General features: G+C 43.2%; 1 protein-coding gene across 1 annotated transcript; it reads left to right on the forward strand.

Moving 5' to 3' along the window:
* The first annotated feature begins 24,930 nt into the window (after positions 1–24,930).
* LOC137374520 (prostaglandin F2 receptor negative regulator-like) lies at positions 24,931–101,819 on the forward strand. The gene is made up of 9 exons (XM_068040727.1): positions 24,931–25,357; positions 78,003–78,368; positions 82,025–82,441; positions 83,614–84,000; positions 85,271–85,693; positions 86,219–86,632; positions 91,024–91,131; positions 94,743–95,042; positions 98,818–101,819. The coding sequence occupies exons 1-9, from the start codon at positions 25,315–25,317 to the stop codon at positions 98,979–98,981; spliced, it is 2,622 nt and encodes an 873-aa protein (XP_067896828.1). The 5' UTR covers positions 24,931–25,314; the 3' UTR covers positions 98,982–101,819.
* Positions 101,820–144,179: the final 42,360 nt, after the last annotated feature.

Here is a 144,179-nt window from a genome sequence, read left to right on the forward strand (position 1 = left end):
TGGTGAGAAAAGATCTGACTCAAGCCCAGGACCCAGTGGAGAGCTGTTTACATTTGTGCAAGCCCTCCTGAAGTTAGAGGAAAGGGATGTAGAGGCATTTTTCATTTCTTTTGAAAAGATAGCTAAACAAATGAAGTGGCCAAAGGAAAGCTGGACACTGCTGATGCAAAGCAAGTTGATGGGCAGAGCTCATAAAGTTTATGACATGCTTTCTCAGGAGGCTTCTGAAGATTATGAGATGGCAAAAAAGGCTATTCTCACTGCTTATGAGTTAGTCCTGAAGCTTACTGGCAGAAATTTTGGAACTTCTGGAGACAGTCTAGGCAGACTTATACAGAATTTGAGAGGGTAAAGCAAATTAATTCTGATCATTGGATGCGGGCACTAAAGGTAGAGGCCATGTATGAGAACCTTGGGGAAATAATTCTCCTGGAAGAATTTAAAAATTCACTGCTTCCGTTAGTTAGGACCCATGTAGAGAACCAGAAGGTTTCAACAACCAGGCAGGCAGCTTAGATCACTGATGATTATGAGCTTGTTTACAAACCCAAACCCTTTGTCCATCATCCCCATGAACCCAAGAAGGATAGAAGGTGAGAGGGTGAAAGAAAGGCAAGTAGCCGGGGACAAGAAAGGACAGCTCGGAATGCCATGGGATCTCTTACTCAGGCCAGAAAGGAAGATACTGAGGGTGGAAGTGAGGTCTGCAAGCCTAAATGTTACCTCTGTCAAAAGGAGGGACACCTTCTTGCAGAATGCTGGAAGTTGCGGGGTAAACCCATGGGACTTAATGGGGTACACAAGGCCAATATAGAGAAAGGGGCCCTGAGCGAGAGTATGACAGTTCAGGCTGTAGCTCTGACTGCAGCTGTAAGGCCAAGTCAAAAATAGAATGTGAATGCGGGGGACGTGAATAAAATACCTGAGAGTTACAGGGAATTCTTGTCAAAAGGAAAAGTACTTCCTTATCCCTAAAGTGAGGCAGGTAAACCTATAGTTATACTTAGGGATACAGGAGCCACCCAAACTCTTTTGCTGGGAAAAGGCATAACTTTTCCACGAGAGAGTGCACTGAATGCCTAAGTTTTAGTGATTGGTATCGGCGGGGAGTATATACCCGTATCTTTGTATCAGGAGCATGTGGAGTGTGACTTAATGTCTGGAATGGTAACTGTAGGAGTTGACCATAGTTTGCCTGTAGATAGAGTTGGCCTACTCCTGGGGAATGATTTGGCTGGGGCAAAGGTAACAGCTTCTCCAGTAGTCATAGAAAGACCAAGTGAAGTCAAAGAGAGAGAATAGTTGCAAGAAAAGGTTCCAGGAATTTTTCCTTCATGTGTAATGACCCGAGCAATGGCTAAACAAGTTCCATGAGGGAGGTAAAATTGGCACCATAGACACATAGCCTAATATCTGAAACTTTCTTTGGGAACTTGGATAATCCAAAGGAAATGTTCAATAAATCTTCTCTGATCAAGGCTCAGCAAGCCGATCCAGAGTTAAATAAAGTGACACAATCAGCTCTAACTGAAGCTGAAGCTAAGGTAGTTCCGGAAGGCTATTATATTAAAAATGGGATTCTGATGAAGAAGTGGAGACCTCCTCACAGACCTGCGGATGAAGAATGGACGGTTGTTCACCAGATTGTGGTACCACCCAAGTATTTCCAGGAACTATTAAGGATAGACCATGGAATTCCTATAGTGGGACATGTGGGGATCCAGAAGACCCAATCACGTACAGGTCAACATTTTTACTGGCCAGGTCTTTCCAAGGACATGGTGCAGTTTTGTAAAACATGCCATACCTGCCAAAGTGTGGGAAAACCGCAACCTGCCATAAAACCGGCACCTCTAATTCCCATACCAGTTTTTGGGGAACCATTTAGGAGGGTTTTAGGCAGACTGTATAGGACCTTTACCGAAAACAAAAGTGGGACATCAATATATACTCACAATTATGGATATGGCTACTTGGTTCCCAGAGGCCATTCCCTTGAGAACAATTTCTGCTAAGGTAGTGGTAAATGGATTAGCAATTGAGGAAAAAGCCCAGGTGAAAGCAGAAATCCAATACATGTTGGAAAACCACCTAACTGAGTAGATTAGCCAGAGGATCCTTGTTAGCGAGCTATTCAAAGTCATCCTGGAGCATGTAGAACCTTGAATTTCATTGGAAGATTCCAGAAAAACCTCATTACAAGCAAAGGGGAAGTACTTTGCAACGGTATTCACCAAAGAGAAGGACTTGGTGGATAATGAGCCTAGGGAAGGGAGTGTAGATAGTCTCAGTCATCTCATTATCAAAAAGGAGGAGGTGTTGGGTGTCTTGCAAAGCATTAAGGTAGATAAGTCCCCAGGGCCTGATGGGATCTACCCCAGAATACTGAGGGAGGGAAGGGAAGAAATTGCTGGGGCCTTGACAGAAATCTTTGCATCCTCATTGGCTACAGGTGAGGTCCCAGAGGACTGGAGAATAGCCAATGTTGTTCCTTTGTTTAAGAAGGGTAGCAAGGATAATCCAGGAAAGTATAGGCCATTGAGCTTTACGTCAGTGGTAGAGAAATTATTAGAGAGGATTCTTCGGGACAGGATTTACTCCCATTTGGAAACAAACAAACTTATTAGCGAGAGGCAGCATGGTTTTGTGAAGGGGAGGTCGTGTCTCACTAATTTGATTGAGTTTTTTGAGGAAGTGACGAAGATGATTGATGAAGGAAGGGCAGTGGATGTTATCTATATGGACTTCAGTAAAGCCTTTGACAAGGTCCCTCATGGCAGACTGGTACAAAAGGTGAAGTCACATGGGATCAGAGGCAAGCTGGCAAGATGGATATAGAACTAGCTCAGTCATAGAAGACAGAGGGTAGCAGTGGATGGGTGCTTTTCTGAATGGAGGGCTGTGACTAGTGGTGTTCCCAGGGATCAGTGCTGGGACCTTTGCTGTTTGTAGTATATATAAATGATTTGGAGGAAAATGTAGTTGGTCTGATTAGTAAGTTTGCAGACAACACAAAGGTTGGTGAAGTTGCGGATAGTGATGAGGATTGTCAGAGGATACAGCAGGATATAGATCGGTTGGAGACTTGGGCAGAGAAATGGCAGATGGAGTTTAATGCGGACAAATGTGAGGTAATGCATTTTGGAAGGTCTAATGCAGGTGGGAAGTATACAGTAAATGGCAGAACCCTTAGGAGTATTGACAGGCAGAGAGATCTGGGCGTACAGGTCCACAGGTCACTGAAAGTGGCAGCGCAGGTGGATAAGGTAGTCAAGAAGGCATACGGCATGCTTGCCTTCATCAGTCGGGGCATTGAGTATAAAAATTGGCAAGTCATGCTGCAGCTGTACAGAACTTTAGTTAGGCCACACTTAGAATATTGCGTGCAATTCTGGTCGCCACACTACCAGAAGGATGTGGAGGCTTTGGAGAGGGTACAGAAGAGGTTTACCAGGATGTTGCCTGGTCTGGAGGGCATTAGCTATGAGGAGAGGTTGGGTCAACTCGGATTGTTTCCACTGGAACGACAGAGGTGGAGGGGCGACTGATAGAGGTTTTCAAAGTTATGAGCGGCATGGACAGAGTGGATAGTCAGAAGCTTTTTCCCAGGGTGTAAGAGTCAGTTACTAGGGGACATAGGTTTAAGGTGAGAGGGGCAAAGTTTAGAGGGGATGTGCGAGGCAAGTTCTTTACACAGAGGATGGTGAGTGCCTGGAACTTGCTGCCGGGGGAGGTGGTGGAAGCAGGTACGATAGCAACGTTTAAGAGGCATCTTGACAAATACATGAGTAGGATGGGAATAGAGGGATACGGTCCCCGGAAGTGCAGAAGGTTTTAGTTTAGGCAGGCATCAAGATCGGCGCAGGCTTGGAGGACCGAATGGCCTGTTCCTGTGCTGTACTGTTCTTTGTTCTTTGTTCTTTGATAGAACCATGTGACAGCTGGCTCATCTCTGAAGAAACTAAAATTTTGTGACACAGACAGCAGACAGGCAGTAGCTGAGGGTACAGCAGAAAAGATGGCAACTGCTCCCCTATGTCTGTCTCTCTCTCTGTCCCCAGAAAATATCAAGAATAGAACCAGCTATGACTGAGAGACTCCCTTCCAAGCCTACAGACCGCTACAGCCAGCAATCAGTGGAAGAGAATTAACAACCAATTCTACCTTCAGGAGCCCTGAGCAAAGCAAGCCAACGACAGTGCACGTGGACCAGAGAGGGCTTCAAGACTACAGCTTTAGATGAGGACTACTGGATTTACAGACTGTATTTAAGCTCTATTTATTCTGGACTTTAATCCAAGCATCAAATCTGTTTCCCTTTGTAATCTATTTGTGTGTGTGTGTGACTGTGACTCTTGTGTGAATGTGTGCGTGAATGTGTACCGTATTTTTAATATTTAAAATCAGATGAGAGTGTTAAATGTAATAAACTTGCCTCTTCCTTGTTTAAACTCAAGAAAACTTGTCCGATTGGTTCTTTTGCAATCACCTTAGAGGGAAAAGGGTAACACTCACTGAAGTGGTAAGCACAACCACTGTTTTTAAAAAGGAATAAACCCTATTGGGGTCAAGCAAGAGGAAGGGTGAAAGGGGAGCCTGAGACCCCCTCCTCACCTGGCCATAACAAAATGCATAGAAAGTGAAGACTGCATGCTACTGAAAGTTGAGTGAGTGTGAGGAGTGATGTGGTGTCTTTAGCAAGACAGAGTGAAAAGGGGGTGCAGTTGATTCAGCAAATGTATTCTCTTTTCCTGACCTGGTTAGGTTTACATCATTAAACTATTTCCTACATTACATCCAATAGCTGGGCACAAAGCTCCTGCTGCTCATCTCCTCAGTTCCCTCCAATCACACTTTCTTGATGACAGCTTTCTTCCTCCCACTCCTGTTCCTCCTGACTGCACCTAGCAGCAATTCCAGTGATGCTTCATTCAATCTGGGTGCTGCACTTGCTCTGTGCACCGCCCATCATAAACACCTCCAATTTCCATTTGTCTTTTTAAATAGAACTGAGATCACAGCATTTGGGTGTGCATCACAACCACTGCATAGCTTGGAGATGGAAAACCCAGAAGTCAAAACTAATTAAAAGCAAAATACTTCAGATGCTGGAAATCTGAAATAAAAGCAGAGTGTGTTGGAAATACTCAGTTGTGATTGTAGATTCCGACCTGCTGAGTTGACTTCTGTGTTTTGCCGACCGAGTCCCACTGCTCCTTCCTGGAGCTGCAGGCTGAAAAGTCCCCGGGTCCTGATGGACTTCATCCTAGGGTCCTAAAAGAAGTGGCTGGTGAGATAGTTCATGTGTTGGTTTAATTTTTCCAAATTCCCTAGATTGGGGGAAGGTTCCATTAGATTGGAAAATAGCGAAAGCAACTCCTTTATTCAAAAAGGGAGGGATACAGAAAGCAGGAAACTACAGGCCAGATCGCTTAACATCTGTTGAGGGAAAATGTTAGAAGCTGTTATTAAAGGCGTTTTCGCAGGGCACTCCAAAGGATTCAAGGTAATCAGGCAGAGTCAAAAAAGTTTTGTGAAAGGGAAATCATGTTTAACCAATTTATTGGAGTTCTTTGAAGAAGTAGCATGTGCTGTGGATAAAGGGGAACTGGTGGATGTACTGTACTTAGATTTCCAGAAGGCATTTAATAAAGTGCCACATCAAAGGTTATTGCGGAAAATAAAAGCACATGCTGTAGGAGGTATCATATTGGCATGGATAGAAGATTGGCTAGCGAACAGGAAACAGAGAGTAGGCATAAATGGGTCATTTTCTGGTTGGCAAGATGTAATAAGTGATGTGACGCAGGGATCAGTGCTGGGGCCTCAGCTTTTTACAATTTATATAAATGACTTGGATAAAGGGACCGAAGGTATGGTTGCTAAATTTGCTGATGACACAAAGATAGTAGGAAAGTAAGTTGTGAAGAGGACATAAGGAGTCTGCAAAGAGGTATGGATAGGTTAAGTGAGTGGGCAAAGATCTGACAAATAGAGTATTAAGTGGGAAAATGTAAATTTGGCCATTTTGGCAGGAAGAATATAAAAGAAGCATTTCATTTAAATAGTGAGAGATTGCAGAGCTCTGAGATGCAGAGGGATCTGGGTGCTCTAGTGCATGAAGCACAAAAGGTTAGTATGCAGGTACAGCAAAGTAATTAGGAAAGCTATTAGAATGTTATCGTTCATTGTGAGGGGAATTGAATACAAAAGTAGGGAGGTTATGCTTCAGCTGTACAGGGCATTGGTGAGACCACATCTGGAGTGTACAGTATTGGTCTCCTTATTTAATGAAAGATGTAAATGAGTTGGAAGCAGTTCAGAGAAGGTTTACTAGACTAATACCTGGAATGGGTGGGTTTTCTTATGAGGAAAGGTTGGACAGGCTAGGCTTGTAACTGCTGGGGTTTGGAAGAGTAAGAGCCAACTTAATTGAAATATATATGATCCTGAGGGATCTTGACAGGGTGAATGTGGAAAGGATGTTTCCTCTTGTGTGAGGATCTAGAACTAGGGGTCACTGATTAAAAATAAGGGTTGCCCATTTAAGACAGAGTTGAAGAAAATTTTTTCTCTCAGATAGTCATGAGTCTTTGGAACTCTCTTCTTCAAAAGGCAGTGGAAGCAGAGTCTTTAAATATTTTTATGTCAGAGGTAGATAGATTCTTGATAAGCAAGGGGTTGAAAGGTTATTGGGCGTAGACGGGAATGTGGAGTTGAGGTTACAATCAGATCAGCCATGATATTATTGACTAGTGGAGCAGGCTCGAGGGGTTGAGTGGCCTACTCCTGCTGCTAATTCGTATCTTCATATGTTACCCACCCCACCCCAGCTCGGAAGCCACCTTCAGATTAATATTGGGGTCAATGTCTCTCACTAACTTTACCAGTTCCACCACATACAAACAACTTCAACTAATCCAGAACTGTGGAGCCCCATAAACTTTTCCACATTAGGTCCTACATAATGTCATCACCATGTCATCACCAATGTTTATTGACTCCTTGACCCGAGCATGTTAGTTTAAAAGTCCTTGTTTTCCATCACATCTCTCCATGACCTTTCTGCACCTTGTTTTGTAATGCATATATCCGTTGCTCTTTCAACTTTAGTCTTCTGCACACCCCTACCTCCCTCTGCTTCACTATCAGGAGGAGAGCATTCAGCCAGCATGCTACCCATTCTGGAACTCTCCTCAGAACCCTCTTTGCCCTGCTACCTCTTTTGCTGTCATCACAATTCTCCTCAAAATTTAGATCTGTGACCATGCTTTCAGTCACCTTCTTGATTTTTGTTTACTTGATGCTAGATGTTCATTACTTGTAAACACTTTGGGGCATTTTACATGAAAGGCAATATATTAAAATAAGTTGTTCATGTCTTTGATTTTCCTCACTCCCTGCTGTAAGTGGTTATTTTAGTTTATTGCTGCTTATGCTGTACAAGATGACCGAAATTTAAGTCATGATGCCAATTTTCCCATTACCCCCTGACTCTTAAAATAAATTCTGCATGCTAGACTAATAATCTGACTAAGAATTGACAAAACAAATCCTTAATTGAGGCTGGCAGATTTGAATAGCTTTAGTCCACAAATTATTTTTTATAATTACACAGCTGCAGTCAAGCTATTTTGTCCAAATGCAATTGGATTACCAGTGTCCAAATGAGATAACTTGTTCAGCATGAATGGTTTTTGGTCTGACCACTTCCTCATCTCCCTTACTATCTACAGTCCCACTACCCTTACCATTCAGCCATGGAAAAACTCTACTTCTCTCAAGAATTCTGTCTCTAATTCCCAACTTCCATTTTCTGGCCCTCCGCCCATCATAACATTTCTACTACTGTAGATGATTTAAATCACTGTCTCACCTCTATCTTTGACACCCTTGTTCCCAGAAAATCAAACTCTGTCTCTGTTATTTCCTTCCCTTCCTCTTACCCTCGACACCTCCTCAGTCTTCTAATGACTTCAGCCCTGACCCCTCAACATTTTGCAGTTTCTCCTCACCTCCCTATTTGCTTTCCAAATTCATTACTTCTGAGACCCACTTCCCACAGCCTCGATCCTCTTCCGATGTCATTCCTTGTCACTGAACTGCCTTTCCTGGTCCTCCTTGTGCTTGATATGGTTACCTTTTTCCAACAGTTACTTTTTTCTGCCACTATCCTTGACTCCTTTAAAACGTTGTCATAAACTCTCTATTCAAAAACTCACCATCACTCATCCATCCACACTATCACCCCATCAGTAATTTCCCTGTGTTTTCTCTCATATTAGAAGCACCTTGAGACATGTTATTACATTGTTGTTTGTTCACCAAACATATATAAAGTCTCTCATCATCATTCCACGACTACACTGGCTGGAAGACAAGAGGATGTTGATATTGTGTACACCACTGACGAAGCTCTATTGATGAAAATGAGCAAGAAAAAAAGGATGATTGTGTCAGTGTCTGGTATGGTTTGGGATGAGATAAACTTCGGACAATATGCACAGTAAATGGATTCAACTGTCATCTTCAGTGAACAACAATGTGTACATGAGGGAAACAATTGCTCCATTCACCTCCTTCAATCCTTTAGGATTGAATGGGATTTGAACAGAACTCTGTACATCAAGGTGCTTATGACTAGAATAAAGCAACTGATAAAAGTGGATCTAACACCTGTCCAGTACATTTACATGTTTTGAATGAAATTTCAGTTGATAACTCTGTGTTAAGTGGCAAGTAATCATGGTTGAGGATCTAATTCTGAAATTTTCGACGAATTATATACAAGAAGCCCAGGATTAGAAGAAACTTATTCTGTGAGAAATAAGGTGACCTGATAGGAGCCTTGAATGGCAACTCAGAGGTTCCACGAATTAACAATGTATATGTTGGAATGCAGTGTTTTTTTCTTTATTAATCCCGTTACAGATTTAAATGTTATACCGTGATTACAGCAGCAAATTACTTAACGAATTAGCCTTCATCATAAGAACTTAGAACATAAGAACTAGGAGCAGGAGTAGGCAATTCAGCCCCTCGAGCCTGCTCCGTCATTCAATACGATCATGGCTGATCTCATCTTGGCCTCAACTCCACTTACCTGCCCATTCTCCATAACCCTTCAATCCATTACTAATTAAAAATCTGTCTATCTCCTCCTTCAATTTACTCAATGTCACGGCATCACCACACTCTGGGGTAACGAACTCCACAGACTCACGACCCTTTGAGAGAAGTAATTTCTCCTCAGCTCTGTTTTAAATCAGCTACCCCTTATTCTAACACTATGACCTCTCGTTCTAGATTGCCCCACAAGAGGAAACATCCTCTCTACGTCTACATTGTCAATCCCCTTAATCATCTTATGTACCTCAATTAGATCTCCCCTCATTCTTCTAAACTCTAGAGAGTAAAGGCCTAAACGGCACAATCTCTCTTCATAAGACAAACCCCTCATCTCTGGAATCAATCTAGTGAACCTCCTCTGAACTGCCTCCAGCGCAACTACATCCCGCCTCAAGTAATGGGACCAAAACTGTACACAATACTCCAGATGTGGTCTCACTAATGCCTTGTACAGTTGCAGCAACACCTCCCTACTTTTATACTCTATTCCTTTAGCAATAAATGCCAAAATTCCATTTGCCTTCCTTATTACCAGCTGTACCTGCATGCTAGTTTTCAGCGAATCATGCACGAGGACACCCAGATCCCTCTGCACCGAAGCACTCTGAAGTTTCTCTCCATTTAGATAATAATTTGCCTTTCTATTCTTCCAACCAAAATGGATAACCTCACACTTATCCACGTTAAAGTCCATCTGCCAAATTTTGGCCCATTCACCTAACCTATCCATATCCATTTGTAAGTTTCTTATTTCTTTATTGCAACTTACTATCCCACCTATTTTAGTGTCATCTGCAAATTTGGCTATTGTACCTTCTATCCCTGTATCCAAGTTATTAATATAGCTTGTAAATAGTTGAGGCTCCCCACTAGTTACATCTTGCCAGCCAAAAAAAGACCCATTTATCCCGACTCTCTGTTTTCTGTTGGTTAGCCAATCCTCTATCTAAGCTAATAAATTGCCCCTAACCCCATGTGATCTTACCTTGTGTATTAACCTTTTGTGTGGCACCTTATCAAATGCCTTCTGGAAGTCCAGATATACTACATCTACAGGATCCTCATTATCCACTTTGCTTGTTGCAGCTTCGAAGAACTCTAGCAAATTATTCAAACACGATTTACCCTTCATAAAACCATGCTGACTCTGATGGATTGCGTTTTGACTTTCTAAATGTCCTGTTGTTACTTCCTTAATAATGGATTCTAACAATTTCCCAATGACAGATGTTAAACTAAATGGTCTATAGTTTCCTACTTTCTGCCTCCCTCCCTTTTTGAATAAGGGCGTTACATTAGCTTTTTTGCAATCCACTGGAACCATTCCCACATCCAGGGAATTTTGGAATATTATAACCAATGGATCCACTATCTCCACTGCCACTTCCTTTAAGACCCTAGGATATAGGCCATCAGGCCCTGGGGACTTGTCTGCCTTCAATACCAATAGTTTGCTCAGTACCTTTTTCCTAGTGATGATGATTTTTCTCAGTTCCTTCTTTTCTATAACCTCTGCATTACCTGGTGCTATTGGGATGGTACTAGTGTCCTTCACCGTGAATACTGAAGCAAAATACTGATTTAGTGTCTCCGCCATTTCTGTGTTCCCTTCTATTAACTCTCCTGGCTCATCCTCCAAAGGAGCAACATTCACTTTATCTACTCTCTTCCCTTTTATATACTTATAGAATCTTTTGCTATCTGTTTTTATATTTTGCGCTAGTTTTCTTTCATAATTTACCTTTGCTCTTTTTATTACTTTTTTAGTAACCCTTTGTTGAGCTTTAAAAGTTTCCCAATCTTCCAGCCTGCCACTGGCCTTTGCAATATGGTATCCTTAACTTCCTTGCTTAGTGATGGATGTATTTTCCCCTCTTAAAATCTTCCTCTCTGGAATATATTTTAGTTGGGAGGAATTGAATATCTCCTTAAACATCTGCCACTGCTCATCAACTGTCCTACCTTTTAGTCTTCCTGCCCAGTCCACAAGGGCCAAATCTGTCCTCAGGCCTATGTAATTACCTTTGTTTAACTCCAGAATGCTCGTGTGGGACTCCAGTTTCTCACCCTCAAACTGAATTTGAAATTCTAGCATGCTATGATCACTCTTCTCTAGAGGATCCTTAACTATGAGATCATTAATTAATCTCACTTCATTACACAATACCAAATCTAGAATAGCCTGCTCCCTGGTTGGTTCCACAACATATTGCTCCAAAAAACAATCTCTAATACATTTAATGAACTCTCCCTCGAGGCTACCCTTGCCAATTTGATTAATCCAGTCTATATGCATATTAAAATCACCCATGATTATTACCGTACCTTTCTTACAAGACCCCAGTATTTCCTGGTTTATACTGTGCCCCCCTGTGGAACTACTGTTTGGGGACCTATAGATTACTCCCACCAGGGACTTCTTTCCCTTGCTGCTTCTTATTTCTACCCAGACTGATTCTATGTCTTGATCTCCAGTTCCAATAACATTTCTCACCACAGCACTGATCTCTTCCTTTACTAACAAAGCTACACCACCTTCTTTTCCTTCCTGCCTATCCTTCCGAAATACTGAGTACCCTTGGATATTCAGTTCCCAAACCAGGTTTCCCTGCTATCACGTCTCAGTAATCGCCACTAAATCATACCCATTCATCTCTATTTGCACTGTTAACTCATTTATTTTATTCTGAATGCTTCGTGCATTCAGATATAAAGCCTTTAAGTTTGTTCTATTATCAAATTTCCCTACTCTTGTATGATTTCTTGGTGTAATATGACGTTCACACATTCTGTCCCTTCCTTTTATTTTCTGGTAACAATCAGCCTCATCACTAACCTGCACACCTACCTTCTCCTTTAACTTCGACTTCCCAATTTTCCACGCAACTGAACCCTCCCCCCAACTATTTAGTTTAAAGCCCTATCTACAGCCCTAGTTATGCAATTCGCCAGGACTCTGGTCCCAGCATGATTTAGGTGGAGCCTGTACCATCGGAACAGCTCCCTCCTTCCCCAGTACTGGTGCCAATGTCCCACGATTTCTCCCACACCAATCTTTGAACCACACATTTACCTCTTTAATCTTATTGACCCTGTGCCAATTTGCTTGTGGCTCAAATAGTAATCCAGAGATTATTACCTTTTTGGTTCTGCTTTTTAATTTAGCCCCTGGCTGCTCATATTCCCTCAGCAGAACCTTTATCCTCGTTCTGCCTATATTGTTGGTACCTACGTGGACCACGACAACTGGATCTTTCCCCTCCCACTGCAGCCCAGATGAGATATCCTGAACCCTGACACCAGGTAGGCAACGCAGCCTTTGGGACTCTCGATCCTGGCCACAGAGAACAGTGTCTATGCCCCTAACTATACTTTCCCCGATTACGACTACATTTCTCTTTTCTCCCCCCACTTGAATGGCTCCCTGTACCACGGTGCTAATGGTCAGTTTGCTCATCCTCCCTACAGTCCCTGCTCTCGTTCACACAGGGAGCAAGAATCTCGAACCTGTTGAGCAAGGACAAGGGCTGAGGCTCCTGCAACACTACCTCCTGGAGCCCTCTACCTGCCTCACTCATAGTCACACCCTCCTGTCCCTGACCACTGGCCAAATTTAAGGTAGTTAATCTAAGGGGTGTGACTGTCTTCTGAAACACAGCGTTCAGGTAACTCTCTCCCTCCCTAATGTGTCCCAGTGTCCGAAGCTCATCAACTCTGAGCCTGAGTTCCTCGAGCAGCCACACTTGCTACAGATGTGGTCACTAGGAACCACAATGGGGTCCACCAGCTCCCACATCATGCAGGTACAACACATCGCCTGGCCCTGCATCTCTATTTTATTTAATTAGATTTTAATTTGTTTTTAAAATTTCTGACTGGTCTTTAGTTCTTTAATCTGCTTTAGTTTTTAGTTTATATACTAATAAATCGATCAAGTCTTACTCTATATTTGATTTCAATTTAAAGCTTACCTGAATACTGACCCCAGCTGCTTTCTGTTTCCCTGCTCTCACTGTTGAATGTGATGTCACTCTTCAATTTTTTTCCCCGGCTCCGCTCCTGCTGCACTCCTCTCTCCCTGTCTCCAACTCGGGTTTGCACGCTTTTTGAGCTTCCGCTCCGCGGGCTGTGTTCCTCTCTCTCTGACTCTGGTTTGACATGCTTTTTGAACCTCTGTTCCTCTCTCATCGAGAGATATAGCACTGAAACAGGCCCTTCAGCCCACTGAGTCTGTGCTGACCAACAACCACCCAGTTATACTAATCCTACATTAATCCCATATTCCCTACCACATCCCCACCATTCTCCTACCACCTACCTACACTAGGGGCAATTTACAATGGCCAATTTACCTAACAACCTGCAACTCTTTGGCTGTGGGAGGAAACTGGAGCACCCGGCAGAAACCCACGCAGTCACAAGGAGCACTTGCAAACTCTGCACAGGCAGTACCCAGAACTGAACCCAGGTTGCTGGAGCTGTGAGGCTAACCACTGCACCACTGTGTCTCTCTCTGCAAAAGTGCAGAATTGAATGCAGCAACTGTCTTTTTTAAAGACACACACTTCTGTACATTGAAGATGCCAGTTTTTGCTATTTACTGCACAGCTTTCCTATAGTTTGAGTCATAAACAGAATTATCAACATTGGACAAATTGTTAGCAGAAGAGTTTCAGGCCTTAATTTGCAGCAAAGCATAACCATAGTTAAAAATGACAAGCTATATGTCTCACATGAGCTGCAGGGTTGACCAAGTAATATTAATATAGGTTACTTCTCTCCTTTTGCATCTTTTTTTCCTTAGCTCTTTGTCTCTCATTCATTCATTCTCCTGATCATCATTTCCTCTCTTTCTCTCGTCACAGCCTGCCTGACTGCAGATTTGTTGGTGTTTTCTCATGAATAGCTAAAGTCCTTGATGAAATGCTTTATTAAAACTTCAGCCCATAGTTGCCTTTATTTCACAGGTGTCTTTAACAATTTCTAATTCCTTAACAATTCTCAATCACCCATGTATATTCTTTATCTCTACATTAAGACAGTGACAGCCTTGCTTTTATTTTCTTTTACAAGTTTCAAGCTTCTTATAGGCCTCCCTAGTTTTTGATCCAGTGCAATTTTGAGGAAGTGACATCCGAAGTGCACAGTGGTAATGCTATAACTTGATATACCTTGATTTCCCAGCACTATTTGACCAAGCTGTATATGAAAGAGTACTACTTAGGCTTAAAACAATGAGAAACTTGAGGTAAAACTTGAGAATTGTTAAGAAATTGGTCAAGAGTAGGAAAGAGCAGGTACTTTTTATAGGGAGTTATAGCTAGAATGTGCTGGAGGAAGAAGTGCTGAGTGGAGTGCCCCAGGAATAATCTGGGGACCCTCACTGTCTCTTGTGTACACCAATGACCTGGATCAGAAGCACAATCTGCTCACAGGAAGGGGCTTTCTCTGGACCTATAAAATTATTTGGACAAAATATGTAAGTGAATGGAACAATAGCAGATGAAATTTCATACAGACAAATGTAAAGCACAGTACATAGGAAGAAAACAAAATGAAGAACGTAAGTACTCCAGAGAAATTGGTAAAATAACTAAGGAGAAGGTAAGAGATCTAGAAATTTTAGTACACTTGATGCTACACATATTCAATCATTGTGTGATAGCAACCAACAAAACAAAAAGAATGCTGAATTACACAGCCAAAACAATAGAGTAAAAGTTGGAAGAAGTCATGCTTAACTGTATAGTACTCTGGTTAGGCCACATTTGGTGTATTGTGCCCAAGCCTAACCGCTAAAACATAAGGGAGACATTACAACACTGATGACTGTTCAAAAAAGTCATACAAAACTGATTCCTTGGGAGTAATTGTAATGTAACCCGCCAAATGGAAAACTGATGGCATTGGGTCGACTGCCTGTTTTACACTGCACGTGACCTTACCTTCCAATAAAGTGAATTGTGTAAAATAGGTGGTTGTTTTCTGCTGAGCAGTTAAGTTAAAATTACTCCCTAGTGTCAGAGGTCTGCGTTATGGAGAAAGACTGGAGAAGCTTGTACTTTACAGCTTTGAAAGGAAGTAGCTGAAAAGTGACCTTTTGGAGGTTTATAAGATAGTAAAAGATATAAGAAAGGTAAATAGAGAACATTACCTCAAACTAAACCGTAGCAGCAGAAGGAACTAGGTTCAAACAAATAAAAGTCAAATTCAGTATTTATGCCAGGTGCTGTTGTTCACAGAAAAATTGAACAATGGTTTGTACGTATTCTGGGTAGAGCGGTGGAGGCAGAAAACCTGCAATTATTTAAGAATTGTGATACTGTCATAGAGATGCTGTAGAGTTCTTCTAGATGGCTGAGCTAAGATAAATTTAATGGCCATTGTTACGATCAGTGAGGAGGGGTCAAAGGGCTTCCTTCTTTTCCCTCCGCTTGTTTGACCACCACAGGTTTATTTCTTCTTTAAGCTGGATATACTTGCCTATTCCGTGAGTGTTTAACTACTTATGTGCTATGAACATAAAAAGAACCAATTGGACAGGTTTTCTTGAGTTAAACAAAGAGGTTCGCTTTATTTTATTTAAACCTATCGAAGTAAAATAATAAAATACACTCCAACTTTCACACACTCACACACTCGAGGTTCACACATACACATACAAATAGATTACAGAGTGGAGAAGGATAGATTGGTCAGATTAGAGTGTGGAACAATAAATAGTAGGAAGTTCGATTTGGGAACCCTCCAGGCCTCCCTCTAACTCGTCCTCACTGTCGCTTTCACCCTCTTCTTTCCTGACTGCCTGATAGGCCTGTGCTTGTTTGTCCCTTTCTCGGCTGTGATACTGCTTTAACATATTGATGTGGTACAGCCTTTGCTTTTTCCTACAGTCTGGGATGTAATTTAAATAATTCACCTCACTAATCCTCTTTACTACTTTGTATAGGCCACTAAACCAAGCTTTCAGTGGGTCACTCTGTATTGGTAGTAGCACTAACACATTGGGCTGGATTTTACAGCCCTCCTGACGTCGGGGATCGTGCTGGGGGAGCCCAGAAAATGGCTCCAGGAGAGGCCCGCCACAGGCCTTGACGCCGGGAAGGCTTGGTTCCATATTGCCAGCGCCAGTGGCGAGGCCTTGCGGCGGCCCCCTGCTGCTCGGTGGCGGCATCACAATTTAAATATGTAAATGTATTTAAAGTAATGAATTAAATACTGACTCGTTCCTGCCGTCGGTCTCGGTGCCATATTGGTGGCGGCAGCCAGCACTCCCGTGCCTTCGGATCTCCATTCGGGAAGCAGGTAAGTTTTCAGGGCGGGAGGTGGGGGGAGCGGGGTTAAACATTTTCAATTGGTTTAGGGGTGTTGGGAAGGGATAAAGTTCATAGCTTATGAACTTTGGGGAAGGCCGGGAGCACAAGGTACATTTTTTGGGGGGCAGAGGGCAAGTAATAAGTTGATGATCATTGTGGGGGTTGGGAGAGGGTTGGGATAAGTGTATTTAATTTTTTACACTTAGGTTTCTTTAAAAATTTTAATTAAATTGAAGGGCTGGAAGCCCTTTAAAAATGGTGTGATGGTGCCTGATGCCATTGCCGGGGATGGACCACCCACTTCCTGCACATCATCGGGGGAGACGGTCCGCCCCGGCCATTTAAATGAGCCGCCATGCTAAATATCGCGGCGGTTCTGCGACGTCCAGTCCACGCAGGGCCGAGATCAGCGGTGAGCTTGTAAAATGTAGCCCATTGTCTCCAGGCTGAAATGTTCTGACCTTGGCATGTTTAGCTGCCTGCCTTTTCATAGATGTCTGGGAGGTTTTTAGGAGTTCCTGAGCCATCGCGCAGACTCTCGTGAGCCACTCCCGGAACATGGAGATGTAGTCTAACATGGAAGGTTCGTCCCTGTGTCTCAAAAACCTCTCCTTGATTAATTTAAGAGGACCTCTCACCTTGTGTCCATAAATTGATTCAAAGGGACTAAAGCCAGTGGACTCATTGAGTGAGTCCCTGGTAGCAAACAGAAGAAATTCCAGCCCTTTGTCCCAGTCATGGGGGTACTCATCGCAGTATGCCCTGATCATTGTCTTTAGGGTCTGGTGGTACTGTTCCAAAGCCCCTTGTGACTGTGGGTGGTAGGCTGAAGACTTTAGCTGGGTCATGCCCAGATTACCCTGACCTTTTGAAAAATGCGGACATAAAATTCATGCCCTGATCCGACTGGATCTCAGCAGGCAGCCCATATCGGGTAAAGAATTGTGTGATGGAAATCACACCTGCCAAATGGAAACATATTAATTTTGTCATATGGAACACTGTTTGAAACTTTTACTGGACATTGCAAATAACCTTTTAAAAAGCAGAATTGAACAGTTAAAAAAATGGCCTCGCACATTTGCATTTTGAGAAGACAAAGGCTGGCTGAGAGACAGAAGTAAAGGATCAGTGTAGCTGAAACAATGGGGGTGCTCCCTGATTCAATTAGCGAGATTGGTTTTGCCAATAAGAGTAATCAAAAGACATCGACACCCCTTTGACTTTGTAAGAGCCAAACTCCACCCCTCAGGACTCCCAGACTTTAACTTCAATTAAGGACATTACATTAAGGACAGTATTTGTATTCCATTTGTTACCAACTCTACTTCAACCTCAGACCTCTTTCTTCCCCTCTGTATCTATTTGTGTGTGTGTGCCTTTCGTATACATGTGAGCATGGATGCGCCACATATTTTGGTAATTTTAACTGGTTTAGAGTGATGAGGTTAATAAACTTACATCTTTTTTGTCTAAACCCAAGAAAACCTGTCAGATTGGTTCATTTGCAATTGTAATTAGAGTGCAGTGAGCAAGAGCTCACTGAGGTGGTAAGCTAAAATCACTGTGTTTAAAAAGATAAACTCTGGTACGGCCAAATCAGCAAAGGGGCGAGAGGGGAGCCTGAGAGCCCTTCCTCACCTGGTCATAACAATTGGGTTAGCCCCTCCACCACTACCTTTGTCGAGATAGTTCTTATGGGGATGGCCTCTGGAAATCGGGTAGCCACATCCATAATAGTGAGAAGGTACTGGTAGCCCCCTTTGATTTTTGGCAGGGGCCCCACACAATCCACCAGCACTCTGCTGAATAGTTCCCCAAAAGCCGCTATGGGAATTAGGGGTTCAGGTTTTATTACAGGTTGGGGCTTCCCCACAACCTTGCATGTGTGACAAGTTTTACAGAACTCCACCACATCCTTGTGGAGTTGTGGCCAGTAAAAACATTGTTTTATGTGGTCTTGGGTTTTACTGATACTGACGTGTCCAGCCATTGGAAGGTCATGGGCTGTTCTCAATATTTCCCGACAGTACCTCTGCAGCATCACTACCTGGTGAACCACTGTCCACTCTTCATCTGCAGGTCTGTGAGGAGGTCTCCACTTCCTCATCAGCACCTCATTCTTGAAATAGTAGCACTTTGGAACTCCCTCTGCTTCAGCTTCAGTCTGGGCAGTCTGTGCTAACTTTTTTAACACTGGGTTGGCTTGCTGAGCCTCAACCAAGGAAGATCTGTTAAACACATCCTTTGGTTCCCTTAAATTCCCAAAGAAGGTTTTAGATAACCAGACAGCAGGGTCATCTGTCTGCACTGCCAGTTCAGCCTCCGCTGATGGAGCTAGTTTGGCCATGGACCAGGTCACCATACAGTCAAGAAAAATGCCAGGGACTTTCTCCTGTAACTGCTTTGTCTCCCTGACCTCGTTCAGTCTTTCTAAGACCACTTGGGAAGCTACAACCTCACCCCCACCAGATCATTACTAAGCACCAGGTTGATCCCATCCACAGGTAAACTAGGGGCAATCTCCACATTTACAGGCCCTGAAACAAGGTCACACTCCAGGTGCATCTGATATAAAGGTATGAGCATATACCTTCGTCTGGTAGCATTTACTAGCACTGTAGCATTCAGTGCACTCTCTGGGCAAAAGGTAATGCCTGTTCCCAGCAGAAAGGTTTGCGTGCTCCCTGTATCCCTAAGTATGACTATGGGCTTACTTGCCTCACTCGGGGGTATGGGGTCACTTTGCCTTTAGACACAAAATTCTGATAACACTCAGGGATTTTGTTAAGTTCTCCACACTCACAGCTATATGTTTACTGGGTCTTACTGCCACAGTTAGAGCCACAGACTGGTCCTCTGTGCTTCCCATCAGAGCCCTTTTTCCTGCACTGGTCTGGTGTACCATGACTAAGCCTACTTTCAGCAGTCAGATCAAAGGTGAACTGCCTCGTTACAATGGAAACACACAGGCTTTCGGGCTTCACTCCTCTTCTCAGCACCTTTCTTTTTGGCCTGAGGAGGGCCCCTTGTGTTTCCAGTTTTCCCTTGTTGCCCATGGCTGTTCTTCCTCCTATCACTCTCCCACCTTTTATCCTTTTCATATTTTTGGAGGTGACTGGGAAAGCATTTCCCTCAGGGCAAGGGCTTGTGGACAAGCTCATAATCATCAGCCAGGCTCTTGGAACCTTTTGTTCCTCCACATGAGTTTTTATGGAGGGGGGGAAATGAGCTTTTGAACCCCTTGAAAAGGATTACCTCTCTGAGGTTTTGATAGGTGGGCTTTATATTAAACACCCACACCAATCAGTCGATAGCGAGTTGCTTAACCCTTTCAAATTCGATGTAAGTTTGTTCAGGCTGCTTTCGGAGAGTTTGGAATTTTTGGCGGTATGTTTCCAGTATCAGCTCATATGCTCTCAGGATAGCATTTTTAGTCATCTCATAGTTTGATGAATTCTGATTGGACGGTAGGGAATAAACCTCATGGGCTTTTCCAGTTAATTTGCTTTGCAGTAGCGGGGTACAGCCCTCTGCTGGCCACTTCAACTGTTTTGCAGGCTTTTCACAACCCCTCATCAAACTTTGGTATCAATTAGGAGAATTTTAAGAGCTCAGCATTCAATCCTTAACTAGGGGTAGCTTTCTCACTAGCGGTGCCTTCACTGGGCCTTCCCCTATTCAGTTCAAGCTGCCTTAACTCTCTTTTGTGCTTCTCCTTCTGGAAAGCTCTTTCTTTCTTCCTTTCCTGAAATTGTCTCTCCTCCTTCCATTCCTGTCTTTCCCTTTCTTTTTTCTTGGAATTCTAGCTCTAGTCTCCGCTGTTCCAGCTGTATCTTGGCTAATGTTACTTTGTTTGTTTGAGATTCTAAGCCTGTCTCCGGTTCTTTAATTTCAATCTCAAAATGGTTGGCCACAAGTTTTAGGATTTCGGGTTTCCGAGCTTTTGGATAGATATTTATCTCGAAATACCAAGGTATACTTCTTACCTTTTCGACAGGTCGAGCTTTTAAACTGTCCCGAGTTACTTCACACTATTCTAGAAAGGTACTAGCCTCAAATGTGGACATTTATGTACTCTAGCTCTGAAACTACAAGAAAACCTGTATTGAAATTTTTAGATTATTACTGCGGATCAATTTGGATTCCCGCTTCCTATTTCTCATTTGTCTTTGGGTTTGATCATGGATGTAGAGCCCCCAAATTTTTGTTACGATCAGGAGGAGTCAACGGGCTCCCCTCTTTTCCTCCCCTTGTTTGGCCACAACAGGTTTATGTCTTTTTATACTTGCCAATTCCATGAGTGTTTAACTACTTACGTGCCGCGATCATAAAAAGAACCAATTGGACGGGTTTTCTTGAGTTTAACAAAGAAAGAGGTTAACTTTATTGTACTTAAGCTGACCTAAGTAAAATAATAAACTATGCTCCAACTTCCTCACACACACATGCACACACACGCACTTGAGGTTCACACACACACACACACAATCAAGGTTCACACAAATAGGTTACAGAGTGGGGAAAGAGAGATTGGTTGGATTAGAGTCCGGAGCAATAAAAAGGGGCATACAGTTTGTGGATGTTGGTGACTTGGCTGGCTTCAGGCTGATTTTGGTGGGCCTGAGGCTTCCAGTTTGCTGATGTGCAGGGCTAATTCGATGGTTCTCTTGGAAACAGAGATGCGGATGATTTCCTTCATGGGGTCTCTGTCTGCACCAGTGATAGGCCTAGGTGGGTATGGCCAGCAAGCAGGGTTCAAAGCTAACAAAGCGGATTGGACAGAGAGAGAGAGAGAGAGGGAGGGAGGACCACACTTGGGTGTTCTCTTGTCGGTGTCTAGCTGCTTGTTATTTATTTTTTATTTTATTTATTTATTTATTTTTATTTTATTTTTTATTTTTTTTTAAATTTTATTTAGAGATACAGCACTGAAACAGGCCCTTCAGCCCACCGAGTCTGTGCCGACCATCAACCACCCATTTTATACTAATCCTGCACTAATTCCATATTCCTACCGCATCCCCACCTGTCCCTATATTTCCCTACCACCTACCTATACTAGGGGCAATTTATAAAGGCCAATTTACCTATCAACGTGCAAGTCTTTGGCATGTGGGAGGAAACCGGAGCACCCGGAGGAAACCAACGCAGACACAGGGAGAACTTGCAAACTCCACACAGGCAGTTCCCGGAATTGAACCCGGGTCGCTGGAGCTGTGAGGCTGCGGTGCTAACCACTGCGCCACTGTGCCGCCCTAACTTGTCAACCAGCTTGTCTGGCTGCTGAAGAGAAAACACTGGATTAAGCACACGGATGGTGGTACTTGAATCAATTACGGACAATATATCTCCTGTAGAAAATCCCCTTGATTTCCATTGACTTGAATTTGGCTAGGACTCAGTCAAATGCTGCCTTGATATCCAGGGCAATCATTCCTGCCTCACCTTGAGTTCAGCTTTTTTGTCCATATTTGGACCAAGGCTGTAATGAGGTCAGGAGCCAAGTGGCCCTGGCAGAACCCAAATTGAGTATCTGTGAACAGGTTATTGCTGTTTAAGTGACACTTGATAGCACTGTTGACAACACCTTCCATTACTTTGCTTACAATAAGAGAATAGACTGAGGGGGCAGTAATTGGCCGATTGGATTTGTCCTACTTTTTCTGGATAGGACATACCTGGGCAATTTTCCATATTGTCGGGCAGATGCCAGTGTTGTAGCTATACTGGAAGAGCTTGGTTCGGGGCACATCTAGTTCTGGAGTACAAGTCTTCAATACTGCAGCTGGGATGTTGTCAAGACCCATAGCCTTTGCAGTATCCAGTGCCTTCAGCTGCTTCTTGATATTACATGGAGTGAATCGGATTGGCTGAAGACTAGCCTCTGTGATCCAGAGATTCACCACCCTCTGAGAGAAGAAATTCCTTCACATCTCAATTTTAAATGTGTGCCCCCTTATTCTGTAATTATGTCCCTTAGGGCGGAGCAGTGGCTAGCATCACAGCTTCAGCGACCTGGGTTCGATTCTGGGTACTGCCTGTGTAGAGTTTGTAAGTTCTCCCTGTGACCGTGTGGGCTTCCACCGGGTGCTCTGGTTTCCTCCTACAGCCAAAGACTTGCAGGTTGATAGATAAATTGGCCATTGTAAATTGCCCCTAGTGTAGGTAGGTGGTAGGAGAATTGTGGGGATGTGGTAGGAAATATGGGATTAATGTAGGATTAGTATAAAATGGGTGGCTGATGGTCAGCACAGACTCAGTGGGCTGAAGGGCCTGTTTCAGTGCTGTATCTCTTAAAAAATAAATAAAAATTTTGAGATTCCCCCACTAGTGGAAACATTTTCTCAACATCTACCCTGTCAAACCTCCTTAAAATTTTATATGTTTCTATAAGATCACCTCTCATTCTTCTAAACTCCAATGAATAAAGGCCTAACCTGTTTAGCCATTCTTGATAAGACAGCCCTTTCATACCAAGAATCAGCCTCGTGAACCTTTATTGAGCTGCCTCCAATGCTAGTATATCCTTCCTTAAATACGGCGATCAAAACTGTACGCAGTACTCCAGGTGTGGCCTCACCAACACCCTGTACAGTTGTAACAGAACTTCCCTATTTTTAAACTCTAACCCCCTAGCAATAAAGGCCAAAATTCCATTTGCCTTCCTAATTACTTGCTGCACCTGCATGCTAACCTTTTGTGTTTCATGCACAAGAACACGCAGATCCCTCTGTACTGCAGTATTTTGTAGCCTTTCTCCATCTAAATAATAATCTGCCTTTTTATTCTTCCTACCAAAGTGGATTACCTCACACTTTCCCACATTGAACATCATCTGCCAAATTTTTGCTCACTCACTTAACCTATCTAAATCCCTTTGCAGATTCTTTGTGTCCTCATCACAACATGCCTTCCCACCTATTTTTTATGTCGTCAGCAAATTTGGATACATTACACTCTGTCCCTTCCTCTAAGTCATTAATATAGATAGTAAATAGCTGAGGCCCTTGGACCAATCCTTGTGGCACCCCACTAGTTACAGCTTTCCAACCTGAAAAAGACCCATTGATCCCGACTCTCTGCCTTCTGCGTGTTAGCCAATCCTCAATCCATGCCAACACATTACCCCCAATACCCTGAGCTCCTATTTTGTGCAATAACCTTTTATGTGGCACCTTATCAAACACCTTCTGAAAATCCAAATACACAACGTCTACTGGTTCACCTTTATCAACTCTGCTTGTTATATCCTCAAAGAACTTTAACAAATTTGTCAAACATGATTTCTCTTTCATAAAACCATGTTGACTCTGTTTGATTGCATTATGTTTTTCTAAATGTCCTGCTATTTCTTCCTTAATAATCGACTCAAACATTTTCCAAGTGACTGATGTTAAGCTAAGTGAACTATAGTTTCCTGCTTTCTGTCTCCCTCCTTTCTTGAATAGGGGTGTCACATTACCGGTTTTCCAATCCGCTGGTACCCTACCGGAATCCAGTGAGTTTTGGTATATTATGACCAGTATTGTAAGCTTTGTGAATTGTAACATGTCGAGATTCAAACCAATGATTAAATCCATCAGTCGTGCAGAATTCATGGCAACAAACTAAACCTCCTCATTAAGCTGAGCATTGCTTAGAATTGCTACAATGTCTGTTAAGACCTGTGTTTTTGGTGTCAGTGTGAGCTCTGCTGAGACGAAGTCTGAGTGGTATTTCAGGTGAGCTGCATGATACTGTAACTGCCCAAAACCAAGAATTCCAACATGTAATTCCTGGCTCTGGAGGATGTTTTGTTCCCCAATTTCAGCCATTACAGCCTTATTTGCAATGTTTTGCCTGCATGGAACTCACAGCTAGGGCAGTAATTGAAGATCTTTTTGATGTAGCTGACCAGTTTGTCGACTTTCCCAAACTTGCTTTTCCACAGCTCACTGGCAAGAGAAATTATATGTGCATTACATGTAAGATGGACAGTATTAGGCATTACACTTTGGAGCATAGATTTGGAAGATTTTATCATGTAAGTTTCATTATCACTAATGAAAGCGGGCACTTTGTTGAAATCTGCACCATATTTTGAAATGGTTTTGATTATCACTTGGGAAATAGTGGTGTAATTAACAGCTTCTAAGTGGCCAGTTTGAACCCCCTGTGTACTTACTCAGAGGCCAGAGTGTTCCTAATGCTGACACCCGAATAGTGTGAATTGATTATAATTGCAGCAGGATTTCTTTTTATTCCTACAAATTGATTTATGTTGCACAAATTCATGCACGGGCAACATCATGCCCAACCATTTTGATTTTGGTCTGTTAAAGGCTTTTTGCAGAAATGCAGTGATACCAGCAACTTAGTGCAAACACTGAAGCTTAATGTACACAGTGCCAGGATCGCAATGCTTTCCAAATATGGGCGTATCAATAAATAAGAAAGAGCCGATCTTCCAGAAACGAGAAGAAGAATTCTCATGAGACGGAATTGCAACCACTGGATTTTTCCTGCGGTCTCCGCCCTCCCCTTTAACCGGACCAATTACCTGAGGGGGAAAGTCTTCCTGGGTGCTTCCGCCTGCTGTCTGCAGCAAGGGAGCAGAAATTTCCAAAGTGCCTGGCAATTGAAGCTTGCTTTAGCATTTTTCGAGCGTAAAAGAAGCTTTCTGAAGGAAGTTGACAAAGTTTTGTTTGATTAAGAAGTTTGAAGCTTCAGTCTGGAGTTTTCTAATGTTGCAAAAAGTGCCACCTGGAGACAGCGTGTGACGATTAAAGGCTCCAGGAGTTGGGACTGAGCGGGGAGGTTTCTGTTTCTCCCTTTTGCTTGACTGAGAGTGCAGGAGTGTTTGTGAGGACGGCAGATCCTGGGAGAGATGGAGCGCTCGGGGCTGCTGCTATTGTTGCTGCTGAATTGGGGTAAGTTGTGGGGCGCTGGCTCCCTGAAGGAGCCTCACTCCCCCGATCCACCGCCTCTGTCTGTCGAGCCGCCGGAGTCGCTGACCCCTCACAGGGACACGGAGCCCGGGCTGGCCTGGGAGTTACCGCGGGGCTGGAGCTCTGAGCAGGGAGAACAGGAGTCTCTGATCCCGGCTTGTGCTGAGTCTGGGCTCAAGTGTGGGGAACATTTAACTGAAGATAAACTCCTCGGAGCCGCTCCTGGGCAGGGTGCCCTGTTTAAATGCTGCTCCTTTAATCTCAGTCCTGGCTCCCCCACCCTTTTAAAAGTGGAAGAATTGGGCTTTATTTCCCAGTGAATTTTCCATCAGTCAGGCTCGCTGTTTAAACTGCCGAATCAGGGATTGATTTATCTTTCAAGACGGGAATTATTCTCCAGTCAGTGTTTTACAGGCTGGTTGCGTCTTGGCCTCATTGGTTGGAGCTGAACTTGTGCTTTCAGTCTCCAAACCTGATCACGTTTTCTTGGCAATGATTTTATTGAGCTTTTGGGATTTTTTTTGGCATTTGAATGTTGCACTGGTAGGGTTAATATGCGATTAATTTAAACAGATGTACAGTGTCAGTCCACAAAACGCCAAGCTGCAGATCCCTCTCCTGCCCTCTGTTCCCTGTTTAAGAGCTTTTTAAACTTCTCATGCTAATCTCATAGTCAGAAAACACGCCTGGGCAGCGATTGTATACAGTAGTTATTTACTGTGCAGATTTACTGTCCCAATGCATTCATAATCTCTGCTTGAGTGTTACTCGATTGGTTCTAACCCTATGTACAATAGGATTGTTAAATGCATTCATTTCTGAACCTCATTAAGGAAGACAGCTGAGATCCCGGAACACAATGGCCTCTCTTCACTATCACCTCAAATCTGCCATTGTTTTTTCTCCTCTTTCCATTCCTCTGGCTTGCTGATAAATATTCTGGCGTGTTCTTTACCTCTGGTTATTGGAGCCCTATCATGTGTAAGTTGTATTTCAGGAAGGCATTATTGATAAATATATAAAGGTTCAACAATGGTAGGCCCAATGACCCATGTCAGCAGTCTGACACCTGGGTCTACCACACATCTGAATAATAACCCATATCCTGGAAAAAAAAAAGTAATTGTCACTTGGTTAAACGCACAATGGCTACTGTAGTTCCTTTAAAAAAAAAACATGAGTTTAAAAGATTTCCTTTTACAGGGTAATGTTATCTTAGACTTTGAGCCCTGTATTTAGAAGGAAACTAAATGCCATCTTGGTGATTTAGTCTTTTGATACAAACTCTGACATCATTCTGTTTCACTCTGGAGCTTTTAGTATTTGCAGTCAGCTAAACTGATTCATAATAAACATGAAGTCTGATAACTGAGGTTTTATTATCTACCCAATTGCAGTAAAAATAATTTTTTCCATTTTGATAAGTTTATGCCAAATATTTTAGACAACATTTCAGGGCATTGCTATGGCAACAAAGTTATAAAAGAAAGTTTGCAGCCACACCTTACTGTAAGCGGTTTGTGTGGAATCATGGTGTTGTGTTACCAATTGTACTTGTCTGGTTACTTTTTTGCTAGTTTTCTCCTCTCACTTATTGAGGTATAATTTCACTTGTGCCAATCATACCCTAGTACTTTGACCATGTAGTTGTTCACTTGTAAACCTATACAACAGCAGCAACTTGTTTATGGTGCCTTTAGTGTAACATAAAATCCAGGACACTTTACAGAAGTGCAATCAAAAATTGATGCTAAGTCAAAGGAAGAGATTTTAGAAGGCATAACTAGACAGTCAGATGGGTCTTAAAGAAGGAGAGTGAGGTGGAGGGAATTTCAGAGCTTGGGGCCTAAATGCTGAAGGTGCAGCTGTCAATGGTGGGGTGAAGAGTAGGGGATGAACAGGAGGCCACAGTTGGAGAGGTGGGGTACAGTTACAGATAGGGACGGGTGAGGTGCTAAAGGGATTTGAGCATGTGGATGAAATTTTAAATTTGAGGTGTTGGAATACTGGGAGCCAATGTGGGTCGTTGAGCACTGGAGTGTTGGCAAGTGACCTTGGCTCACGGTAGGCTATGTACAGCAGAGTTTTAGATGCACTGAAGTTTATCAAGAGTGGAAGATGGGAGGTAGGCCAGGAGAGCATTGAAATAGTCTAGTCTGGAGATGACAAAGGCAGGTATGACAGTTTTGGCAGCAGATATGTTGAAGCAGCATTGGAGATGGGTGATGCTTCAGAGGTGGAAGTAGGCGGTCTTTGTGATGGAGACGATAAAAGTTTGTAAGCTCTGCACTGAGTCAAATGGGATGCTGTGGTTAAATGCAGTCTGGTACAGCCTGATATGGTGGCTGGGGAGGGAGATGGAATTGATGCAGGAGAAATGCTGTGAACAACAGATGCCCCTCTACATTGCTTTCATTGATCTCACCAAAGCCTTTGACCTCGTCAGCAGATGTGGTCTCTTCAGACTACTAGAAAAGATTGGATGCCCACCAAAGCTACTAAGTATCATCACCTCATTCCATGACAATATGAAAGGCACAATTCAACATGGTGGCTCCTTATCAGAGCCCTTTCCTATCCTGAGTGGCGTGAAACAGGGCTGTGTTCTCGCACCCACACTTTTTGGGATTTTCTTCTCCCTGCTGCTTTCACATGCGTTCAAGTCTTCTGAAGAAGGAATTTTCCTCCACACAAGATCAGGGGACAGGTTGTTCAACCTTGCCCGTCTAAGAGCGAAGTCCAAAGTACGGAAAGTCCTCATCAGGGAACTCCTCTTTGCTGACGATGCTGCTTTAACATCTCACACTGAAGAGTGCCTGCAGAGGCTCATCGACAGGTTTGCGGCTGCCTGCAATGAATTTGGCCTAACCATCAGCCTCAAGAAAACGAACATCATGGGGCAGGACGTCAGAAAAGCTCCATCCATCAATATTGGTGACCACGCTCTGGAAGTGGTTCAAGAGTTCACCTACCTAGGCTCAACTACCACCAGTAACCTGTCTCTAGATGCAGAAATCAACAAGCGCATGGGAAAGGCTTCCAGTGCTATGTCCAGACTGGCCAAGAGAGTGTGGGAAAATGGCACACTGACACGGAACACAAAAGTCCGAGTGTATCAGGCCTGTGTCCTCAGTACCTTGCTCTATGGCAGCGAGGCCTGGACAACCTATGTCAGCCAAGAGCGACATCTCAATTCATTCCATCTTCGCTGCCTTCGGAGAATCCTTGGCATCAGGTGGCAGGACCGTATCTCCAACACAGAAGTCCTCGAGGCGGCCAACATCCCCAGCTTATACACACTACTGAGTCAGCGGCGCTTGAGATGGCTTGGCCATGTGAGCCGCATGGAAGATGGCAGGATCCCCAAAGACACATTGTACAGCGAGCCCGCCACTGGTATCAGACCCACCGGCTGTCCATGTCTCCGCTTTAAAGACATCTGCAAACGCGACATGAAATCCTGTGACATTGATCACAAGTCGTGGGAGTCAGTTGCCAGCATTCGCCAGAGCTGGCGGGCAGCCATAAAGGCGGGGCTAAAGTGTGGCGAGTCGAAGAGACTTAGTAGTTGGCAGGAAAAAAGACAGAGGCGCAAGGGGAGAGCCAACTGTGTAACAGCCCCGACAAACAAATTTCTCTGCAGCACCTGTGGAAGAGCCTGTCACTCTAGAATTGGCCTTTATAGCCACTCCAGGCACTGCTTCACAAACCACTGACCACCTCCAGGCGCTTATCCATTGTCTCTTGAGATAAGGATGCCAAAGAAGGGTACAGCCTGATATGGTGGCTGGGGAGGGAGATGGAATTGGTGGTGAAAATTTAGAGGTTGTTATTGGGGGATCAATGGCGATATCTTTATTTTTCCCCAGTGTTTAGGTGGAGGACATTGCTGCTCGTCCAGAACTGGATGTTGGATAAGCAGTCTAACAATGGGAAAGCTGTAAAGAGGTTGGGGAATGTGAAAATTTTGACCTAGAAATAGGTGCTATTTACCAAAATTAAATTAGGATGTCAAGTTGGTATGCTACTAGAAGGTATTGCTATGGCTATGCCAATAGTGAGCTTGTACTTGGAGCCTTTATGTTGTTAATGATGTTTATTAATTTGACGATGGGCAAGTAGTGCAGAGGGTGTCAGACATAAGGGTCTACTGCAACAAAAACAGAAAATGCTGCAAATACTCAACAGGTCAGGCTGCATCTGTGGAGAGAAAAACAGAATTAATGTTTCAGGTCTGTGACCCTGTGTTTGTGTTTCAGATTTCTGCTATCTGCAGTATTTTGCATTTGTGTAAGAGTTTACTAGTTTGACTATGTTGTAATATCACTTGCTACAGTTAATATTTTAATGTTTGCTATTGCAGCTACCTTCCCCCTCCATGGATGTATTTTAGCAGGCTTTTACTTTCTGTTTTTACTCGGTCATGCTGTTTCAGTTTCATTAAGCGTGGAACTTAGCTGCTGGTGTGTCAGTGTCAAATAATGAATGAAATCTGTTAGAACTTTTGAAGGGTAGGGAAGAAAAAGTTTTAAAAATAAATCATTGTTACTGGGGCTGGAAGAGTTGTGCAGTCCTTTTTTTAAGCTTAGCAGCTTTTATTTTGTTAAAATGTTGCCACAGGAAAAATGCTGGACAAAATACCTGCTCCTAGCTGCTTCTCCCTAACCCTTAAATGATCGAGTACCAGAACAAAAGAAAAGATGTGAATTGATGATCAGTAATTATATATGTGAACCAATTGCTAAGATGTGCATTTCACTGAGTTCTTTTTTTTTTCACCCTTACTGTCCTTGTTCATTGGGAAATGCCAGGCTTCTGAGTAACAGTTTCCCTCAGGGTTCAAAGGAATAGGATCAAACCTGTGTCCCATCACTCCTTGTTGTTTTGCTGTGTTTGTGTGATGTGCCAAAAATTTGACATCCAATTTGTTCATAATATCAATATGAGCACAGTTTTCCTTTTAAAACATTGATAGCATTCTGGATAGAAAGCTTCAAAGCTAAAATACTAGTGGGAACAACAATGAAACTTGTGCTTGAAGTTGCATTCTGAGGGATTAACCTGAAGTTGGTGAAATCAGAAATTTTTTATAATTTGAAAGATGGGGGGAGGTGGTGGGGAAATGACAGGAACATGGCTACAACTGGATATCTTTGTGTCCTGCTTCTCCTGATCACTAGAAAATGAATGAGGAAGGTCAAATGGCTCATCGTGGTTCAGTCGTGGGGAGGAACCCTAAAGACCCTCCAGTTGCAGAATCCAACTAGTCATTTTCTGCATGTACCTTTCTTCATACTGTTTTACATACTTCTATAATATCTCTAGTACATCTGCGATGACGGGATTGTCCTATGAAGAGAAATTGAGTAGACTGAGCCTATATTCCCTGGAATTTAGAACAATGAAAGCTGATCTCATTGAAGCGTATAAAATTCTTAAGGGACTTGATAGGGTAGATACTGGGCGGTGGGGGGGGGGGGGGGGAGTCTAGAACCAATTTAGGACGGAGATGAGAAATTTGTTTACTCAAAGGGTTATGAACCTTTTGGAATTCTCTACCCCAGAGGGCTGTGGATGCTCACAGCTGAACATATTCAAGACTGGGATTGATAGATTTTTGGATGCTAAGGGATATGGGGATATTGTGGGAAGGTGGAACTGAAGTAGAAAATCAGCCTTGATCGTGCTGAATGGCAGAGCAGGCTTGAAGGACTGGAAGGTCTACCTCTCCTATTACTTGTTATTATGTGCAATCCTCCGATCTCTGCACTTCTCCAATTCTGGCCTCTTGTGCATCCTGATTTTCATCGCTCCACTGTCGAATGTGCCTTCAGTTGCCTCGGCCCTAAGCTCTGGAATTCTCTCCTTTAAACATCTCTACCTCCCCTCCTTTTTAAGGCATTTCTTAAAACCAGTTCTTTTACCAAGATTTTGGTCATTTATCCTAATATCTCATTACAAGTCTCTGTGTCAAATCTTGTTTGATAACGCTGCTGTGAAGCCCCCCCTTGGAATGCTTTACTATGTTAAAGGCACGCTGTTAAAATACTTGTTGCCTTTTTCAGCTCTATTTAACATCAGTTTATAATTGAGTTGTGACGGAAACCACACCCACCAAAATGAGACATTACTTTCATCATATGGAACATTATTTTTGAACTGTTACTGGACTTGGAATAACTTCTTTAAAAAGACCACAACAGTGACTGAAAACATGGCTGCACATTTGCATTCTAAAAGATAGTCACATGAAGAAGACAATGGGAGTACTCCCTGATTCAATTAGCCAGATGGGTTTTGTTAATAGTGATGATCAAGAGACATTGACAGTCATTGAGCCAGCATTCCAGCCCCACTCCACCCCTGCTGAAAGTGCCTGGTAAGCTTGGAGGAATCCACAAGTCTTGCAGGCAAGGCTGCTCCAAACAAGGAGCTAGTCACATGGCTAACCTGCTGGCCAACCTGGGGTTTTTTGAATTGTGCCTGACTCCGAACAGTGTCATGAAGACCCCACCAGCCAAGAATGAGAATTTTGTCATATGGACATTAATTTTAAACTGTTGCTAGATAGAAGAAATGACTTGCTTAAAGAGATCAGCAGTGGCTGGAAAATGTTTGCATACGAAGAGACAGTGCCTGGAGACGATAGAACGGCTTCCAGATCCAATTGACTCATAGATTTTGATCACCAGACATTGTGTAAGAAAGCTAGCATTCCAGGGTGACTAAGATGGAGAATCCACAAATGCAGGAGTTTGTTAAAACAGCTAGCCACGTGACTAACCTGCTGGCCCAGGTTTTGTTTGAACTGCTCACAGCACAGTTTGGGAGATTGCAACAGAACTTGGAAGAAGAGAGCCTTTCTCTTGCTTGCTGTCTCTCGCGCATCTCCGGATCCAGTGAAGTCACTTAAACCTCGAGAGAAAAGACTGCTGCATTGAAACATGTTTTAAAGCATGCACTGGGCCCCACGAAACAGCAAGACTTACTGACAATCAAAGACTCTACATCGAACTCAAAGGACAGAAAATAAATCCCAGCTATTGCCTCAAACATTCCCCTTTTATTCTTTCTACTTTTCTGTCTCTATCTCCGTCTTTGTTTATAGCATATGCATGATCGCGTCATGTATTTTTCGTAGTTTTAACTGAATTACAGTTTTACGGTTAATAAACATACACCTTCCTTATTTAAATCTGAGAAAACCTGTCTGGTTGATTTTCTTTGCAATCATAATTAGTGAGCAAGGACTCGCTGAGAGGAAGCTAAAAACACGGTGTTTTAAAAATTAAACCCGGTTAGGGCCAAACTAAGAAAAGCCTGGGAGGGGAGCCCTGGACCCCTGCTTCACCTGCTCGTAACAGAGTGGAAGTTGGATAGTAACCATATCTTTTTATATGCTCTCCAAGTGTAAGTTGGCAGTTTGGTATGAAACAAAATAAGCAGAAAGGTTACAGATGGTATAAATTTGTAGAAGAGGAGCTGCTCCCATTCCTAATTTGGCTATTCTAATTTTGGCATTTAAAAAGGGATATTGATTAGTTCTTGAGGTGTACATGCACAATTATGGCACAGTATAAGCCAGGCACAGTCTAACAGTTCAGATGGTGCCAGATGTGGGACTGTACAGCTTATAAATGTATAGAAGTGGCATAAACATTGAAGTAAGGCAAGTAAGTCAAAACCATTAAAATGTGAAACACAGTACCAAGTTAGTTCCCTTTCTCCCTCCACCCCCCCCCCCCCCCCCCCCAAAAAAAAACTGGGCCCTGAGTTTGTGAAACTACTCTGAATTCCCTCACTAGAACTCTGCATTATTGAATGCTCGTGCTGTCTGATGCAACCTAATTATGTTCATTGTAATTGTCTATCAAAGTGCAAAATGCTCAACTCCTGCATTTGGTGAAGTAAAACATTCTTCACCTTTAAAATTGTGTGGTTGCAGAAGATATGTACAAAAGTCATTTATCTATTTGAAACACTATTATGTTGCTTACAGATTATTTAAAGGATAGATTGTAAAGGGACACAAATACCATTTATTATTTTCCTTTGGGTTATCTTGTTCAGAGGCACTTGTGTCCGAGTTGAGAGGTTATAGTTTCAAGCTCAACTCTGGGATTTAACCATATAAGGTAGGCCGATACTTTTAGGGCAATAGTTTGTGTTGTCTTACAAATTAGATGTTAAATCAAGGCACCGTCTGTTTGTTGGGGATGTAACATTTTCTGTGGCACTATTTGAAGAGTTGGGATTTCTCTCAGTATCCTTACCAATGTTCCTCCCCTAATTAGCCCCACCAAAAGAACAGATTAACTTGTCATTTGTCCCATTTTCTGCTTATTGGATCTTGGTTGCATACATAACCGTGATTATACTTCAAAAACCACTGACCACCTCCAGGCGCGTATCCATTGTCTCTCGAGATAAGGAGGCCCAAAAGAAAAAAAAAGAAAGAAACTTCAAAAGAATTTAATTGGATGTGAAATGCTACGTGATGTCCTGACCTTGCGATTAGGTGCTATAGCAAAACAAGTTCTTTACTGGATTACACTGTATGATATGACAGGAACATTGGCTCAAGCCATTACTTAAAATATTCCAGTCCATCTTAATAATTTTGTTTTCAACTACTCAACCTAATATGGAATAACAATAAACCCCCATTATTCTTGTTGCTACTATAAAATGGGTCCAGTTATATTTACTAAAACATATCCTATGTCAGTACCAAATAGAACTATGCATAAATGATAGAAAATTAAAATCTAGCATAACAATTATCCTCCACTTATTAACTCTGCTAGCCTTCCCTCCCACATGCAACTTGATTTTTGAGGCCACAGTGGGACTGGGATCCAATGCTAAAATTAGCCACATGGCCTGCGTGATGGTTCCCCACCTCCATCGCTGCCCCAGAGGCAGGATGGGGACGGCAGGGCTACTCACCTGTACATGGTGGGTAGGTGACACAACTCATTAAGGGTCATTTTAGGCCAATTAAAGGAGGTTGACTAGGATTTACCAGGTTGGTCTCCATGTCCTCGCAGGTGGTGGGGAGCCAGTTTAACTGCCTGGAAGTGGCCTCCTGGCAGTTGTCTGCCTGCCTGGGTGCTGCAGCAGTCGCAGGCCTCCCTGTAGAGGGGCTCTGTCCCTGCCCCCTCTCCACAACAATGGTGGCCTGGCTGCAAAACCCTCTTTTTGTTTTATTAGCTTAAATTTTAAAAAAAGTTGGACGAAGTGCACCTCCATTTTGAAGCACCCTCTCCCTTCCTTAATTTCCACGCCCTTCCTTATTTTCCATTTGTTGCACCTTTCCAGCTAGAAGGTCGTTGGGCCTCCAGCGTCGAGAGCCTGTGGGGCTGCCCCTAATTGCACTGTGAGCCTGTCCTCTGGTCCTTAATTGGCCGCCCTGGGGGAAATCACAATGAATGACTGTGTGTTTCCCCCACTGTGCGGCTTTCTGACCCACGTTTCAGCCTGCCAGTGGGGTTTGGGAGTCTGCAGGGAAAATCCTGTTTGAGGTGTGTCTCTGTTTTTCATGTGTACTTTCTTATTCCTGTACCTTTGGTAGTGCAATTCCTGGGCTTGCTTTTCACATTGGTCTGGCTTCTCCCCTGGACCTTATGCATGGATTTTTCTATTGTACATTCTCCCATGTGCACATGGTCACGTCAGCAGATTATTCCACTGTTTTTAGACCAGGGATAAAATCCACTGTCTAAGGCTCAAAGACAAAGCTGGGTTCAGAACTGTGGTTTCCATCCACTCTCCTCATTTCCAAATAAATAAATAAAAAAGCCCCTCCGTTGTCAGCCAATAAATTGCCTCTCAACGTCTGGGGGATGGGGGAAAAGAGAATTAAGGGGTTGGCCATTCAGACACTCAAACATATTCCGCCATTCAGTTCGGAATTTCCTCCCTAAACCTTGCCACCTCTCTCTCCTCCTTTTTAAGATGCTCATTAAAACCTAACTCTTTGACCAAGCTTTTGGTCACCTGCCCGAATAGCCCCTCATGTGGCTCAGTATCAAATTTTACTTTATAATGCACCTGTGAAATGCCTTGAGACATTACATTAAAGATGCAATAAATATAATTGTTGAATCTTACCTGAGATTTGTCATAAGCTTCTTTGCTTTATTTTAACTTTATTTTTGTCATCCACAGTACATTTAGTTTTGGATGATCTACCTTTTCCCTTCAAAAGAATATGCCTAGTTTGTACCTGAAATATCTCTTCCTTGAATGCCCTCCATTACTCCACCAGTATTTTACTCTGCAATTGCCTTTTCTAAAATCTGCTAGGTCCCTTCTTAAATCACTGAAATTAGCTGTAATATGTTCTGGTCTCTTTCCATAATTACTTTAAACCAGATTAGTCACAGTTAACTAGATGATCTCCGACTGTAATGCTCTCCACTTGCTCTACTTAAACTGTTTCCTTCCTTGCTGGACTGGAGATACACTGACTGAGGAAGTTCTCCAATGGGACATATCAGAGGTTTCCCAGTCTGTATTAGGGAATTAAAGTCTCCTAATATTACTACTTTTTGTTCTATGTCTTTGAAATTTGCTGACAAATTTGCTTATCTATCCCCTTTCTGTTTAGAGCTCCAGAAGAAGTTATTCATGGTTACCCTCTGTGTTGTCTATTTTGTTCATGTTTCTAGTACCTGAACAGGTGTACCGATTTGAGCAAATCCAGCTCCAAGGATGGTTCCTTTCTAGCCTCACGCTTCCTGCCATGTCTACCAATGGCCACCCAGTCTCCCTTGCCAGCTTGTCTACTCCTGGTGACCTGGTCTTGGGGTGGGGGGTGCTGGTGACCACACCCTGGGATGTCTCCTTCAGGAAATTTCCTCCCAAACATTGCGGAGTGTGTCCAGTTGGCTCAAGCATTGCAATATTCTGCTTGAGAGCACAACCTTTGTACATTTAATAGATATTTATGCATCTGCATGATATGTGGTGCCACACAGACATCTCCAGACTCTGCCATGCCTATTTATATGTTTGTGTGATGGTTTGCACAACTTACATCATGCCAAGACAGGATTGGCTTAATGGACAGCTGGCCTTACCTTTTATTCATGTGTTTGTAAATCCCTGACTGGCCGCAACATTTAGGAGTCTCAACAATCGCATTGTTTCCAGTTTGGAAAAAAGCAAACCAGTAACATTATGCATTTCCAAGGCAATCATACAGGATTGCACAATTATTCTGCTTTTATTGTTTCTTTTCAGATATTATCTAAGCATCTCTGAAGATAGCTATCATATCGACAATATGCATCCTGTAACTGATGTAGTTATGTTGATGGATTTCTAGAGATGAAGGTCAAGATTTGTTAATAACTTCATTTTCAGAACTTCTATAATAAAATAATGTTGGATCATTCCTGACGTGACTTATTAGGCTTAAATTTTCCCCAGCACATTGATGGTCTAGCCCTGGCAATGAAACACACAGCTGACCTAAGTAGACGCCTATAAGCACCAAGGACGGGGAGGAGAGAAAATCAACTTAAAGTATTTTACCTGCCAGATATTTGTCACTGTACAAAGCTATGGTGCCCAATGTTGTAGCTACTTGAGTACAGATAAGAAGGGGTTAATAGGTGCTCAGACTGCCAAGATTGTTTGCCCTGACAGGTGAGGTGTGCTGTGCATGCAAGAATATGAAGTGCAGGAAATTATTCTCCTCTGCTTAAAGCAAAATTTGCCAACTGTGACCTGTTCATAACACCAAAATGAGACACCATTGCAAACAGTGAGAAAGAGTCGAAGAAATTGCATAGGAACATGCAGGTTAGAGGAGTGGATACGTAGATGGCCATTGCAATTTAATGCAGAGAATGTGAAGTAGAACATTTTTAGGAAAAAGAACCATGAAAAGTACAATATTCTTGGTATTGCTGGACTAATATGGAATACTTAATGCATCTGCAGTGGTTAATGAAACAGGAGCTTTATTGGAACACATCTAACTGCTGTAGCTTGCATTTTCCATGAGACTGTATGAGCCACCTAAGCATGTGATTGCACATCACAGGACGTGTTGCAACTAGTATATGAATAGCATATTAAACAATTAGAATTAACCCATTAACAACCCAATATCCAGTAACACCTTATACTACATCTTTTTACCCCCTGCCCCAGGTGTCTGATTCCCATTTCTATGTGGTGGAGATCAAACAAACAACAACTTTAAACTCTGGTGTGCAGTCCTTTAATCTTGTTTTCTTAGGTCCCCTTTTCTTTCCTCCATTCTTCTAATATGGGCAACTGCTATGGTGATTTCACTAGTCTATCAGAACGGGTCCTCTTCCCCTTTGGAGGGGATTGGGGTTTTGAGTCCTCCAAGTCATCCCTTAGACTCTGTTGGGCAGGAGGGGAATTGGTAGGTAACTCGCATTCAACAGTTGGATTGTCATCTGGATTGGTGGATGAATGCAGCATCACTGGTAGGTTAGATTGGGCAGATGAGTGACTGATTCCATGGGTTAGGAGGCTGCTTCTGTAAGGCCTCCAGTGCACGTCTGTTCTGTCGCACTGTACCGTGCTCTGTTTGGATGCGGTAGGACCATGGATGTGGTGTCTGTTCAATCATTTGTCCCTAGCGAGCTTGGTCTCTGATCCAAACTGGCTTTTCCTAGTTGGAAGTGTGGCAGGCTGCGTGCCTTGGGACCTTTGTCATAGTTCAACATCTGGCAGGAACGATCTTTGTCCTCTTCCTCGCTCTCGCTCTTTGTCCAAGTCATCAACTTGTATTTGTGGCATGAGTGTGTGCGTGTGAGAGTAGGGAGTTGAGTTCTCAGTCGTCTTCCCATGAGGTGTTCACATGGTGCGAGACCATTTTGGAGTGGAGTTGAACGATTGCTCAGAGGTGCAAGTTAGATGTCATTGTTGAACAATGCTTTCACTGTAGGCACTCCTCTTTCAGCTTCACTATTGGCTTGAGGGTGTCTTGGTGAGCTGGTAGTATGGACAAATCCATATGATGCCGTGAACACTCTAAAGTAGTCATTGGCAAACTGTGGTCCATTGTCTTGGATTTTATGTGTTGCAAATATCTCCTCCTGCAATGTAATTACTGCTTCAAAAGTGTGACCCTGCGTTTGCTTGACTTCTATCCATCTGGAGTAGTAGTCTACTATGATCAAGACCATCTTCTTCTTTGCCTCCTTATCTCGAGAGACAATGGGTAAGCGCCTGGAGGTGGTCAGTGGTTTGTGGAGCAGCGCCTGGAGTGGCTATAAAGGCCAATTCTAGAGTGACAGGCTCTTCCACAGGTGTTGCAGAAAAATTTGTTTGTCGGGGCTGTTACACAGTTGGCTCTCCCCTTGCGCCTCTGTCTTTTTTCCTGCCAACTGCTAAGTCTCTTCGACTCGCCACACTTTAGCCCCACCTTTATGGCTGCCCGCCAGTTCTGGCGAACGCTGGCAACTGATTCCCACGACTTGTGATCAATGTCACAGGACTTCATGTCGCGTTTGCAGACGTCTTTAAAGCGGAGACGTGGACGGCCGGTGGGTCTGATACCAGTGGCGAGCTCGCTGTACAATGTGTCTTTGGGGATCCTGCCATCTTCCATGCGGCTCACATGGCCAAGCCATCTCAAGCGCCGCTGACTCAGTTGTGTGTATAAGCTGGGGATGTTGGCCGCCTCGAGGACTTCTGTGTTGGAGATACGGTCCTGCCACCTGATGCCAAGTATTCTCTGGAGGCAGCGAAGATGGAATGAATTGAGACGTGGCTCTTGGCTGACATATGTTGTCCAGGCCTCGCTGCCATAGAGCAAGGTACTGAGGACACAGGCCTGATACACTCGGACTTTTGTGTTCCGTGTCAGTGCGCCATTTTCCCACACTCTCTTGGCCAGTCTGGACATAGCAGTGGAAGCCTTTCCCATGCGCTTGTTGATTTCTGCATCTAGAGACAGGTTACTGGTGATAGTTGAGCCGAGGTAGGTGAACTCTTGAACCACTTCCAGAGCGTGGTCGCCAATATTGATGGATGGAGCATTTCTGACGTCCTGCCCCATGATGTTGGTTTTCTTGAGGCTGATGGTTAGGCCAAATTCATTGCAGGCAGCCGCAAACCTGTTGATGAGCCTCTGCAGGCACTCTTCAGTGTGAGATGTTAAAGCAGCATCGTCAGCAAAGAGGAGTTCCCTGATGAGGACTTTCCATACTTTGGACTTAGCTCTTCGGGCAAGGTTGAACAACCTGCCCCCTGATCTTGTGTGGAGGAAAATTCCTTCTTCAGAAGACTTGAACGCATGTGAAAGCAGCAGGGAGAAGAAAATCCCAAAAAGTGTGGGTGCGAGAACACAGCTCTGTTTCACGCCGCTCAGGATGTGAAAGGGGTCTGATGAGGAGCCACCATGTTGAATTGTGCCTTTCATGTTGTCATGGAATGAGGTGATGATACTTAGTAGCTTTGGTGGACATCCAATCTTTTCTAGTAGTCTGAAGAGACCACGTCTGCTGACAAGGTCAAAGGCTTTGGTGAGATCAATGAAAGCAATGTAGAGGGGCATCTGTTGTTCGGGAATAGCATGTCAACGGTCGATCTCTCTGCACGAAAGCCACACTGTGCCTCAGGGTAGATGCGCTCGGCCAGCTTCTGGAGCCTGTTTAGAGCGACTCGAGCAAAGACTTTCCCCATTATGCTGAGCAGGGAGATTCCACGGTAGTTGTTGCAGTCACCACGGTCACCTTTGTTTTTATAGAGGGTGATGATATTGGCATCGCGCATGTCCTGAGGTAGTGCTCCCTCGTCCCAGCACAGGCATAGCAGTTCATGTAGTGCTGAGAGTATAGCAGGCTTGGCACTCTTGATTATTTCAGGGGTAATGCTGTCTTTCCCAGGGGCTTTTCCGCTGGCTAGAGAATCAATGGCATCACTGAGTTCCGATTTTGTTGACTGTATGTCCAGCTCATCCATGACTGGTAGAGGCTGGGCTGCATTGAGGGCAGTCTCAGTGACAACATTCTCCCTGGAGTACAGTTCTAGGTAGTGCTCAGTCCAGCGGTCCATTTGTTTGCGTTGGTCAGTGATTATGTCCCCTGATTTAGATTTGAGGGGGGCGATCTTCTTGATTGTTGGCCCAAGAGCTCTCTTAATGCCATCATACATCCCTCTGATGTTTCCGGTGTCGGAGGCCAGCTGATTATGACTGCATTGGTGTTGCCAGTCGTCGTTTGCGCAGCGCCTGGCTGTTCTTTGTACAGTGCTTCTGGCTGCTTTAAGTGATAAGGATGTTAACTCGATGGGGGCTTTCTTGTCGTTCAACAGTGCAATGCGCTTAGCGGCTATGATGGGCTCCAGCTCTTCATTATGAGATTGAAACCAGTCTGCATTTCTCTTCGCACTTTTGCCGTAGGTGGTCAAAGCTGACTCATAGATGGCATCTCTGATGTGAGCCCACTTGGTCTCAGCATCCCCTGTGGGGGTGTTTTGAAGGGCTGTTGCAAGTGAATTTAGAAATTTTTCTAACAGCTGTGGATGAGAAATTCTGCTCGTGTTGATGCGCGGGTGGCCCTTCTGCTTGGAATGATGCAGCTTCTTTGGTTTGAGTCTAACCTTGCTGCACACCAGGGAGTGGTCGGTGTCGCAGTCCGCACTGTGGAAGCTGCGTGTGATTTGAACACTGTTTAAGGAGGCTCGCCTTGTGATGAGGTCTAGCTGGTGCCAACGACGCGATCTTGGGTGCCTCCATGAAACCTGGTGACAGAGTTTAGTGTGAAAGAACGAGTTGGTGATGCAGAGGTTATGATAGGTACACAACTCAAGCAGTCTCTGCCCGTTCTCATTCATCCTTCCAACGCCATAGCGCCCAAGGCAGGAGGGCCATGAGTCATGGTCAGCCCCAACCCTGGCATTGAAGTCCCCCAGCAGGAATAGGTGTTCGGTGTTGGGGATGCTGCTAATGATGTTATGGAGTTCCTCGTAGAACTGGTCTTTAGCTTCAGGTGGGGAGCAGAGTGTTGGAGCATTGATGCTGAGTAGGTGTACTGGACCAGAGGTGGTGAGCAGTCGGACGGACAGTGTGCGTTCTGAGCCATTTGAGGGAGGCTCTATCATGCTGAGCAAGGAGTTTCTGATGGCGAAGCCCATTCCATGCTGTCTTGGTTCTTCAGGATCCCTACCTTGCCAGAAGAAGGTGTAGTCTCGCTCTGCTAGAGATCCACTCGCGGGGAGGTGTGTCTCCTGAAGTGCTGCAATGTCTAAATTGATTCTACTGAGCTCGTTGTTAATGATGATTGTCTTCCGCGAATCATTGATTTGTGTAAGGTCTTCTGACAGGCCAGGACACACAGTTCTGACATTCCAGCTTGCAAAGCGAAGGGCTGGTACCTTCTTTCCTTTTTTCGTGTTGTTTGGTGCGGTGTTGCAGTCCACCTTTCGGGCAATGACCCTGTGCTCCAAGCACCCATTGAAGCAGGTAGACTGTGGTGGGACAGAACCTTATTGACCGGGGGCTGCCCGGTTTGAGGCGGGCGGTAGCTATCCAGTGAGGTGTGATGACCTCTCCCACCGACAAAGGCAACCCGTGGCGCCCGGTTTCTACGCCAATTTAGCTGGACTTATAACCTGTTACTGCTGCCTTCCATGTTGTTTCAGTCGCTGTGAGGCAACTATGGAGTGACCTCTCCATGGCGCATGCCTGGGCGAATTTATGGAGGTTGAGAGTTGCCCTCTCGGCCTTTCTGGTGGGGTCCAAAGGAGTGCAGAGCACGATGTTTGGCACCGGTATGGCTGCAGGAACTGCTGAAAACATGCCAAAGGTGACACATGACCGCCTACGGGGTTCCGCTCTGGACTTTCTGTTAGGGTTTACTCCCTTAGCCTTGGTCTCTCCCGAGACGCCCACAAGGCAGTGGGGTTGTTAGGGCCCCTACACAGGTGTAGGATGATGCCAATGGGAGGAGGGGGTGCGAGGGGGAGGGGTGGAGGGAAGGGGGTGCGAGGGGGAGCTGGGAAGGGGGCTGTCAGGGGGTGGGGGGGGTGCAGGGGAAGGGGGTGCAGGGGGAAGATGGTGCTGGGGGGAGCTGGGACGGGGTTGTGAGGGGGTGAGCTGAGAGAGTGGAGCAGGGAAGGGAGGGAGGGGAAGGGGGGGAAAGCGGGTGCAGGTAATCCATTTCCTCAGTTCCCACCATCAACGCCTGGAAAGCTCATCCGTGTCCTTCGGGAGGTGAGCGACATCCTCGTGCGCCGGTACCAGTATTGCCGACAGCGCGCTGTCTCCCGTGGGCGCTTTGAAGTTGCGGCCAAGGAGCCGTTCGTGGATTTTTGGATGTTCGGGGCACCTTTTCACAAGGCTTCCCTAGGGTCCCGCTGCTCCTTCTCTTCAATGGACTTACCGCACGCCGTGGCCACGGACACTCTGGGCACTCTGTTCAAAGAGGTCCATCCCATGATTGTGATGGGAAGGAAGATGTTATCAACGGTTCTGTTGTCTCCTGACAATGAATAACACAAGTAATACTTCCTTCTAGTGACCTTCTAGTGACCTTGGAGAGACCTGGCCACCAAACTGAATATCTTGCTCTGGCTCAATTTATTTTTGTGATGTCCAAATGTCCTTGGTGCAATCGTTGTAGTATGTTGAGTTTCATAACTCCTGGAACGACCGTGTTCTCATCATAGATGAGTAAATCATCACCTAGAGTGAGATGTCTTCTCTGTTCATAGTACTGTTTGAGAATGAGATTGTACGGCATGTATGCTGCATCCTTTGCAGTACTCTCTGATCTGAGCACATTCTGCATTAGGTTTCTGTGCATCTCTAATTTCGTTCAGTTGCTGCTGGTAGAGTTGTGGTTGTTGTCGATGCGGAGGTTTCTACCTCTTCAACAAGAGCCCTTGTTTGGACCTTGCCACAGGGATGCAGGACAAAGCATCCACTGTAATCTGCTTTCCCAGCACATACTCTGTGTCAAACCTCATCATCTTCAGTCTAAATCGTACTCGTGGAGGCATTTTTATCAACTCCTTTGAATTTGGGAGTCACTAAGGGCTTGTGGTCTGTCTTTATCTTGAAGTGGAGACCAAGAACATAATCTGCAAACTTCTCACAAGCCCATGTAGCAGCTAGTGCTTCTTTCTATATCACTGCATATCTCTGTTCGGTCTCTGTCAGTGAACTGGATGCATAGTAAACTGGTCTGCACTTTCCATACATCTGTATCTGAGAGTACAGCTCCCAATCCTGTAGAAGATGCATCTGCAGCAATGATAGTGGGTTAGCACTGGGTCGTAGTAAGCTAAAATATCAGGTAATCTCAAAATCTTTTTATTTTTTTCTTAAAAGACCTCTTGTGCTTCCTCCCAGTACTCTAATGACTTGTCACAACAGCTGAAGTAGTGGCTTATTGACGACAGCTAGATTGGGCAGGAACTTTCCGACTTGGTTTATCATACCCATGAATCTCTGGAACTCGGTTGTGTTCTGAGGAGCTGGAAACTCCTTGATTGCTCTTGTCTTCTGTGGCTCAACCCTGACCCCAAATCCATCCACAATATGCCCAAGGAGCTTGACCGTTGGCTGCAAGAATTCGCATTTGTTGTTAAATATACGTCTTGCTTCCTCTACATGTTGTAGCACAGCTTGCATTCTAGTGTCATGTCCTGTCTGAGTGGATCCATGTATCAGGACATCATCCATGTGACATACAAGTCCATCCAGTCCTTCTCGGATGCTTGACATTGTCCTCTGGAAGATTTCTGGCACTGATGTGATGCTGAAGGGTAGTCTCTTGAAGCAGAACCTCCCAAATGGAGTAATTAAGGTTGTGAGCAACTTCAACTTTTTGGGTAGTTGCCAGAAACACTTTGCATCTAGCTTTGTGAAGATTGAACTCTTTCCCAATTTAGCTAAGCTCTTGTCCACAGATGACAGAGGATGAACTTTGCGTTCAACTGCTTTGTTCAGCTGTGTAAGTTCGACACAAATTCTGATAAACCTGTTGGGTTTTGGCATCAGGACCATCCCCAAGTACCAGCTTGTTGGTTCTGTTATAGGAGAAATAACCCCCTGCTTCAACATAAAAGTCAATTTCCTTCTTTTGGCAAGAGTGGGCGAGGATCATTTTTGGGTGTAAGTAGGCATGCTGGCTTTGTTCCTGGACGTAGAGTTACGTTGTATGCTATCTTCAGCTTTCCTAGTCCTGCGAACAGCTGTGGGAATTCAGTTCTAAAGTGTTTGGGCTGATTTCTGCTTTCCAGTCCGTCTAATCTGCAAATCAGATGCAAGTTGGTGCAGGCCTCCCTGCTCAGAAGTGAGCAACACTGGTTCTGAATCACATACATTGTTTCTGTGATTTCTTTTTCCAAATTAGAGGGTTGCCTTCAGTTCTCCTATGAACTTGAGTTCTATCTCTCCTGGCCTATATAGTTTTTGTTACATGATGGCTGAAGATAGTTTCTCTCTAACCATGGTTCAGCACCAGAAAGAACCAGAACTGCTGCACTGGTGTCTAACTTATACAGCAATCCAGCAGCTTTTGCTTGTTTCCTGGATCTCTCCAAGAGAAGGAACCTCCGTATCCCTGATATCATCTACTTCATGGATCTTGCCACCTTTCAAAGTCTTCCCTTTGTGTATATTCTATACAAGCTTCTTAATTATGGCACACAGCCTGGAAGTGGCTCATCATTCTGCATAAGTGGCATTCAGCCTCTTTTGGCGGGACAGTTTTCCCGCCTGTGTTTTTTTCTCTCTGCCACACTGGTTTACAGCTACCTTGGACTGTTGATGGATGCTCTTCCTGTCTCCCCTGCTTTTTTTATGACCACTTTCCTTTTTTTCTAATATTTGATATTCACTGCAGATGCAGAGTTGGCTGCTTTTGAGATGGGGCTCTCCCGGTCACCTCGAACCACACATCGAATCTGTTTCTTGACCTCTGCTTGTCTAATCTTTTGGATTGCCTTTGCTGAGGTTAGATCATCTCTTCCCTTGTCTGACTGTTTGCCGTCATCATTCCATACTCCCATGTTGATTCTGTCTCTGATCAGTTAATCTTTCAGGCTGCCATACTCTCAGTCCTCTGCAAGTCTATGCAGGTCATTTATAAATGAATCAACAGTTTCCCCTTGACATTGGGTACACTTATTAAATTTAGCATGTTTAACAATGGTACTCTTTCTCAGATTTAAAGTATGTATCAAGTGCTTTGATTGCTTCTTCATCAAACGTGGCTTTCTCCTCATCGGTACTCTGCGTAACGAGGATATCATCCACACAGTCGCTCATCGCATTATGCTAGCAAAGTGATCTACTTGCCTTCGCAGTGAGGCCCGATGAGGTGCTATATCTGGCAAATCTCCAATACCATTTCGGTCGTGCTTCTGCTTGATTTTGAGGCCTGCGACCTTCTTGAAGCTTTCAGGGAATGGTTGCGACGTCTCCATCACTACTTTTCACCCACTGCCACCCTACAAGATTAATCTAATGATACCCATACAGAATACTTAATGAGTCTGCAGAGGTTTATGAAACATAAGCTTTATTGGAACATGTCTAACTGCTGTGACTTGCATCTTCAACGAGGCTGTATGAGACAACAAATCATGTGATGCATCACATCCTGTGATGTACACTCTATATAATTAGTATATTAAACAAGTAGAATTAACCCATTTACATCCCAATATCCAATATGACAATTATATTACAAAAGGGAGTATATCTGAAATGGCCAGACCATAAATATCTAGGGGTGCTGATGAATAGATCTTTTGAAGTGGAATCTAGGTAGAAAAGGCCATTTTTAAAAAACCCAGGGAAATGCTGTTTTGTACATAGGGACATGAAATAATTTTCAATTTGTGCAGTACATTGGCTAGATCACATATGGAATATTCTGTGTAATTCTGGGCACCCCTTTTATTAGGATTTTGGAATTGTGGAAAAACAAAGCCACAGAATATTCAATTGGAATTATGCCAGGAATGAGTGGTTATAGTTATGAAGAAAGGCTTAATTTTTTTTTAAGAGCAGCAGGATTTATCGGGGTTGGGGGGCGGGTGCGGTGGAATCCAGTAGTGGCTTTTAAAATTATGAAAGATTTTCAGAAAGTAAATAGTTTTTTCAAAAAAAAAAGTTTCTACTAGATGAACAGTTAATACAGGGCATACGTTTGGGATGATCACTCCAAGGTAGATGAGGAAAGTTGGGAGAGACACCACAAATTTACCACAAATCGTTATTGAGGCAGAGATTATAACCTCATTTTAAAAGGGAATTGGATAAGTATTTGAAAAGCCAGAATGTAATACATGGACAAAAGAAAGGGAAATTGAATTTGTGAAGAGCTGGCCAAATGGACTCCTCTCGAGGTTTAAATTAATACAGTAATTTATACCCAGCCACAATTGTTTGTCCTTTGAAATTTATATTGTGTTTGCTATGAAACAAAACCATTAGTGAGCTCACTGAGAATATTGGCAGAGTGTTATTTGTGAATATTAAATTTCTTTGCCTAATTCTTCTTATACCAGATATAAAATTGTGAGTAGGAAAGTCATGGTCACCTTTATTTGAAATTAATGCAGTGTCTGCACATCCCTATTTGAAATGGGAAGCGCATTCCTACGTAAGCACTTAGTTGTCTGTTTAATTGGAAATACTGAATTCCAAAAACTGCCTGGACTCTTAACTCATTATTCTAACACCATTGCGGGTGCTGGCAGAACAAACTACAGTGAAAGCTTTGAATGAGGTCAAGTCCTTACTCCACAGTAACATGAGCCCATGTTAACTAGTGGACTAAAGCCAGGATTGTGATAGCAGGTACAAAGCTCTAAGGATCTACTTCACTATCTTCTGCCACCACCATTGTGTGGCTGTTTCCACATTAAGTAATACATTTTACTATGTGCTATATGGGCTTGGGTTTTGAAGATCGTATTAAGTCAATCTCTCTCCATCAGTAGGATGATGGAAGCTCATGGATATAATGGTAAAGAATACCTCTCTGTACACATTCCTACCAGACCTTTACCTTCCATAGTTACCTCTGAGTTAGAAGTATTGAAGGAGTGCTGCATTGTTGGACAGTCTGTTTTTCAGTTGAGATGTTAAACTAAGGCCCTAAATGCCCCTTCAAATGGACATTAAAGATTCCATGGCATTATTTGAAGAAGAGATGGGCACTAATGGCCTTGCCAGTGACCCACACATCCCATAAATGATTTTTATTTTAAGCCGGGGAGTTCTCACTGGTGTTCTAGCTAATAGTTATCCTTCACTAACCATCACAACAGAATATCTGGTCATTCTTTTATTGTTATTTGTGGGAGCTTCCTGTGTGCAAATTGCCATTTTCAGATTTTTAGTCCTTGTGCGAGTTTTCCTCCCTTTTTTTATTATTGTGCACTCAGTACTCCTAAGGAATTGTATTCACAATAGAATTCTATTTCTTACTTTTGAGGAGCTGCAGAGCATAGATTATGACAGAACTGCAATCTCTACATTTAAGATGTTCAGACATCAAACCTTCCTCCAATCTCTACACACTAAAACTGTGGTGTCCAGGATTGAGAATAGCAGATAATAACATGTGTACAAACTGAATCGGAACCCTAACCAGTAAGCCTATTTCTGCATCAAGTGACTGGTTTTATTGATGATTCACTGTGGTAGGAATTGAGTGTTTATTTTTTTTAAATCTTCGAAAGATGCTGTGGTAGAAATTGAAACAAAGGATGTTTGTCAGTTCTCGCTAACGTGCAACAATTTTTGGTTTGCAAGATGGATATTCCTGATTATTCTCCTCCTGGACCTATAACTCTTAAAATCTGGAAACTTGATAAAACTAGTACATCAATCTTTCCATTGATGTTGATCAGATTAGCTGTCATATGTTTCAAGTGTTTTATTTTGGTAGTTTAAAGGATTGTATTTATTGCATTAGAATACAAAATTGATCACTCATCTTCCAATGGAGAGTTCACGGGGGCGGGGGTATTTCTAAATATCAGTCAAAATCTAGGGACTTTTCAGTTTGCACCAAATGTTTTAGCTTTTGCCACATTGTATATTGATGAGCTACAAATGGGATTGCTAGGAAGGATGGTTGCAGAGTATTGCCAGAAACAGCTGGTAATGTAATGGGAGCACAGGAGAATTCATATTCTCGAAGGATGCTATCAAATGAGCTGAAGGGTCTTTGTTCCAGTCTGTCCTGTGAATTAGAATTTTCAGCATTTAGGCTTCAGCCCTTACTCCAGCAGAGATCTGAGCCCCAACTAGCAAATATTAATAGTAACATTTAAACTAGTCTACTCTGTCTACACACTACTGAGTCAGCGGCGCTTGAGATGGCTTGGCCACGTGAGCCGCATGGAAGATGGCAGGATCCCCAAAGACACATTGTACAGCGAGCTCGCCACTGGTATCAGACCCACTGGCCGTCCATGTCTTCGCTTTAAAGACGTCTGCAAACGCGACATGAAGTCCTGTGACATTGATCACAAGTCGTGGGAGTCAGTTGTCAGCGTTCGCCAGAGCTGGCGGGCAGCCATAAAGGCGGGGCTAAATTGTGGCGAGTCGAAGAGACTTAGCAGTTGGCAGGAAAAAAGACAAAAGTGCAAGGGGAGAGCCAACTGTGTAACAGCCCCGACAAACAAATTTTTCTGCAGCACCTGTGGAAGAGTCTGTCACTCTAGAATTGGCCTTTATAGCCACTCCAGGCGCTGCTCCACACACCACTGACCACCTCCAGGCGCTTACCCATTGTCTCTCGAGATAAGGAGGCCAAAGAAGAGAGATAAAACTCTGTCTATGAATCTTGGAATCTTCTCCATGAATTTCAGTAATAGGCTAAGCTCTTGAATGTACGATTTCAAGTGAAATGATTGCCAATCACCAGTGTACTGTTTCTCTCTTACTGTGCGCAAACTAAAATGTTGAAATAAACAAAGCTCATAAAGAGTTCGTATTTTATGTTTCTCTGGAGAAGTATACCCAGGATTTTAGAAAGCCCCTGACAATTTTATTAATGGAGCCATTTCCTGCAATGTTCAGGGTACAGAAGGTAATTTATGTAAATGATTGAGCTCCATTTGACCCATGCTTTTTGGAGAATAGGGGACAGTACAGTTCTCCCTGGCAGTATTGGATAGTTCAACACTTAGCAATAATACTGTGCCTGCCATTAAAATCAGCGGAGTCAAATTTCCTTTGCCTGGTGAGCTCAGAAAATTTGAATCCATCAATTTTAACCCACAGGTGTGCTGCTAGCAGTGCTTCTATCTTCTATGTATTGCTGATAATACGGCTTTCCCCTTTGAAGATAATGGTGTGTGTGTCTGTGTCATAAATAAACTTCTTAAAAAGATACAGAAAGGATAATCAGGATCAAAACAAATAATTCCCCAGGGATAGATGGTATTTATTCCACAGTATTTGGAAAGATTATGGAGCAGATCTACTGTCACTGAGAGCTGTTGAAAATGGGTAAAGTGGTATCCATATTCAAAATGGTGAGAACAGGCAAAAAGCAACTAAAGACCATTAGAGTTGTTTCCATTCCATGTCTTGTAATGGAATTAATGTAGTAAACTTGAGCATCATCTGTATAACGACAATCTAGTAAACAGCAGTCAACATGGATTCAGAGGCTAGGAATGCTGAGGCGAGTAACTCACCTTCTGACTCCCCAAAGCCTGTCCACCATCTACAAGGCACAAGTCCGGAGTGTGATGGAATACTCTCCACTTGCCTGGATGGGTGCAGCTCCAACAACACTCAAGAAGCTCGACACCATCCAGGACAAAGCAGCCTGCTTGATTGGCACCCCATCTACAAACATTCACTCCCTCCACCACCGACGCACAGTGGCAGCAGTGTGTACCATCTACAAGATGCAATGCACCAAGGCTCCTTAGGCAGCACCTTCCAAACCCGTGACCTCTACCAACTAGAAGGACAGGGCAGCAAATGCATGGGAACACCACCATCTGCAAGTTCCCTTCCAAGTCACACACCATCCTGACTTGGAACTATATCGCCGTTCCTTCACTGTCGCTGGGTCAAAATCCTGGAACTGCCTTCCTAACAGCACTGTGGGTCTACCTACCCCAAATGGTCTGCAGTGGTTCAAGAAGGCAGCTCACCACCACCTTCTCGAGGGCAATTAGGGATGGGCAATAAATGCTGGCCTGGCCAGCGACGCCCACATCCCTGAATGAATAAAAAAAAGGGAAAGCTCTTATCTGACTACTTGGAGGAACTGACAACCCCAAATAGATTATGGCAAGTCCTATGATGTGGCATCCATCCGCTTCTAAAAGGCTTTTGACAGATTTATCCACAAAAGGTTATTTTTAAACTTTAAAGCGGTGGGGATTTAGGGTAAACCTGGGACTGGCTAAGAAACTTGTTGAGGGATAGAAAAAGACTGCTCATGAGAGGAGTTGTCAGAATGGGGAGGGTTGGAGGGAAATTATTGAGTGAGGTACCTCAGGGCTCTATGTCAGGAACAGTGCTGTTAATTTATGTAAGTGACTCTTTGATTTGGGAATTCAATGCAAAGTGTTAAATTCATACCAATAGGAGGGAGGAATTCAAAGGTAGCTTGGAAAAAACAGAATGCTTACATCTATTGCTCGATTTCAGAAAACCATTTGCGATTAAATTAAATGCTGCATGTAGGAAGAAAAAGTAGGCAAATATCCATAAATGTTGTTGAAATATCAAATGAAGTTGAGTGAGATCTCGGAGTTTTAGTAGACTTGTCACTGAATGTATTTAATCAACAAAGCCAAAAAGGTATTGAGTTATATAGTGTAAACAAAAATGAGTAAGCCATAGGAGGGAATAATTACATTTTGCGCTAAACTGCACCTTGAATGAATACTACAACCAGTTCTGGTCACCAAGAAATGAGTGAGACATTCAGTTGCTGGGGGCATTGCAGAAAAAAGCCACAAGACTAATCTGCAATAACAGGGACTGAAATAATGAGAAAAAACATGGGCTTTTCAGTCTGGAAAGAAGGTTTGAGAAGTTGTAATCTTGAGGAGATAGAATAATTTGACTTAGAATATTACTTTAATTTTAAGCTGCAAGAATGGAGCAAGGGGACATGGGGTCAAACTAGAGACAGGTACTTTTTAGGACAGTTATCAGGAAATTCTTCGCGAGTAATTTAACGTCCAGATAGAGCAAAGGAGATTAAAATTCTGGTGTCAGTCAAGTAACATTTGGATGTTATAATGTGCAAGGGATGATTTTGGGATCTTCCTGAATGGATGAAGCAAGATGTACTGAATGGTCTTCCGAGATCATAATCTTGAGACCATGTTGCTTCCTAAACAACATTTCCTTGTTTTGGAGAAGTGCAATAAAAAGATATCAGGAATGTGCAATGCAGAGTGGAATTTCAGTCAGGAAGACTATGAAAGGAGGGCCAGAGTCACATTGAACATCAAGGGAGATGGAAAAGGGGTGCGATCCTAATTGCCAAACCAATAATTAAGGAAACATTTCAAAGCCATTAACAGCTGTTGGAGTGAAAATAGGAGTTTCTGTATGTGGAGGCTGCTTGATGTATTTCTTGATTTAGAAAGAGGGGTGTGATTATATCATTTAGCTGGATGGTTGAGAGCCAGCGATTGTCACTGCATCTTCAATCCCATTTGCTCACGAACAAACTTGCACTGATGTTGCAGGAAATGGAAAGTTAAATGAAGTTATTAATAGGTTTCACCTATTCATGCAGAAGTTTGGAGTCTTTTGTTTTCATATGGTGGTGTGTAAAAGTGAATTAATATAATCTGGGTTGTGGTCTATACAATGTATGGCAACATAAATCTAGTTTTAAATAACCCATTTATATACTTTTTTTTAATTCTCTGTACTAAATGTGAATGTTAATTGCAAAAGGCATTTTTTAAAAGTGCAGTATTGTTGACCAGTGCATTTGCTCCTTTGTTCATTCTAATGTGTGATTTCAGAACTGTACATGGGCACTTCTTCTACAAGGCTATTCAAGTAAAAGGAATTGCAATACTTGTACGAAGGGAGAGCCTATAGTGGATGCTTTTATTTCAGACCAGTGGCCTCAATTTAACTGGTCAATAATGTGCTTAATTTTTTTGGCTCATTAAACATATAGCTCATGCGGCAGCAATAGACTTTTGACTAACAGTTACATGTGACACACCATATATAACTTGGCATGAGGATTAGTGTATGTAAATTTTACACCTTTTAAATTTGCATTTGTTGGTAGCCCAATTTCCGCAGGCAATTTTTGTAAAGAAAAACATCAAGTACAGAAGGAATGGGGAGGAAAAATCAAAATAGAATTCATTGAAGATCTTATTTTTATTGGCCCCCAGAAATCTAGCTTGACTCGTTCTGTATGATGCTCACACTTTGCGGTTACTCAACAGCTTCAATTGGATGTCATTTTAAAAAAAAATCTCTCTTGCTACTATTCACTACGCACACAGTATGTGTAATTGTCCTCGAGTATGGGAATCTCATGGGAGCATAACTAGTATAACTGGCGATATGGTATGTGGAAATTACCCATGTAATATTAGGAATCTGACACAAGACTATATTAGATTATTTTAAGTATTCCACCACTCCATATTTATACCAGACGTTTTTTGATCTGGCAGTAGAATTACATTTCAAGAAGTAATGAAGATGGGCATGGTCCATGACCATGGAGTGAATTTTGACCTTACCCATTCAACAGAATGATGAGTTTAAAAAAAGCAGAGTACTTGCCCATTCAGATCCTGATCCAATATTAACCTGCAGGGTTTTGCAGGCAGATGACACACCTGCCTAAAGAAAATGGGGATCTCAAATGTAAGCTAATTGGGGTCCTATTATGTCATCAGAGCTGGAGGGGAAAGCTGCTGTGATTTTCCTCCTCGGCAGAAGCATTTTTGCAGATGTTCTGAAGACGGAAGAAGCTCTTTGGATAGGTCTAGAACATTTTACTGCAGGTCCAAGACGAGCTCCGAGCCTCACCAGGAAAGCCATGGCTGGTAAACCTATTTGCTGGTGTAGTTCCCCACCAGTAACCTGTTCCATTTAAAATTAGCCTTGATTTATGGTTAGATCTTGGTGGGGGAACAAATGAATAATTGGCTTGCCACACATGGTATAATTGGTTCATGGATCTGCTCCGGTGTCTCCAGGCTTAATAAACCTGCACAGGTTTGAATATCCTTTTCAATGCTGCGGCTGAAACTTCATCTGTCTTGCTGATAAAATGCAACAGATTTATTACCATTCATCAGGTTGAAAGTGAAAACAAACCACCAATTTGTCGTCATAACTTTGAGTGCATTCATCATTAAATTACTGAGCCTTCCTCGCTTATGGAATACATTCCGTTTTGGGCCACTGAGGTGGGGGGTAGTCAGAACGGCCCAAGCTGGTTTTGTGAAGTCGGGAGGAACACTTCTCCACCCAGCCTCAAAAATGATAAGGAACCTGACATCAGCCAGAACACCACCTGGTGCTGAAAAATCTGTTTCTAACATGTTTCATTCCATTTTAAATAGGCCACATCGCACCTGACTCAGCTGCTCTGGACACTGGGTGGTGGGATCATGAAAACAGTTTCACAGTCACAACAGCAGCAGAAATGGGGCAATAAGTCATTGCTTACTGTGTTTTGTGGGTGCTACTGTCCTGTTTTCCCCCCTGTCCTTTAGACTGGAGGCCTGAAAATTCATCTCTCAGCCATTCGTTGTAGAGCTTCCTGCACGGGTATCTTCAAATTAGTTTGACTGCCTATAATTGGCTGAAAGCCTTAATGTCGAATTCTGGTCACCTGTAGTTTTGATTTTAATACCCTGTGCTTGATGAGTGGGGGAGGGTGTTAAAATCTCCTGTCCACTGCCAGTTTAATGCCTGGATAATCGCAGGCAGTTGAGGGCCTCACATATGGAAATGTTGAGTCTTATGACTCGCAAGACATGGCAGGATTTTAACTTGTGACTCTTGCTGAGTGCCAGACCTAGTGAAAACAGCTGGTGACCAGCAGGATTTCTTTGTTTTTGCCTTTTTATGACTCCCTCAAGATCCAAGTGGAGCATAAATGTTCTGTTGGGCCTCCCCATGCCATGGGCTGCCTTTCCTTCGATCACAGTTGCCTCTGGATCCCCTCCCTGACCCCATTTACTTGACTGGCAGGGGCAATTCCCTGGCGACCCCAGTGGCGGCAGCTTGCTGCCAAAAATCAAATTCCTTCCCTGTCCATGCAGTGATACTGTTAAAATGGCCAGGCCTCACAACAGCAGAAACAAGCGATCTTTGATTGTACTCCCCCGCTTCTCCTCAATGCTTCTCCACATAGGCACCCAGAGTTAAAAATCAGGCTTTAATTTCGATGCCTTATGTGAGTTTCATAATTTTTTGGGAAGGATCATTTCTACAATGTCCTCCTAAATGGAACCATCTCACTACCCTCAACGTATGGCAGTTTTAGCCTGCAAAGGAAAATGTTTTTATTTAAGGGTGGTAGCATTAAATGCTCTTTCACTTTAAAAAGGGATGAGCTTTGTCAGGAACTACATGTAATCGTACATTTCAAAATCCTACTACTTCTAAAGGTGTTGCCTCAACCACCAGTACTCCCTGAGGAATATTGAGACACTCTTTTTCTTGGACCAGAGCTTTAATCCAGATGTTACACTCAATGTAGCGTTCACAAACATCAAGTATATTCATTATTGTTCTCTCCTGTGGTGCAGTATGGTTTCATGGGCAGACTAACTAATCCACCCAAATCTGTCCTCCGACTACTGAATATCACGGCAAAGCCAAATCCAACGCCCACAGAAACACTAATAGAATCTAATAGAAATCATTGGCCATTTAATCAGGAGAAGAGGTCCTTGCTCGTGGATGTTTTGACCCATCTTGGCCCAGGCATGCTGAGACACGTTGAAGTGTTTTGTCTGCATCCAAATCGACACAAACCGAGAATAGAGACTGGGACCTATCTGGTCTGGATGATTCAGTATCACACTGGATGGTACGTGTGTTAAATAAATTTACTGCGTGATTCTGTGAGGGGGTTCGCACTATCCTTGCCAACCATCCTGACAATTTTCCTGCCTAATAATTTTGACTCTTAAGTGCCCTAACTGCTTGAAATAGGGTGATAATCATCCCTTTTTTAAAATCTTAAGGCAGTGATAAGAGGTGCTTTTGTACCGCAAGTACCCCCTGGCATTGATTCCAGGCAAATAGTACCCTGTTTATATTGTCTTGCTCCAACTGAAATTCTCTCCTCCAGGAGAGAAATTTGCATGCACAGAATACCCCCACCCCCAACCAATTTTAGATGTTTCAAGAGCTTAGGCAGGGGCATTTGCTGCCCTTAATACATATAAACTCTGAATACATTCAGAACAAACTCCTTGCTTCCTTTTAAATTCAAATTGCCACTGTATTTAGTTAGCCGACGTGATGTCAAACCCAAGTGTTGCAAAGCTCTCCATTAGGCTCTCATAGACTCCAGTTACGCTGCAACTTTTGTGAAGCTGGAAAACAGACAAAGACATCTACTTAGATGAAGGTTTCATCTCATCAACCCTCTCCCTGAACAGGCAGCTAACACAAGAAACTTAATGGTATACTTACCATGCTTTGGGTTGGAAGAATCCAGGCAGAAGATAGAATTTGAATGCAATTAATAAATCTGGAATTAAAATCTAGTCAAATGATGGCCATGAAACCATTGTCAATTGTTGTAAAAACCCATCTGGTTCCCTAATGCCCTTTAGGGAAGGAAATTTGCTGTCCTTACTTGGTCTGGCCTACATGTGACTCCAGACCCACAGCAGTGTGGTTGACTCTGAAATGGCCTAGCAAGCCACTCAGTTTTATCAAACTGCGACAAAGTCCAGAATGAATGAAACCAGACAGATCATCTGGCATTGAGCAAGGCACTGGAAACAACAACGGCAAACCCAGCCCTGTCGACCCTGCAAAGTCCTCCTTACTAACATCTGGGGGCTTGTGCCAAAGCTGGGAGAGCTGTCCCACAGACTAATCAAGCAACAGCCTGACATAGTCATACTCACGGAATTATACCTAACAGACAATGTCCCATACACCACCATCACCATCCCTGGGTATGTCCTGTCCCACCGGCAGGACAGACCCAACAGAGGTGGCAGCACAGTGATATACTGTCGGGAAGGAGTTGCCCTGGGAGTCCTCAACATCGACTCCAGACCCCAAGAGGACTCATCCATCAGGTCAAACATGGGCAAGGAAACCTTCTGGTGATTACCACCTACCGACCCCCCCCCCCTCAACTGATGAATCAGTACTCCTCCATGTTGAACACCACTTGGAGGAAGCACTGAGGGTGGCAAGGGTGCAGAATATACTCTGGGTGTGGGGCTTCAATGTCCATCACCAGGAGTGGCTTGGTAGCACCACTACTGACCAAGCTGGCCGAGTCCTAAACAACATAGCTGCTAGACTGGGTCTGCGGCAGGTGGTGAGGGAACCAACAAGATGGAAAAACATACTTGACCTCATCCTCACCAATCTGCCTGTCGCAGATGCATCTGTCCTTGACAGTATTGGTAGGAGTGACCACCACACAGTCCTTATGGAGACGAAGGATACCTCTGTCGTGTTGTGTGGCGCTACCACTATGCTAAATGGGATGGATTTCGAACAGATCTAGCAACACAAAACTGGGCATTCATGAGGCACTGTGGGGCAGCAGCAGCAGAATTGTATTCAACCACAATCTGTAACCTCATGGCCTGGCATATCCCCCACTCTACCATTACCAAGCTGGGGGATCAACCCTGGTTCAATGAAGAGTGCAGGAGGGCATGCCAGGAGCAGCACCAGGATTACCTCAAAATGAGTTGTCAAGCTGGTGAAGCTACAACACAGGACTACTTGCACGCCAAACAGCATAAGCAACATGTGATAGAGAGAGCTAAGTGATCCCACAACCAACGGAACAGATCTAAGCTCTGCAGTCTTGCCACATCCAGTCGTGAATGGTGGTGGACAATTAAACAACTAACTGGAGGATGTGAATCCACAAATACCCCATCCTGAATGATGGAGGAGCCCAGAACATCAATGCGAAATATAAGGCTAAAGCATTTGCAACAATTTTTGGCCAGAAGTGCCGAGTTTATGATCCATCTCTGCCTCCTCCTGAGGTCCCCAGCATCACAGATGCCAGTTTTCAGCCAATTCGATTCACTCCACGTGATATCAAAAATCGACTGAAGGCACTGGATACTGCAAAGGCTATGGGCCCTGACAACATTCCGGCAATAGTACTGAAGCCCAGTGCTCCAGAACTTGCCACGCCCCTAGCCAAGCTGTTCCAGTACAGGGACAACACTGGCATCTACCTGGCAATGTGGAAAATTGCCCAGGTATGTCCTGGACACACAAAGCAGGACAAATCCAACCCGGCCAATTACCTTGTAATACACCTTGTACAAAAACAAAGGAGAAAAATCAGACTGCTCCAATTACCATGGGATCACCCTCCTCTTAAGCAACGTTTAAGAGACATCTTGACAAATATATGAATAGGAAGGGAATAGAGGGATATGGGCCCCAGAAGTGCAGAAGGTGTTAGTTTCGGCAGGCATCAAGATCGGCGCAGGCTTGGAGGGCCGAATGGCCTGTTCCTGTGCTGTACTGTTCTTTGTTCTTTGTTCTTAATCCATTACTCCATATTTTATGCACTTCTGCCTAATAAGTAGAAACACTGGGCTGAATTTTCCTCGTCCTGCAGAGGCAGATTAGGAGGCAGGAATGGGAGCAAAGTTGTAAAATAGTGTCAGGTCTGCCACAGAGATGGAGTTCAACGTGGCAGAGACTACCCACTGTTACGACCAGGTCAGGAAGGGGTCTCGGGCTCCCATTTCGCCCCTTCTCTGGTTTGACCGCAACAGGGTTTATTCTTTTAACAGTGATTTTAGCTTACCACCTCAGTGAGTCCTTGCTCACTGTTTCTTGAGTAATTCATTTGTAATTATAATCAGGCCGGTTTTCATGAGTTTAAACAAGAACGATGTAAGTTTATTAACCTTATCACTCTAAACCAGTTAAAATTACTAAAATACGCAACACATCCACGCTCACATTCATACGAGAGGCCCACGCACAAATCGATACAGAGGGGAAAGGTAGAGTTGGGAGGTTGAAGTAAAGTCTGTAATAAATGGAATTCAAATACTGAGTTTCTATGTCCTTAGTTGAAATTAAAGTCTTGATGTCTTTCCTGGGGCCATGTGCACAATTTGGGCTTGCTTCTCTGGTTCTGGAAGGCCAAAGAGAGGCTTTATCAGTCCTCTTGGTTGTTGCCTGTAGGGATCTGTAGTCTTGAGGCTTAGTAGCTGCCACCGAGGCTTCCCTAGGACTTTACTGGGGAGGGAGACAGGAGAGAGGGAGATGTTCCTTCCTTGGAGTTCAGTTACTGTCTTTCTCCTTTCTCAAGCACAATTCACAAACTCGAGAGTTGCACAGGCAGGTATGTGACCACCTCTTTGTTTGAAAACAGAAGTTTCTGGAAGGTTTTTTTTGAAATTCAAAGTTCTTCTTCTCTAGTTGTGCAAACATATTTTGGGGTGGTTGGGTGTCAAGGTGTTTGACATTCTAGGTAATGGAATCAGAGCGCACCCCTGTTCTAGCTAGACAGGGTAATTACCTAATTACCTAATTACCCTGTCTCCGGTCGACCTTTGGCTTCTCATATGCAAATTGTGTGTGGCTATCTTTGCTGTTCTGCTTTTTAAAAGTTATTTGTAATGTCCAGTAAAAAGTCTCAGGCAGAGTTCCATACGACAAAATTAATTATTTTCCATTTGACATGTGGGGTTTCTGTCACACCACCCTGCAGCTCAGGGTAGCTGATTATGCCAATTAAGGGACCAATATATGGAAAAGTGGTGCTGCTGGGGACTTCCTGACAGCGTCCTGACTTCCTGCTGGCTGGGGTGCCATCGATGTCTTCTCTCTTACCCCAGCACTGACCCACTGGGATCCAGCGACTGCAAAACATCCTATGGAGGTGTGTTTTTAAATTTTTCCTAATGCTGCAGAGAGCGCCTCCATTTCAAGGCAGCCTCCTACCTGCCTCAGCTGCGGCCACCTCTCCCACTCGGGTTATCAGCTGGACATCGAATCTAATCCAATTTTCCTGCTTGCTTTCCATATTTTCTTTGTGATATATTTCTCTATTGTCAAGCAGCTATTTTTTTCTTTTCCTGCTGCTTAGTCTTTATTAGAACTGCAGTGTAGAAACAGTTGTTTATATTAGTGGGTTGCTGTGGTAATGAGAAATGTTTTGCGCTGTTCAGCTCTGCAGGTTTTCTTGGTTTGCAGCTGTGGAATTTCGGTTCCTGAAAGCAGTGAGGAGGAGGAAGGTGGGGACTGTTTGTACGGCTGGATCACACATGACTGCAAGCTAAGGGCAACATAGTACTTTACTTCATATGGAATGGTTGGTGGATAAGATGATGCTGAAAATTCACAGTAGTAATATGTGTAGGCTATGTCTCATAACACTTACCCCGAAAGCATGCACATATTTGACTAATAATTTGCATAATTTTGACCTTTGTGCACTCAGCAACTGAGCAATAGCTGTAACTGTCATGCAGACATTTAGCAAGTTATACAACAATATTTTCATATCAATTTACTGCACATTCCTGTTAATCACGCAATGCCGAGTGAAGATTTGCATGCTGATATCTGTGGGAGAAAGGCACCACGGAGAGACAAACGTTGATATTTGGTGCATGATGGCAACCTTGCATTGTAAATGGCAATATTTTTGGTGCAACTTGTAATAATTATAACTGAGTGTTAAAGAGTCAGAGATACAGCACCGAAACAGGCCCTTCGGCCCAACGAGTCCGCGCTGACCATCGACCACCCATTTATACTAATCCTACATTAATCCCATTTTTCCTCTCTCATCCCCACCTTCCCTCAATTCTCCTACCACCTACCTACACTAGGGGAAATTTTTACAATGGCCAATTTACCTATCAACCCACAAGTCTTTAGCATGTGGGAGAAAATCGGAGCACCCGGAGGAAACCCACACGGTCACGGAAAACTTGCAAACTCTGCTCAGGCAGTACCCAGAACCGAACCTGGGTCGCTGGAGCTGTGTGGCTGCAGTGCTAGCCACTGTGTGTACTTGCATCTTAGATACAATATGATACCTGCTAAACTAGTTAGGTTAGGTTAGCTGACCTGAGGGTTCGAGGTCAGATAGCACATGTTGAAAGACTCCAACTGTGGAATTAAGATGGCTGAATAAAGTCTGAAGCGAAGTTCAATCTGTCTTGCTAAGTGTCAATACTAGAGGATCTGATATTCGATAAGGTGCCACATGAAATGTTAATAGGCAGGATAAGGGCTCATGGAATTGGGGGTAATATGTTAGCATGGATGGAAGATTGGTTAATGGAACAGAAGCAAAGAGCGGGCATAAACAGGGCATTTTCAAATTGGCAGGCAGTAAATAGTGGAGTGCTGCAAGGATCAGTGCCTGGCCCTCAGCTATTTACAACCTATATTAATGACTTGGATGAAGAGACAGAGCAATGTATCTGCTGATATAAAGCTAGGTTGAAAGGTAAGCTATGGGGGGGGGGCAGAGAGGCTGCAAAGAGATATAGACAGGTTAAGTGAGTGGGCAACAAGATGGCAGATGGGGTATAATGTAGAGAAGTGTGAAGTTATTCACTTTGGCCAGAATAGAAAAGCAGAACATTTTTAAAAGGGTGCGAAACTTATAAGTGTTGCTGTTCAGAGACTGGAGTATGCTCGTTACAGGAACACAAAAGGTTAGCATGTAAGTGCAGCAGGCAATTCGGAAGGCAAATGACATGTTGGCCTTTATTACAAGGGGATTGGAGTACAGAAATAAAGAAATCGTCTTAGACGGCACCTTCGAAACCCTACCACCTAGAAGGACAAGGGCAGCAGATGCGTGGGAACACCACAACCTTCAAGTTCCCCTCCAAGCCACAAACCATCCTGACTTGGAACTATATCGACGTTTCTTCACTGTCGCTGGGTCAAAATCCTGGAACTTCCTTCCTAACAGCACTGTAGGTAGACCTACCCCACATGGACTGCAGTGGTTCAAGACGGCAGATCAACGTCACCTTCTCGAGGGCAATTAGGGATGGTCAATAAATGCTGTCCTAGCCAACAATGCCCACATCACATGAATGAATTCAAAGTCTTGCTACAATTATACAGGGTTTTGGTGAGACCACATCTGGAGTACTGTGTGCAGTTTTGGTTTCCACATTTACGAAAGGATATACTTGCCTTGGAGGTTGTACAGCGAAGGTTCACTAAATTGGTCCCTGGGATCAGGGGTTGTCTTATGATGAGAGGCTGAGTAAATTGGACCTGTATTTTCTGGAGTTTAGAAAAATGAGAGGCAATCTCATTGAAACATACAAGATTCTGAAGGGGCTGAATAGGGTAGACACTGAGATTATTTCTGCTTGTTGGGGAATCTAAAACACGGCGGCACAGTCTCAGGATAAGGGGTCAATCATGTAGGACTGAGATGAAGAGAAATTACTTCACTCAAAGGGTTGTGAATCTTTGGAATTCTCTACCCCAGAGTGTTGTGGATGCTCTGTCGTTGAATACATTTAAGGCTGGGATAGGCAGATTTCTCTCGCTCTCTGTCTCGCTCTCTCTCTCTCTCTGTCTCGCTCTCTCTCTCTCTCTGTCTCGCTCGCTCTCTCTCTCTCTCTCTCTCTGTGTCTCGCGCTCTCTCTCTCTCTCTCTGTCTCTGTCTCTGTCTCTCTCTCTGTCTCTGTCTCTGTCTCTCTCTCTGTCTCTCTCTCTGTCTCTCTCTCTGTCTCTCTCTCTGTCTCTCTCTCTGTCTCTCTCTCTCTGTCTCGCTCTCTCTCTGTCTGTCTCGCTCTCTCTCTGTCTGTCTCGCTCTCTCTCTGTCTGTCTCGCTCTCTCTCTGTCTGTCTCGCTCTCTCTCTGTCTGTCTCGCTCTGTCTCTGTCTGTCTCGCTCTGTCTCGCTCTGTCTCGCTCTGTCTCGCTCTGTCTCGCTCTGTCTCGCTCTGTCTCGCTCTGTCTCGCTCTGTCTCGCTCTGTCTGTCTGAATCGAGGGTTATAGGGAGCAGCTGGGAAAGTGGGTTTGAAACATAGAAAATAGGAGCGAGTAGGCCATTCGGCCCTTCACGCCTCCTCCACTATTCATAATGATCATGGCTGATCATCCAACTCGGTAACCTGTTCCCGCTTTCCCCCATATCCTTTGATCCCTTTCGCCCCAAGAGCTATGTCTAACTCCTCCTTGAAAACATACAATGTTTTGGCCTCAACTGCTTTCTGTGGTAGTGAATTCCACAGGCTCACCACTCTCTGGGTGAAGAAATTTCTCCTCATCTCAGTCCTGAAAGATTTACCCCATATCCTTAGACTATGATCCCTGGTTCTGGACTCTCCCACCATCGTGAACATCCTTCCTGCATCTACCTTGCCAAGTCCTGTTAGAATTTTATAGGTTTCTATGAGATCCCCCCTCACTCTTCTGAACTCCAGCAAATATAATTCTAACTGACTCAATCTCTCCTCATACGTCAGTCCTGCCATCCCAGGAATCAGTCTGGTAAACCTTCGCTGCATTCCCTCTATAGCAGGAACATCCTTCCTCCGATAAGGAGACCAAAACTGCACAGAATATTCCAGGTGTGGCCTCACCAAGGCCCTGTATAGATGCAGCAGGACATCCCTGCTCCTGTACTCGAATCCTTTCACTATGAAGACCAACATACCATTGGCTTTTTTACCGCCTGTTGCACTTGCATGCTGACCTTCAGCAACTGGTGTACAAGAACACCCAGGTCTCGCTGCATATTCCCCCCTCAGTTTATAGCCATTCAGATGATGATCTGCCTTCCTGTTTTTGCTACCAAAGTGGATAACGTCACATTTATCCACATTATACTGCATCTGCCATGCATTAGCCCACTCGCTCAACTTGTCCAAATCACCCTGAAGCTTCTCTGCATCCTCCTCACAACTCACCCTCCCACCCAGTTGTATCATCTGCAAATTTGGAGATATTACATTTAGTTCCCTCATCTAAATCATTAATATATATTGTGAATAGCTGGAGTCCTAGCACCGATTTCCCTGCGGTACCCCACTAGTCACTGCCTGCCATTCGCAAAAAGACCCGTTTATTCCTACTATTTTTTTCCCTGTCTGCCAACCAATTTTCTATACATCGCAATACACTACCCCCAATCTCATGTGCTTTAATTTTACACGCCAACCTCTTCTGTAGGACATTGTCGAAAGCCTTTTGAAAGTCCAAATAAACCACATCCACTGGCTCCCCCTCATCAACTCTACTAGTTACATCTTCAAATAATTCTAGTAGATTTGTCCAGCATGATTTCCCTTTTGTAAATCCATGCTGACTCTGTCCGATTCTACCGCTGTTCTCCAAGTGCTCTGCTATAAAATCATTGATAATAGACTCTAGAATTTTCCCCACTACCGACGTCGGGCTGACTGGTCTATAATTCCCTGTTTTCTCTCTACCTCCCTTTTTAAATAGTGGGGTTACATTAGCTATCCTCCAATCTGTAGGAATTGTTGCAGCGTCTATAGAATCGTGAAAGATGACCACCAATGCATCCACTATTTCTAGCGCCACTTCCTTAAGTCCTGTGGGATGTAGATTATCAGGCGCTGGGTATTTATCAGCCTTCAATCCCATCAATTTCATCAACACCATTTCTCTACTAATACTGGTTTCCTTCAGTTCCTCTCCCTCACTAAACCCTGTGTTCCTCAACATTTCTGGTGTTATTTGTGTCCTCCTTTGTGAAGACAGAACCAAAGAATGCATTTAGTTGGTCAGCCTTTTCTTTGTTCCCCATAATAAATTCCCCTGTTTCTGACTAAGGGACCTACATTTGTCTTCACCAATCTTCTCCACATACCTATAGAAACTTTCACAGTCAGTTTTTATGTTGCCCACAAGCTTACTCTCGTACTCCATTTTTCCCCTTCTTAATCAATCCCTTGGTCCTCCTTTGCTGAAGTCTAAACTGCTCCTCATCCTCAGGTGTGTTGTTTTTTTCTGGCGAATTTGTATGCCTCTTCCTTGGATCTAATGCTATCTCTAATTTCCCTTGTAAGCCATGGTTTGGCTACCTTTCCTGTTTTACTTTTGTGCCAGACAGGAATAAACAATTGTTGCAGTTCATCCATGTGCTCTTTGAATGTTTGCCCTTGCCTATCCACCATCATCCCTTTAAGTAACGTTTCCCAATCCATCATAGCCAACTCGTGTCTCATACCTTCGTAATTTCCTTTATGAAGATTCAGGACCCTAGTCTCAGAATCAGCTATGTCACTCTCCAGCTTGATGCAGAATTCCATCATATTATGGTCGCTCATCCCCAAGGGGTCTCGCACAACTAGATTGTCAATTATTCTTGTTTCATTACATAACGGGTAGGCGGTGGCGTAGTGCTATTATCACTGGACTAGTAACCCAGAGACCAGGGTATTTCTCTGGGGACATGGGTTTGAATCCCACCACAGCAGAAGGTGGAATTTCTGAAATTAAAAGCTAGTCTAATGATGGCCATGAAACTATTGTCGATTGAAAATCTGGTTCACTAATGTCCTTTAGGGAAGGAAATCTGCTGTCCTTACCTGGTCTGGCCTACATGTGACTCCAGACCCACAGCAATGTGGTTGACTCTTACATGCCCTTTGACATGGCCTAGCAAGCCACTCAGTTGTACCTAACTGCTACGAAGCCAATCAAGAAAACCCCAAATGAACTGCAGCGGTTCAAGAAGGCAGCTCACCACCACCTTCTCAAGGGCAATTCGGGATGGGCAATAAATGGCCAGCGTCGTCCACATTCCATGAATGAATAAAAAGAACCCAAAATACCCAGTCTAGGATGGCCTCTTCTTTAGTTGCTTCCTCAACGTATTGATCTGGAAAACCATTCCATATACACTCTACTACGGTATTGTGACTGATTTGCCCAATCTATATGCAGATTAAATTCACCCATAATTACAGATGTTCCTTTATCGCATGCATCTCTAATTTCCTGTTTAATGCCATTCCCAACATCTCTACAGTTTGGGAGTCTATATACAACCCTCACTAACGTTCTTTTGCCCCTTAGTGTTTCTCAGCTCTACCCATACAGATTCCACATTCAGAGCTAATAACTTTCCTCACTATTGCGTGAATTTCCTCTTTAACCAGAAATGCAACTCCACCGCCTTTTGATTTTTGTCTGTTCTTCCTAAATACTGAATGCCCCTGGATGTTCATTTCCCATCCCTGGCCACCTTGCAGCCATGTCTCCGTTATCCCTACTATATCATACCTGTTTACATCTATCTGCGCGATTTAATTCATCCACTTTATTGTGAATGCTCCGTGCGTTAAGGCACAAAGCCTTGAGGCTTGCCTTTTTAACATTGCCTGTCCCCTTCCCGCTATTTTTCACTGTGGCTCTGTTTGATTTCTGGCCCTTGATTTCTCTGCCCATCACTTTTCTTATTCCACTTACTGTCTGACTCCTTGCAAAGGTTCCCATCCCCTTGCCATTTTAGTTTAAACCCTTCCCAACCACTCTAGAAAATACTCCCCCTAGGATATCAGTCCCAGTCCTGCCCAGGTGTAACCAGTCCAGTTTGTACTGGCCCCACTTCCCCCAGAACCAGTCCCAATGTCCCAGGAATCTAAGACCCTCCCCCTCACACCATCTCTTCAGCCACGTATTCATCTGATATATCCTGCTATTTCTATTCTGACTGACACGTGGTACTGATAGTAATCCTGAGATCACTACCCTTTGAGGTCCTACTTTTCAACTTACTTCCTAACTCCCTATATTCTGCTTTGAGGACCTCATCCCTTTTTCTACCTACGTGGTTTGTACCAATGTGTACCACGACCACTGGCTGTTCACCCTGCCCCTTCAGAATGTCCTGTAACCACTCTGAGACATCCTTGACCCTAGAACCAAGGAGGCAACATACCATCCTGGAGTCTCTTTTGCGGCCACAGAAATGCCTTTCTATTCCCCTTATAATTCAATCCCCCAAAAACTATTGCATTCCCGCACTTTTTACTCCTCCCCTGTGCATCAAAGCCAACCGTAGTGCAACAAATTGGGCTGTTGCTGCTTTCCCCTGAGACACTATTCCTCCCAACAGTATCCAAAGCAGTATATCTGTTTTGCAGGGGAATAGCCACAGGAGATTTCTGCATTGCCTGCCTAGTCCTCTTGCTCTGCCTGGTGGTCACCCATTCCCTTCCTGCCTGTGGAGCCTGGGCCTGCGGTGTGACTACCTCTCTATATGTGCTATCCACGATACTCTCTGCCTCGCGGATGCTCGACAGTGTCCCCAGCTGCTGCTCCAGCTCTGAAACCCGGGCTTCCAGGAGCTGCAGCGGGGGACACTTCCTGCACACATGATTGTTCCCGGCTTCCCACATAGAGCATGAGGAGCTCACCACGGCTTTGAGCTCTCCTGCCATGACTTAACCCTTTAAATTAAACCTTTTGGAAGATCCTTCATATCAAATAATATCAATTATTCTGGGGCCCTTCTTCCCTGGTCCTCATTACTGCAGAACTCCCTGAAAAAACACTACTTACTATATATGAAAATAAACTCTAGACCTGTCTTACCTTATTTACTAAGCCAGCTATTTAGAGCTATTCCCTAACAGTAGTTACTCACCAACCAATCACCTTGGAGTTTTCCTGTGATGTCATGGACTTTTTTTTTCTCAAACTCCGGCGTGCCTGGACTGCTCTCCCGGAAGGCAAGAGACTGGGCCTCGATCCTCTGGTTCGATTTATAGGCTCCGCTGTTGGCATTCTCCCCACAGGTCTGCTCTGCTCCCGGAAGATAAGAAGCTTAAGATCAGCCAAGATCATACTGAATGTCGGACAGGCTCGATGGGCCATATAGTCTCCTGCTCCTTTTCTTATGTTCTTGTGATAACGAGGGTACTGAAGGAGGACCCAACCGTGACGATGAGGAATATAACGTTGGATTAGGTTAGTGAACCGTTGCAGTCCAATATGGCTTTTGACGGATTGGAAACTGCTGGGATTAGAGATGTAAATCCATTTAATCCCAGTGGTGAAGCCAATGTAGTGAGTGCACAATGGGTCGCATGGCTGGAAGAGTTTGAGGCTGATGTGGACAGCGGGGGCCTGTTTCTGAAAGAGGTGACGTCAGTGCAGCATCTGCCACGGAGGGCTTTGCTCTATAATGCTGGGGTATCGGTGAGAGACATTCAAAGCATTTGGTGACACAGGAGAAGATGATTATGATGAGGCTGCCATGGAGGCATTAAACAAGCATTATGTGCTGAAGATGAATGGAACATCTTAATGACCTGTTTGTCGACAGATGAAGCAGTCAGATAGAAAAACTATTGTGCAGTTTGTCACTAGATTGCAGCAAGTAGCTAAGGATGTAATTATGGAAATGATTTGGTTAATCAGCTCGGGGAGCAAGTTGTACAAAGTTGTCAGTTGAACTACTTGAAGCACAACTTGCTTGACGAGATGTTAACCTTGGCAGGAACATTGAGGGTAGCTGCAGGTGTCCTGGATCAAACTCAAGCCAAGTCATAGTGTCACTTATGGTGCAGAAGGTGGCCATTCGGCCCATTGAGTCCATGCCAGCTCTCCCCGGAGCAGTCCAGTCAGTCCCACTCCCCTGGCCATCCAATTTTCTTGAACAAGCTTGGATCCTCCAGAGGCAAAGTCAAAGTAACCCAAGTAATACTGTGAAAGAGTGCTTCAGATGTGGAAATTTGGGACATTTTGGGAAGGATTCTTGCTGCCCTACGAAAGGCAAGACGTGCAAAAATTGTGGAGGGATAGATCACTTTTTACTAGGAAGTGTAGAAGCAAAACTATGAGGAAAGTCTAGAAAGGAAACCAGGACAGAGGAATGAACAAGGCAGGAAAGTATGCTGAGTAGAAGATGACAGCAAGATTGATGGTGAGTGTGGTGTTTACAATCAGTGATAGGAAACATGGAAAAGTACCAGTGGTGATTGGTGGGGTGAAGGTGGACATCATCGTGGATTCTGGAAGTGACAGCAATATGATGCAACATTGTGGGAAGATTGAAGAGCAGAATCAAATGCTTATTGCACAAATGAATGAAGAAGTTGTATCCATACACGTCCAAGATATCCCTTCATCCTGTGGAATGTTTCAAGGCTGTAGTGCAAATGGGTGACCAGGTAGATGCAGAGTTAGTGGTCACGGAAGAAAGAGGGGAACCATTCGTGGGTAGAGAGACAACACAAGCCTTGGTGGTGCATATTGGACTGAAGGTGAACTGAAGAAGTTCAAACCTCTTTTCCAAGGAATAGGAAAGCTTGGTTGTCAAGTGAAGTCGACCATTTATGATCACATCGCAGAGCAAGGTTGAAGCTAAGATGCAAGTGCTCATTGATCAAGATATTGTTGAACCAGTAGAAGGACCAACAAGGGCAGGATTGGCAGCTAAATGTTCCAGGCTTCAGAAGCTTCAGGCGGGATAGAGGGGGATGTAAAAGGGGTGGGGGAGTTGCATTACTGGTTAAGGAGAATATCACAGCTGTACTGCGGGAGGACTCCTCAGAGGGGTCATGCAGCGAGGCAATATGGGTGGAGCTCAGGAATAGGAAGGGTGCAGTCACGATGTTGGGGGTTTACTACAGGCCTCCCAACAGCCAGCGGGAGGTAGAGGAGCAGATATGTAGACAGATTTTGGAAAGATGTAAAGGTAACAGGGTTGTAGTGGTATTGACTGGGATTCACTTAGTGCTAGGGGCTTGGATGGGGCAGAATTTGTAAGGAGCATCCAGGAGGGCTTCTTGAAACAATATGTAGATAGTCCAACTAGGGATGGGGCCATTCTGGACTTGGTATTGGGGAATGAGCCCGGCCAGGTGGTCGAAGTTTCAGTGGGGGAGCATTTCGGGAACAGTGACCATAATTCCATAAGTTTTAAGGTACGTTTGGATAAGGAGAAGAGTAGTCCTCGGGTGAAGGTGCTAAAGTGGGAGAAGGCTAATTATAACAATATTAGGCAGGAACTGAAGAATTTAGATTGGGGGCGGCTGTTAGAGGGTAAATCAACATCTGACATGTGGGAATCTTTCAAACGTCCGCTGATTAGAATCCAGGACCAGCATGCTCCTGTGAGGAAGAAAGACAAGTTTGGCAAGTTTCAGGAACCTTGGATAACGCGGGATATTGTGAGCCCAGTCAAAAAGAAAAATGAAGCATTTGTAAGGGCTGGAAGGCTAGGAACAGATGAAGCACTTGAGGAATATAAAGACAGTAGGAAGGAACTTAAGCAATGAGTTAGGAGGGCTAAAAGGGGTCATGAAAAGTCATTGGCAAACAGGATTAAGGAAAATCCCAAGGCTTTTTATACATCTATAAAGAGCAAGAGGGTAACCAGGGAAAGGGTTGGCCCACTCAAGGACAGAGATGGGAATCTATGCGTGGAGCCAGAGGAAATAGGCGAGGTACTAAATGAGTACTTTGCATCAGTATTCACCAAGGAGAAGGACTTGGTGGATGATGAGCCTAGGGAAGGGAGTGCAAATAGTCTCAGTCATCTCATTATCAAAAAGGAGGAGGTGTTGGGTGTCTTGCAAAGCATTAAGGTAGATAAGTCCCCAGGGCCTGATGGGATCTACCCTAGAATACTGAGGGAGGCAAGGGAAGAAATTGCTGGGGTCTTGACAGAAATCTTTGCATCCTCATTGGCTACAGGTGAGGTCCCAGAGGACTGGAGAATAGCCAATGTTGTTCCTTTGTTTAAGAAGGGTGGCAAGGATAATCCAGGAAATTATAGGCCGGTGAGCCTTACGTCAGTGGTAGGGAAACTATTAGAGAGGATTCTTCGGGAGAGGATTTACTCCCATTTGGAAACAAACGAACTTATTAGCGAGAGACAGCATGGTTTTGTGAAGGGGAGGTCGTGTTTTACTAATTTGATTGAGTTTTTTGAGGAAGTGACGAAGATGAGGGAAGGGCGGTGGATGTTGTCTATATGGACTTTAGTAAAGCCTTTGATAAGGTCCCGCATGGCAGACTGGTGCAAAAGGTGAAGTCACACGGGATCAGAGGTGAGCTGGCAAGATGGATACAGTACTGGCTCGGTCATAGAAGACAGAGGGTAACAGCGGATGGGTGTTTTTCTGAATGGAGGTATGTGACTAGTGGTGTTCCGCAGGGATCAGTGCTGGGACCTTTGCTGTTTGTAGTATATATAAATGATTTGGAGGAAAATGTAGCTGGTCTGATTAGTAAGTTTGCGGATGACACAAAGGTTGGCGGAGTTGCGGATAATGATGAGGATTGTCAGAGGATACAGCAGGATATAGATCGGTTGGAGACTTGGGCGGAGAAATGGCAGATGGAGTTTAATCCGGACAAATGTGAGGTAATGCATTTTGGAAGGTCTAATGCAGGTGGGAAGTATACAGTAAATGGCAGAACCCTTAGGAGTATTGACAGGCAGAGAGATCTGGACTTACAGGTCCACAGGTCACTGAAAGTGGCAACGCAGGTGGATAAGGTAGTCAAGAAGGCATTCGGCATGCTTGCCTTCATCGGTTGGGGCATAGAGTATAAAAATTGGCAAGTCATGTTGCAGCTGTACAGAACCTTAGTTAGGCCACACTTAGAATATTGCGTGAAATTCTGGTCGCCACACTACCAGAAGGACGTGGAGGCTTTGGAGAGGGTACAGAGGAGGTTTACCAGGATGTTGCCTGGTCTGGAGGGCATTAGCTATGAGGAGAGGTTGGAAAAACTCGGATTGTTTTCACTGGAACGGCGGAGGTGGAGGGGCGACATGATAGAGGTTTACAAAGTTATGAGCGGCATGGACAGAGTGGATAGTCAGAAGCATTTTCCCAGGGTGGAAGAGTCAGTTACTAGGGGACATAGGTTTAAGGTGCGAGGGGCAAAGTTTAGAGGGGATGTGCGAGGCAAGTTTTTTTTTTTTTTTTACATAGAGGGTGGTGAGTGCCTGGAACTTGCTGCCAGGGAAGGTGGTGGAAGCGGATACGATAGCGACGTTTAAGAGACATCTTGACAAATATATGAATAGGAAGGGAATAGAGGGATATGGGCCCCGGAAGTGCAGAAGGTGTTCGTTTCGGCAGGCATCAAGATTGGCGCAGGCTTGGAGGGCCGAACGGCCTGTTCCTGTGCTGTACTGTTCTTTGTTCTTTGAGTCCAGCAGTGCCCAAACCTAATGGAGACAGAGTGTGCATCGGCATGAGGCAGTGGTTAGAGATTGCCATCCTATACCAACTGTCGAGATATTAACAAGTAAGGTTTTTTCCAAGTTTGACTTAAAGTGGGGTTCCACCAGCAAGAGTTGCATCCAGATTCTGGGAAGGTAACAATGTTTGTCTCACACTGTGGACTATACCAATACAGAAGGCTATTATTTGGCATAAATGCAGCACATGAGATTTACCAGCATGAGATCCATAAAGTAATTCAAGGTGTTCAAGGAGCGGCCAATATTTCAGATGGCATCATCATTCATGGTGCCTCGTGAAGAACTTGAGATTGAGACTAGTGTTGGCAAGGTTGCAAGCAGTGGATCAAACCGTGCTGACAAACGCCTATTCGGAATGTCAGCTGGTATTCATGGTTCACAAGTTGACGAGCCAAGGCATTAATCCAGCGAGAGAGTTTTTTAAGGCAGTGGCAGAGGCAAGAGAAGCACACAATGCCAGTGAGGTGAGAAGATTTCCTGGTCTTGTAAACAATTTGTGCAAAATTCATACCAAACTTTGCTGCAATGGCTTATCCATTGAGGAAGTTAATGAAGAATGAACGATCTATATTTGGCCAAGAGTCGAAAGATGCATTCAGAGCACTGAAGGAAAGTTTGAGTGCTCACATGCTTGGATGTTATAATCCCCAAGCTTCAATGAAGGTAATTTGCAGGTGCAAATCCTGCGGGACTAGAAGCAGCGCTAGTACAGACACTTGAGTCATTGTTTACGCAAGCCAGTCTTTGACAGATGTGGAGAGGTGATTATTCCCAAAAAGAGAAAGAGGCCTTGGGACTAGTGTGGGCATGCACAAGATTTCATGCATACTTGTTTGGCATCAGATCTGAGTTGCTGACAGACCATAAATCACTGGAGGCAATATACTCAGGTCAAAACCATGTGCTGTGAATGAGAGGTGCGTACTTAGACTTCAACAATACAAGTACAAGGCGAATCACATTGTGGGGAAGACTAGCATTAACATTGCGGATCCATTCACCAGACTACTCAAGGTGGAAGGGTCTATGCTCGAGAAGGAAGCGGAATCTTTTGTGATTTGTAGTGATACCCAGAGCAATAGCAACTAGGGAGATAGTCAGTCAGAGATCCAGAACTAGAAGACATCAGACAGAGGATCCAGACAGGAGAGTTGGAGAAGTGTCTACACCAGTCTTGTGTTGCTTTTGGCCGACTCAATGTGCAAGACTCACTAACACCAAGCTGATCCTGAGGACCAAGCTGATGGTTTATAAGGCCTGCGCTCTCAACACCTTGCCGTATGACTGAAACATGGCTACCAGAAAAGAAGCTCAATAATTTCGATCTTTGCTGTCTGCGGTGCATTATGGGTATATGCTGGCTGGACAAAATCTCATGCTCCCAAGACTATTGGCACAAATCAAACAGAAGCAGCTTCAGTGGATCAGACTTATCCACAGGATAAAACTTTTTCCCTAGCGAGCAGTGGAGGCTGAGTAATTGTAGCTATTCAAAGCTGAGTTAGGCAGATTTTTGATCTACAAAAGAGTCAAGGGGTTGGTGGGGGGGGGAGGTAGGTGAGGAAGTGGAGTTAAGGCCATAATCAGATTAGCCCTGGTCTTATTGAATGGCGGAGCAGGCTCGAGGGGCCGAATAGCCTACTCCTGCTCCTATTTCTTGTGTTCTAATGACGAGGAAGAACCTAGCGTTGTTCAGACACAAAATCTGCACTAAGTTGTTGGAAATCAGAGCCATCGTTGATCAAGAAGTTTGAGACCATGATCCTGAGAAGAAGGGTATATCCTAGTTTAATGTAGATCATAGGGATGCCAGATAGTCTGACGTGATGCCATCTGATGAACATTGGTTAGACAAGAGAGTCTGAGCAAGATGGACACAACATTCTTTCCAGAACTGTATAATACTTCCAAGACTGGAAATAGGATGACTGTGAGGTCACCACAAGGAGTAGAATATGACACAAATACAAGCATTGCAGTAGTTTTATGATGCAGAACCCAGAGTCTAAGCTAAATCTAGTTCCAAAACAAGATGCACAAATGGGGGAACAGCAAGTAGCAGTTTGACATCGATGAGGTTCAGATGATAGCAGGAACTGATGAGGTACCTAGACCAGAATCCGTAGTCTCCAACAGCAGGCTGACAATTTGCAGTCCAGAGGCACAGATGAAGGCGCCTGAAAGGAAGCTGGTGCCATCAAGTCCAGCGACGATATCCAGAGTTTCTGAGATGGCAGGCAAAGCTAAGCATCAGAGGAGACCACCCCAGAGATATGAGGATTTTACCTAAAGTGCATGTGTTCATTTGTGTATTGCCAGAAAATCATGGACATGTTTTCAGTCTGATAAGGGAGGGATGTCATGATAACAATGTTATGTGGACTTGCGTATTCAATACAATTTGGTACACATATTAAATACAATATGGTACATGCAGCACTAGTAAGGTCATGTGACCTAGGGGTTCAAGAGGTCAGACAACATGTTGAAAGACTGTATCTCTGGCGTTAAGATGGCTGAATAAAGTTTGTGAAGCAAAGTTCAAGTGCAGTCTTGCTAGGTGCCATTACTGGAGGATCCAACACAACTGTCAATTGTTCGTGCATTTCCTAACATACTAATTCTCCTATTAATATATCATACTGTCACCACGAACTTTGCCAGGATTGCAGTTCTAACAGTATATGTATTTAGATTTATTTTGTAATTCATGTACAAAATATAAAATAGCAATGAAAAAGTCCAAAGGGTGAATTACAATCTTGATTTAGTTTTGATGATCTTGAATCACTCAAGTTTGTAAAATGATTGGAAGTTCTAGATTGAGTTACAAGTCTTTAATTCCCTCTTTTTTTTTAAACAGATCTTCTCTTTGAAGCGACTGCTACTTAATTCATAGAAATGAGTTTGTGCTCTTCATGGGAGGGCAGGGCTCGTGCGTAGTCAGATTCTGGTTTAATGCCTAAAATAAAAGCAAAACACTGCAGATGCTGGAAATCTGAAATAAAAACAAGAAATGCTGGAAATACTCAGCAGGTCTGGCAGCATCTGTGGAGAGAGAAGCAGAGTTAACGTTTCAGGTCAGTGACCCTTCTTCAGGACTGGCAGAGGCTAGAAATGTAATAGGTTTTAAGCAAGTAAAGTAGGGGTGGGGCAAGCAATAACAAAAGAGAAGGTATTGATAGAACAAGGTCACAGAGAATAACTGACCAGAAGGTCATGGAGCAAACGGTATGTTAATGGTGTGGTGAAAGACAATATTAGTACAGAGAGGGTGTTAATTTGACAAAAACTGTCGGGGGCCCCCTTTTTCGTTTTTTCTTTTTTCTTTGTTTGTTTAGTTTGTTTCTACTGTGCCTACCTGCTTTTTTTTCATGTTTGCGTTTGGGGCCGGGGCTGTTAATTTGCCAGAGAAATGAGCACCCTCTTTGCACTACAGCTTTGTCTTTCAGCACGCCATTAACATGGTGTTTCCCTTTGCTCCATGACCTTCTGGTCAGTTATTCTCTGTGACCTTGTCCTATCAACACCTCTTGTTATCTCTCACCCCACCCCCGCTTTACTTGCTTAAAACCTAATACATTTCTAGTATTTGCCAGTTCTGAAGAAGGGTCACTGATGTGAAACATTAACTCTGCTTCTCTCTCCACAGATGCTGCCAGACCTGCTGAGTATTTCCAGCATTTCTTGTTTTTATTTCTGGTTTAATGCCATTAGTTTCAAAACGCTAGTTTTCATCTGTGGAACACCAGCAAAGTTTAACTGTATAGAAGGCATCACCATTTCTTGGACAACACAGCTGATAACTTTTTCAGATACTTTATTTGAAACCACAGAGCCACAAGGTGATAAAGTTCAGAAATGGTGGGTAGTTGAATTGTTTCATTAGATGGGCCATGTGCAATAGATAGAATGGAAATTTGTCATATCTGACCCCCTCAAAGCCTGAGCGAGTTCTCATTTAGTTCACTCCCACCAACTAGTTTGTATTTGGCCTGACGCTTTTTATGTTGGTAGTGACACTGGGTTTTCGAATTGGAATTTCTCCTGACATTGTGGGTCTGCCCACTCTTTCTTGCTTGGATATATCTTAAATCTATCTGAGAGAATATTCCTGAAAACAGACCTTCAGGCCCACCAAATGTCCATGTTAGCAGCATAAAAATATCTCTGGTGTCCACTGAACTGGCCCCAATTCCTGTCTTGAGCAAGGCAAAGCTTAATCCCTGAAGAGATTATTCAAGAAAATAGTGCATTTATTTCGTAATAGGGGGCCCATCACTTTTTCCAGCTGTGTTTATAAATGCACAACACTGAGTTGCGTCAAAAATATTGTGCCACTTGCATGCAAGGTTGCCGTGATATACCAGTTATCAATGTTTGTGTCTCCTTGGTGTCTTTCTCCCCCAGATATCAGCAGGTCCTCCTCTCATACAAGTTCTCTCTATTACATATTAAACAAGCAGGAATGCTCTGCAGATTGATATGGAATTATTCTATAACTTGGTAAATATGGCAGCACGCAAAGGATCTGAACCAATTCTATAAACCTAGGCGGTTGGACATTTTATGAGGTAATTGTGCAGGGAACTTTGTGGGTGCTCAAATTCTGGCTTGTATGCTGGGTAAGACTGTGTCTGTTCAGCGATTGAATTGCTCTCATAAAGGCTCTCATAAACTTGTCCATGCTTTCTGATCTATACAATATTGTATGGATTTTTAATGAGTACAGAACCCGGAAATTCATCAAATGATGAAATTTTATGGACCGTCATCGCCTTTAGTAGTACAAGTTAATTCCATTGAACCCTCTATCTGTGATTTATCTGGAGTCTGCATTTACTTGCATGTTTACCACATTTTTACAAATGACCACAAAATTGACTTTTGGCTCTTGTCTGTTCTGAAGATATTGGCCCATAATTTGCTGTCAAAAATAATAGGGAGGCTAATCGAGTTGGGCATTATTTATGTCCAAATGATGCAGCAACTTCGGGCGAGGGCAGATGTGTGGTTAAATGCGGAAATTCAAAAGTTACTGTCTGAAATGTGCTTCTCTGCTGTTACTCATGAAAACAGTATTTCACTGGCTGCCGCGCCATTCAGATACATTGGTGTGAAGTTGCTGTGTTTATGTGGTAGACACGAACTAAATTCGCCACAGAAGCTCGCTTCCATTTTGCCTAAGTACCTTTTCAATAATGTGTATGTCTTTAATTTCTGCCAGTCAACCCCTCTGGCACTGAAAATAAACAATTATAAGTGCAGTGTCTCATTCCTTCAGGTTTTAATTGTTAAATATTTTTAAAATGTCGTCCAGTTTTAAATTACTTATTTTTTGCTTTTCCTTGTCTCTTCTCTCAAAGCAATCTTTCTTTCCCTCTCTTTCTGTATTTGGTTTGACATTGAATTCACCCACTCTAATTTACACTTCCTTCACTATTCTTGCGCTGCTAATTTCACAATCCTTCAATCTGGTTAAGGAGATGCACATTGCTTGGCCTGTTCACTCAGGTCCCAGATGCCCAGTTTCTCTCGCTGCAACATTGAGTCACTTTTTTAGCAACTTGTGTAAAATATCATAATTAAACAGGCAAGGCTAACTAACAGCAGATGCTGTTTGATGCTCGCTCGCAAATTATGCTCCGTTGTATCTTTGTTTTGGTATGGTTCCACTTCACGTGTAAGCCTTGATATTGTGCAAGGATAGATGTTTACACCATATGAGTATTGAGATCACATGCAGAACAAGTGTCTATTATTACTCCTTTTATTTACGAATCAATAACCCAGCTAGTCACATCTGGCTTCCCTGTTCGCCACAAGTGGCTAATGACTAATGTATTGGACAGCACCGGCTTATTGCATCCATTTCTATCCTGAATTATGCATGGAGAAACAGATGACTCAAAATTTAAATTGTTGACCCTGATGGGAAGTGATAATTTGTGAAATTAAGTATATAGTAAGTAATGGAAACACTAGTGCCAGTAAATGTCTTTTAAAATACACTTTTCTCATGTGCCTTTTAATGACTACCTTGCCATTTACCTGATGAGACAGAGATTGAAAACTCTTTTAGTCAATCAATTGAAAACGTATGCTACTAAACTATAGCTAGCTATGTTATGCTTGTTTGCCAGCATTTATTGACTTCATGTTGGTAAGGATGTGGGGATTTCTTCTGTTATTCAGTATTCTACGTCTTGGTTGAAAGGTATTCATATTTGTTTTTTTTTTTCCTTTCTCTTGCAGGACTGAGCTCAGGCCGTGTTGTGAAAGTCCCAGAAGGTACTCTGTACCGTGTAGTTGGAACACCAGTCAACATTCCTTGTAACGTCAGTCATTATCAAGGACCGCTTGAACAAAACTTTGATTGGTTTGTGATTCGGGAGCACCAGCAGATTAAGATTGTCAGCACATTGGAACCTGAATATTCGGATGCTGAATACAAGGATAAAATCCAAAAGAAGGAAATTTGGGTGGAGAGACTCAGTGACAACTCTGTTGAGCTGCACTTCAAGAGTGCCCAACTTGAGGATAAAGGGGTCTATCAATGCCAGACACCTAGCACTGATGAAAATAGTTCTGGAAATTATGAAGACACTGTGACTTTGGAGGGTAAATTTTGCAAATGATGCATTAAATGCTGTTAACTTTTTAAGTGGATACTTGTGTTGCATGACCACAAATTGATCCTACTTGTATCTACTCTCTCGCTGTTTAGAGCAAGATATATATACACTTTTCCAATGTTCTGCCTCCTCCCCTAAAGTTGTTAACTGATGGTAGGATCATAGGAAGCAGAAGTAGTAAGCCATTTGGCTATGATTCTGAGAGGTGGCAGTTCACTGGTATCTCACTCCAAGTGGCTGTCTTTTAATGTGGAAATCTTGACCGTAAGTGATTGCACAGCTGAACAAGCATCACAACTGAGTCTATTCCTGTCTTTGCATACATGTGTGCAAAACGAGTGTACACTGCCTTTCCAATGGCGGTTCCTGGCTACTGATCAGGAAAAAGCAAGCCGGGGTACTGTTGCCAATTGTGTCCTTACTCCTGCCCGGGCTAAGATCAGTTAAATTAACAGCGTTCAGAAATTAAACTTTGTACCTTCCTGGTCTGTATTCACCCATTATAATGAATTTATTTAATCCAAGTATAGTTTTGTTTTCTTATGTTTATGTTATAGTTTAGTTAGAATTGGGAAATCTGACCATTAAAGAAGCCAGCTTCACATGCCTTTACACTGTCTCTGGTTTAAAAGGTTGTGACCAAAGCCATCACGAGCACATCATGCCTCCTCACTGTGTCCCCTTAATACTTAGTAAATTGAAGCTAGGTTCCAGTAGGGATAGATGAACATGCAGCCTGCTCATCTACAAAATAATAAAATACATAAATATTTTTGACTTGTGTGTAGGGACCAGATTCTCTCCGCATCCTCAGTTATGGACTAGACCACCACAGCCCTAGAGCAGCTCGATATTAGAATACAGGCTGCCTTGCTCCACCTACCCCATGTTTATCCCGTTGTGCCTAAATCCTGACTGCTTGGGGCCCCCTCATCACTATTTCGAGAGACAGCAGCATCTTCAGTTTTCACTCCCGATAGTCCAATAGTGTAGGACCTTGGCTTTACTGGCCTAATCATCAGTTGGAGAACAGATCAAATAGTCCCAGTTAGGTCTTGGAAGACCTGAGCTATGGTGCTGTTACGGTTGTCTTGCCAGGAGTCGCTGGAAGCAGTTCATAGCTTCCATTCCAGAGACAATGACTATCCAAGGGTCTTATAGCTACAGATCTCTCTTGGACAGCCACAAACTCCTGGGTGGTCTGCATTGCTTCATATGTTTCCTTCATTATGTTGTTGATGTGAGTTGTAGACTTTGGCAACTTATCCATCTTTGGAAGTGCAATTGTGGAAACCATCTCCACTGCTTGCAGGAGTTCTCCTACTTTTTATATACTTTTTTTCATATCATTATTCAGCACCTGAGAATTAGGCCCCTAGGCTCCTCAGCAGGGGGCAGTTGTTCTGCGATCCTCTGATCAGGCTTAGTTATCTCTTCACCGTATGCCTCCTGCTCTCTGGTTCCCTTTGCAAGACCTTGCGATATTCATTCTGATTCATTTTGTCTCCACCCTCGAGTGGTGTATCTGAACAGTTAGTAAGGTGCCATGATTACTTCGTTGTGGTTGGTGTGGGAGTTGTTGAAGTGCCAGTGCAGCAAACTCGCACTGAGCAATGTGCCACCAATAACAATAAGCTGAATGATGAGTTGATCTGGTATTGGTGATGGTGATTGAAAGATATGTGCTTACTAGAGCATTGGCAGAACTCCCCAGATCCTCTTTGATCTCTTGTGTCCACCTAAGGTGACAGACGGTCTCCGTTTAACATCTTTTCTGAAAGATGATACAAAGCCTGTATCATTAACTATGAGATAACATTATTGCCATTGCAGTACTCACTCAGTATTGCACTGAAATGGCAGCTCAGGTTATCTGCCTTGGAGTTGGATTTGAACCCACAACTTTCTGACTCTGGTCAATGCACTACCACTGAGCCAAAACTGACACTTCATCTTCCATCCCAGAGTTTTGAAGCCAGCTGACCTGAGCTGAATATAAAATATTAATCTTAATCAGAATTCTGCCAAATTTTAATTGTTGTACTTCACTGATAATTGTTTTGTCTTATCAGATTATATTTTCTATTTTGAAACTATTTGGCACCACTGCACTTAGCTTTCCTTTATTCTCACCCCGCACAATGTAAAGGTTGTCTCTTGGGGAATAGGTTTGAAAGTACACTGTTCCAATTGGCACAGTGGGCCATGTTCAAACACAATTATAGGACATCAAATATGTGATAAGATTTTGTTTCTGTAGTGCATCAGTGTTGTAGTTTGAATAGAATGGTAATTAGTGAAAGTTGCAAAGAATCCAATAATTAGATGGTTCAAAATGGGGCGGCACAGTGGCGCAGTGATTAGCACCGCAGCCTCACAGCTTCAGCGACCCGGGTTCAATTCTGGGTACTGTCTGTGTGGAGTTTGCAAGTTCTCCCTGTGTCTGCGTGGGTTTTCTCCAGGTGCTCCGGTTTCCTCCCACATGCCAAAGACTTGCAGGTTGATAGGTAAAATTGGCCATTATAAATTGCCCCTAGTATAGGTACGTGGTAGGGATATGGAATTAGTGTAGGATTAGTATAAATGGGTGGTTGATGGTCGGCACAGACTCGGTGGGCCGAAGGGCCTGTTTCAGTGCTGTATCTCTAAATAAAAAATAAATAAAAATAAAATAAATAAAAATGGCAAAATTTGTGATTAAACAGTAGTAGGGACTCTGCCTGCATTGTCCACAGAAATCAACTGTTGCTCTTCATTTTGTGTGCACTATGAACATGGTAGGGATGATAAAGCAATAACAACTTGCATTTATGTTATCCCTTTAAGGGATGGTAGAAAAGAAGGCCTCCTTTAAGTACAGGACAGAGTATTAGCTGTCACTATGTTGTCTCACAGTTAATGATACAGGCTTTGTTTTCACTTGTCAGTTTGGGAATTCCAATCAATCTCTCTGATATCCTTGCAAATGTAGTCTAGGTCCTGGGAAGCTGCCAGTTCACAATCATTGGAGCTGTGTAGGATGGGTCATTGTAAATGAGTTTGGAAACATGTAATCAATGAAGTATGTAAAGTCTTCAAAGAAGCTTAGTGTTTCAGTCTCTACCTTCCAGGATATAAAGTACAAAAGTAGATGTAGAATTAAACTTGCACAGATCATTACTTAGGCCTCAAGTTAGAATATTTTATCCAGGTTTGGGTGCCTTACTTTAGGAAAGATGGCATGGCCAGTGAGGGTGTCATAGGTTTCAGCTATAAAAGAGAAGTGAGAGAAACTGAGGCTCTTTGTCAAGAGGGGATCTGACGGAGAATATGGGTGTGGTGATGAGGTAAATAGAGAGAAACAATTTCCACTAGCCAGTGAATTGGTAATGAGAAGGCATAAATTTAAGAACATTGCCAAAAAGGAAACGCATGGCTAGGGTTTTTATGCATTAATTTGATGGGACATCGAATGTCTTACCAGAAACATTGCTTTTACAAATATATATAGAGATAAAATTAGAACTGCAACTTATGTTAAAGGTATGAAACAAAAGGTGTTACTGAGAGACCTAGTAAAGGTCCTTACTTTTGTAGCTATTCCTTTAAGCTTCCTAGCATTTTGGTTTTGTTAGTAATCCTGATGCATTCTTCATCAAACAGTGATCCCAGATGGACTGACTGTGTTATCTGGAAAATCCAGAAGCGTGAAGCCAGCAAGTTACACCGAAGGGAAGCCGCTGGAACTTCAGTGTGTCGCGATGACAACTTCGTCTGTTTGCACCCATCTCTCTGTCACATGGCAGTTAAAAGAAAATGTGACTAAGGACATTCTGTCATTTACTCAAGAGAATGGGTTTCAGTCTGGTGGCTCATATAAAAGTAGGTATCAGAGTGGTGATATTAGAATGGGAATGGAAAAAAATGGCATCTTCAAATTGATTATTAACCACTTGCGACCTGAGGACGATGGTGTTTACTCCTGTGTAGCAGCAGAATGGGTCAAAGAAGATGGCTCCAACTGGAAAAAAATCCTAGAAAAAAATACAGACATTGCAACGATCAAAGTACAGCGTTTAGGTATGTTGTTCTCAGCAAATCATCCTGTAATTCAGAACCGGTTTAATCATGCAGATATTGCTGAATGACCATTCTCCACTGCGATGGATAGAGGGTGGTTTGAATGGAGTTGCTAACGCAAGTGCTAAAAACAGGGTTCAAATTCAATATTTAATATTCAGCAAGTTGTTCAACATTGGGGAATAATATTTTGGGAGATATAAATTGTAAAGTATGTTTTTATTGGTGTTTTTTCATTCTCACTTTGTTGACATTCCCGTGTTAACTAAATAGCGTCTCGGGTGAATCAGCCCAAAGAAAAAGAATAAAATAAAAGCAAAATATTGCGGATGCTGGAAATCCGAAATAAAAACAAGAAATGCTGGAAATACGCAGCAGGTCTGGCAGCATCTGTGGAGAGAGAAGCAGAGTTAGCATTTCGGGTCAGTGACCCTTCTTTGGAACAAAGAAAAAGAATACTGGGTTGTATGGCAAGAGGTGTAGAATTTGAGAGCTGTAATGCATCTATATAAAACCTTTAAGTTTACAGTTTTGCACTCCACACCATAAGGATGTTGAGGAAATAGAGGATCCACTGAATGTTACACTTGAGTGCTGCCTGATATGAGGAAGTACAAATACAAAGTGACTTAGAGATGATTGATCTGAAATTATAAAGATATTTGACAGGGTAGAGAGAAACATATATAGTTTCCAATGGTTGATGGATCTAGAATGAGTGGATATAGATACCAGATTAAAAGAATTGGGTCAGTAAGCAGGAGAAAAAGTTTCTCAGAGGGTTGTGGGACTGTGGAAGGCACCACTGGAGTTGTTGATTGAAGCAGAGACCATGGCTGGAAAATTCCTCTGAGCTGCTCAGAGGGAATTGCTGGCTAATGTCAATATTTTAAAAATCGGTTTGATAGGTGGTTGAAGGAGAGAAGGAACAGGGTGGGCACATGGAATAACAGCTCATGTGGAGGATATAAAATGTACCTTCATGTAAACTAATGCCCTGCTAGCTTGGATATTTGATGTTTCTTTTGCAATTGAGCTTAATAACATGACAAGGCATCTACCTCATGGGTAATTCATCCAACTGTTACAATATACTTGGACAGAATGGGCAAGTTCAAGTTTAAAATATTGTGGAAAAAACATGACTAAAGAATATAATTTCTGTATTACAGCCCAGACCCTGAAAGTCTCTACAATCGGGGGGAGCCTCACTTTGAACAAAGGTGATGAGATTGATCTCATCTGCAATGTAACAGGAGTTGAAGACATGGTGACATTTGAGGTCAGCTGGTATTTCAGCACATCTGCAGCAACTGATACTCAGAATGATAAAGTTCTAGTGCACTTGAACCGTGCAGCAATAGTGAACAATACAGACTTTGTCACGTTGAGCAGGATTAGTGACAGTGACTACAGACTGAGAGTGCAACAAATTGATGAAACAGACAGTGGATATTACTACTGTACAGCCTCTATCTGGATTCCGTATACCAGTGAGATGTGGCACAAAGCAGCAGAGAGAAGGTCCAGTCCTGTTGGTGTCACTGTTGGTCTTCTCGGTAATTTCATTCTTTAATATTTTACAAGTGGTAGGATAATTGAATAAACCCAGTGGTATATGTACCAGAGAGCATTTTCCTGGAACCCCTTGTGTTCCATTGCATCTGCCCGCCTTGTCACATTGCATTGTACAATATTCAAATGGAATCGTGTCTAATTAAGCTATTTATTTAAAGCTACCCTCAAATTAGCTGTCTTTTTGCAAAGAATGGTGGTTGTAAGTTGGTTTGCTCTATTTACAGTGTAATTTAACCTGGTCCAGAGAAAAGGGCATTTCCAACAGTATTTTGAACTCTTAAATAAGACATTCTTTGAATAATGGGCATCCTACATGCAAGGCTGTAGCTGGTCAGATGAAAGATGAGCGCCTAATTGAAATTGAAAAGCTGGCCTCTGATATCATTGAGAACCTGTTTGCATTTTAACCCTTGGGTTGATGCCCGGTGGGGTCTCACCAGGAGCATTGGTTGTGAAATAGCAGCAAATCCAGAAGATGTCCAATATGGGAAGTTAATTTTTTTTTTAAAGTTGGTTTACTTGTGGACCAGGAGCAACACAAACATTCCTTTGGATCTTCCAAGGCAGCCAGTAGCCCTGTGCTTCTGTCCTTGACCACGATTTGAATCTCTCGCTTGTCTTCCCGGCCTCACTTACCTGACTGCTGTCAAAGATTCCGAAAGGATCCCAATGAGGGCCTGCTGCCTAGCAGCGTTGATGCTGGGTTCGGGTGGGAGTTTGGCCTCTCACTCCTCTTTACTGTGGTGCCTGATCAGGCATTGATTTCCAAATTCAGGTACATTTGAACTGAAACATCGATGCAACTGAAACTACAGCTCTAGTGCAAATGTACTGTAACATATACTAAGGGGAGTAGTTTACTAGTAGGCTGGGAGCAGTTGGGCATAATTCTGTATGTTGTCCAACTTTTCTGTTGATTTTGAAATAGCCAAGAGGAAATTGCTTCTGGACCTTAATGGAACTCTTTGAAACTCTGAGAGCTTATTTAGCGTTTCCTTGTGCAAGTGTCACTCTCTGCACGTGCAAACAAGCCTGGAGATCCAGACCATGATATAAAAATACTGTTCTTAAGTTGTTATAACAGGATTTCATGCACTCAACCTATTTGAAAATCCAACTGCAACTTTTTATTTTATTTTTTTTTACAATAGTTACCTGTGGGATCACATGTTAGTAGATCAAACTATATTGGTTAATGCTCATTGTGAGGTCTATGTTTAGGGGTAATCTTTGTTCTAATCGCATCCACAGATCCCATATACACTGTGCAACTAAACTCTAAGAAGGTACCTAGTTCCTCGGGGGAACCGGCTGAGCTTGAGTGCCGGGTGTTGAATTTACAAAATGCAGATGATGTGAAGCTGACTGTGACCTGGTATTTCAACCCAAAAGGGCAGGATGGAGTTGCCAAAGTGAGTGTGCCTATCGCAACAATGGATCAGGATTGGACACTAAAATTGGACAATAAGTATAAGGAGCGAGCAGAAATGGGAGAGATGGTTTTTATGAAGCCTGAGCTACATGCTTTCAAGTTTCAGATACAGCACGCTCTTGTCTCTGATAGAGGAGAATATTTTTGCAATGTTACTGCCTGGATTAAACAACGAGGTGACACATGGCTGAAAAAACAGGAAATCCCTTCAGTCGCTGTTGATATATTTTGGAAAACAGAAGGTAAAATGTTCTTCCAGATTTTTGCAAGGTCTCCTGCTCATTGTTTTGTAAATATGGTGTTTTGCTGTTTTAAAACTACTTTCTTTAAAAACGGAGAACAAAATTGAAATCCTTGGTCTACACTTGTTTGTTACATGCTGTTGTAGACAAGATGGTACTGTTGGCGGATGTTCATTCTGATGTGAACATTATTTTCATTGTTTTGTTTGTTTAAATGGATTAACAGAGGTCAGGTTTTTTTTAATCCACCCTTCCATGCCGCCAACTCCTAAGGAGGTGCCTGGCCTCTGCTTATTTTCCGTGCCCATGTGGCTGATATTGGGAGAACAAGGTGTGGGTTACTGTGGGCACTAACTCTCATCCTACCTGTTCATTGTGCACAATGTCCTGCTCTCTCTAGTTGAATAATTCACGACTAAAGTTAGTGTGTAATGTACGTCATGTATGATGCCTTTAGATCATAGCAGCTGCTGCTTTAGGATTGTCTTTTTAATTGCATTTAATATTATTCCTTTCACTTCTCAGACCCAAGCCTGAGTATTACAGCTACAGAGGAAAAAACAGTATCTACGCGAGGCAACACTTTTGAGATGAGCTGTAGTGTTTCTGCAGAGCATGTTGAAGTTCCTCATTATTCAGTAGCTATAGCAATGAATGAACCAGCTTTTACTGATGCAAAGGACAGCATAAAGCTTATTTCGTTGACTCCAGATTCGGTGGTCAAACTGGAGAGTTGGGACGTCAAGGACAGATCCGAGGATGTTGTTCTGGAAAAAATTGGTAACGAGAAATTCCGCTTCCGGTTGTACAGGACACAGTTTTCTGATGAAGGATCGTATTACTGTATTGTCCAAGCATGGGTTCCAGATACAAATGGAGAGTGGTCTGAAGTAGTTGCAAATTCATCCAACACTGTAGCTGTTGCCTTTAAAACAGCAGGTAGGTCCTGAATTTAATCAATCAATTGACAGTCATCATAGTCATTCACGGAACAGAAGGAGACCATTCAGCCCATCGAACAGCAGATAAATTGTGGTGTACACACCTTTTTAATCATTCAGGTGTGGTGCTACAGAAGACTGCTGACCATGTAACAAAATAGCAGTTTTTATGCGTGGCTGATTTGGTAGTTTAGAATCTGGAAATGTTATAATCTTGGTTACAGTACTGTGGGTGATTGCAAAAGGAGGGAGGAAAATGAAGATGACAAGGGTAACTTGCATTGCCACGTCATGGGCTAAATTGGTAAACTGGCAGAAGCTTAGGAGCAGCTTACCAGGACTTCTCTCAACTAGGAAACCATGGGCAATGTGGAAGATCTACAGAGGGAGTGATAAATGTATTAAATTGGCTAGTTTTTTAATCAAAACCCATCATAATGAATCCTTTAAAAGGATGGAGATATTGCAAATATGCAGTTAAACCTATTTAGTAACTAAGGGAGCATTTTTCTATAATTCATTAGATACTTGATACTTGAAATCTTTTTACAGGAGTGCCCCAACTATTTAACTTTATGCATATCGTGGAGCCCTGAGGGGCCAAATCAAGTTTAAATTCATGTTCCCATTAAGTTGGATATATTTCAAGTTGCTGTAATAACTTGTTTATGTTCCGGTTTTAGGATTTATGCCTCGGGTGGAGGTAAAAGATGGCACTAAATTTCTGCTGGTGTCCTGGCTGATGTTTATCCCTCAGCCAACACCAATAAACCTGATTATTTGGTAATTTATCCCATTGCTGTTTGTGGAACCTTGTGGACCAGTTGCCCACTGTGTTTCCCTACATTATAACAGTGACTACACTTCAAAAGTACTTTAGCTGTGGATCACTTTGGGGAATCATGAAGACACTATATAAATGCAAGTTTCTCCTTCACTGTCTCAAAAATTCAGCAAACAAGTGTGAAATATGAGCCTAAGTAGGACTGAGTTGACTGGACTCTGCCGCATATGCTCCATGGACTGTTGTGACATTGGACTTTTGTAATCGTTGTTTATATAGAATCTGAATTTTCATTTTGTGATGTTGAAATTGTAGTTAAGGTTGTCTAGTTTGTGTCCCCATTTAACCAAATTCTACCAGGGATCCCAGTATTGCCATGTGGACAATCTTTACCTCTATGATCAGCTGTTTTTAAGGAATTGAAGATTTCCATATATTTTGGAAATGTTTTATTTTAGAGTATCTGTTACCCCCTGCCAGGGATTAAGAAGCTCAATGTGGACTTGGAATGTGGTATTGACCTTTCTTTGGTGGGTTGAGAAAGGTAATAATGATGCACAGTGTTGGAGATTTGATGTAAAATGATTTGTTTATGGGTCATGATCCCTAATATGCAGATACCCATTTACTTGCGCTGTTGAAACTTCTGGTATGACCAGAATATATTGCTCAATTCTAGAGTGATTACAGTTCTATCTTGGTTCTTATGATTTTCCCCCTTTGGACCATTAATTTCTTAATATTTTTTTTTAAAGGAAGCCTTAAGCCTTCGCCCCCCCGCCCACCCACCCCCCCCCCCAACCCAAATCCCTGGCCTCCACTACTCCATTTTTTCGTTTTTCATTATTTTCCAATTCCATCTCCTCTTTCCTACTTTTCTTTTTGTCTTGATTTGAAGTGTAAATGTTGCATCTATATTTTCAAAAAAAAAACTATCTCTTTTCCTGCATTCAGCTGTGTAAAATCACCATCTGTTCATTCCATCAAATTTGACTCTTTTGTGATTTATCTTGGAATTCAATTTTTTTTTAATTAATAAGAAAAACAACAATCAAAAGTATTAAAATAAAAGCAAAATACTGCGGATGCTGGAAATCTGAAATAAAAACAAGAAATGCTGGAACCACTCAGCAGGTCTGGCAGCATCTGTGGAAAGAGAAGCAGAGTTAACATTTCGGGTCAGTGACCCTTCTTCAGAACTAGCAAATATTAGAAATGTCAAAGGTTATAAACAAGTGAGGCGGGGGTGGGGCAAGAGATAACAAAGGAGAAGGTGTAGATTGGACAAGGCCACATAGCTGCCCAGAAGGTCATGCAGCAAAGGCAAACAATATGTTAATAGTGTGTTGAAAGACACACCATTTGTACAGATAGGGTGTTAATGGACTGAAGATTGAACAGCAGCAAGTACAAACATGAAAAAAAAACAGTGGGTAAGCAAACTGAACAAACTAAGATGAAATGAAATAAACAAAAAAACAAATTGTATAAAAGAAAAAATAACTAAAAATAAAAGTAAAATGCTCTGAAATTATTGAACTCATAGTTCAGTCCAGCAGGCTGTAGTGTGCCTAATCGGTAAATGAGATGCTGTTCCTCGAGCTTGCGTTGATGTTCACTAGAACACTGCAGCAAGCCCAGGATAGAGATGTGAGCATGAGAGAAGGGGGGAGTGTTGAAATGGCAAGCAACTGAAAGCTCGGGGTCCTGCTTGCGGACTGAGCGGAGGTGTTCCTCAAAGCGGTCACCCAGTCTGTGTTTCGTCTCCCCAATGTAGAGGAGACCATATTGTGAGCAGCGAATACAGTATACTACATTGAAAGAAGTACAAGTAATTCACTGCTTCACCTGAAAGGAGTGTTTGGGGCCTGGGATAGTGAGGAGAGAGGAGGTAAATGGGCAGGTATTACATCTCCTGCGATTGCAGGGGAAGGTGCCATGGGACGGGGACGAGGTGGTGGGGTTAATGGAGGAATGGACCAGGGTGTCGCCGAAGGAACGATCCCTTCGGAATGCTGACTGGAAGGGAGGGGAAGATGCGTTTGGTAGTGGCATCACGCTGGAGGTGACGGAAATAGCGGAGGATGATCCTTTGGATAATGGAGGCTGATGGGGTGGAAAGTGAGGACAAGGGGAACCCTGTCACGGTTCTGGGAGGGAGGGGAAGGGGTGAGGGTAGAGGTGTGGGAAATGGGCCGGACACAACTGAGGGCCCTATCAACAACAGTGGGGGGGAATCCTCAATCAAAAGTCCTAGCAGGGCTTCCACATGAATAAAATGTTTTAAACTAATCTTAGTATATTTTAGTGAAATGTTTGGGTGGTGGGGGTGGGGGTGGGGGGGACGGGGGGTGGGCGCAGAGGGAGATAAGTTGGGAACAGTTGGCATTTCAAATATGTTGATTTGGTAAAAACAGTGCAGTTGATCACACAAATTTTACTTGTATTTCATGAGTGATCAAAGATTCTAAATGATTAATCCAGCTTCTACTTTACCAGCATCTTCAGTGTACTGTGTTGAAACCTATAATATAAACTAGGATTTGTTTTGAGACTAACTGTATTCCTGCAATAATTACTGTTGCATTTGCTTCAGGTTCCTGAATTTTGATTTCAGGTGGCCATGTGTAATTGTACCCTATTCTGACATTTCAGCTCTACATTAGTTTAGGTTATGCATTATTTTTAGGTTCTCTGCATCAATTCATATAGTTTCAGTTTTAGCAGTCCAGCTTAGCTTTTATAGGGGAATATTCTGCATAGTGAAATTCTTTGTTGGCATATCATTTAATACAGAGGATTAATGGATATGCGATTTTAATCGGGTCGCAGCCACGAATCCTGAAAGGTCCCAGGTTTTGTTTTTTTTTCCCACTGCTACATTAGGGTTATAAGTGTGGTTTACCATGGTGCTATGAAGTTCAAATTAATTAGTTACTGATTCGAATCAGGTTGGTCTCTTCATCTCTGAGAGCTTTTAATTTAGCCGAAATGGAGAAAATAAAAACGTTCTGATACAGGATTATATTATGTCGAATGTTAGAACATTGCTCTGACACAATAGGTTAAGATATCACCTGTGACACCAAGTTGTACAGATCGGAAGTTCTAGGTTCAATTTTCAGTTTGTTCTGAGTCTGCCACAGGACTGGGCTTGGTTGCAAGGCCCTACATAGTTCAATAGCTTTCTGACAATCCCTATCCACAAAACACTATTTAAAAAGTGTCCTTCATAATTTTGGATGGGGGTTATCGATGAAGGGACACTTTGTTTTTAATGAAGTGTTGTAGACCTGCCAGTATTGACAGAACTGTATGTCAGCAAGAATTTAGTCCCTTCAGGACAGTATGGGAGAAAAAGTGTTAAAATAAAAATTAGTAATTTCACTTTTGGTGATCTGGGTTTAATGCTACCCAACCACAGGGAGTGAATCTTCCCTCTTTAATTTCTGACTGTTCAGCTCATAAGTTATATATGTAAAGTATTTTCTATCCACCTTCTAATAAGTTCAGTTCCAAAGTTTAAAACTGCACTTAAATTTATTACTGAGTGTAATAAAATAAGCTATTGCTTGTGTATTAACCTGTCTCACCTTGCTCTGTAGCTCCTCGGTTTAATGTGACTTTGCACTCCGAGAAACCTAATGTGCACCAGGGCGAGACTGTGGAAATGAACTGCACTGTTGACCTGTTGGATATACCTAACAACTCAGGTAATTTTAGAAATGTTATCACAGGTCCATTTTACCAAGAATACCTTCTGAAGGGCCTGTGGCTTCAAGCTGGTTGTATTTGAAATCTTGAGGCAGTCATGGTGAGTACTTCCACTTAACAGCTGCTGCTGTTCATGAATCTGCTGTGGCTTCTTTTCATACAGCCCCACCCCTCTCCTCTTGCTGTGTGTATGTATGTGTTACAATGAAAAAAGACAACTTACTGAAGCAATAGTACTCTTCATTCTTTAATGTGGGTTCCCACCCTATGTACTATAATTAGGGACCAAGCAATAAGATTCTTGAATTCTGTCAATAAAGTCCTGCATCCAAAATGAAATTTTAAAATTTTTAAAAGTTGATGGAACAGTGTGATGGGGCAGAAGGTTCTAACTGATTTTATTCTGGTGTGGCAGAGGTAATTGAAGTGAGCTGTGGCTCTATTCAAGAGAAAATTGAAATTTAAACCGGTTTTAAAAAAAAAGTAACTTTAAATAAGACAGTGTTTTCTAACTTGATCTCTATTGGCAAACAGTTGGAGAGAAAAATATGAAATGGGGGATTGTATCGGGGGAGAGAGATCCTGTGGTATATTAGAGATGAGAATCCTTTTTTAAAAAAAAATTCTCCTTTTCTTCCTGGTGTGACTGTTCCTTTGGATCAGTATTTGTGATGCATAGTGATGCATAGTGTTGCACTGTTGGTAAGTCATCATTTTCTTTTCAGTGAATCTAATGGTTTAGTGAATCGTATTTTAAAATGAACATTGTGGCCTGCAGGCCCATGCCAGTTAACAGTTCATGGCACTCTTGTGCAGAATAGCATTGGAATATTATTTTCACATGAAGTAGTTTCCTGTACAACTCTCCCCTCCCCCTCCCTGGTAAAACCTTGTTTCAAAGGTCATTTAAAATACTTCCTCAGTGAGAGGGGCGGTTGCACCTGTTTGTGGTATTCCTCAAGCAGCCTCATAGATACTGACTCCTTTCTGGAGAGGTATACAACACTAGATGTCCTTCTACTCCTATCTTATTTCCACTTTTAGTGGAACCAATGAGCAGAGTGTGTAGTGTAAATGTCTATGACTGAGAATTTTACAGAAGCTTTTGACTTTTGACCTAATTTTGAGTGAGTTTAATCACTCCTGCACTATGTTACAACCAGGTGAGAAAGGTGTCTAGGGGTCCCTTTCAGCCTTCACCTGGTCTTACTGTAACAGGGTTTTATTTTAAACACACCGTGTTTTAGCTCCCCCTTGGTGAATTCTTGTTCACTGCTTTCCAATTATAAGGCAAAGAAATTAGCACAAACAGGCTTTCTTAGGTTTAAAGAAGAAAGATTGAAATTTATTAAAACTTAAACTCTAATTCAGTTGACGCCTACGGATACACGACACGCCCAGGCTAGCGTGCATACGCAATACACACATGCAAATAGAGACAGAAAAGAGCAGAAGAAAAATGAAGTGGAAAGTTTTGAGGCAATCTCTGAAGAGGTTTTTTGTTATGTTTCGAGCTCGCTATAGTCCTTGCTTGTAGGTAGATCTTGCTTTTCATGTTGTTCTTGAGCCTTGTTCACCGTAGGAGGACATTTTTCTCTTGGGGTTCATGTGTCTTCAATGGATTCCGAAACTGGTGAGAAAGAGATGGGAGGAAACAGGAGAGAGATGTTCAGGCCAGGAGCAAACAGCTTTGAGTTCAAATTCTCTGTGGCAAGTTCAAAAAAACCTGCAACAGCCAGTTAGTCATGTGACCAGCTGGCCTAATCACTCCTGGCCCTTGTAGATTGTCTTATCCTAGCAGACCTTGGAATGTCTCCTCTACACACACTGCCTGGTGATCAAAGGTCCGTTGTGGGTTAAATTGGAGCAGGGAATAGCCCCCTTGTCCTTTTAAGTACTGTCAATATGCTATAATGTCTTTCCAGCCAGTCTGGCAGCCTTTGTAATAGGCCTTCTCCTCTTCCCAGCAACAGTTTGAATTTTAATGCCCATGCGGTGAAATTACTATGCATCATTCTTGGCAGGTGGGGGGCCTGCATGACAGCTAAGTAATCTATTTGAGCTCCCATACTGATTTTTTTTAACTTTCAAAATACACATGACTTTAATAAAACTTCCAAAATTAACTTTCTACTAATGCAAAATACATAAAACCATACATTTCAGTTTAGCAGCTGGATAGTTAAAATCTGTGACATGAGCAAGCTGGAGCTTATTCAGTGCAATATTAACACGTCTGCCCATAATTTACTTCAAAGTAGCAGTGAAGCTCACGGCGCTCAGCGCTACCTATGCGCCACATGCTGCTACAACTTCAGGTGAGAGCAGGTGCAGAATTGAACACACAAATCCCAAACTTGCTGTCTTCGATGTGCCGCTCCCTGTTAGCATCTCAAAAATGGCTTGAGGTTGATCTACTTTCACAGTGGATTAAACTAAAGTTGCATTGGAAATTTAGACCTGTTCTGAAGTGAAGCCAGGGAGTCTGTTTCGGAGCCAGTTAAGGTTCATGCATACATAATTAAGCCTGGATTAGCTATCCGATCCTTTTTTAACAATGTGCCAATTACTAATTACTTGCTAATGAACCTTTCTGGCACCAAAAAATAACTATTACAATTGCGACTTGTTCCTTCAGGTTTTTAATTTAAGTTTTATTTTAGAAATGTGAAATTTAAAATTAAAACACATTTTCATTTGTCCTTGTCTTTTTTTTCTCTGTGTTAATACAGTCTTTCTTCCCCTCTCTTTCTCTTTTGTACCTGATTTGACATTGAAGTCGCCCACTTTAATTTTCACTTCCTTCTCTGTCTTTCCTCTGTTTATTTCACAATGCTTCAGTCAGATTGGTTAGGATATGCACAGTTGCTTACCCGGTTCACTCAGATCCCAGATGCCTGCTTTCTCTCACTGACTTTCAGCTCACTCTTTCAACAACTTGTCATGCAAAATATCTCTCCAGGCAAGGGCAAATCTCCTTAATGGCAGCAAATTATGGTCCAATGTATTGCAGTGCAAGACTCCCCTTTCACCAGAAAGTTCTATTACTGTGACTGCTTTATGTGCCTGAACATTGATGCTGTTCTAGTCATAAAATGGGCAACAACATACCCTTAACCTAGTTGTGTCCCTTGAATCCATATCATTTTGTATTGTCATGAAGTGTTGGTGAAAAACATTTTCTGAGCATGACTTGGTTTTCTTGGCCTCCTTGCAGGGAAATACTAACATTCTCTTGACCTCCCCTCACTCTGCCAGCATAACAGACTAATATATTTTGTGTGTGTGTGTGTCTCTCTCTCTCTCTCTCATATTAAAGCAATCCATTTTGATTGCAATCTTTAAGGATTACTCTAATCCTTTGAGTGCTGAGTCTTTAACTTCAAAAAAAAATCAGAATTTCTTTGACACAACCTAAAAAATTAGTTTTCTAATCATGAAACAAGCTGTACAATATTTCTCTCACACTGTGTTTAATACAAAATGGAGAAAGATGTAAATTTTACTGCATGGGAAGGTAGTGCAACTCTTAAGAGTTGAATTTAAATATGTTCATGATTATAATGGACTATTCATTAATCCAAATTTGATTTATTGATCTTCCTCCTAGATGTCTTGTATGAAGTAGAATGGTTTTTGATCCAACAGTTCTTTAACACAACACAAAGTCCTCTGGTGTTAGTAGATCAGAGGTCAGTGGTGACACATCTGAAAGACATTAGCTCCAGTGACATCAGTGTTGAACGTACAAGCGCGCATGAATTCCGTCTCCGAGTACACTGTTCTGGGAAGAATGTTGCTGGGAATTATTTCTGCAAAGTAACACCTTGGATAAAATCAGAGACTGGACTGTGGCAGAAAATGCCACCACAGCAATCCAACTCGCTTTCCATACGTGTTGATATTTCAGGTTAGTTTTTGGTTTTGTTCATTGGGCAAAATTGAAGTGCATTGTTCTTCAATGTGGTTAGGGCTGTTTTCCAGGTTTCCTCGGGGTTTTTCATTAAAAAAAAATCCAAATGAAACTGGGAGAGGGAAGGAATTCAGATTGTTAAATTAATTTATGGACATGTTGCTTTGTTCAAAAACTGTGCAATATTATTTGAAGCAAATGGAGAAGTATAATTTTTGACTTTCATTGGGTACTGTAAATGAGATGCATCTTTCTATATAAAATTATATGTCCAGGTTCATGCTGACAGGTGCACAGCAACAAAGTAAGATTCTTAATTGGGGAATTGGACGTTTTTGCCAATCAACAAAAAATTACAAATGTCAATTTGTCAAAATTAATTTTAAAAGCTGAATGCTAAAATTGTGATGAACTACTTATTCTGTTCTCCTTGCTCTCATTTACACTTTTTAATGTAAGTTATGCCCTTCTGAAAGCATAGTCTGTTTCTTTGTGTGAATCTAGAGTGAAACTTTGCAGGCTATTCGACTGTTGATGGCATCACAGTCCAATTCTTTACCCAATGTTCAGATACTCGTCTTTTCCAGATGGGTCACTAGATGGTGTTATGACCAAGGTGGGAGGAGTGCACTGTTAATTCAGTCCCACTTCTCCACAGGTCACAGCATATCAATAAATTTTCCCACTTACCCGAAACAGCCAATTAGTTACTCTTTGTCCCCAGAATAAAGAACACCAACCAGGTTTCTTTAATAAACAACAAAATTATCCATTTATTGGTTATGACTTGGTTTTATAATAATGAAGTAAATATATATATAGGAATTGAGATATTAAAGCTCTTTTTTTTTTCCTAGCCCTCGCGCACACGCACATACATCCAAAAATCAGTTAATCCAAAAAGATGGATTTTTGTTTACAGCTGTTTCAAAGGAATAAAAAGAATCTTAAATTGCAGTGATCTGGAAGGAAGTTCTTTGGTTTGGCGAGGTGTCTGAGAGTCGAATAGTTGGCTGCCACTCGAAATCTTTCCAGGCGAGATTGAACAGTCTGGGTTGGGTAGGCGTTCAAAGAAAATCAACAGTAGAAGGCTTCATATGGGTCTTCCATCAGGGGTATAGCAATAGGTGTCCGTTCTCGCACTCGATGCAAAAGTACTTTTAAAGATGCAAAGTTTTTGCAAATATTCAGCGTTTCTTCAAAAAACGCAGGAGGCAACAGTACCACTTCATACAAGCTTTTGCTTTTCGAGAGCAAAGAGTCTTAACAAAGAAGTAATACTTGTCTGGTTCTTTTCCTGATCTCTTGGCAAGTCCATCTCAAATTCCAATTGCCTGCTTTTGTCCAAATCCACTGGCTTTTAAAGTTCAAAATGAAACTGTAATTTTCCAGAAACAAGTTACATGGCCACCATAAATCACTCCTTTGTCACTTGCTTGTAAACTTTTTTTATTTCCAAAATATGCTTTATTCATAAACTGCAAAAAGTACATTACCAAACAGTTCCAAAAAGCACAAAGTCAAAAAATGCAAGGAGTGCAAAAGAGATCAGTTTCCTTCAATACAGGAGTGAGTTGCCTCACAACCCTTCCATTTCATTTTACATGCTATGTACATTTTACAGCAAACCAAATATTCTCTGGATACAGTTGAGGGGTTTTTCATTGGTCCAGCCCCTCAGTTCACCTTGGGAGGTACCTTACACAGTGGTCTTTCCCCATTGAGCCTTTGCCGCGGCTGCCCCAAGCTTTAGTGCGTCCCTCAGCACGCAGTCCTGGACCATGGAATGTGCCAGTCCGCAACATTCTGTTGTGGATAACTCTTTGCGCTGGAAGACCACGTTTCGGGCAGACCAAGCGGTGTCTTTCACCAAATTGATAGTCCTCCAGCAGCAGTTGATGTTTGTCTCAGTGTGCGTCCCTGGGAACAGCCCGTAGAGCACAGACTCCTGTTAGAGCTGCTTGGGATGAACCTTGACCAGAACCACTGCATCTCTTTCCACACTTGTTTTGCAAAGACACATTCCAGAAAGAGGTGGACGACCGTCTCTTCCCCACCACAGCCACTTCGTGGGCATTGTGCAGAGGGTGTGAGACTCTGGGCGTGCAGCAAGGATCTGACAGGGAGGGCTCTTCTCATCACCAGCCAAGCTAGATCTTGCTGCTTTGTTTGAAAGTTCTGGTGATGAGGCATTCCGCCAATCACTTGCTTGTAAACATCTGTCCCTTTAGGTCAGAAAACAACCTCCCTGTTGGGTTCTTTGTGAGCAGGTGTTTTCCAGTAACTGTTTACATTCCACTCTCAGGTCAAACTCAGTCTCAAACCTTTTTCTTTTTAAAGAACCACAAAGTTCAACCATCTCCAGATGATTCAATGGAACTGAAATCCTTTACAGTTTTTTAAAATATAGAATCCCAAGTTTTAGTACAAAAATGGAAATCCTCTTAACAATGGCAAACAGGAGTAATAACCCTTTTTAATTACTTTTCCTCTTCTTTCCTACCATGAGGTCACTGAAGCCCATCATAGCACGTGGCTGAAAATAACTAAAAATATAGACCAAGGTTCAAGTCTGGAGCCTCCTGGCCTGTAGGGTTTGGTGTAAAACCAAGCAGTATCTTTAAATATTAGGTGATTAGGAAAAGCTCTTCATTCACTTCAGAACACAAAGATTGACCTCCAAGGGCAGGTTTGGCAGATACAGTTGGCCCTTGTGTCAGCAATTGTCTGTTGGCCTTTTTGGCGTTAGTAAGGCAATAACATTTATAATAGCTGGGGACACAATTACGAAGTGCCTTTTATAAATAAGCAAAGATCACTGGTTAAGGTCAAAATATTTAGATTCCTTATGACATCTATGCATGGTTAACTCTAGGCAGAATGCAGTGTTTGTGATTCACCCTTTGCTAACTAAGGAGAGATTTTCCTTGTCCATGAAAATTGGATTGTCCCGATGCAGCAAATGCTAGAAAATCGAGCAGATTGGAATGCGTGTCTGTAAGATTTTCTTCAATTAATATAAATATTGGAAAGCTGTGTGGTAGTTTTGCAAGAATGTGTTCCAACCCAACCAATTTTCTGGAATTCATTGTGCCCTGGCAGGCCAGTGCATTAGGGTGCTTGCTAATGGTGGAATATCTCCTTTTTTGTGTTTGTCTATTTTGAGGTTATGTCATCCTGAAGGCAATTAAGCAGTGTTGTCAAGAGAAGGTTTCTATGACAACACAGTAATTGCTCATCTTGTGAAAGTAAACATGTAATAAAAGCTGGTTTGATTACATGGCTTAGATTTCTTGCAGCTGTGACACAACATGGATACTGAGCTGAGAAACAGAAGATAAAGTAACATAATCCTCACATTTATGGCATACAACCACAAAGTAGATTCTCCTCAATTATGTTTCTCAGTGATTTTTGCGGTGGTGCTTTTCCAAGGATAAAAATAGCCTTTAGATAAAGGTAGCCTGTCTGACAATGCATCCATTTAGTTTGTATCTATGAACATAGACAGAGATGGGTCAAATAGCCTCCTTTTAACCCTAATTATATTTAAGTTTAATTGAAAATGAGGCATAAAGGCTGTATTAACGACCAAGGGAATGATCAAATAGCTGAGGAGTGAATAGAAGTAGGGATCAAAAATACAATACTGGACTAATATGGTGCTAGAATGGAAAATGAGTATTTGCATAATGCAGCAAGGAACATATACTAATTGCATTTTTCTGAATTTTTTTTTCACTCTTGTACCTCTCCCTTTCTTTCCCTCTAGTGCTAGATTCCTTTAAGATGCCTTTGATATATGGGATTGGCATTGCCTTATTAATTGGAATTCTCGCCTGTACAATTGGATATTGTGCTTCTCGATACTGCTCTGGGGAGCAAATTGGAGGAAAATTTGAGCAACACAGATTAATCCAGATGAGCACAGACTGACGATCTCTTGCAGTGTTGCAGGAGTGAGCGTTGGATGAACTACCGAAACTACCTACGCTCTGCAATTTGGGGAGGAGTAAAGCAGATGTTGAGGTGTCCGATGTCTTTTTAGAATGTTACCATGTGCAATGATTGTAAAAAAAATTTTGAAAGCCATGTTCAGATTTTTGAGTGGGGTAAAAATACTTCGTGGGAATGTCAGTGTGATTTTGTTAATTATTTTTTAAGTGCAGTAAATGATGCTATGGAGATACTGCCAATGTTTCTCAACATCTGCCCATCTCTGTGGAGAAGATCCAACTCCAGCCACGTCTCCTTGGTCTCTGCTGGTCAGTCACTATTACTGTGGTTTCAAATTATTGGCGTGGGGGTGTAAACGGAACATCATTCTCTGGATGGTAATGTAGATGGGGATTTGTTCTGTGAATGCAAGCTCAAAATTATAGTGAACTACGATGGAATTAATTCGAGCAGAGTGCCAAATTCTGCCAGCTTGCTTAAAAAGGCTAAAGTCAATAGAATAAACAGAATGTTAACACCGTTCTGGAATAGTCTTTCATTTTGGACAGAAGACTGTGGCTCGAAAGAAGACGAGTGGTTTCACTGCCAAGGACTAAAATGGGCTGTAACACAAGAGGTATTTTTGGGATGATTTACAGGGAGGGCCGAGGTTCCATTATAAATGATGCATTCCCAAGCCACTATTGAGAGAAAAATTGTGAAACTTTTTATTGCTGTCTTTGAGCATGCATGGGTTGAAATTTACACTGGAGAATATTGCTCTTGACATAGTCCACTCCAGTACAGCACGATTCAAGCTGATCTTGGTATGCAGCACCTATTTTTTACATCAATATAGTTACTGTGTAAATTTAAGCTGATATTACAATTAGATGCAGTTGTAAAGATAAAAATGCAGCCTAAATTGTTAGCTGATTGCTGCTGGGCTGGCACTGATTGATAAGTTGGGGCAAGTGATTCAGTGTGGGATAACGTCACGCAATAAATCACATTTTTTACACTTACTGCATATGACATACTTCTTGTTCTTTGACTACTGTATTTTTTTGTTATCAAAAAAATAGTCCAGAGGCACTGAAAAGGCTGATTTCTGAACTGTTAGGAATTATTGACCAAAACTGTGATCCATCTCCCAGTCCTGGATTTGCACTTGCAAGACCAGTCAGTGGAAGAGCACTTTGTCCCTGGCTAAACAGTTCTAAACTACACACGCACTTCTAGTTTCACCACACCGTTTTAATACTGATGCTGGAGAGAGGGACAGAATGAGGAATCTTTTATAGATTGCCTCTTCCTCCCATTTTGTACACCAAGTAGGCAATTGGGGAACTAGGTCAATGGCTCTATTTCCCTCCTCTATAACTGACCTAAATTAGGTGCTGTGTGGTGCAAAAATGAAATTGGAGAAGGAGGCCTGCTGCTGCATGCCTGCCCCTACCAGCACTACCATGGATTTTCCTCACACCCTAGCTGGGAAGGCAGCTGGCTGCCCTTTCATTACCTCATCACATTAATGATGGCAGAGAGATGAAATCCAGGAAACCCATCCAATTTTCTTCGATTGTTGCTACAGATGCTGATCTCCGTGACTGGCAGGAGAGAATGGCAGTGGGGGGGGGAGGGGGCGGAAGCTGTATAAATTTTGAGGTAGCATTGCAAGGCTTGTTGAAACTGCTTTTTTGGAGAGTGAGCCCTGTAGTGGAAGCCTCTCCTTCTCCTTGGGCCCTGTAACCTTGCTAACTGCATGTAGCAGGATTGCTGGATCATCGCTGTCTCCCGGCAGCAGCAGGCTCCCTTTTGCCGGCAGGAACTCTGCCCTGCATCGATTTTAAACCATTCCATTCTGTTGAAATGGAAGCCCAGCCTCAAATTCCCCTTAGAGAATGAACCCAACCTGGATGAAAATCCAGATTTGAATATTTGCTTGTGGAACAGTACAATGGCTACACACTGCTGACCCCTCACTTGCAGGATAAATGATGCATGGTAGTTAACTGCTTCTACGGGAGAAATCAATTGAGTACAACACAGGTCTTCTATTGCCTCCAGCACATGCTACGAAGCAGAACATTTCTTTGTGCTTGGGGCGTGTATGCATTTTTGTTCTGTACGAGTTAGTGAACAAGCTAGGTGCCAAAATCACTTAGTGGGAATTGCTAATGCAATACTACAAAAAATCTTAAGTATTTAATTGACTGAAACGCACTTCAGTAAAAATTAGAATTTTTGCTTAAAATATTGTTGTAAAGTAGTGGCTTTTTAATGATGGCACTTAAATGTATAACTAACTCTTCACAACCACTGACCTGAGTTCCAGTTGTTCGCTCAGTCAATTTCTCCTGTTTAAATTTTTTTTTTAAAACCATGGGAATTGTAACTCCCTACATATAGACCCTTAGAAGTGTGTACCAGACTTAGTGGCAAGACAGTTGTTGACTGACCTTATGTATTCAAGTATTTCCTGTTCAGATTTCCAAATTGTGCAGTTTTATCATATATTTTGTCAAATCAGTTATTTAGACGATGGAATAAACCAGCTATCCATCGTGAAACATGCCACTGTTGGGATTTATCTCATGATGGAAGTTGCTGGCATATTGTAGGCACTGGAGCTGAGATCGAAGGCAGATGTTTGGGACCTTCAAATTTCTGTCCCTAAATTTGTTTTGTTTGGAACATGTCATTTTCTGGTGGCTTTGCTGCTGACACTTGGAATGTGACACAAGGATGGTGTTTTCTGTCTGTCTTTGAGGAAGCAACATTTTAAATCCTTAAGCTGATCAATCCATGAAACCGAGCCTGTTTAGGAAAGACCCAGATGTACAGTGAATGTGTTTTACAGCATGTATGATGGGTGGTGACTGAAGGAAAACATTAATCCAGTTTGAACCATCTGAGTTCTTTATTTTGTTTACTTCAGATGCCATTTTGCAATTCAAGTTTATTCTGTGATGGTTTAGATGTCACACTAGTAGTAGTGTTAGAAAATATCTAATAGAAAAGGTTTTCATTGTCAGAGCTAAATAGCAGGGGTGTATGCAGCCAGTTTAAAATTGGCCACACTTTCAAAGGATGCCCACTAGCATGCACGTTTCTGAGGGAATCAATCTGTAACTTCACAACTGCTAAATTTTTAATCTTATCTCTTTCCTCTCCCATACGTCTAGGCTTTGAGTGCTTTCCTGTCACAGTACAGAGCTTGGATTGTAGATAGGAAACCCACTCTGATACGACATGGCGGTGTTTGAAAAAAAAAACACATTTTCCTAAATAATTTCTTGAAATATTATTTCTGCTCTTAAAAGGGTCTACCATTCTCTTCAGGGTACTGATCTGTTGAAAATTTATTTTGGACTTGGGAGATGTCATAAATACATTCCAAGTGAGCTGTATCCTTCTGGCTCTTGCTTTGCACATAAGTGACAAGTCAAAATGACAAAATTTGTTAAACTAAAATTCTTAAAACATGCAAACTCTTAGCAACATTTCAACTTTTAAAAAAAAAAAAGTTTAAACTTCCTCCTGTGCAAATTTACTGAAGTGTTTCTTACAGCTGTAAGTTGTATTTTTTTCAAACGTATGTACACTTGCACTTAAAGCTTTGTTAATTAAAGTTTGCTCATGGTTTGTATTCATATGATTGCTAAATGTCTCTAGAAAGTTTTCATTCCTTACTAGTTCATCTTTTGTGGCATTGCTTAGAGACAAAGGCTCAAATATTTCTGCCTATCTCCTCCTAGTAACTGGCTCACAGTCTTCCACTCTCTGATCATTTCTGTTCCTCCACTCTTTTTGCCCTACCTTTTCTTTGCTGTTTCTCGTGTCCAAAATGGGAGAAAAAAGTTCAATTTGGCAGGGCTATTTCCTGCTTCAGGGCTGCCTGCATTTTGCATGGGAGCCTGCTCCATTCCATTTTTCATTCCTGCAGAGAACTAAACCCATGGTTCTTAAAGGGATCGCTGGGGGCTACCACAACTTATGTAAGAATGTAGAGCCAGGAGAAGCAGGAATACTCCCTGATGCTTGTCCATCTCTTGTTCAGCTTCTCCTACATCCCCAGGGTCATGCTGAGGGCTGCTGCTGGTAGAGCAGCCAGATCAAATTGCAACTCTGGAGACCCAACCAGCAACTGCAGCATGCCAAAAATGAATAAGCTAAGGTCAGAGCAATATCTGACCCAGATATGGGAGCGGTGTTGGCAGTGTCTATTAGTTTGTAATGTTACCCTGAAATGGAGCAGAGGGGGGAGCAGGAGGAGGCATCTTGGACACCTGGTAACAGGATGGGCTGTCAGAGAACAGATTACTGGGCTTGGTTTTCAGCAATACTACTCCCCTGACCAATATAGACACACCTTTCCCCACCCTTGCATATATCTGAGCTGCCCTTTGGCCACCATTCAACAACAAAAGCCACCAACAGAAATCTTTGCAACATCTTTGCATAATTTGATTTGTTGGATAAACAACAATGAGCTACTCATTTTTGTGCACTCCCTTAGTGCCTTCCATTGTGTTCCTAACCAGTGCTGCTCCAGTGGTAGCAGCATGGCTGGGCAAAGCATCCTGCCTTTTCACTGGGCATGAAGGCAGGGGGTCTTGCAGGACACCCTGCAGTAGCTCTGGGACTTGAGGGCCTGTCTTTGCACTGCACTACCTCAACAATGTATGGCAGCAGTCTGGGCTGGTGAAATGTCAGTGATGGGAGCACGAATGCTGTCATCCTGAGAGAGGACAACAGGTTGGTGCGCTGATGCCAGTGCCTCTGCTGTTCCCATGGGCGGCACCTCCAAAGGTCTATGAAGACAGATTGCTGGAATGCTGTGAGACGCTGCAAGCCCCTTTGAGCACTGGTATCTACAGTTAGGTCTGAACTTCCACTGCAGCACTGAGTTGCTGTGTGGCTTCTGCCTGTGCTGCAGTGGAAGCTTTAGAAAAGTCCAAAACCATAGAAACATTTTGATCAAATTATAAACCTGGCAATCCATCACCACCCAAATTACAACATCACCTGACATTTTGTTCTTGCAGAATTGAGATTTGGAAGAACAATAGCCATTTGTATATAGTGTTTTTAATGTAATAAAATGTCCCAAGGCACTTAGGCATTATAAAGCAAAATGTGACACTGAGTCACATAAAGAAGTATTAGGGCTGAGGACCTAAAGCTTGGTCAAAGAGGCCAGTTTTAAGGAGTACCTTTAACGGAGGAAAGAGAAGTAGAGTGGCAGAGAGATTTAGGCAAGGAATTTCAGTGCTTAGCTGAAAGCACAGTCATCAATGGTGGAGTGATTAAAATCAGGGATGCTCAAGAGGCCAGAACTGGAGAAGCATAGATACCTCGGGGTTGTGAGGCTGTAGGAGATTAGGGAGGAAATTGAAAACAATAAGAATTTTAAAATCGAGGCATTATTAACCAGCAGCCAGTGCAGGTCAACGAGCACAGGGGTAACGGGTGAACGGGATTTTGTGCGAGTTAGGACATGGGCAGCAGAGTTTTGGATCACCAAGTTTACAGAGGGTGGAATGTGAGAGGCTGGCCAGGAGGGCGTTAGAATTCACAAGTCTAGCATTAACAAAGGTGCAGATGAGGGTTTCAGCAGCAGATGAGCTGAGGCAGGGGCAGAGTTCTGCAATGTTACAGAGGAGCAAATAGGCAGTCTTAGTGACAACATGGATATGTAGTCAGAAGTTCATCTTAGGGTCAAATGATAAGAGGTTTTGAACAGTTTGGTTCAATCTCACAGTTGCCAGGGAAAGAGATGGAGTCAGTAGCTAGGCAACAGAGTTTGAAGCAGAGAATTTTTAAAAATGGCTTCTATCCAATATTTAACTGGAGAAAATTTCTGCTCATCCAGTACTGGATATCAGGCAAGCTGCCGGGCAATTTGGAGACGGTGGAGGGGTCTAGGGAGGTGGTGGTGAGGTACAGCTGGGTGTCGTCAGAATACATGTGAAAACTAATGTGTTTTTGGTTGGTGTTGCTGAGGGGCAGCATGTAGATGAGAAGGAGGGCGCCAAGGGAAGATCCTAGCAGGGCACCAGCGGTAGCGCTGTGGGAATGGGAAGGGAAGGCATTGATTGTGATACTCTGTTATTATTAGGTAAGAATGGGACCAGGTGACTGCAGCTGGACAATACTGGAGAGGTGCTGGAGGAGGATGGTGTGATCAACTGTGTCAAAGGTTGCAGACCGATCAAGAAGGATGAGGAGGGGTGGTTTGCCTTTGTTACAGTCACATGGGATGTCATTTGTGACTTTGATAACAGCTGGGGCAGAAACCTGATTGGAGGGATTCGAACATAGTGTTCTGGGAAAAATAGGCATGAATTTGGGAGATGACAACACATTCAAGGGCTTTGGAGAGGAAAGGGAGGTTGGAGATGGGGTGGCAGTTTACAAAGGACAGTGGGGTCAAGGTTTGGTTTCTTGAGCCAAGTGATGCGACCGATATCGGCTAATGTGGGAACTAGGAGGAGACGTTGGGTGATCAGTAGCTTAGTGGTAATAGGATCAAGTGAGCAGGACCTGGGTTTCATGGACAAGATGATGTCGGAGGGGGCATAAGGGGAGATAGGAGAAAAACTAGAGAAAAATACAAGTTTGGAGCTAGGGCAATTGGGAGGGAGGGAAGCGACAAAGGCAGCTGAATGGACAGTCTTAATCTTTGTCACAAAGAAATCCATAAGCTTCTTGCACTTCTTGAAGGGTGGAGGAGACAAGGGAGAGGAGGTTAAGAAGTCATCTTGCAGTAGAGAAAAGAAGCCAGGGGTTATCTGTGCATTCCAGGCTGATCCTGGAATAGTGAGCAGTTTTAGCAGCCGACAGCAGGACCCAAGAGCAGTGCTTATGTTGTCCAGCCAGATCTGGCAGTGAATGGCTAAACCAGTTGTCCACATATCCATTCAAATCTGTGTCCCTTGGACATAAGGGAGAAGAGGGCTGTAGCAGGAACAGCCAGACTGAGAGGAAGTAATGGTTTTAATAGGGATGAGGACATCAAAGATGGAGGTGAGGATGTGGATGAGCAGATCATTAGCTGCAGAAATGTCATGGTGAAGGGAGAGCCCAAAGGCTAAACAGTTGGGATTTTGAGAGTGCAGTTGTATGTGAATTGGGGAAAGTTTTTTTCCAGGACAGACACAGAAGGAAAGTAGGGTTTGGATGGTGAAGCTGAATGTGGGTGGAGAGCAATGTAAGGAAATGATCAGAGATGAGCTAATCTGTGATTGATAATATGGGAGTGGTGAGGCCACATGAAAGGGCAAGGTCAAGCAAGGAAGATCAGGTACAAAACACAAGAAATAGGCCATTCAATAAGATAATGGCTGCTCCATCCCCATATCCCTGATTCATTAGGTATCCAAAAATCTATTGATCTCAGTTGTAAATATACTCAATGACTTAGGATCCACAGCACTCTCGGCTAGAGAATTCCAAAGGTGTATTGCTCCAAGGCTGTTTGCAGTGCTAAATGCTTTTTAAAAGCAAATATCTTTCATCAACCTACTACACTATTTATGGGAAATGGAGTCACAAGCAAGAAGATAAGAATGGTGCCTGGACTGAAGGGGGAAAAAAAGCTAGTTTTAGTAATGTTGACTATGAAGCCATTGTCGATTATCGTAAAAAACCCATCTGGTTCAGTAATGTCCTTTAGGGAAGGTAATCTGCTGTCCTCACCTGATCCAGCCTACATGTGACTCCAAACACACTGCAATGTTGCTGACTCTTAACTGCTCTCTGAAATGGCCTAGCAAGCCACGCAGTTGTTCCAAACCGCTAGAGAAAAGTTTAAAAGGAATGAAACCAGACGGACCATCTGGCATTGACCTCGGCACTGGAAACGATAATGGTACACTTAGCCCTGTCGCCCTGCAAATTCCTCCTCGCTAACATGTGGGGGCTTGTACTAAAATTGGGAGAGCTGTCCCACATTCTCTCAGAATCATACCTTACAAAGTCCCAGATATCACCACCACCATCCTTGGGTATGGTCCTGTCCCACTGGCAGAGATGGTGGCACAGTGATATACAGTTGGCAGGGAATTGCCCTGGGAGTCCTCAACATTGACTGCAGACCCCATGAAGTCTCATGGGGTCAAACATGGGCAAGGAAACCACCTGCTGATTACCACCTACAGCAACACAACCCCCGCCCCCCCCCCCCCACCTCAGCTGATGAATCGGTACTCCTCCACATTGAACAAGACTTGGAAGAAGCACTGAGGATGGCAAGGGTACAAAATGTACTCTAGGTGGGGAACTTCAATGTCTATCACCAAGAGTGGCTCAGTAGCACCAGAATTGACTGAGCTGGCCGAGTCCTAAAGACCATAGCTGCTAGACTGGGTCTGTGGCAGGTGGTGAGGGAGCCAAAAAGAGGGAAAATCCTACTTGACTTTGACCTCATCCTCACCAATCTAGCTGTCGAAGATGCATCTGTCCATGACAGGATATGTAGGAATGACCACTGCACAATCCTTGTGGAGAAGTCGTCCCGTCTTCACATTGAGGATACCCTCCATCATGTGTGGCACTACCATCGTGCTCAATGGGATAGATTTCGAACAGATCTAGCAACTCAAAACTGGGCATCCATGAGGCGCTGTGGGCCATCAGCAGCACAATTGTACTCAACCACAATCCGTAACCTCATGGCCCGGCATATCCCCCACTCTACCATGACCATCAAGCTGGGGGATCAACCCTGGTTCAATGAAGAGTGCAGGAGGGCATGCCAGGAGCAACGCCAGGCATATCTAAAAATGAGGTGTCAACCTTGTGAAGCTACAACACAGGACTACATGCGTGCCAAACAGTGTAAGCAGCATGCACGAGACATAGCTAAGCAATCCCACAACAAACAGATCAGATCTAAGCTCTGCAGTCCTGCCACATCCAGCCGTGAATGGTGGTGGACAATTAAACAACTAACAGGAGGAGGAAGATCCACAAATATCCCCATCCTCAATGATGGGGGAGCCCAGCACATCAGTGCAAAAGACAGGACATTTGCAACCATCGTCAGCCAGAAGTGTCGAATGGATGATCCATCTCGGCCTCCTGAAGTCCCCAGCATTGCTAGTCTTCAGCCAATTTGATTCACTCTACGTGATATCAAGAAATGGCTGAAGGCACTGGATACTGCAAAGGCTATGGACCCTGACAACATTCTGCAATAGTACTGAAGACTTGTGCTCCCGAACTGGCTGCACTCCTAGCCAAGCTAAGCATTGGCAGCAACTGGACCTAGTCATCCTGAGGAGGTATGATCTACTTAGTGTTCCTCACACCCGAACCTATCACAGTGCAGATTGCGACACCGACCACTCTATTATCAGAAGCAGAGTGAAGGTGCATCCCCAAAAGTTCCACAGCTCCAAACACTATAGCCCACCACACATCAACATCCCTTGCATAAGCGATGATACCAAATACCAGTGCTTTGCACAGTTACTAGAACGCTTGCTACCCACCAAAGCCTTAACGGGAAGCACCAATACTACACTCAATCATCTATGAAGCAGTAGAAGCAACATTTGGTAAGGCAGAACCTGCAACAAGTGTTGGTTTGAGACCTACTCAGTTGAGATGATAGCTGTCATTGATGCAAAAAACAAAGCTCAACAGATGCACAACATAAACCCAACATCTAAGGCACTGCACAACCTGAAAGTAGCCAAGACAGCTGTGCAAAGGACAGGGAGATAAAGCACAAACAAACACTGGAACAGCTTATGTCAAGAAAGCCAAACTGCATGTGATGAAGGAAATCTACGAGCTATGTATGAAGGGATCAAGAGAGCGCTTGGCCCTGCCATCACCAAGGTTGTTCCTCTGAAGTTGGCAGATGGTGAATTACTCATCAACAGAAGTAAACCGATGTCCTGCTGGGCAGAACACTGTTGTGAGCTGTACTCCTGTGAGTTGGATATCTGCCAGTCTGTGCTCGATGCTCTCTCACAATTTCTTGTCATGGCTGAATTAGATGAAGAAACCTCATCACTGGAGCTTGAGAAGGCTGTAGACCACCTAGAGAACAGAAGGGCACTTGGCAAGGACGGAATCCCAGCCAAGCTGCTCAAGCATGGAAAATCCCATCTATTGCCACACCTTTATGACCTTCTCCTTCTCTGCTGTAAAGTAGGCTCTGTTCCACAGGAGATACATGACGCCAAAATCATCACACTATACAAAAGCAAAGGCGACAGAGGAGACTGCAACAACTACAGGGGCATCTCACTCCTTAGCACCACAAGGAAGGCTTTGGTTAGGATCATACTTAAAAGACTCCATTTACTTCAGCCCGCGTATACCCAGAACTACAATGCGGTTTCCATGCCGGCAGATCAACTGTGGACAAAATCTTCTCCATAATCCAGCAACAAGAGAAGTGTAGGGAACAGAGATACATAGATCTCACTAAGACATTCGACACTGTCAGTAGTGCAGGGTTCTACAAGATTTTGGGGAAAATTGGCTGTCCACCGAAGCTCCTCAGTCTCATTTGCTCCTTCCATGACAACATGTACTGCACTGAACAGTTTGATGGCTCCACTTCTGACTCTTTTGAATGAAGAATGGAGTGAAACAGGGTTGTGTCCTCGCCCCCAGTCTGTTTGGCATCTTCTTCTCCATGCTCCTGACCTTTGCCTTCCCTGCAGATATGGAAGGAGTCTACTTGCACACTAGGTCAGACGTCCAGCTCTACAATCTATCAAAGCTGAAAGCAAAGACAAAAACACATCACGTCCTGATCACAGAACTCCTCTACACTGATGATGCTGCGCAAGTTGCTCATGGAAACTCAGCTACAAAGACTCATGGACTGTCTCTTCTATGCCTGTAACTTGCTCTCCTTGACTATAAGTGTAAAGAAAACCATGGTCATGGGACAAGATGTTGCATCTCCTCCCCTGATCACACAAACTAACACCCACTGGAAGTGGTTAGCAAACCGAGTCCATGGTGACAGACAATCTGTCCCTTGATGCAAAGCTCAATACACGCATAGGGAAAGCAGCTACCACCTTTTGCCAACTCGCGAAATACGCATGGGGTAACACCAAGCTGACCCTTAGGACCAAGCTAATGGTTTATAAGGCCTGTGTTCTCAGCACCTTGCTGTATGGCTGTGAAACATGGGCAACTTACAGCTACCAGGAAAAGAAGCTCAATAATTTCGATCTTTGCAGTCTGCAGCGTATTATGGGTATATTCTGGCAGGACAAAATCACAAATGCGGCAGTCCTCACAAAGGCAGAGCTCCCAAGTGTGTTGGCACTAATTAAACAGAGGCGGCCTCAGTGGATTCAATACATCTGCAGGATGAAAGACGGTCGCATACTCGAGGACGTTCTGTATGGTGAGGTGGCCGGGGCCAGACGACCAGTGGGGCACCCAAAACCCCACTTCAAAGATGCTTGCAAGCGTGCTCTGAAGGCCCTTTATGTTGACTACCACACTTGGGAGTCACTAGCTGGCGAAAGAGGGAAATGGCAACACAGTCTGTGGACTAGCATGCACTACCACAATGACCAGTGACTACAGCAGCTTGGCAACAGGTGACAACACCGAAAACAACAACTCACAGCATCACTTGGCAGCTTCATGTGCGGCACTAGTGGCAGAACCTGCCACTCAATGATTGGCCTGACTGTCATCAGCAAGGTTGCACCAAACGAAGACACCCCACCTAAATAGACTGTTTGCTGCATGCCCATCATCTTTTGTAGATGGAAGGATGCCAACATTTGATGGTCATAAGAGTATGGTGGACCAATAAGCTTGTGAAAAATGAGCAAGCAATATGGGTGTATTCTTTTTGTAGAGAGTACCTGCATATTACATCAGGTCCCATTGACTTTACAAATCTTCAAGCACTGCAAAGAGAAGTGCACTGCATGAAGGCAGGATGTGTTGCATTTTAAGGTTTTGCTAAGATATTTCAGATCTGCACCAAAACGAGCCCGTGTTTCTGACCAGTTGTATTGTGATCTGATGTTGCACAACATCTGGAAATGTAGCATCACCTAGCTGTCCGACAGAAAGACAATACTGTAAAACAAAATGCCAAAAACTGCAGATGCTGGAAATCTGAAATAAAAACAGAAAATGCTGGAAACACACAGCAGGTCAGGCACCCGAGAACTGATTTCTGGCTTGGACATCATCCACTCTCTATAAAATGTTTGAGACTGAGATTTCCCACAGGGTGAGTCAAGTGACAATGGCATGCAAGAAGTCTTACTCCCATTTTTCTGATGGCAGAGCAGTATTGTGTTTTTTGTAACTTCTAAGGGTAGATAAAGGGAAGCCAATAGATGTAGCATACTTCGATTTCCAAAAGGCATTCGATAAGATGCCACACAAAGGTTTATTACTCAAGATGGTAGGGAATATGGGATTAATGTAGGATTAGTATAAATGGGTGGTTGTTGGTCGGCACAGACTCGGTGGGCCGAAGGGCCTGTTTCAGTGCTGTATCTCTAAATAAAATAAATAAAGACAAGGGCTGATGGGGGGGTGGGGTTGGGAGTAATATACTCGCATAGATAGAGGATTGGTTAATGAACAGGAAGCAGAGAGTAGGGATAAGTGGGACATTTTCAAGTTGGCAGACTGTGACTAGTGGGACACCACAAGTACCAGTGCTGGGCCCTCAGCTATTTACAATCAACAACTTAGCTGAAGCGACAGAACGTAATGTATCCAAGTTTGCTGATGATAAGAAGCTAGGCGGGAAAGTAAGCTGTGTGGAGGACACAATGAGGCTGCACAGGGATATAGGCAGAGTAAGTGAGTGAGCAACAAGGTGGCAGATGGAGTATAATTTGGAGAAGTGTGAGCTTATTCACTTTGGTGAGAAGAATAGAAAATTAGAGTTTTTTAAATGGCAAGTAACTTTTAAATGTTCATGTTCAGAGAGAATTTGGTTTACTCGTACAAAGAGCACAGAAAATTAGCATACAGGTATGGCAAGTAATTCGCAAGGCAAAGGACATGTTGGCCTTTATTGCAAGGAGATTGAAGTACAGTTGTACAGGGCTTTGTTGAGACCACATCTGGAGTACTGTGCACAGATTTGGTCTCCTTATCTGATTAAGGATATACTTGCCTTGAAGATGATGCAGTGAAGGTTCACTAGGTTATTCCTGAGATGAGACGGTTTTCCTATGAGGAGTGATTGAGTAGAATGTGCCTGTATTCTCTGGAGTTTAGAAGAATGAGAGGTGATCTCATCGAAACTTAAAAGATTCTGAGAAGGCATGACAGGGTAGATGCTGAAAGGTTGTTTCCCCTGGCTGGAGAGTCTAGAATACAGGGGCATAATCTCAGGATAAGGGTCAATCATTTAAGACAGAGATCAGGAAGAATTTCTTCACTCAGAGGTTTGTTGATCTTTAGAATTATGGATGCTCGGTCATTGAGTATATTCAAGGCTGAGTTAGACAGATTTTTGGACTCTAGGGGAATCGAGGGATATAGGGATCATGCAGGAAAGTGGAGTTGAGGTTAAAGATTAGCCATGATCTTACTGAATGGCAGAGCAGGCCTACTCGTGCTCCTATTTATTATGTTCTGAAGCCTGCAGTAATGCAGTTAAAATGGCCAGTCACATAAATATAAAAAATATATGAATTTACACTGTGATAAAGTTCCTGTTGTTAAATTACAGCTACTTCCCTGTTGACATCAGATGTTTGTGTCAAATATAGTTGAAGAATAGTGCCCTCTTTATATTGTAAAACTGCTTCTAAGGAATGATTCCATTATGGCCCAAGGCTGCCAGTGCTGTGAAATCTGCTCCTTTCATGTTGTGTGCTGGATTTCACAGCACCAGATTAACAAACAAATAACTGTACATATCTGAAAGTTGCTATTCACTTTGTTGCTGACCCCTGAACCTTTCCTGATGACTGGGAATAGTCTGTGCTGACCGGCCAGCATTACTGGGGGAATGCCTCTTCCTCCAGTTCAGGGTATTTAAATTTGCCAGTTATGGTCCGCTGTCTCTAGTGGTAGGCTGAGTTGCTGCCTCACCTATTTTGCAAAGACGCCACCAAACATAGGACTTCCATCAGTGGTGGTGCGCTGAAGGAGGCAAAACTGAGATCAGTAATCTACCTTGTTCTATGTGGAAGTGTCCTGGTGCCTTCACAAGTTGATTAGTGGTGAGTTTGGCAGCATCTGGTTCATGTATAAACTCAGAAATGCTGACAAGTAATGAATGGCTACTACAAATAATCTGCTTAATAATTCAAAACTATTTGAACATAATTACTATGTTAACCAAATAATTAGTTCAAAAACTTGATGCTGACATTTATTTAAATAACCTCCTACCTTCAATTTATCTCAAAATAATTGAATTAAAAAAAAACATTTTTTCAGCTGGGCTCATGCACATTAACTTTGAATAGTTAGCAATTATGAAGATGCTTTTTTTATTAGCGGCATGCAAAGAATCTAAATTAAAATGAATGTCATTGAAAATAAGTAACAGTTTGCATATAACTCCCAATCTGAGTTCACTGTTTATCACTGCTAACCATCTACAACTATAATACTCAGATCACAATCTATTATTTTTATTCCAGATAAATTGAGTTCTTAATGGCAGTTGTTGCAAGTTAGATAAGAATAGTTTAAACACTGCTTCAGAATAACAAGGATGTCATGAATTTTTAACCATTGAATTTGCACTGTATTAAAAATACATTATTGAACCCACAATTAACTGATAACAGCTCTTAACAGAGTTTAATCTTTTACACTCTTTTGAAAATGTTACCCAACTTGAAATCCTGGCGAACATTAGGTCTCAAAAGGGCTGTTGATATCCATTTCAACCTGTGTAAAAATTGGATGTTTGACTATATTGGAATGATTGTGACCATTAAAGCCCAACAAGCGCTGCTGACACGAATCTGACCTCCATGGTTGTGCCAGAAATGGGAGCTGCTCAACATTCATCTCTATAAAGTTTTACATAATGGCAGCAAATAAGCTTGATGCATATTTCTTCTGGTGTTGAACTTTTTCTCAGTGTCATTGCCAAGACCTCTGTCACCAGAACAGAATACACATTATACAGTGATATTTTGAAACACAGCCTTTAATCCTCCAGGTTTTTGTGCTCCCAGCACATGGCAGGGATTGTCCTCATCAAAGTTATTGTTGGCAGGCACCTTTGTAGACTTAGAAGATCGATTACCTGGAAAGAGATATCGGTTAGAACACACAGATCTGTCCTGTTCTTCGCAAGCTGATGACTGATGATGTTCACTACAGCCTATAATGTTTATCTAATGTCTGGACCCAGACAAATAATACATAATCCACAAAAGCATCAATGTATTCTGATGGTTAATTTGTTTTTGCATCAGTTTTGTTCAGTGAGCTCACATTGGTACAGACAGGAGCTGAGGCTGTGCTCCATGCAACTTCGTGATGACAGAAAACAACTGCATCTCTTTATGGCCAATTTCCGAGCTGTTTATATGTCCTCATGGGAAGGTTAACTTGTGATGTGGGGGATGGTTTAAGCTGATAGGGTAGGGGATGGGTACCACGATGAAACATTAGAGAGGAGAAACAAGGTTCACAGAGGACTGTAAGAGACAAATAACACTAGAGAAAAAATAGTTCAGAAATTGGAGGAATCAGGCAGGGGGAAAATGCAAAACAGTCTAAGGTTGGAGTGCATGCATTTAAATGCACGGAGCATGATAAATACTGTTGGTGAACTGCCGGCACAATTTGCTGCATGGGGCTAGGACATAGTGGCAGTAACAAGTACCTGGCTCAAAGAAGAGGAAGATTGGTGATTTAATATTCCTGGCTACAAGGTACAACAACAATAACTTTGTATTTATTGTCGTACATGGAAGGAACCTTGATGAAATAAACAATGAAATAGAAGAATTGTGAATTTAAAAAGTCAACTGTTAAACAAAACCACAAGAACATGGACACTTGTACCACAGTCAAATGGAGTAGTGATCACATGACCCCTCCTATACTGGAAATCAACAAACCTGTCTACAGGAATGGAATTCGTTAACCTCGTCTGAAACAGCTCTTGGGAGAACCCCTTTGAAGTTGAAAAGAGCACTATTGCCTATTAATGACACTTATCAGCATGAATGAACTAACAAAGGATTCTGCAAACATAGAAACATAGGAGCAGGATTAAGCCATTCAGCCTGTCGAGCCTGCTGAGTCATTCAATTAGATTGTGGCTGATCATCTACCTCAACGCCACTTGCCCGTGCTATCCCAATATCTCTTGATTTCATTAGCATCCAGATATCCATCAATTTCTGTCTGGAACATGCTCAATGATTGAGCTTCCAGAGCGACAGATGGATTCACAGCACAAACCAAAATTGAATAGGTGAGCAATAACACTGTGTTAACAGAAGCATCCCCAATCAGACATCAATTGATAGCCATGGTCTCCACATCCTAGTCCATTGTGTGGTCATACCAGGGAAGAAGGCCATGTATCTCCTAACAGAAACTGTAATGTAATGTATTTTTGCCTTAAAAGGGTAACCCTCTGGAAAGAATGGAGATCAAGTCAACATCTTCATAGAACGATCCAGCCAGGGACTGTGAAAGAGATCCAACGAAACAAGGAAGAAGCCCTGCTGCCAATTCTACACTTCAGCTTGCTGCAGCAGAGAACTGAAAGTGATCAACACCTCCAGTCTGAAGCTTTAACCACAGAAAATCTACAACACCTCAACAATTTCAGGACTACAAACACCCAGGCCTGCTTTAAAAGAGACTGTCCTCCTGAGAAAATTCAACAGGTCTACCTTAAACCATGAACACCTACCTCACTTTGAACTTTAAACTACTTACCCATTTTCTCTCTATCTATCTATTCTTTTGTATGTGTGTGTGAGTGAATGTGTGCATGGGTGAGGTTGCAATCATTTCGGGGATTGTATAAAAATGAAGTTTTTTTTATATACACCTGTCATTTGTCTGTTTATTTGACTCAAAAGACACTCGGGCTAATGCAACATTTTAACAAAACATGATTGCGGTCAGTTGGGAGGTGAACAATGGGAACCAGCCACACCTCCCCCCACCCCCCCCCCCCCCCACCCCCCCACACACACACACCTTTCTACCTATCTGTAACATTATGTAGCATGTTTAATGTAATAAAACATCCCAAGGAACTTCATGGAGTGTTATAAAGTAAAATTTGACATCAAGACACTTAAGGCAATATTATGGCAGATAGCCAAAAGCTTGGTCAAAGAGGTAGGACCATCTTGAGGAAAGAGAAGTAGAGAGGCAGAGTGGTTTAGGGAAGGAATTTCAGAGGTTAGGGCCTAGGCAGCTGAAGTCACATCTAATAATGGTGGAGTGATTGAATTTGGGGATGTTCGGGAAATGTGAGAGACCGGTTAGATGTGTGTTGGATTAGTTAGGTCTAGAGACAACACGAGTTTCAGCAACAGATGAGCAGAGTCAGGTGGTGTTACAGAGATGGAAATAGGCAGTCTTAGTGATGGTGCGGACATGTGGCCAGAAACCCATCTCAGGGTCAAATATGACACCAAGGTTGCGAGAAGTCTGGTTTAGTATCAGACTGTTACCAGGCAGAGGAAGGGAGTCAGTCGGTATGGAACAGAGTTTGGAGTAGGAACCGAAGACAATGGATTCTGTCTTTCCAATATTTAACTGGGGAAATTTCTGCTCATCCAACACTGATGTGCAACAAACAGTTTGATAATTTAGCAACATTGAAGGAGTCAAGAGAGGTGGTGGGTGAGGTACAGCAGGGTGTTGTCAGTGAACATGTAAAAACTAACGCCGTGATGATGTCACCGAGGGGCAATATGCAGATGAGAAATAGGAAGGGGCCAAAGATAGATCCTTGTGGGGCACCAGAGGTAATAGAGTGGAAGTGGAAAGAGAAGCCATTGCAAGTGATACTCTGCCTATGATTAAATAGATAAGAATGGAACCAAGCGAATGCAGTATTGTAAGATTTAGGTTTGGAAGTCATGATAGCCAAAGAAGGGAGGGGGGTGTTGAAGTCATAGGTGGTTTTAAAATAGTTTATTAAGAAGCAGCAGTTTAAATATGATGATACATAAGCTAAATAGACAGAAAGGATATACGACCTGTAAGAGATCGAACAGATTACCAATCCCAGATTATACAGTGGGGCAGAATGGCATTGGCAGTCTCCCTGTTGGATGAGGCAGGTGAGGTGTTGATAGTTTCTTTGGTCCTTGGGGTCCTCAGTCTTCTCAAGCAAACCAAAGTGTTTGTCTGAAATTAGCATGATCCACTTTGAGAAGCTCTTTTCTATCCAAAGAAGACTGAAGATTTCCCTCCTGAGTACCTGTTTATATACTTTCTTTCTAGGGGCTGGTACTTTACCTTATGTCAATCACTTGTTCGATTCCTATTGCCCAATCATCAAGGGACAGGTACTGAAAGTAAATGCCTCCCATCTATATCACTCTGTCCCAGAAGTCACCTTTCACCTTATCTTGTGCTTGGTATTGTTTGTAAGCTTCTGTCAGACACTTGTCCAGAGAGGGTACGAGGCTCCATCACCACCACCCAGTTCCCCCTGGCTGAACTTGTTCTCACATTGAACAATGTCTCCTTCAACTCCACTCACTTCCTTCAAGTAAAAGGTGTTTCTATGGGTCCCGCAAGGGTCCTAGTTATGCCTGTCTTTTTGTGGGATATGTCGAACATTCCTCGTTCCAGTCCTACTCAGGCCCCCTCCCCCAACTCTTTTTCCGGTACATTGATGCTAAGCACTTGCTTAGCAATAACCTGCTCAGTGACGCTCAGTTTGGGTTCCACCAGGGTCACTAAGCTCCTGACCTCATTACAGCCTTGGTTCAAACATGGACAAAAGAGCTGAACTCAAGAGGTAAGGTGAGAGTGACTGCCCTTGACATCAAGGCAGCATTTGACCGAGTATGGCATCAAGGAGCCCTAGCAAAACTGAGGTCAATGGGAATCAGGGGGAAAATGCTCCGCTGGCTGGAGTCATACCTAGCGCAAAGGAAGATGGTTGTGGTTGTTGGAGGTCAATCATCTGAGCTCCAGAACATCACTGCAGGAGTTCCTTAGGGTAGTGTCCTTGGCCCAACCATCATCAGCTGCTTCATCAGTGACCTTCCTTCAATCATAAGGTCAGAAGTGGGGATGTTCGCGGATGATTGCACAATGTTCAGCACCATTCGTGACTCCTCAGATACTGAAGCAGTCCATGTAGAAATGCAACAAGACCTGGACAATATCCAGGCTTGGGCTGTTAAGTGGCAAGTAACATTCGCGCCACACAAGTGCCAGGCAATGACCATCTCCAACGAGAGAGAATCTAACCATCTCCCCTTGACATTCAACGGCATTACCATCGCTGAATCCCCCACTATCAACATCCTAGGGGTTACCATTGACCAGAAACTGAACTGGAGTAGCCATATGAATACCGTGGCTACAAGAGCAGGTCAGAGGCTAGGAATCCTGAGGTGAGTAACTCACCTCCTGACTCCCCAAAGCCTGTCCACCATCTACAAGGCACAAGACAGGAGTGTGATGGAATACTCTCCACTTGCCTGGATGGGTGCAGCTCCAACAACACTCAGGAAGCTCGACACCATCCAGGACAAAGCAGCCTGCTTGATTGGCACCCCATCTACAAACATTCACTCCCTCCACCACCGACGCACAGTGGCAGCAGTGTGTACCATCTACAAGATGCACTGCAGCAATGCACCAAGGCTCCTTAGACAGCACCTTACAAACCTGCGAACTCTACCAACTAGAAGGACAAGGGCAGCAAATACATGGGAACACCACCACCTGCAAGTGGTCACACACCATCCTGACTTGGAACTATATTGCCGTTCCTTCACTGTCGCTGGATCAAAATCCTGGAACTCCCTTCCTAACAGCACTGTGGGTATACCTACCCCAAATGGACTGCAGCGGTTCAAGAAGGCAGCTCACCACCACCTTCTCAAGGGCAATTAGGGATGGGCAATAAATGCTGGCCTGGCCAGCGTTGCCCACATCCCATGAATGAATAATTTTTTTTTAAATGACTGTATCGGTGCCGTTTCCAGCTCCCGCCCCGAACTGGAAAACTTTATCAACTTTGCTTCCAATTTCCATCCTTCTCTCACCTTTACATCGTCTATCTCGACACTTCCCTTCCCTTCCTCGACTTCTCTGTCTCCATCTCTGGGGATAGGCTGACCACTAATATTTATTACAAACCCACCAACTCCCACAGCTACCTCGACTACACTTCTTCACACCCTGCCTCCTGTAAGGACTCCATTCCATTCTCCCAGTTTCTCCGTCTCCGACGTATCTGCTCTGATGATGCAACCTTCAACAGTGCCTCTGATATGTCTTCCTTTATCCTCAACTGAGGATTCCCCCCTACTGTGGTTGATAGGGCCTTCAACCATGTCCGGCCCATTTCCTTCACTTCTGCCCTCTCGCCTTCCCCTCTCTCCCAGAACCATGACAGGGTTCCCCTTGTCCTCACCTTCCACCCCACCAGCCTCCACGTCCAGAGGATCATCCTCTGCCATTTCCGCCACCAAACACATCTTCCCCTCCCCTCCTCTGTCAGCATTCCAAAGGGATTGTTCCCTCCGCAACACCCTGGTCCACTCCTCTATTACCCCCGACACCACGTCCCCTTACCATGGCACTTCCCCACGCAACCACAGGTGGTGTAATACCTGCCCTTTTACCTCCTCTCTCCTCAATATCCAAGGCCCCAAACATTCCTTCCAGGTGAAGCAGCAATTCACTTGTACTTCTTTCAATTTAGTATACTGTATTCACTGCTCACAATACAGTCTCCTCTACATTGGGGAGACCAAACGCAGATTGGGTGACCACTTTGCTGAACACCGCTCAGTCCGAAAGCATGAATCCAAGCTTCCGGTTGCTTGCCATTTCAACACTGCCCCCTGCTCTCATGCCAATATTTCTGTCTTTGGCCTGCTCCAGTATTCCAGTGAACATCAATGTAGGCTCGAGGATCAGCACCTGATCTTTCGATTAGGCACTCTACAGCCTTGCGGATTGAACATTGAGTTCAATAACTTCGGAGGATGACTGGCCTTCTTTTAATATTTTATTTTTTAACCATGTGCCTGCTTTTCATGTAGTCATTTAGCTGCTCATTTTTCCACTGTTAACACTCTCTCTGCACTAAGGCTTTGTCTTTCACCACAAGCATTAACAAACGCTTTGCCTTTGTCCCAGGACAGCTTTGTTATTTAATCATCCTCTGCCCAATCAAACACCTTCCCCTTTGTTCTATCCCCCACCCCCTCCCCTTCACTTGTTTAAAACCTAATTCATTTCGAACCTTTTCCAGTTCTGATAAAAGGTCACAGACCTAAAAGGTTAACTTTGCTTCTCTCTCCACAGATGCTGCCTGACCTGCTGAGTTTTTCCAGACACTGTTTGTTTTTGTTTCAGATTTCCAACATCTGCAGTATTTTGCTTTTTATCCATCTTATTAGCTTTTGGAATGTCTTGTTTCAGAGCCTCTGCTAGAGTCATGTCCTTGGCAGAGATAACAGGCATACACTGTCCTAGCTGCCTGCTATAGAATCTTTCTTAATAAAAGAGAGAGAGAGAGCTATTTCTATTAGATGCAATTAATTTCTTTAAAAATTTTAAGGCTATTAGACAGCCATTTCTTACACCCAGCTGGATGATGGTGGAGAGACATTGGAGGAGGATGGTGTGGTCAACCTTGCCAAAGACTGCAGATAGAAGAATGAAAGAAGGATGAGGAGGGATAGTTTTCCTCATTTGTGACTTTGATAACAGCCATTTCCATACTGTGGCAGGGGTGGAAACCTGATTGGAGGGATTCAAACACAGAGTTCCAGGAAAGGTGGACATGGATTTGGGAGGCGACAACATATTCAAGGACTTTGAAGAGGAAAGGGAGGTTGGAGATGGGACAGTAGTTTGCAAGAGTTGAGGGGTCAAGTGTTTTTTTGAGGAGACCGGTGACGACAACAGATTTGAAGGAAAAAGGGACTGTACCTGAAGAGAAAGAACTGCTAAGAATATCAGCTAACATGGAGACTAGGAAGAGAAGTTGGGTGGTCAGCAGTTCAGTCGCAATAAGGTTGAGGGAGCAGAAGGTGGGCCTTAGGGACAAGATGAGCTCAGAGAGGGCATGAGAGGAGATAGGAGAGAAATTGGATGCGAATTCAGGGCTAGGGGAGGGGGATCCTTGGAGGAAGTTTGGCCCAGTGGACTAGTCGAAGGGAGAGGCAACTCATTGGTATTCAGGAAAGATAGGGAAGGGGAGAATTGTCGGGGGGGGGGGGGGGGGTGGTGTGGGGTGGGGGCAGGGGCGGTGGGTGGCAGTATTGATCAAATAAATTATTATAGTATTGGAGAGGGATGATGTAGCTGAGGGGCCAAAACAGAGTCTATTTGATTAGAATTAATGAGCAATAGAAGAGCTATAATAGTACTGGGTGTATACTATAGGCCACCAAATAGCATGAAGGAGATAGAGAAGCAAATTTGCAGGCAAATTACGGAAAGATGCAAGAGCTACAGTATTGATAATGGTAAACTTCAATTATCCTAATATAGACTGCGATAGTAACAATGTAAAGGGAGAAGAGGGAGGGGAAATATTGAGACGTGTACTAGAAAACACTCTTGGTCAGTGGGTTTCCAGACCAACGAAGGAAGCTATGCTGGATCTAGCTCTGGAAAATGAATTGGGGCAATTGGAGCATGTTTCAGTGTGAAAACATTTGAGGAACAATGGTCATAATATCATCCAATTTAGAATAGTTATGAAAAAGGACAAGGTACAATCAGGTATAAAAATATTTAACTGGTGGAGGGATAACATCAGTGAGTTGTAAAAGGATCTGTCCCAGGTGGAGTGGAATCAAAAATTGATAGACAAAACAGTAATTCAACAATGGGAGGCCTTCAAAGAGGTTCCAGGAAAGAGTAGACACATTCCTATGAGGGAAGAAGGAAGGGCATCCAGAACTGGAGCTCCCTGAATGACTGAAGACATAGGGTTGAATTTTATAAGGCCCCCCCAACGTGGGGGGGACCCGGAAAATACTTCAGAGAGATGCCCGCCATGCTCCCTGATGCCAGGGGGCATTTAAAATTCAACCCTATGTCTTCAGTCATTCAGGGAGCTCCAGTTCTGGATGCCCTTCCTTTGTCTCCTCCCATTTTACAGGTGGTGATGGGACCTCTGAGCGGCTCCACCACTGCTTGGTGGTGGCACCCTAATTTAAATATTAAAATCCCTACTTTCCTTGCATCATTATGCATCCTGCAGCCTCTCAGTCCACAGTTCCGCATTTTTCGGTGAACGGGCGTCTCCCATGTGCTGTCCCATTCACGAATAGGAAAAGCCGGCAGGACAACAGAAGTAGGAGTTTTCGAGACAGTGCAAGTAAGTCCTGGAAGCCAGGGGGCACAATTCTGCATACTTGTAGGGAGGTGGGAGGGGGATGGCGTTTTTGGGTGGCTGCTCTGCGCCATTGTTTATTTCTGTGTGTGAAAGAGCATTGGCATTCCAGTCACCCTGTGTGTGGGGAGAGTGCCAGAAATGGTAGGCGTTTAAAGGTTCTCTGGCTGCTGGGCCAATCAATGCAGCTGTTACAATCTGAATGTGGTCATGCTGTGCCACTCTTAGTGGAAGCTAAGGCAGGCAATGCCATGGCACACCACATAGTTGATGCATGAAAGCACCTGATGTATCAGTCAGCATCAATGCCCGCCCTGGTGAAACCTTCGAAGAAGTGAAGGAACCGAATTTAATGGCAACTTGGAGATGGGGATGGTTCACCCTATATTAATTGATCGCTTCTTGTGAGGATTCATATGCACTGCAGGCAAAACCAGCAGGCAGGTCCAGCCCACATACAGGCCCCCGGTCGTGAGCAGCAGCAGCCCCAAGGAGAGCTCGCCACTATAGAACGCCACACATCTACAGGCTCCGCATGACATACCTGCAGATGTGTGAGCGCCAGTGTCAGAGACGACGGCAGATGTTGAGAGAGACAGCGACGCATCACTGTGCCCTGCTTAATAATTACCTCAACCCATCGGCTTTGGGGGACATCCTCTGCCTGTGGCCCTCAAAGTGACAGGGGCTCCTAACTTTTATGCCTCTGCATCATTTCAGGGACCCACTGGAGACCTTTTTGGGGTCACACAGTCAGCAGTGCACCACTGCATCAGGAGGTCACCGATACCCTGTACCAGAGGGCCGGTGACTATGTCCACTTCACAACAGACCCTGGGAGCCAGGCCCAGAGGGTCATCAGTTTTGGCTCCATCGCGGGATTTCCACAGGTGCAAGGGATCATTGACTGCATGCATGTGGCCGTCAAGGCTCCCGCCAGGTGACCAGCTGCATACGTAAACCAAAAGGGCTTCCACTCACTCAACGTGATCACCGGAAACGCTTTATGCCAATCTGTGCCTGCTTTCCAGGCAGCTGCCATGATGCCTTCATCCTGCACCAGTCCCAGCTGGCGATGGTGTTCACTGAACTGGCTAAGATGGAGTGGTGGCTTCTTGGAGACAAGGGCTACCCCTTGCAGACATGGCTCCAGTGAGACACCCCACCGCTGCTGCAGAGGAGAGATACAATGTCAGCCACGGAGCAACAATAGCCACCATTGAGCAGGCAATCAGCATGCTGAAAATGCGCTTCTGCTGCCTGTATAGATCGGGTGGTGCCCTGCAGTATGAACCGGAAAGGATAGCTCATATCGTTGCTGTTTTCTGTGCTCTGCACAACTACGCACTTAATGGGGGGGAGGCCTTGCAGGATGAGGAGAAATGTGAGCAGGACTCCTCCTCAGACAATGAAGACTCTGAGGACTTCCAGCAGGAAAGGTGCATGGAAGGATAGATAACATCCAGCCGCTGCATGCAGGGCGAGCAGCGAGCAAGGGATGAATGGCAACGCCTTATTGATGAACAGTTCTCCATGCCACAGGAACCACCATGTGTTCTGCAAACCACACCGCACCCTCGTTCACCTGTTGTGCAGCAGTCCACATCTGCAACATCTTTGTGTCCACCATTACTGGCAGCAGCATACTGAGCCAGTGTCCATATTACTACATCCATGGAGATGCACATGAGTAATGCTGGCATGACAATGATGTTAATCTATACATTGGCAGTTCTGAAAGGCCAAGGATGTAATGGGAGGAGACATGATCGGTACATACTGGCACACTTCATTCACACAGTAAAAGCAACACACGTTAGTGAAGAAGATTTAGTGATTGAACTTTTTACAGTGTTGTGTCACCCGTGCAGACCCATTTGTGTCACGGTGTTTTTTGGAAACACTTACAGGTGCTCCTTCACAGTGCCACCTCTACACTAACAGCCTGACTGGAGGAAGGCTGCTGATCAGATTGCCCTTTGGCTGTGGATGACTTTGGCAGTCGTCCTCTGTGCACATGAGGCTAGAGTGCTCCGGCTGGCTGGGGAATCCTGAGTCAGAGCAGAACTCTCCTCAGACATCGTGGCTACTGGAGCTTGACTCACTGGCGGGGAGGCCGGTGGCCACAATGGATGCACCTTGAGGAGGGACCCCAGATATGGCGCGCAGGCTCGCCTCCTCTAGCTCAAGGCTCGTTTGAACCTCTCTGTCCTCCCAGGAAGGACCAGGGACAGGGACAGTCTCCATGCCCCTGGTCCCACTCTCACCTTGCTACTGATTAGTGGATCTGATGGCCTCCGTGAGGGATTGGAGCTCAGCGCATATTAATAGAATGTGGCTCACCAGGAGGGCCACCGCTGTCTCCACGTATGACGCCATATTCTTAATTGCCTGGGACATGGCAACTGTCATGGCCTGGATGGACTCCCCCATCGACCTCTCAAGGCTGTGCATGGCCTGTGGCATCTCCACTAGATGTTGCCAGGATTGCTGCTGCAGCTCCAGCATGCCCTGTGCTGTCGACAACAGAGGATCATCAGCAGCCTGGGGTTCAGCATGGGCCTGGCCACTCACAGGCCTCCGACTGTCAGGGGTGTTGGCTTTCTCAGCCTCAGTCAGCTGCTTGGGCACGTGTGCTGTGCTCTCATCAGCTTGTGACCCAGACTGTAAGGTCGACCAGTTTCCCACCGAGGTGACTATATCTGTGCTGGTGGAAGGTGCGGGAGTATCATGGGACGCTGCTTCCACTGAGGATGTCTCTTCCTCTGAGGTGCAAGAAGTGTCCTGGGCCGCCATTGCTGACTCAGAGCGTTGACCTGCAAGATACAATGAGACGAGCACACTGTCAGTCTTTATGGTGAGCATGTAACAATTCTGACAACATTGTGTCAAACAGCACAATTTTCACTGTGATCATTGTGTATATCAAATGGATGCATGTTTACCCAGGAGCCCAAGCTCAATGTCACTGAATGCACGGTCTACATGTGTCGCAGCCAGATCGAGGGCCTCCTCCTCAGCCTGTGTCAACGTCCACATATCTGGCACTCCTCCACCAGTCCAACTCACCTCACGAGCATTGTGGGGCCTCTTTGCCTGGAGGAGCAAGGAGGCAGAGATTAAGGATGGCAAGGCAACAACCCGACACACGTCACAAAGAGGGGTGCTGTGCCCAAAGGTGGGCACTACTGAGTGAGCCACTCGGGTAGGTACCATGCTCTGAGCAGCAGACAAGGGTATGTTCTTTCATAATTTCATCCATTCATGTCACATCATTCATCCCTGCCTAACCTCCCTGTCTTTGGCATGGCAGTGGCGCACATGTGCCACTCTGTGTGGGGACACCCAGGTTCAGTGAGGCCATGATACTAAGTGCCACTTACTTTTGCGGTGCAGAGCAGATCATTCTTCCTCTTCCGGCATTGGACCCAGTCACGCTGGATGGCCCCATGGCTACTGACCTTCTCTGCCACCTCCAGCCAAGCTGCCTTGGTCAGGTGGGAGGGCCTCTTCTTGAAATCGCTAGGGAAAAGGACCTCCCACCTAGCCCGCACAGCCTCGAGGAGAGTGAGCAGGGAGGCATCACTGAACTGTGGAGCCACCCTGGAGTGCCCCTCTGCCAACTTCAGTTTTTTGTCTGGTCCTTTAAATGCAAAGGTTATTACACAGTGTACCTGTTCTAACCTCTGGCTGCAAGGTTTTTTTTTCACAAGTTTTAAAACTCATGCAGGACTAGTGAGAAAAGCTGTGTTGTTGTCCCAGTTTTTCATCTATGACTGATAGACACGGATATAGATATTCACGTACACTTTTTTAAAAATTTGTTCATGGGATGTGGGCATCACTGGCTAGGCCAGCATTGAATTGCCCATCCCTAATTGCTCTTGAACTGAGTGGGTTGCTAGGCCATTTCAGAGTCAACCACATTACTGTGGATCCGGAATCACATGTAGGCCAGACTAAGGTTGGCAGATTTCCTTCCCTAAAGGACATTAGTGAACCAGGTAGGTTTTTTACAACAATTGACAATGGTTTCATTAGACTAGTTTTTAAATTCCAGATGTATTAATTGAATTCAAATTTCACTGTCTGATGTGGTGGGATTCAAATCCATGCTCCCGGTGTACTAAAATAAAAGCAAAATACTGTGGATGCTGGAAATCTGAAATACAAACAAGAAATGCTGGAAATACGCAGCAGGTCTGGCAGCATCTGTGGAAAGAGAAGCAGAGTTAACGTTTCAGGTCTGTGACCAGAACTGGCAAAGGTTAGAAAAGAATTAGGTTTTAAGCAAGTGAAGGGGAGGGGGGTGGGGAAGTGAACAAAGGGGAAGGTGTTTGATAGGGCAGAGGGAGATTAAATAACAAAGCTGTATTGGGTCAAAGGCAAAGCGTGTGTTAATGCTTGTGGTAAAAGACAAAGCAATAGTCCAGAGATGGTAAAAGCAAAATACTGCGGATGCTGGAGTCTGAAATAAAAACAAGAAATGCTGGAAATACTCAGCAGGTCTGGCAGCATCTGTGGAAAGAGAAGCAGAGTTAACGTTTCGGGTCAGTGACCCAGTCAACTGTGTCCGGCCCACTTCCCGCACCTCTGCCCTCACCCCTTCCCCTCTCTCCCAGAACCGTGACAGGGATCCCCTTGTCCTCACTTTCCACCCCATCAGCCTCCATATCCAAAAGATCATCCTCCGCCATTTCCGCCACCTCCAGCGTGATGCCACTACCAAACGCATCTTCCCCTCCCTTCCCCTGTCAGCATTCCGAAGGGATCGTTCCCTCCCCGACACCATTACCCCCACCACCTCGTCCCCTTCCCATGGCACCTTCCCCTGCAATCGCAGGAGGTGTAATTCCTGCCCATTTACCTCCTCTCTCCTCACTATCCCAGGCCCCAAACACTCCTTTCAGGTGAATTTACTTGTACTTCTTTCAATGTAGTATACTGTATTCGCTGCTCACAATGTGGTCTCCTCTACATTGGGGAGACCAAACGCAGACTGGGTGACCGCTTTGCGGAACACCTCCACTCAGTCCGCAAGCAGGACCCTGAGCTTCCGGTTGCTTGCCATTTCAACACTCCCCCCTGCTCTCATGCTCACATCTCTGTCTTGGGCTTGCTGCAGTGTTCCAGTGAATATCAACGCAAGCTCGAGTAACAGCATCTCATTTACCGATTAGGCACACTACAGCCTGCCGGACTGAACTATGAGTTCAATAATTTCAGAGAAAAACGGGCCTCCCATTTTACTTTTATTTTTAGTTATTTTTTTCTTTTTTTACATTTTTTTACAATTTTTTTAATGTTTATTTCATTTCATCTTAGTTTGTTCGGTTTGCTTACCCACTTTTTTTTTCATGTTTGTACTTGCTGCTGTTCAATCTTCAGTCCGTTAACACCCTATCTGTACTAATGCTTTGTCTTTCAACAACACCATTAACATATTGTTTGCCTTTTCTCCATGACCTTTTGGTCAGCTATGTGGCCTTGTCCAATCTACACCTTCTCCTTTGTTATCTCTTGCCCCACCCCGCCTCACTTGCTTATAACCTTTGACATTTCTAATATTTGCCAGTTCTGAAGAAGGGTCACTGATCCAAAACGTTAACTCTGCTTCTCTTTCCACAGATGCTGCCAGACCTGCTGAGTATTTCCAGCATTTCTTGTTTTTATTTCAGATTTCCAGCATCCGCAGTATTTTGCTTTTACCATCTCTGGACTATTGCTTTGTCTTTCACCACAAGCATTAACACACGCTTTGCCTTTGTCCCAATACAGCTTTGTTATTTAATCTCCCTCTACCCTATCAAACACCTTCTTCCCCTTTGTTCACTTCCCCACCCCCCCCCCCCCTCCCCTTCACTTGCTTAAAACCTAATTCTTTTCTAACCTTTGCTAGTTCTGATGAAAGGTCACAGATCTGAAACGTTAACTCTGCTTCTCTTTCCACAGATGCTGCCAGACCTGCCGAGTATTTCCAGCATTTCTTTTTTTTTCTCCCAGTGTACTAGCTTGGGCCTACTAGTCTGGTGACATTACCACAATGCCACAGCCTCCCCAGTTGATCATAATTATCGATGTAATATTTCAGGTTTGCAATGCAGCTAAATGAGAAATATCTTTTCCTGGTTCTTTAAGAAATAGCTTCAATTCCAGTTATATGCCTTTTCACATAACAGTTAGCTACGAAATGAATACAGATTCCAAATGCATATTAGTCTGCGGCTTTTCACATTCAGGAAATTAAAAGCCCATAGTATGTGGATATTATTAAATGAAGCTTTTATTTCTGAGAGTGTATTTGCCATTTATGATACAATTCAGTCTCACTTTCTAGTATGTGCAGTATTAAGATTATTCACCCAGGTGCAGCAAGCCTACAAGAACAAATGTTATACTTAAGTGAAAGAAGAGGATCTCAATTGCACAGGACACTGGACAAAGCAGAGTAAGTATGTGGTAGAAAAGCAGGAAGTGCTGGAGAAACTCAGCAGAGCTGGCAGCATCTGTGGAGAGAGGAGCAGAGTTAACTTTCAGGTCTGTGACCAAGGTATACAAGGCACAATTGCAGATGATTTGAAACTCGGAAATGTTGTAAATAATGAGGAGGATATTAACAGATGTCAGGAGGACATAGATTGGTAAAATGGGTAGGCACATGCCAGATGAAATTTAATGCAGAGAAGTGTGAAGTGGTACATTTTGGTTGGAAGAATGAGGAGAGACAAAATTAACTATTATTTTTAATAAAAGCAAAATAATGCAGGTGCTGGTTATCTGAAATAAAAACAGAAAGTGCTGTAAATACCTAGCAAGTCTGGCAGCATCTGTGGAGAGAGAAACAGAGTTAACGTTTCAGGTCAGTGACCTTTCATCAGAAACAGACCTGCTGAATATTTCCAGCACTTTCTATTTATATTATTTTTAATTTTATTTAATTTTAAGGGGGCTGCAGGAACAGAAAGACCTGGGGGTAATATGGTACACAAATCTGTGAAGGTGGCAGGACAACTTGACAAGGTTGTTAAGAAGGAATATGGAATTCTCAGCTTTATTAATAGCGACCTAGAGTACAAAATCAAGAAAGTTATGCTGAACCTTTATAAAACCTTTATAAAATGTTGATAAGGCCTCAGCTGGAGTATTGTGTTCAATTTTGAAAACTGCACTTTAGGAGGGATGTTAAAGCCTTGTAAAGATTTGCTAGAATGGGATCAAAGATGAGGGAGTTCAGTTAAGTGGAGTGTTACGGCCAGGTGAGGAGAGTCACAAGGCTCCCCTCTTGTCTTTCCTCTTATTTGACCACAACAGTGGATGTGCTTACCACTTAAGTGAGTGTTTACCTTTTACTTTTGTTCTGATTGTAAAGGAACCAATCGCACAGGTTTTCTTGAGTTTAAACAAGAAAAAGATGAGTTTATTGTACTTAAAAATCTAAACCCGATCGAACTAAAATAATAAAATTACGCAACACATTCATGCATATACACACGAGAATCATACACACGCAATAGATTACAGAGTGATGAGGAATAGATTTGTGGTTGGATTAGAGTCCAGAAGAAATAAAAATTAATACACAGTCTGTGGAGTTGGGTGATTCCGTTGTCTTCCGACTGAAGTTGTGTTCTTGGAGTCTTTGGCTGGTAGAAGTGCACTTTGTGGCTGGCCCACCTGGTTCATGGTTTTCTTGGAGGAAGAATTGTAGGTGGCTTTCTTTCCCTGGTGCCTTTGTCTTGGATCTAGCAACCGACAGCTAGGCTTCGTATGACCCACAAGGCCTTCTGGAGAGAGAGAGTGAGTGAAAGCTAGCCCTTCTAGCTTCTGCATAGTTTGAGTCTGGTTTGTCTGTCTTGTCCAAGGAAAACTCCCAGCTTTCACAGAGAGGGACAGACAGTCACAGGACTGCCTCAGTGTATTCTCTGGCACCGTTTAATGAGATTCAAGTTTAGGAATTTCAGTTTCTTAGGCCTCAGGATAGCAATGTTTACACCTGGAGGGGTTCTCCCTTTTAATATTAATGTCCCAGGATGGCTTTGAATGTCTTGCTAATGAAAGCAATCTCGGTAGTTCAATCATTAGAGCAAGCCATTGTTTTGGGTACCGTCTAATCAGACATGTGTCTCCATTTTGATGCCTTGGAATGTGCAAGATGTTCAAATGCAAATGGTGACAGCCAATTTTAGCTGTGGCCAAGTCTTTGTAAAAGTTGTCTAATATTCCAGCTTTGCTTTTTTAAAGTTTAATATAAATTTCCAACTGATTAATTAAAATTCCTCTTATGGCATAGCATGTTTTGTTGACAGGAGAGACTGGAAAAGTGGGGGTTGTTCTCCTCAGAGCAGAGAGGTTTAAGAGGTGATTTAATAGAGGTGTTCAAAATCCAAAAGTGATTCATTTTGGTAGGAAGAACATGGAGAGACAATATAGAATAAAGGGTACAATTCTAAAGGGGGCGCAGGAGCAGAGGGACCTAGGTGTATATGTGCATAAGTCATTGAAGGTGGCAGGACAGGTTGAGAGAGCAGTTATTAAAGCATACAGTATCCTGGGCTTTATTAATAGGGGCATAGTGTACAAGAGCAAGGAGGTTATGTTGAACTTGTATAAGAAACTAGTTTGGCCTCAGCTGGAGAATTGTATCCAATTCTAGATGCCGTACTTGAGGAAAGATGTGAGGGCATTGGAGGGAGTACATTAAAAATTCACGAGAATGGTTCGAGGGATGAGGAATTTCAGTTATGAGGATAGATTGGAGAAGTTAGGACTGTTTTCCTTGGAGAAGAGAAGGCGCTGAGAGGTGATTTGATAGAGGTATTCAAAATCATGAGGGGTCTGCACAGAGTAGATAGAGAGAAACTGTTCCCACTCATGAAAGAATCGAGAACAAGAGGGCACAGATTTAAAGTATTTGGTAAGAGAAGCAAAAGTGACCTGAGGGAAAACTTTTTCATGCAGTGAGTGGTTAAGGTCTGGAATGCACTGCCTGAGAGTGTGGTGGAGGCAGGTTGAATTGAAGCATTTAAAAGGGAATCACACAGTTATATGAAAAGGAAGAATGTGCAGAATTACAGGGAGAAGGCAGTGGAATGGAACAGAAGGAGTTGCTCTTTCAGAGAGCCAGTGTGGACATGGTGGACCGAATAGCCTCCTTCTGCACCATAACAATTCTGGGATTCTGAGATTCTATGAATGTTTTTGATAGAGTGAATAAAGTGAAACTGTTTCAAGTGGCAGAAGGGTCAGTAACCAGACGGCACAGATCTAAGGTGATTGGCAAAAGAACCGGAGGCAACATGAGGAAACATTTCTTTACAATGAGTAGTTGTGATCTGGGATATCTAAAAGTGTAGTGGAAGCAGGTATAATAACATTCAAAAGGGCATCTGTAATACTGTAATGAGCTTGTAATGCTGCTGACCTGTCCATGTTAGGTGTGATACCACAAGCTAATCAGATCCCCATGACAACACTAACCAGCTTACTGCTTGCTCCTTAGCTCACAGTCTTCATCAAAACATTTTTGTTTTGTTTTACTGCCATCTGTTCTTCTGCTTCCCAGTAGCAGGGAGCATAAGCACCAGTAACAACCGAGTTTCTGCTCAGTGAGAATAGGCTGCACTTCACTGCCTGACACTCTTCCAGGTGCTATGTTCCCCAGCTATACCTTTCTCCCCACCTGTTTACTCCACTCTCAGTGCTAGAACCTTGACAATCTGTGAGGAATGCCACAGGAAATCTATTAGCATAGTTTCAAAATGTTTTATTAAGCAACTCTTCAGCCTTATTTACACATGCCACTTTATACTGTTATGAAAGCAATACTGAACAAGTCCAGTTGCCAGTGTAAATGCTGTTGACAAAAATTATCAGCTGATTAAAGGCTTCACAATGTGTAAGTTTGCACAGAGTGGTAAGGTTTGAAACTGATATTTGACCTTTCTGCCATCCCAGAAAAATATGGCTAATGAACTTTACATATGTAAACAGCAGTTCTGAAGAACTGCACATGCCATAAACAACACAAAAGCCTGAGAATGAAGGCTAGAACTAGAAGACACACAAAGTAAATTCTTAAGATTAAACAAGACTGCTTCCAGATATAATGCCAGGGTAAGTGATCTAGCTCTGGAGTCAAAACAGTTTAAAACTATCACAGGAGAACAGACTCGGCTTTACTTTAATGAGATTTAATTTTGCTTTTATTTCGTCAACACCATCACTATAATAGGTTAGAATTCATAGTAGAAATTAAACTAATAATCCATTTATTCTTTGTAATTTTTTGTTACTGCCTATTTTGGTCTTTATTGAGGATCATTAAGAGAAATTCAACTCACTGCCACCCACTTGTCCAACATAAAGTCGACATTAGACCTTCAAATTTCATTTCATAATCTATCATTCCCAAACTGTGCTGGAAGTGCATTAGATGTGACATTGGCTCAAGTGACCTTTAGACATTCAGGGCACATGCCTGAAACAGCAATGGCTCCTAAATATGCGAATCGGGGTTGTGCTAATTATAGCAGCAAAATGCACAATTTAGGTATAAACCGGTTGGGTGGGGAGACATTTTGTGCTTTGCTAGCTCTGTCTAGTTATACCAGGTATTGAGAGGCCTAACCAGTGATCCTTAAAGGCTGCACTCCTTGTGCTGTTCCCAGCTCAGAAAATCTCTGACCTGCTGCTGGTGCAGTCAAGTTGCCCCCATGCCCCTATCTGCCAGCTGGCTCAGTGTGGAAACTAGCCAATTTCCCACCCACCCTGACTAATGAGCTACAGTGAGGCTCCCACAGCTCACTGGCTACATTAAAACAAGGTGAAAATTCTAATTTGGCTTGGTCCTCAGGCCAGCATGTGAAGCCATTGTTTGGCCAACATGGTATGTTTTAGGCACAAGTAGAATTTCTCTGCAATTAAAGGTAATTTTTATTGGCAATTTAAAAACTTGTATTTTTATCAATGTCTTTGGCTGCCAACCCACATCTTTGCAGTGCTGTATAACCATGTAACTGAGGTGTAGACCATCTCTGAGAACAGGGCCACTCCATGGTCCTCAATATTAGATTCCCCACCTCATGGTCAAGGCTCAAACATAGTTTCTATCACAAATTTTCTGAGTAAACTATAGAGACTTTAGGCTCAATCTACAGCAGTCACCATGTTGTGGAATCAGATTGAGACAACCATAAAACAGTCTGCTCATACATAGATCTCTGGACATGCCAATGGAGTGCCTCACAGAATATGAGTGTCAAGAGAAAGATGCATCGTCAGGGTGCGGCACATCCTTATCCCTGCCCAAATGTGCCAGATGGCTTTCAGAACCAGGCAGTGACCACAGTAATAGCCATATCACCTATATTTGCAAATCCATGAACGAATCAAACAAAGGAAGGTATTGAAACACCTCCATCACAGGTACTAATCATCTAATGCACTTCCTCCTCCCAATGGGGGACCACGGAACGAGCATGTAGTTAGAAAAGGTATTGTCACATTTAAGACTTTCTGACCATTTTGCTGCAGAAGGATCTTCAAACGATTTATATTAAAATATTACTTTTAAGTTAAATTTAACTCTCAAGGAGTTAAATTGTCTGAACAGGTGGGCTCAAGGATGTGTACTTAATGCTAGATAAATCTATTTGTGGAGTGGTATCACTTGCAATAAGAGTCAATAATTCATCTTTGACAAGACTTTGGGTAATTATGTTGTCTTTGTTACTGTAAGTGATTCCAGGCTCATTATCTCATTTTGGAGCCTCACCCAGGATAGCTGGAGCCAGTTCAATTACATAGAAGTTACAGAACAGTAACAGTCCATTCAGCCCAATTGGTATATGCGGTGTTTAGCCTCCTCTTGAGATTTCTCCCACCCTACTCCATCTAGCCCAATCAGAATATTCTTCTGTTTCTTTCTCCCTCATGGACTTGTCTAATTTCATTTTAAATGCATCTATGATATTCACCTCAATTCCTCCATGTAGTACAAGTTCTACATTCTAACCAGTCCCTGGGCAAGGAAGTCTCTTTTGACTTCCTTATTGGATTTATTGGTGACTATATTTTGTTCACGACTTTTGGATTTTTTGGACTCCCCCATAAGTGGAAATGTCTTCTCCACCTCTACCATATCAGTCCTCTTCATAATTTGAAAGACCTCTATCAGGTCACCCAAAGCCTTGAAAGTCTAGAGAAAAGAGTCCAAGCCTGTTCAGTCTTTCCTGATAGTTATGTCTCCTTGTAAATCATTTATTGCGCCTTCTCCGGTGCCTCTATACCCTTTTTGTAATAGAGAGACAGGAACTGTGTGGCGTAACCAAGGCTCTTTACATGTTTAACATAACCTCTCTGCTTTTCAATTCTATTCCTTTAGAAATGATCCCCAATATTTTGTTTGCATTCTGAATGGCATATAACCCCATGCACTGTAAACGTTTGTCATAAAACAATATACAAAAGATAAGCAGTAGGTGGAGTGAAATTCAGTAGATTATAAGGAATTGGCAGCTTGCTTGAAATCAGATTCATTTCTGCATTAGTTAAAACCTACAACATGACAAGCTCATGACTAAGATTTGATTAGACCTGTTTTATGATAAGTTTCTCCTTGGTGCAAGTGCCTTACAGTTGAAGAAGTAAGAGGCAAATTTACCAAACTTGCTAGCATTTCTGCAAGTCCAGTTCATTTATAATAACTCACTAATTCAGATTGATGCATCACACCTCCCATCCACGCCGAGCTGCTTCATATTCAACAGAACTAGTAGCCATTTGAAACTGTTTTCTATTTTCTGCAATTATCTTCAGTCAAAAATAAATTGTGGACAATGCCATAACTGGTCAGGGGAAGATATCGATTCAATCCAATCAACTGCAGATATGGATTTTCTGGACATGCGACTAATGGTTGGGAATATTCAGCTTTGAACAACTATCTGACATATTCTCCAGGATTTTTCTTACCATATATGGAATTAATGTTAAAGGTATCTGCTCACAGTTCAATGTGAACTAGCACCACATTACTACAGCAGTGACTTATCAAAAACAAGCTGTCATCATGTCACAAGTATATCGTAACTATAACATGAAGCAGTTGCCCTATGCCACATTCAAAACTTAAATTGACCATAATTGTCAGTCCTACCAACCAACCCTCAAACAGGGAGAGTTGGACAAAATCAGAGGTCCAGCTGCTGACTTCCTGTCCAGCTGAGGAACCAAAGGACAGCTGAAAGCATTGTCAGGATTTATAGAAAGCCTGCTGAGGATAGACAGAAAGTATGCCTTCATTAAGAATAAAGTTGGCTAGGCCCAGCGCTGGCCTTGGGCAGAAAATTGCAATTTAGCCTATTGAGAGGAACACTGTGGCATATTATTATTTTCTTCTTTATGAGAAGTGATACAAAAGCAAGTTGAAGTGACGTGAGATTTATTACAAATGTTTCACTGTCCGTTCCCTTAACAACTGCAAATTGGGTTAACTGGCATCCTAAAGTGGCAGGAAAGTTTATTTGAGATGAGCTATGTGGTATTCATGAGTGTTGAAGTAAGTTTGAAGGCAATGGCCGGAATTTTGTGTGGGGTGGGGTTTGACAGGGTTTTGGGTGCATGCAGTGATTGTTGTGCATTGGGCAGTACAGCTGCTTACTGAAAGCTAGCACCTATTAAAATCCAAGACTCTTCCTGATTAAACCATTGGTTCTGCAGATATTTCCTCTTGTTTCTGGTCAGGGTGATCTTCTGCCACTGTTTGAAGTTGGTTTTCTTATATGCAAGTAAATATCAACACTCCTTCCAAACAAGATGCAAGTTTTGATCAAACTCTGGGAATGGTTCTGATGAAAGGTCATCGACCTGAAACGTTAACTCTGTCTCTCCACAGATGCTGCCAGACTGGATGAGTAGTTCCAGCATTTCCTGTTTTTATCGCAGGTTTCCAGCATCTGCAGTATTTTGCTTTTGCATGGGAATGTTAACCTAGTTATAACAATACACTCCAGCGAGACAAGCTGGTATATATGGAAAGGTGAGTGCTGTGGCATGAAGCTAAGCCAATTTTGGAGGGATGTCAAAACTATAACATCTCATTTGAAAGTAGAATGACTTTTGCCAACATCACAACCTCCTTTCGATCATTTTTTTTCCTTGCCATAAATTGTAGCTCTCAGTAACTCAACTTTATGATTTGTATCTGATCTGCGCTGGCCATTGCTGATGCCCTATACCACCAAAGCAGTCACACAATTTTGGCATTTAAGTATTGGCATCTACTTAAATGTAAATCTTAAGGTTTGTAGTGTGCAATGGGTTTTCAATGTCATGTTTAATGAAACTTTCATATTAAAACTATAAGTTTTTCCAAAGTGATAAGATTTAAAGAACAGTAACTTTTTTTAACAATAAGCTGGAACATCAGAGCACAGTGCAGACACAGCTTAAATGTTTATAAAAGGCTTGAACTAAGTAACTTTTGATTGCATTTTTTACTTTGCCAAATTATACTTCAATTCAAATCAGAATTATCCAGCAAGCCTTTTGAGTTTTTGAATAAAAGAACCCTCAGTAATATTTTCACACTTTTACTGCCATTAATAGTCAATCAGCATGGTTTTTATTTCTTTTGATTTCACTACAGATTACAAGACATAAGTACTGTTCTATGGTGGCATGTAGAAATATTACCTGCCATTACTTGCTACACAAAGTAGTCTCTAATTCATACTTACAAATGTCAACAGCAGCTGCATTTTTAAAATTCTTTTTTTTATTTTTCTTTAGGTTGATCACTAGGTTGCCATTTAATGCATCATTCACCAAAATCAGAAGGGGGAAAGCAAAGAGTAAGCTTCTCTAAAACTGGAGAAGGGACTCTTCTTTGCTTAGTAACTCTAATTACCATAGCCAATGCTGGGAACTCTGACCTATCCTTCATGTATATTGTGTTAATACAGAAATGTGCCATGCTGCTCTCCTGTCTAGAATCAACTACTGTAAGATGGTTTATTTTCTTTCACAGTAAAATATTAAAAGACATAGACACACATTTAAATGTTTCTTTCTTTCTTTTGGGCCTCCTTATCTCGAGAGACAATGGATACGCGCCTGGAGGTGGTCAGTGGTTTGTGAAGCAGCGCCTGGAGTGGCTATAAAGGCCAATTCTGGAGTGACAGGCTCTTCCACAGGTGCTGCAGAGAAATTTGTTTGTTGGGGCTGTTGCACAGTTGGCTCTCCCCTTGCGCCTCTGTCTTTTTTCCTGCCAACTACTAAGTCTCTTCGACTCGCCACAATTTAGCCCTGTCTTTATGGCTGCCCGCCAGCTCTGGCGAATGCTGGCAACTGACTCCCACGACTTGTGATCAATGTCACACGATTTCATGTCGCGTTTGCAGACGTCTTTATAACGGAGACATGGACGGCCGGTGGGTCTGATACCAGTGGCGAGCTCGCTGTACAATGTGACTTTGGGGATCCTGCCATCTTCCATGCGGCTCACATGGCCAAGCCATCTCAAGCGCCGCTGACTCAGTAGTGTGTATAAGCTGGGGGTGTTGGCCGCTTCAAGGACTTCTGTGTTGGAGATATAGTCCTGCCACCTGATGCCAAGTATTCTCCGAAGGCAGCGAAGATGGAATGAATTGAGACGTCGCTCTTGGCTGGCATACGTTGTCCAGGCCTCGCTGCCGTAGAGCAAGGTACTGAGGACACAGGCCTGATACACTCGGACTTTTGTGTTCCGTGTCAGTGCGCCATTTTCCCACACTCTCTTGGCCAGTCTGGACATAGCAGTGGAAGCCTTACCCATGCGCTTGTTGATTTCTGCATCTAGAGACAGGTTACTGGTGATAGTTGAGCCTAGGTAGGTGAACTCTTGAACCACTTCCAGAGCGTGGTCGCCAATATTGATGGATGGAGCATTTCTGACATCCTGCCCCATGATGTTCGTTTTCTTGAGGCTGATGGTTAGGCCAAATTCATTGCAGGCAGACGCAAACCTGTCGATGAGACTCTGCAGGCATTCTTCAGTGTGAGATGTTAAAGCAGCATCGTCAGCAAAGAGGAGTTCTCTGATGAGGACTTTCCGTACTTTGGACTTCGCTCTTAGACGGGCAAGGTTGAACAACCTGCCCCCTGATCTTGTGTGGAGGAAAATTCCTTCTTCAGAGGATTTGAACGCATGTGAAAGCAGCAGGGAGAAGAAAATCCCAAAAAGTGTGGGTGCGAGAACACAGCCCTGTTTCACACCACTCAGGATAGGAAAGGGCTCTGATGAGGAGCCACCATGTTGAATTGTGCCTTTCATATTGTCATGGAATGAGGTGATGATACTTAGTAGCTTTGGTGGACATCCGATCTTTTCTAGTAGTCTGAAGAGACCACGTCTGCTGACGAGGTCAAAGGCTTTGGTGAGATCAATGAAAGCAATGTAGAGGGGCATCTGTTGTTCACGGCATTTCTCCTGTATCTGACGAAGGGAGAACAGCATGTCAATAGTCGATCTCTCTGCACGAAAGCCACACTGTGCCTCAGGGTAGACGCGCTCGGCCAGCTTCTGGAGCCTGTTCAGAGCGACTCGAGCAAAGACTTTCCCCACTATGCTGAGCAGGGAGATTCCACGGTAGTTGTTGCAGTCACCGCGGTCACCTTTGTTTTTATAGAGGGTGATGATGTTGGCATCGCGCATGTCCTGGGGTACTGCTCCCTCGTCCCAGCACAGGCATAGCAGTTCATGTAGTGCTGAGAGTATAGCAGGCTTGGCACTCTTGATTATTTCAGGGGTAATGCTGTCCTTCCCAGGGGCTTTTCCGCTGGCTAGGGAATCAATGGCATCACTGAGTTCCGATTTGGTTGGCTGTATGTCCAGCTCATCCATGACTGGTAGAGGCTGGGCTGCATTGAGGGCAGTCTCAGTGACAGCATTCTCCCTGGAGTACAGTTCTAGGTAGTGCTCAACCCAGCGGTCCATCTGTTTGCGTTGGTCAGTGATTATGTCCCCCGATTTAGATTTGAGGGGGGTGATCTTCTTGATGGTTGGCCCAAGAGCTCTCTTCATGCCATCATACATTCCTCTGATGTTTCCGGTGTCTGAGGCCAGCTGAATATGACTGCATAGGTGTTGCCAGTAGTCGTTTGCGCAACGCCTAGCTGTTCTTTGTGCAGTACTTCTGGCTGCTTTAAGTGCTGCGGATGTTAAATCGCTGGGGGCTTTCTTGTAGTTCAAAAGTGCAATGCGCTTAGCGGCTATGACCGACCACTCCCTGGTGTGCAGCAAGGTTAGACTCAGACCAAAGAAGTTGCATCATTCCAAGCAGAAGGGCCACCCGCGCATCAACACGAGCAGAATTTCTCACCCACAGCTGTTACAAAAATTTCTAAATTCACTTGTAACAGCCCTTCAAAACACTCCCACAGGGGATGCTGAGACCAAGTGGGCCCACATCAGAGACGCCATCTATGAGTCAGCTTTGACCACCTACGGCAAAAGTGCGAAGAGAAATGCAGACTGGTTTCAATCTCATAATGAAGAGCTGGAATTTAAATGTACAGGTCAAAATTAAAATGGTTACCTGTTTTGGGGTCATTGGAAGTGACTAACCAGTTAATCCTATATTAGCAAATTACCAAGCTCATTATACAATCTGAAAAGGTCTTATTACATTCCTTATAGCTGATGCCACTAATTATCTATACTGTGCTGTTCATACTCTTTTAAGGACCTTGGATGATGTAAGATCACCGCTACTTTGGCACTGGAGTTCTTATCTGTTTGGACTGTGCGCATCTCAACAATGGTCTAAAAAGGGCAGAGGAACTCACTGTAACTAATTAACTGGAATCCAGATTATTCCCTACAGCAATGCCATCTAAGTGTTTGAAGCAGACTGAAAGGAGCAGTGTTATAGAGCCGAGGCTGATATGTAATTTACAATAACAGCACTCCTTTTTGAAGTGTATATACTTCAGTGAAGATTAAATTCCTTCTTGTCTTTACAATGATAATGTTCATTCGTTGAATGTATGTGCTGAGCCTCTCAGCAGCCAAATTGTGAACTTTCAGCTCATTGATGATTCTAAATGTGAACACAATATTGAGATTGACAACTGATCACTATTTTAGGATCAAGTTCAGAGACAGTAAGGCCTTCCTATAAGGTTCAACAAAAAATGGAAATATTATGATTCTTTCTTTGGTGTGATTCAATATTGAAACAATGGAGTAAATTTTAACTGGGATCATGTCTGTGGTAGGCGAAGGTGCAGGGCAGGAGGGAAACCTCTGGGCCTCATTTGGATAAAGCATGACAGACTCCTGCTCTAACCGGTGGGATCAAAAATCGGGTCGGGGTTCCGAAGAAGATAGGGTCACAAGGGAGGTACCCCGGTTGTAAAGTTAATGCTGGGGAAGCACTCCTGCTCCTCCTGAGCCTCAAGGATTCCACAGAAAAGTGACATATTTCAACGTATCTTGGCCTCTTTTGGCCGCTACACAATATTTGGCAAGGTGCGGCTGTTGGATTGGCTGAGTGCCGAAGTTAAAATGCTGTTGCAGCGTTGATGATTTCATCATGCCATGACTTTTCAATGTTGAGTAGGCTCCACACCTACCTGGAGCGGGCAGTACCCCCCGTATCTGTTTTCGGGTAAGTTAAAATGGTGGGGTGTAGGAACACAGCAAGAACACTGCACAAAACATTCAACCTATCAAGCAGCCTCCTCCTGCACTGATCCTATTGGATTAGGGTTAAAATCTAATTAGATGGGTTTGTCTATTAATAAGTGAATGTATTTTGTCTGGTCCTATCCATTCATTAATTAAATATATCCCAGATCACTGAGGTTTCTGATGAATAGGGAATTTTAATTTTTGATAAAAAATTTAAATGTATGGAAAATGAATTCAACCCCAATTTTAACTAGTGGCTGGGAATCTCTCATGTTTAGCTGAATGTGAGGCCTGGACCATTTTAATTCCTAGGCCTCATTAACAAATCCAGCAGGAATGATGTCAGGGCCAGCAGGCAGGAGCCTGATGTCACTGAGGAGCAATGTTCCTGCTAAGCTGAGCGGGCAGCCTGGAGGGTACAGCACAAGCCTTGTTCCGGGATAAACACTGCACGTGTACAGCTGCAGAGTGGCCGTGAAAAAAAATTAAAGTAACAGTGCACTGAAAAAAAAATGGCTGCACACAACAGCTAAATTTTGAAGGGGCCATTATTGAGGACCCAAGGGTATAGTCCCTGGCATAAAGTTAGTGCTGGGGAGGGGGTTTGAAAGGGAGATCCAGTGCTGGGAGGGACAGTCAAGATCAGGGTTGGGGAAGGCCCAAGGACACCTTGCAGGGCTGGGTGGAGCACTCCTGCACTATTAGAATGCTCAGCTAAGTTAAATAAAAATACTTACCTTGACCTCTCCTGACAACTCTGCATCTCCCACCAGGTCTGGCTGTTAGATTTCGCTCCATGTAAGCCTCCAGATTTTCTGAGTTAAAATTACGTAGCAGTGCCAATGGCATCATTGAGATGTGACTTTTGAATGTAAAGTATCACCATCTGCCTGTGGCAGGTGGCCTGTTTTGAGGTGAGTAAAATGGCGGCGGCGGTAAATCTTTCAGGAATGCAGCACGATTCGCTCAACAGACATTTTAATAACCTGTCAGCTCTATTCATGCTGGGTAAGCTGAATCAAAATCTGGGCTGAAGTGTCAGAGCTTTTCCAATGGATCAATGAGAATATGCTCCAAGCATTGTGTTACTGAGCTGTAAGAACAGAAAAATCCACAATGTAATCAAAGATTTGTGATGAGTTAGCAAATGTCAACCAGGAGACTAATCTTCACCGGAGTTGTGGGGGGGGGGGGGGGGTGGGTGGGGAATGCGGGGCTATGAAATTGACCTTGACATTGATGAGATGGGAAGAACAACAATAGCCAAGTTCCCACACCTGATCACTATGCCATGACCCCCACTGGAATGTTCTTGTGTGTAACTGAGCTCTGCTTTCATGCCCTTTATGATGTAATACAATGTCAGCTCTGACTGTCAAACATTACACATAAAGAATGTTCACTTGGGCAAAGTACTGGAGGAATGTTGTAATCCATGAAACCATACTGTAGCGTAAGATACCAACTTTTAGAGAGGAGCCTTGGGAAAGAAGAGAAATAACAAATGGAGTACTAATTTATAATGATGCATGTCATAGCACAAAGATGTAGGATTGCTGAGCTATGAAGTAGATTGGCCTAAAGCCTGGAACTTGATTTTAAGTTTTTGGAATGCTGTGGTGCTGGAAAATAGCTGGTAGTAACATTGAGAACAACCACCATTAAAAGTAATAATGCAGCAATAAGCTGATAAAAATTATTTTAAAAGGATTATAATTTATATTTAACAACAGGGAAAACTGGCCAGGATCAGGGGTGGATCAGGATCTAGTCCTGTGTATGCCTATTGTGCATTTCTTGTGATCACAATTCTCAAGCATCAGGCTCAAATTTTGGTGTCATACTTCAAGAAAACAAATAACTGAAGATAGTCATTTGATACAGGAGCAAAAATGTCTGTAAAATTGTTCTGACCTTACCAAACATAATTTTCACAAAGGAAAAAGATGGACAGCATTGTGACATGTCTGAAGAGTATTAAAACTGTGACCTCCATTACCTACTTAATAACAGTTGGAGTTTGCTGCCGTAAAAGGGCACAACTTCTAATCAACAGTAGAACAATTTTTTGCATTACATGTTTCTTATAAAACAATGTATCCCCTAATAGGAAATTGATGGTATTGTAATTAACATGGTATGAATGCCCACATTGACTTTTGGCCTTCATTTCCTGTGTTACACTTTGACATAATAGTGTTCGAGAGGCCACAATCTACAATGGATAATTGCAGAGAAAAAAACGTTCAGGAAACCATTTTTAGAACAGCAGAAGGAATCAGCATTTACTTCTTTTGCATAAAACATGACATTTTTAGGCCATTTTCCTGAACAAATTATTTTTAGGTTACTGGATTCAAGGGATAGCTCACAGCATGTCACAAACAAAACTTTACGAAATGTCAAATTTCAAATGTAATATTTTACATGCTATAATATATTCTAAAAGGTGACAGTTACCATCTTGCTTCATTTATTGAGTGAAGGGTGGTAATTGTGGAGGCTCTGGCCACAATCTTCCAATCCTCCTTGGATATAGAGGGGTGTCAGAGGATACGAGGTTTGCAAATGTTAGACTCCAGTTCAAAAAAGGGGTGAGGAATAAACCCAACAATTGCAGGCCAGTCAGTGGGGGAACTTGCAAAGAAAGTAACTCAGGACAAAATGAATTGGCACTTGGAAAAGTATGGGCTAATAAATGAAAGTCAGCCCAGATTTGCTCAAGGCAAATTATGGTTAACTAATTTGATTGAGTTCTTTGATGAAGTAAGGAGATAATGGTAGTGTGGTTGATGTATATGAACTTTCAAAAGGCCTTTGCTAAAGTGCAACATAATAGATTTCTTAGCAAAATTAAAGCCATTAGATTAAAGGGATAATGGCAGCATGGATACAAATTGGTTAAAGGTCAGAAAGCAGAAACTAATGGTGAAGGGTTGTTTTTCAGACTGGAGGGAAGTATACCTTGTTTCCCAATGGTCAGTATTAGGACCACTCCTAATGA

The sequence above is a fragment of the Heterodontus francisci genome, chromosome 10 (assembly GCF_036365525.1).
Source record: "Heterodontus francisci isolate sHetFra1 chromosome 10, sHetFra1.hap1, whole genome shotgun sequence".
NCBI classification, from domain to species: domain Eukaryota; kingdom Metazoa; phylum Chordata; class Chondrichthyes; order Heterodontiformes; family Heterodontidae; genus Heterodontus; species Heterodontus francisci.

What these genes read in the sequence shown, in the direction of transcription:
- LOC137374520 (XM_068040727.1), top strand. Translation starts at nt 25,315, where the DNA reads ATGGAGCGCTCGGGGCTGCTGCTATTGTTGCTGCTGAATTGGG. An exon ending in GATCAAAGTACAGCGTTTAG is followed by an intron (nt 82,442 to 83,613) that starts GTATGTTGTTCT and finishes TCTGTATTACAG; the next exon opens with CCCAGACCCTGAAAGTCTCT. An exon ending in TATATTTTGGAAAACAGAAG is followed by an intron (nt 85,694 to 86,218) that starts GTAAAATGTTCT and finishes TTCACTTCTCAG; the next exon opens with ACCCAAGCCTGAGTATTACA.